This window comes from Salvelinus sp. IW2-2015, linkage group LG32 (assembly GCF_002910315.2).
Source record: "Salvelinus sp. IW2-2015 linkage group LG32, ASM291031v2, whole genome shotgun sequence".
Lineage (NCBI taxonomy): Eukaryota > Metazoa > Chordata > Actinopteri > Salmoniformes > Salmonidae > Salvelinus > Salvelinus sp. IW2-2015.
In genome coordinates this window covers 8,993,114-9,137,292 of record NC_036871.1, presented here as the reverse complement: position 1 = coordinate 9,137,292, position 144,179 = coordinate 8,993,114, and the positions used below count along the sequence as shown (strand labels likewise).

General features: G+C 42.9%; 4 protein-coding genes and 1 long non-coding RNA gene across 6 annotated transcripts; 3 read left to right on the top strand and 2 right to left on the bottom strand.

The window, feature by feature from the left end:
- The first annotated feature begins 1,640 nt into the window (after nt 1-1,640).
- On the top strand, nt 1,641-10,732 carry LOC111956803 (angiomotin-like 2a). The gene is made up of 10 exons (XM_023977434.2): nt 1,641-1,836; nt 2,536-3,339; nt 4,478-4,646; nt 6,479-6,623; nt 6,791-6,880; nt 7,631-8,102; nt 8,269-8,370; nt 8,540-8,700; nt 8,955-9,095; nt 9,477-10,732. The coding sequence occupies exons 2-10, from the start codon at nt 2,600-2,602 to the stop codon at nt 9,569-9,571; spliced, it is 2,115 nt and encodes a 704-aa protein (XP_023833202.1). The 5' UTR covers nt 1,641-1,836; nt 2,536-2,599; the 3' UTR covers nt 9,572-10,732.
- Nucleotides 10,733-31,645: 20,913 nt separating this feature from the next.
- LOC111957247 (unconventional myosin-VIIb-like) lies at nt 31,646-61,026 on the bottom strand. Its single transcript, XM_023978029.2, has 48 exons — nt 60,898-61,026; nt 60,342-60,378; nt 59,566-59,667; nt 58,737-58,889; nt 57,859-58,043; nt 57,519-57,640; nt 57,285-57,427; nt 56,800-56,913; nt 53,876-54,029; nt 53,541-53,617; nt 52,985-53,104; nt 52,539-52,690; nt 52,186-52,396; nt 51,961-52,096; nt 51,657-51,826; nt 51,359-51,502; nt 50,719-50,877; nt 50,468-50,560; nt 50,192-50,286; nt 49,841-49,925; nt 49,349-49,567; nt 49,050-49,259; nt 48,533-48,841; nt 48,123-48,278; nt 47,861-47,929; nt 47,630-47,754; nt 47,295-47,421; nt 47,021-47,140; nt 46,256-46,429; nt 45,410-45,637; nt 44,475-44,642; nt 44,121-44,238; nt 43,838-43,964; nt 41,391-41,563; nt 40,722-40,903; nt 40,015-40,127; nt 39,629-39,783; nt 38,048-38,201; nt 37,646-37,801; nt 37,310-37,415; nt 36,897-37,010; nt 36,682-36,793; nt 36,343-36,449; nt 36,056-36,241; nt 33,185-33,301; nt 32,692-32,775; nt 32,296-32,415; nt 31,646-32,062 (listed from the first exon to the last, which is right to left on the bottom strand). The coding sequence occupies exons 2-48, from the start codon at nt 60,357-60,359 to the stop codon at nt 31,964-31,966; spliced, it is 6,561 nt and encodes a 2,186-aa protein (XP_023833797.1). The 5' UTR covers nt 60,360-60,378; nt 60,898-61,026; the 3' UTR covers nt 31,646-31,963.
- Nucleotides 61,027-70,299: 9,273 nt separating this feature from the next.
- On the bottom strand, nt 70,300-85,816 carry dis3l2 (DIS3 like 3'-5' exoribonuclease 2). Of its 2 annotated transcripts, none has more exons than XM_023977020.2 (21): nt 85,730-85,816; nt 83,316-84,121; nt 83,035-83,165; nt 82,755-82,808; nt 82,572-82,673; nt 81,381-81,555; nt 81,177-81,217; nt 80,696-80,925; nt 78,144-78,317; nt 77,827-77,906; nt 77,572-77,684; nt 77,315-77,422; nt 75,562-75,795; nt 75,191-75,270; nt 74,407-74,590; nt 74,061-74,147; nt 73,547-73,694; nt 73,047-73,177; nt 72,455-72,559; nt 71,421-71,525; nt 70,300-70,442 (listed from the first exon to the last, which is right to left on the bottom strand). In XM_023977020.2, exons 2-21 carry the CDS (start codon nt 84,082-84,084, stop codon nt 70,344-70,346), a joined length of 3,150 nt encoding a protein of 1,049 aa, XP_023832788.1. In that variant the 5' UTR covers nt 84,085-84,121; nt 85,730-85,816; the 3' UTR covers nt 70,300-70,343. The 2 variants fall into 2 exon arrangements, with proteins under 2 accessions (XP_023832788.1, XP_023832789.1); XM_023977021.2 differs by lacking the exon at nt 85,730-85,816 and adding an exon at nt 85,500-85,567.
- Nucleotides 85,817-104,033: 18,217 nt separating this feature from the next.
- On the top strand, nt 104,034-109,511 carry LOC111957010 (nucleolin). Its single transcript, XM_023977719.2, has 14 exons — nt 104,034-104,146; nt 105,214-105,289; nt 105,402-105,557; nt 105,737-105,865; nt 106,111-106,188; nt 106,290-106,413; nt 106,565-106,701; nt 106,803-106,929; nt 107,041-107,183; nt 107,359-107,488; nt 107,677-107,813; nt 107,904-108,030; nt 108,117-108,349; nt 109,347-109,511. The coding sequence occupies exons 1-14, from the start codon at nt 104,129-104,131 to the stop codon at nt 109,376-109,378; spliced, it is 1,647 nt and encodes a 548-aa protein (XP_023833487.1). The 5' UTR covers nt 104,034-104,128; the 3' UTR covers nt 109,379-109,511.
- Nucleotides 109,512-121,544: 12,033 nt separating this feature from the next.
- On the top strand, nt 121,545-122,969 carry LOC111956568 (uncharacterized). Its single transcript, XR_002876294.2, has 3 exons — nt 121,545-121,619; nt 121,724-122,737; nt 122,810-122,969. It is a non-coding gene; the product is annotated as an uncharacterized lncRNA (long non-coding RNA).
- The last annotated feature ends 21,210 nt before the right edge of the window (nt 122,970-144,179 follow it).

Sequence of the window (144,179 nt, the reverse complement as noted above, 5' to 3'; positions counted from 1 at the left end):
TTTTAATTAGGAAGGCAGGTAAAGCGTGTTTTTAATCAAATGCATTCACTTTTGCATGTGAAAACACGGAATTCTACTCATTACTCCACGTGCTTAACCTAAGTCACTTTTGTTTTGAGCCGACCTAGCCGTCGGCCAGATTGGGGCGCACGGCTCATACCCGGGAGGCAGTCCGGTTCCAACTCTGCCTACCCGGGCGCTCGGGTTAATCAAATGCCCTCATTCACACACCAAGGCAAACACTCAAAAGGGGTGGAAGAGGAAGTAGTGGGGAGGTGTTAAATGAAAAGCCACGCTTTTAAAGGGGGCTTCCACTATCCACCACTGTCAACATTTGAGGGGAAACTCAAACACGCTTTTAATACCTTGCAAATGGCCGCCTAGACATTCAGACAACTTGGCTGGGTAAAAAAAGTATGTTTAAGAATACTTACCACCAGTGGAGGCTGCTGAGGGGAGGACGGCTCATAATAATGGCTGGAACGGACCGATTGGAATGGCATAAAACCATGTTTAATGTATGTGATACCATGTATGTGATACCATTCCATACCATTCCATTACCACAAGCCTGTCCTCCCCAATTAAGGTGAAACCAACCTCCTGTGCTTCCTACCACCCAAAACATGTGTGGAATGTGTGCTGTAAACTTCCAGAGAAAACCATCAAGATGGTAGATTATTGTGCCTTTTTTTGCCTTCATTATGCGTTTTGAAAGGTTTAGAAGCTTTGTGGCCTCACAAAATGCTACTAAAATTGTGTTATTAGTTCATTGGCCTATAGAGGCTAATTATGTTAATTCATGAAGCATACTAAACTCATGTCTCATTCCACAGGCCTTATGCTCCTACATATTTGAGATTTGAACCCATAGTTCAATCAGGTGCTTCTGTTTGACATTCTCTACCACTCTGCATCATGTAGTGCTTTGGGCTCAACGACTTTCTATGTCCTGGTCACAGGGAAAACTGAAGCCACAGATTCCAATGGACAGCTGCATATATACTCTGTCCTGTCCTGTTGAGGCGCTCATCTCCCATACAAGTCAATGGCTACTTTCATCACTAGATAATTATAGTTTATAGTTTAGTAGTCCTGAATCTATAGGCATTTTCTTTAGCTGAATCCTAGAGCCATATTGACTGAAAACACTGGATAGTGGCAAAAAAAATCTATGCGCAATCATTGCCCCCCCCCCCCCCCCCCCCCAGTGCAAACAGAGATAGGACAAGGTCACATGCACAGTTGCCCTTGAATGAAATGTCAAAACAGATCTATAGCGTTAGTCTATAGGCTATTCCTATCCGCTCAATCAGTATCTGCAAAATGTCAATAGCAGACAGACACTCACAGAGGTAAGGAACGTGTAAACGTGGACTATCTACATTCAGGTTGTTATGATCTTTATAACATGTTATTAACACGATGTTAGGCCTATGTAACTCCTGCCTGCTGGTTTCCCTGTAATTCATTCCCATTTGTAGTTTATTATCTGGAACACCATCGCTGTCCTCATGGTTGTGAGGAGAATTGCAGCTATTCAGTTTGGCCTCCTCTCTCATATTGGAACCGTGTGGGTTACGCTTTTGATCCCCGAGGGAACTCGCGCTCTCACATTCCTGACATTCCGACCTCAGTCCCTCCGTCCCCAGTTACTTATTATCGCTCAGCTCTCGACAACCGTTTCAGTGTTGAGCAAGTTCTGACCAGAGTAAACCACAAACTCGCGGTGGAAGGATGATAACTGTTTAAGCGAAACATTGTGCATTACTTTTCACCTTATTTTAAAGTTGAACGTTTTTAAAAAACGTTTTGCTGGGATGACAGCGTGAACTGGTAAGAATAGTTTGTTTTCGGCTACTTTGTAACATTCGAGGCTTGAATTGTAACAGTCGGGTATCGTGCGTTAACACAAAACATATTATATTGTAGTTTCTAATTTATTATGCAACTTAATTGTTCCATCGTTGGTACTTAAAACTGTTTCTAGAATTATGCGCTTGGCTTCTCGGTGAGAATGGAATTTCGACGCACATTTTAACAGCAGTAGTACCACGGAGCAACCACGTTTCCCTTCTGTCGCTATGTGGCGTGTATGAATGTTACTTTTCACGACCAACAAACATTTGATCCATAATGTTGACAATTTAACTAATGGAAAATGGAACATGTTTAAGTAAAAATCACATCTGATAGTGAAATAGTGATGGCATACCTATACAATTAAGAGGGATAATTAATTTCCATTAGGAAATTAATGGAATGCCATCACTCAAAAGTAGGGCATACTTGATTTTTGCATCACCCTACATGGACTACAAAGGCCTTGAGTGATGTATGGGATATTCAAGAAATCATGAATATTATATAATTTTTTGCAGTCTTTACAGTATTCTACAGTAGTGTTTTGGAGGAGCACAAATCATTTGCATGATCTTGTAAATGTTGTACATTAGCAATGATCAACTATACTGTTTTAGGTGTAGGACTACTTGTAAGTATGCTTATTGATTCATTTTTTTGATCCTGTTCCAGGTTCACAGCCATCTATAAAAATTCTGTCTACACTTGATCACTAGCTTCAAACAACAGAACCATCATGTCATCCACAGAAGAGCCGTCTGGCACGGTCCTGCACCGCCTCATCCAGGAACAACTACGCTACGGCAACCCCACAGACGCACGCACCCTCCTGGCCATCCAGCAGCAGGCCCTGCGCGGAGGCAGCGGAGGGTCCCCTGGTGGAGGGCCTGGGAGTGGATCAGGTGAGGGCCCCGGTGGAAGTCCTCGCTCCTCTCTAGAGAGCCTCACCCAGGAAGACTCCTCATTCCTCCAACTGTCAGCCCGCCAGGAGCCCCAGGGCCAGGAACACCAGGGAGACTACCAGCACTCGGAGAGTAGCTACCAGCTCTACCAGGTCCACGGCGAGGAGCTGCCCACCTACGAGCAGGCCAAAGCCCACTCTCAGTACCTGGCTCAGCATTGGGCACCCGCCACAGGCGCCCACAAGCAGCTGCGCCAACGGGACTACCGTGCGGCGGATGAGGCACCGATTGAGTTGAAGCGAGGGCATATGCGATCGCTGAGTGAGCATCTCCTGCAGCTGTCTCTGGAGAGGAATGGTGCCATGGCGAAGTCTGAGGCAGTCAAAAGCTCCTCACATAGCTACCCGGAGCTGGGTTACTACGCCCCCCCACAAGGCCTCCAGGACAAATGTAGCCTACACCCAGAGTACTCATCTGTTCCCATCATGTCCCAAGGATATATGCCCATCCACGCCCAAGAGCCACAGTGTGTGTACAGGGACATTCCCCAGCCAATCCAGACCCAGCAGCACAGGTACTAAGGCATTACGGCAAAGCACAACCGTGTGTGTGGGTGTTGGCCAGACAGTGAGGTCATGTAAAGGTGTTCCCGCTGTTGGTGTGTTCCCAATGTCTTTGCCATGAATCAACAGCGATCACACATTAAATAGTGTGCTAATTTCTGTGGCCGTAGCCGTTCGCATAATGGATTCCAAGCCTTGTCATTGTGCGTCGTGCCTTCCTTACCTCCTAGCATGCATTAACGCGTAGGTTGGAATTCCGATCGCCTTTCTGAAACACTATTAAGTCAACCTACCTAGGGTGGAGTTGAAGTGTTCATTATAAGATAGTTGTGATATCCGTGGATGCCAGACTCAGAGTGTCGCAGTGTCGTTTTTCATCACACAAGGGGCGGCTTCTTGTAACAATGCGCAGAACTCACAGCAGTGGGGGCAGTGTTGTCTCTTGGTTCTTTTATCTATATTCTCTATAGACAATTCATCAAAGTAGCCAATTATGCATTGATAACCAAATATAATCTCAGCGACTGTTCAAACAGTAAATCAAACGACAAGAATCCACCCAAAAACGTATAATTACAGGCTATTGTAAATGGTAGAACCTGCGGTAGCCAACTGGCTAGCCATATGCTTTTTTCTCTGTGACCAAAACATGACATTCTATTTTTAGCCGATATGGGAATGAATACAAAAGCAGCATATCAAACTGGGATAATGTTTTATAAGAATACTTGCCAGGGCATATTTATTTACATAGAGATGCGGGAAGCTGAAAAGGCTAGCTAGCTTGCTATTTTTTAGCCAGGCTAAAGCCAGGTATCTACTACTAGCAAGGGAAGGCGACTCTTCCTTGCTTTCACAAAATGAAAAGACAAAAATAAAAACGTTGAATCGCCCCCTTGTGAATGGGAGTGGGACTGGCAAGAATACCATGTTACCAAAAGGTGTCAGCGACTCAAAAAAATCCCGCTCCACCCACATGCGGACATACGTAGATCAGCGGCGGGAAGCTTGTGGTAAACTTAACGAACAAAGGTTGCTCACGTAACCACAGTTCTATGAGCTAAGGTACTATTGCTAGCTAGTCACACTCATGGGAAGACGTTAGCGGCTAGTCACACTCAATTCAGCAACACTCGTCCTTCTTCACAGGTATGTGGCCCCAGTTCAGCAGCAAACGGAGACCTGCTACAGCACGTTCACCAGTCGGCCCCCTGGTGTCGTGGAGGAGTCCAAGCAGATGGAACTGCTGATGCTGGAGAACGAGAGGCTGAGGCAGGAGCTGGAGGGCCACCGAGAGAAGGCCTGCCGCATCCAGAAGGTGAGAACCACACATTTGAATTGAAGAGAATTATATTGTATCTATATGGTGGGAATATTCTCCTTTCAGTCCCTCTCTAAAATGGCGACATGCCATTGGACAAGTTTGTACTGCTATATGCATGAAGGACTGATGTTATATCGGAGAAACAAATCATGTTCAACTTTGGGCAAATCTCCCATTGAAATCAATGCATGATGAATGCACAACTCTGAGTTACACACAACACGTGTAACTTCTGAAGTAGGCATGCCCACACTCAATAGCAAAGGACTGTAGTCTGAAACATGTGTCACTTAATGAAGGGAATGGAGGGAAACCCAAATAGCAGATAGCTTGTGTAGAGCCACCTCAGGCACACTGCCCCATCTGTACAACTGCTGCTACCATTGGCTGCAAATAGAGAACATATAGAGGCCAGAGTCTGCTACTGTGTCCACACTCCCTGCATTGTGCTGCAGCCAGGGGGTTGTGAGTATGTGCCCTTTAGCCAGAGATTTTTTTTGGTCCTATCCAGGGCATGTCAGACAGCAGTCGATAGGGTTGTGACCCCTGGCACAGATGCTCAAGAGTGCCCAGAGAGAGAGAGATATTCTGTTCGCCGTGGCAGGTGGCAGGGCTACTGTGTGTTGAATCTGAACACCCCCCTTGTGTACAGGGCAGGGAATTGCCATGGACGTCACGATATTACCATGATACTTAGGTGCCGATACGATATGTATTGCGATTCTCACGATTCTATATGTATTGCGTTTCGATACTGTGATTTTTATTGCGATTCGATGTTCCAAACGTATTGCTAACTATATGTCTGCTGCAAAGAGACGAAAGAACATGAGAAAATACGTTTTGATGAGTCGGGGAAATAAAAGTGCTGGAAACAAATTGGCTCCCTATTTAAAAAGATCAAGATCAAGCTATAAAGGGAAAATATTGGAGTTTTGGTGCAGGTACAGCCAACTAGCGCAAAAAATAATATTGCGTTCTTATACTTAATTTGTCCCCCCCCCCCCCCCCCCATCACTACTTGAGTATGTTATTGCCTCTTATAAATCAGGATAGTGGCAACAGCATTAGCTGACATACTTCACATATTTATCTTGGTAGATGCCATAGAGGTAGATGGAGGACTAAAATAGGTTATATCCATCTTCCTATATCTTATGGCAAATGCATACTGTACCAAGACTTTGCTGCTCTCCTGTGGAGTTACGTCACCCCACTTCTTGTGCTCCCTCAGCCTTAAAGAATGATAATTACTGGGTTGGAAAATTTCCCCTGACCGTCGGGTCGCAGCCCTGAGTAAACATGCCTTAGTGGCTGCTGTAATGGTAGGCGTTTCTACTTCTTCACTTCTCTGCCTGTTTCTGTTTCCACAGCACAGGCGTGCACACCTTCCCCGCATTTGACAACCCGCCCGTACCTCTCTCTCTCTCTGTATGTCTGTGCGTGTGCGCGTGAACCACCCACACCTAGAACCATGGCTGTTAGCTCCCAGGAATGCAGATATAAACCACTCACACACGGGGAGTGGTGTTAGCTCAAATTCCTCTGGATTATAGGCATGTAGTGTATGTACCGTATAAACACAGTATGAGGCTACGTGCCCACATGTACGGAATTTGCTCCCAGGTATATTTATGTATATATGCCCATATGTATGTTTATATACGTGCCCACGTGTTTATGTGCTGTACTGCACATACAGATGTACTAGGTCTGAACCAACACCCCCCCCATCTTCAGCACGCATAAAGATATTAAACATACAAACAAGATGGCTGACCAATAATGTTTTTCTTTCCCCTCCTTGCTTCTCTCTGTCCATTCAGTTGGAGCAGGAGAGCCAGAGGATCTCAGAGGCCTATGAGGCTCTGATGCAGGGCAGCAGTAAGAGGGAGAGCCTGGAGCAGACCCTGAGGAACAGACTGGTGGCCGAGATCAGGAGGCTGCAGGACTTCAACAGGGACCTTAGAGGTAAGGACTACAAATACCAGAAAACCTCAGGTTGGTTAAGCACTTTAGTCCAGAGCCATTTTTTAAAAGATTATAATGGTTTATAAAGAGTGGGACTGGTTGCAGTGAAACTTTTTCCCAAATCAGTTTTAGTGTATAATGCTTAACTTTCAATATTTGCGTTACAGAAAGCCTGGAAAATGCCAGAACACAGGCCGCCAAAGAAGTGGAAGCTGCTGACCACAACCAGCACATCATGACCAAACTGCTCGAGCAAAGTAAGTGTCACACATCCCGTCTCCTTTCCCACCACTCCAAGTCTTAGACCCACTTCAGCCATGTTGCGCATTCCTCACAGGATTGGAGCATAGCACAGGGCCACTCTGTAGCTAAGCTACATCCTGTGTGGAAGAATTTCCATTGCATAACCTCCGCTTATTTGGTGAGAACGCATCAACAGTAAACGCAACCCAGCTACGAAGAAGGAGGAAGGAAAGGGAGCTATAAATGAGAACTGTTGAACTAACATCAGGTTCCTGGGGTTGTTGGTTTTGATTTACGTTGTCTATTTAAGCAGTGGGCCAGATGAGAGATAGGGTTGGAGGTGTACGGCCTTGATTGGAGGAATGTTCCTTTTTGGAGGTATGTTCCTGGTTAAGTGGGTCAAAGGGATAGGAGCTTCCCCTCCTCTTTCTAACCCTCGACATTCCACGAATGCTTGAGCAAATGAAGACCGTCGGCCGTGATGGCTGAATACTGGGACGTATTAGCTGGGTTAGAGCGATGGTAGTGTGATGGCTAAAGACTTCGTCCAAGCTCTCATTTTCACCTTCGAAATAGCTTCATGTGGCCTTAGACTGGTTTTCATGCCTTGTGTCCGTCCCGGTACCCAAGACTAGCTTGTATCCTGATGTATCCTGTCAATTTATCCCGTGTGTGAATGTTGTACAGTTTGTAGCTTTGTGGCTTTACCATATCTGCCTTTTCTTTCCCCCCTTCTCTTCTCCTCTTTCTTTCCCCCCCATCAGGCGAGGAGCAGCAGTTTGAGCGTGAGCGTGCCGAGCGCGAACTCCAGAGGCTCCGCAACTTCGCAGAGGAGCAGGGCCTGAGGGCGGAGCAGCTCGAGGAGGCCCTAGAGGCCCAGCGGTGCAGGGGCCGGCAGCTGGAAGAGGAACTGCGGCGGAAGCGGGCCTACGTGGAGAAGGTGGAGCGGCTGCAGAGCGCCCTGGCTCAGCTGCAGGCCACCTGCGAGAAGCGCGAGGGCCTGGAGATGAGGTTGCGAACACGCCTCGAGCATGAGCTGAAGAGCCTGAGGGCACAGCAGAAGCAGTCTCACCCGCCGGGCGTGACGGTGGGCTCGCTGCACGAGCGTCTGAGGGAAAGAGAGGAGCGTATCCTAGCCCTGGAGGCGGACATGATGCGCTGGGAGCAGAAGTACTTGGAGGAGAGCACCATGAGGCAGTTCGCCATGGACGTGGCAGCCACCGCCGCCGCTCAGAGGTGAGGGTCAGAGGTTTAACGTTAGGGGATAGATGGTTCAAGGGTTGTGTTCTGTTTGCACATACGAGAGAGAACATTTTCAAAACATCTGGGCTAAATACGTTTATTTTACTTCACATTTTTACCTGCATCCAGTTCCTAAAGGAATCTATTTTCTCCCTTCCAGAGACACAACCATCATCAACCATTCCCCCTGTCACTCTTCTAACAACAGCTTCAACGAGGACCTGCCTGTATCTGACTACCGAAACCAGGAGATGGAAAACCGGTATGAATATGGAACTTTTTTCCTAGAAATGATCCATAATTTATAGTATGTTTGCTGTCATGACACTTTGTATGCATTTAACACTTCTAATCTACTTTGTTGTATCAGATAGCAATGCTCAGAGAGCCACCATTTGTCTCCTCTGACTCCATTTTTCTCCTGCACGTAGGATCCGTGCTCTCTACGCCCATATCCTGGAGAAAGATGCTGTCATTAAGGTACTCCACCAGCGTTTGCACCAGGACCAGGTCGAGAAGAGTGGGTTTTGTCTGCGCGCCGCCATGTCCACTTCTTCAATTAGCACGGCCAAGTGCGCCAGCATAAGCAAAGGTAAGGATGAGTCACGATAGGGTCAGAGATTAAAAACTTTTTAACTATTACTTGAGGGGTCCCTCAGGGCTCTGTTCAGGAGCCATTGTTGTTCGCTACATACATGCCATCTAATCGGAATATGAACTAGGGAGTTATTGTCAAAGATCATTTTGATGGACATTGAAGTGGATTGACAGTAGAATTAGAGCACATGTTTATCATTTAAATGTGTACCAGACAGTGGTTGATATTTCCAATGCTCTGTGTTGTAGGTAAGAGTCTGTCAGACGACCAGACTCCTGTCTCTCCTCTCCGGTGCTCCTCCCCAGCTCACCCCAGCCAGAGCCAGAGCTGTGGATCAGAGGATGGAGCTAAGGCCAAGGAGCCAACCACTGGTTCTAAACTCAGCATTGGTGAGTAGTCTGTCACACACACACATCCACACACACGCACACACAGTTACCCAAACACCCAAACCATTCTTTGTAATTGCATCACACTCTATGTCAGAGCAGTCATTGATTTACCAACTATGATTTACCCCCGTAGAACCAGCCAATCGGCGATGGCCTTGTAGGTCGGGGGTCGTCTGTGGGCTGCCGGAATGTGCTATGTTGTCACACTTAGCCCTGATTATTGACTGCACTGATTTACCTGAATGGCTCATCCCAATGTGGAACAATCAGCATGTTTCTTTGGTTACAGATGATGTACTGTAACAGTGGCATATTTTTCCACTGTTTCCACTCTTCCCACACATTCCTCTAATCATTTGACCTCTCTCTGTTTTCCAGACAACGCTGCTGCGCAACAACCAAAGTCCTCCTCCTTGAACACATTGAGAGGCCTGGATGACTTGGAGGCAGAGGCAGTGGAAATCTTCATTTGAGGAAGTCAGACTTTTGATCTTCGACAAGAGATTCACTCGAGGGGGTGTGAGCTCTCGGGAAGCTGCGCAGAGTACTGACTACGTCAATGGTCAGAGTTCTGCCGAAAAAATGTACAAAAGACAAGAATGTTACAGAATGAGGGAGGAACGTATGGAGAAAGGACTTGTGCTCTCACATTTAGAGGGGAACGGGGCTCTTCCTCTATCTCTTTCTCTCTTAGCCAGGCGACTGCAGGCTAGCCATCTGGGTCTATGAGACAAAATGTGAAACATTCTAGGTACTTGGACAGTATTGCTGTTTTGTAACGGGCAACATACTAATGTCCTGTCAGTGTATGCCAACGTATTTATATTTGCTGCTTTTCACATATTCACAACACCTTTCTCATGGTCTGTCGTGTACAATGATCTATGGAGTTCGGGAACTTCATATTCTCTTTTTAATGAATCAGATCTGTTTTTTCTCATTTCCAAATATTAACTGAAAGCCTCAAGCTTTTCCAGATAACCTTGTCTGTAGAATTGATCTTTTTATGGACTTTTAACCCCCGTTCCCTCCCTGTGCAGAAATGTTGAGTGAATCTGGCCACATTCCTGTGCCATGGAATTCTTCAGAGTTGAGCAAAACTCATCTCCATAATTTAATAAAAATGCCCAAAAACTTAACGTTCATATTGTCACCAGCCATATTCCCTAAGCCTCAGTAGCCGGTTCTACAGGTTTAGAAATATAAGTTGTGATGGTCTGTTTTTTGTTGTTGTTTTTCACCAAGTTCTTCTTTTATTATTATTTTTCAAATGTTTCTTTGTGTGTATTTTCTGATGTGGTGAATCCGCTGGTCAGATTCATCATGGGGATTAAGCTGTAAACTACACCATTTGGTTTTTGTTTACCGTGAGCCTTTTTCTGAACTAACAGGTTTTAATATATTTTATACAGATGTTTGTATAATTATTTTAGATATGTAGTGCTATGAACAGGATGCCAAAGATGTTTGTGTGTTGTAAGTTATGTGCTGACAATCATGGTTATGTCCAGCTGTCCAACAGACAAAGCGTTGACCTCCAGCAAATACATTTCTGTGAACTCCTAACAATATGAAGGTTGTGAATTTGAATTCAAACAACATTTCATAAAGCAATAAAATATTCTAATATATAACTCCTGTTACTTTGTTGCCATTTTTTCTTGGAAAAAAACATCTTTGAGAAGAATTTTGATGTCGACACAAAACTATTTTGGCAAGTTTTTTTACTACTTTTTTTCCTCTTTCCCTCAATCTACCTCTCATCTTCTCTTCACACGTTCATTCCTTCTTTCCGGAGGAAGAGAGGGAATGAGGGCTAATGAAAGCCAGAGAAGCATTCTTCAGGCTCAACTTTCCCAAATGGCTAGCTCTATTGTCTCTGTGCACCTTTTTAAGAGCATGCTTGACATGGATAGCATTCTTAAAGGGACATGGAACAATATAAATAACAAACAAAAATTGCAACTGATCCTGGTTGAAGTTGCCACGCACAAGGAAATTCAGACAACACCTATAGTAACTTTGAATGCTTTACCACCCCTGTGTGTATATTTACAGTATGTGCAGTATAGTTTTGAGTTGGGTTTGCTATATATACAGGTATATGGATATATATATTTGGCATGTGCATCTTTCCCTGTCAAGGCAATTCGATATGTATCTACACTGAACAAAAATATAAAAGCAACATGTAAAGTGTTGGTCCCATGTTTCATGAGCTGAAATAAAAGATCCCAGAAATTTTCCATGCACACAAAAAGCTTTTTTCTCTCAAATGTTGTGTAAAAATTTATTCACATTCCTGTTAGTGAGCATTTATCCTTTGCCAAAATAATCCATCCACCTGACAGATGTGGCATATCAAGAAGCGGATTAAACAGCATGATCATTACACAGGTGCACCTTGTGCTGGGGATAATAAAATACCACTCTAAAATGTGCATGTTGCCACAGACGACTGAAGTTTTGAAGGAGTTGTTGCCAGATAATTAAATTTGAATTTCTCTACCATAAACCGCCTCCAGCGTCGTTTTAGAGAATTTGGTAGTATATCCAACCGGACTCACAACCGCAGACCACGTGTAACCAGGACATCCACATCCGGCTTCTTCACCTGTGGGATAGTCGTCTGAGACCAGCCAACCGGACAGCTGATGAAACTGTGGGTTTGAACAACCAAAGAATCTCTGCACAATCTATTAGAAACCGTCTCAGGGAAGCTCATCTGCGTGCTCGTCCTCACCAGGGTCTTGACCTGACTGCAGTTTGCGTTGTAACTGACAGTGTGCAAATGCTCACCTTCGATGGCCACAGGCATTCTAAAGAAGTGTGCTCTTCACGGATGAATCCCGGTTTTAACTTTACCGGGCAGATGGCAGTATGGCGTTGTGTGGGCGAGCGGGTTTGCTGATGTCAATGTTGTGAACAGAGTGCCCCATGGGGGCAGTGGGGTTATGGTATGGGCAGGCACAAGCTACGGTCAGCGAACACAATTGCATTTTATCGATGTAAATTTGAATGCACAGAGATACCGTGACGAGATCCTTCCTAATATTGAGTTGCACCACCCCCTTTTGCCCTCAGAACAGCCTCAATTAGTTGGGAATAGACTCTACAAGGTGTCGAAAGCCTTCCACAGGGATTTGTTATTTTCTTATTATTTTTATTTAACCTTTATTTAACCAGGTAGGCCAGCTGAGAACAAGTTCTCATTTACAACTGCGACCCGGCCAAGGCTTTGGGGGTGACCAGTGAAATATACCTGCCGGAGCGCTCGCTACGGGTGGCTGCTGCTATGGTGACCAGTGAGCTGAGATAAGGCGGGCCTTTACCTAGCAAAGACTAGATGACCTGGAGCCAGTGGGTTTGGCGACGAATATGAAGCGAGGGCCAGCCAACGAGAGCATACAGGTCACAGTGGTGGGTAGTATATGGTGCTTTGGTGACAAAACAGATGGCACTGTGATAGACCGCATCCAATTTGCTGAGTAGAGTGTTGGAGGCTATTTTGTAAATGACATCGCCGAAGTCGAGGTTGAGTAGGATAGTCAGTTTTACGAGGGTATGTTTGGCAGCATGAGTGATGGATGCTTTGTTGCGAAATAGGAAGCCGATTCTAAATTTAATTTTGGATTGGAGATGCTTAATGTGAGTCTTGAAGGAGAGTTTACAGTTTAACCAGACCCCTAGGTACTTGCAGTTGTCCACATATTCTAAGTCAGAACCGTCCAGAGTAGTGATGCTAGACAGGCGGGCAGGTGCGGGCAGCGATCGGTTGAAGAGCATGCATTTAGTTTTACTTGCATTTAAGAGCAGTTGGAGGCCACGGGAGGAGAGTTGTATGGCATTGAAGCTCGTCTGGAGGTTAGTTAACACAGTGTCCAAAGAAGGGCCAGAAGTATACAGAATGGTGTCGTCTGCATAGAGGTGGATCAGAGAATCACTAGCAGCAAGAGCAACATCATTGATATATACAGAGAAAAGAGTCGGCCCGAGAATTGAACCCTGTGGCACCCCCAAAGAGACTGCCAAATACATTTAAACTCAGTTTTTCACAATTCCTGACATTTAATCCTAGTAAACATTCCCTGTCTTAGGTCAATTAGGATCACCACTTTATTTTAAGAATGTGAAATGTCAGAATAATAGAAGAGAGAATTATTTATTTCAGCTTTTATTTCTTTCATCACATCCCCAGTGGGTCAGAAGTCTACATACACTCAATTAGTATTTGGTAGCATTGCCTTTCAATTGTTTAACTTGGGTCAAATGTTTTGGGTAGCCTTCCACAACCTTCCCACAATAAGTTGGGTGAATTTTGGTCCATTCCTCCTGATAGAGCTGGTGTAACTGAGTCAGGTTTGTAGGCGTCCTTGCTTGCACATGCTTTTTCAGTTCTGCCAACAAATGTTCTATGGGATTGAGGTCAGGGCTCTGTGATGCCCACTCCAATACCTTGACTTTGTTGTTCTTAAGCCATTTTTCCACAACTTTAGAAGTATGCTTGGGGTCATTGTCCATTTGGAAGACCCATTTGCAACCAAGCTTTAACTTCCTGACTGATGTCTTGAGATGATGCTTCAATATATCCACATACTTTTCCTGCCTCATGATGCCATCTATTTTGTGAAGTTCACCAGTCCCTCCTGCAGCACCCTCCTGCACCCCTACAACATGATGCTGCCACCCCCGTGTTTCACGATTAGGATGGTGTTCTTCGGCTTGCAAGCCTCCCCCTTTTTCCTCCAAACGCCAAACAGTTCGATTTTTGTTTCATCAGACCAGAGGACATTTCTCCAAAAAGTACGATCTTTGTCCCCATGTGCAGTTGCAAACCGTAGTCTGGTATTTTTATGACGGTTTTGGAGCATTGGCTTCTCCTTGCTGAGTGGCCTTTCAGGTTATGTCGATATAGGACTCGTTTTACTGTGGATATAAATACTTGTGTACCTGTTTCTTCCAGCATCTTCATAAGGTCCTTTGCTGTTGTTCTGGGATTGATTTGCACTTTGCACCGAAGTATGTTCATCTCTAGGTGAAAGAACGCGTCTCCTTCCTGCGTGGTATGACGTCTGCGTGGTCCCATGGTGTTTATACTTGCGTACTATTGTTTGTACAGATGAACGTGGTACCTTCAGGCGTTTGGAAATTGCTCCCAAGAATGAACCAGACTTGTGGAGGTCTTGGCGGATTTCTTTTGATTTTCCCATGATGTCAAGCAAAGAGGCACTGAGTTTGAAGGTAGGCCTTGAAATACATCCACAGGTACACCTACAATTGACTCAAATTATGTCAATTAGTGTATCAGAAGCTTCTAAAGCCATGACATCATTTTCTGGAATTTTCCAAGCTGTTTAAAAGTCACAGTCAACTTAGTGTATGTAAACTTCTGACCCACTGGAATTGTGATACAGTGAATTATAAGTGAAATAATCTGTCTGTAAACAATTGTTGGAAAAATGACTTGTGTCATGCATAAAGTAGATGTCCTAACCGACTTGTCAAAACTATAGTTTGTTAACAAGAAATTTGTGGAGTGGTTGAAAAACGAGTTTTAATGACTCCAACCTAAGCGTATGTAAACTTCCGACTTCAACTGTAGATCTGTAACAGTTTGGGTCTAGAGTGTCTCCCCCTCTGAAGGGATCTCAGACGATACGAAAGAGAGGTTGAACAGGTGAGTAATAGGTAGCCAGTTGGAAAACATGGCCAGCTGTAAAAAAAATAAAATAAAAATGCTTATTGAAATTCTCAATTATCGTGGATATATCGGTTGCGACAGTGTTTCCTAGCCTCAGTGCAGTGGGCAGCTGGGAGGAGGTGTTCTTATTCTCCATGGACTTTACAGTGTCCCAGAACTTTTTGGAATTTGTTATACAGCATGCAAATTTCTGTTTGAAAAATGCTGGCCGATGTTGCTGGCCCATGTTGACTCGTTTCTTTGGGGCCTGGACTCTACAAGGTGTCAAGCGTTCTTCAGGGATGCTGGCCCAGGTTGACTCCAATGCTTCCCACAGTTGTGTCAAGTTGGCTGTATGTCCTTTGGGCGGTGGACCCTTCTTGATACACATGGGAAACTGTTGAGTGTGAAAAACACAGCGTTGCAAATCTTGACACAAACCGGTGCGCCTGGGACCTACTACCATACCCCGTTCAAAGGCACTTAAATATTTTTGTCCTGCTCATTCACCCTTTGAATGGCACACAATACACAATCCGTATCTCAATTGTTTCAAGGCTTTAAAATCCTTCTTTAACCGGTCTCCTCCCTTTCCATCTACACTGATTTAAGAGGATTTAACAAGTCATAGGTTTCACCTAGATTCACCTGTTCAGTCTATGTCATGGAAAGAGCAGGTGTCTTTAATGTTTTGTGTGTGCTGTATATATAAACAGACCTTTTTAGATGCTTTCTGTCATTTGATAGGGTGTTGCATTGGATTCAACTCTGTTTGAAAGGGAAGATTGCTCCACATTGGCCTGGATTGGCTTTACTGGGGTCGTGTTCAGTAGGGATTGTTTTTGCGCCATCAACGTCAGCAAAACCAAGGTGCTGATCGTGGACTAACAGGAAACGGGGGGGGGGGGGCAACGGTCATCGACGGCGATGCAGTGTAGAGTGTCAAAAGCGTCAAGTTCCTTGGCATGCACATCACAGAAGACCCACAGATCCTCAACAAGTTCTTCAGCTGCACAATCAAGAGCATCTTGACGCGCTGCGTGACCGTTGCGTCCTCTGCGTACAGAGGGTGGTGCGGATGGCCATTACATCACTGGTGGCGAGCTCCCTGCCCTCCAGGATATCTACACAGGGTGGTGTCTGAGGACGTTCCAAAAGATCGTCAAGTACTCCAATCACCTGAGCCACGGACTGTTCTCTCTGTTGCCATCTGGCAAGCAGTAATGGAGCATCAGGTCTCGGATCAATAGCCTCCGAGAACTCTTCTACCACCAGACCATCAGACTGCTGAACAGCTAACCCTCCCTGCACCTCCCTGCAATTTAGAGACTATCTGCACTTGAGATTATTTGCACTGACTACTCACACATCAAACCTTACGCACGCCACACACACACGCACGCAGCACACGCACACCAACCACACACACACACACACACACACACACACACACACCCACACACACACACACACACCACACACACACACAACACACACACACACACACACACACACACACAACACACCACACAACACCTCAAATATTGCTATTCTATTACACTGCATGACCAAAAGTATGTGGACACCTGCATGTCGAACATCTCATTCCAAAATCATTAATATGTAGTTGGTCCCCCCTTTGCTGTTATAACAGCCTCCACTCTTCTGAGAAGGCTTTCCACTATATGTTGGAACACTGCTGCAGGGACTTGCTTGCACTCAGCCACAAGAGTATTAGTGAGGTTGGGCAATTAGGCCTGGCTCGCAGTCGGCGTTCCAATTCATCCCAAAGGTGTTCGATGGGGTTGAGGTCATGGCTCTGTGCAGGCCAGTCAAGTCCTTCCAAACCGATCTCGACAAACCATTTCCTGAAACAGGAAAGGGCCTCCCCGAAACTGTTGCCAAAAAGTTGGAAGCACAGAATAGTCTAGAATGTCATTGTATCCTGTAGCATTAAGATTTCCCTTCACTGGAACTAAGGGGCCTAGCCTGAACCATGAAAAACAGCCCCAGACCATTATTGCTCCTACACCAAACTCTTGGCACTATGAATTGGGACAAGTAGCATTTTCCTGGCATCCGCCAAACCCAGATTTGTCCGTAGGACAACCAGATGCTGAAGCGTGATTCATCACTCCAGAGAATGCGTTTCCACTGCTCCAGAGTCCAATGGCGAGAAGCTTTACACCACTCCAGCCGATGCTGGCATTGCGCATGGTGAACTTCGGCTTGTGTGTGGCTACTTGGCCATGGAAACCCATTTCATAAAGTTCCCGACGAGCAGTTCTTGTACTTGTTCTTCCAGAGACAGTTTGGAACTCGGTAGTGAGTGTTGCAACCGATGACAGATGATTTCTTACGCGCTATGCCCTTCAGCACTCGTCAGTCCCGTTTTGTGTGCTTGTGTGGCCTACCACTTCATGGCTCAGCCGTTATTGCTCGTATATGTTTCCACTTCACAATAACAGCACTTACAGTTGACCAGGTCAGCTCTAGCAGGGCAGATTTGACAAACTAATTTGTTGGGAAGGTGCCACGTTGAAAGTCACTGAGCTCATCAGTAAGGCCACTCTACGGCCAATGTTTGTGTGCTCGATTTCATATACCTGTCTGCAACAGGTGCCGCTGAAATATCCGAATCCACTCATTTGAAGGGGTGTCCACATACTTTTGTAGTTATAGTGTATACACTATTTATTCCACCAAGTCAGTACTCACTTTATAGTTCTAAATACATTGTAAAAACAGTCCATTATTACAATGCATACTACCTCTTCTAATACTTGATATTTTTGACTTGACTGTTATTATTGTCAATTAATTAATTAATAATCAATTGATTAATGTACTGCATTGTTGAGGGAGCTAACACATAAGCACTTCACTGCACCTTTTATACCTGCCTTAAACAGTGTACATGACAAATAACATTTTATTTTATTTGACAATGTTCTGAACCTGAGTGAAACGGGAAGGTACTACTTGAACTTGCCAATAGGAACTACGATTTTTGTTGTCCTTTGCAAAATGTTTTTCTACGGGGTTGCCCTACTGACCATGACCCAGCTTTCATAGCTCTCATCTGTACACCACAATAAGGTGTCTGAGTACAGGACAATGACAGAGAATGTGCTGGGGTATGGTAGTACCAGAGGTTCACTCACGTGCCTCAATGTGCCCTGTGGGTGCGTGTGTGTGTGAGAGGGTATCATTATGAGCTCCCAGATAATAATGTGGAAAACAAGCCAGACCATTCTATAGTTTTGACTAACTCTCGTGAGCAAGGATGTCAAACAGTCAGATTGTGTACTAGTATCAAGACTACACCTATCAGTATGCCAACACTGTAATGTGTGTATGACTGCTGTGTTGCTTGATAGCTGTGGCCATGACTTCATGTTGACCTCTATGTATCCTGAGTTGTTCATTCAGTTCCATCTGATCCATAACCGATCCATAGTTGCGCAACCGACCCATAGATACAGAGCTGTCGACACTCATTTCAAGTCAAGTCAGAACTGGTCAAAAACTGATTGAATCAACATTGTTTCAATGTCATTTGTCAATGTATTGTGACATGGAATCTAGGTGGGAAATACATTGGATTTGGAAAAAAGTTTGTGTTTTGGGGTGAAATTTAAACCACACGATTATGTCATCATGGTAACCAAATTTCAACAGACAAACAGACAAACCTTTTACAAAATATGTTGAATTTGTATCTTTAAACGCCCACACCAGTAAAAGTACACTTTTCGAGCTGAAAGATGATGGCCAGAGCTTACCCATGATGCACCATGATTTAAGTCAATACACTGCATTCGGAAAGTATTCAAACCCCTTCACTTTCTCCACATTTTGTTACGTTACAGCCTTATTCTAAAACTGTATTAAATTGTTTTATCCCCTTATCAATCTACACAAAATACCTCATAATGACAAAGCAAAAATAGTTTAAAAAAAAAATGTTAGCAAAGTAAAACAAATGAAAATGCCACATTTACATAAGTATTCAGACACTTTACTCAGTATTTTGTTGAAGCGCCTTTGGCAGCGATTACAGCCTGGAGTCTTCTTGGGTGTGACTACAGGCTTGGCACACCTGTATTTGGGGAGTTTCTCCAATTCTTCTTTGCAGATGCTCTCAAGCTCTGTCAGGATGGGAAGCGTCGCTGCACAGCTATTTTCAGGTCTCTTCAGAGATGTTCGATCGGGTTCAAGTCCGGCTCTGGCTGGGACACTCAAGGGCATACAGAGATTCTTGCCGAAGCCACTCCTGCGTTGTCTTGGCTGTGTGCTTAGGGTCATTGTCCTGTTGTAAGGTGAACCTTTGCCCCTAGTCTGAGGTCCTGAGCACACTGGAGCAAGTTTTCATCAAGAATCTCTCTGTATTTTGCTCCGTTCATCTTTCCCTCGATCCTGACTAGTCTCCCAATCCCTGCCACTGAAAAACATCCCCACAGCATGATGCTGCCACCACCATGCTTCACCGTAGGGATGGTATTGGCCAGGTGATGAGCGGTGCCTGGTTTCCTCCAAACGTGATGCTTGGCATTCAGGCCAAAGAGTTAAATCTTGAGAATTTTGTTTCTCATGGTCTGAGAGTCCTTTAGGTGCCTTTTGGCAAACTCCAAGCGGGCTGTCATGTGCCTTGGTGGAGTGCTGCAGAGATAGTTGTCCTTCTGGAAGGTTCTCCCATCTCCACAGAGGAACTCTGGAGCTCTGTCAGAGTGACCATCGTTTTTTAGTCACCTCTCTGACTAAGGCCCTTCTCCCACGATTACTCAGTTTGCCTGGGCATCCAGCTCTAGGAATAGTCTTGGTGGTTGAATGATGGAGGCCACTATGTTCTTGGGGACCTTCAATGCTGCAGAATTTTTTTGGTACCCTTCCTCAGATCTGTGCCTCAACACAATCCTGTCTCGGAGCTCTACGGACAATTCCTTCAACCTCATGGCTTGGTTTTTACTCTGACATGCACTATCAACTGTGGGACCTTATATAGGCAGGTGTGTGCATTTCCAAATCATGTCCAATCAATTGAATGAACCACAGGTGGACTCCAATCAAGTTGTAGAAACATCTCAAGGATGATTCATTGGAACAGGATGCACCTGAGCTCTATTTCGAGTCTCATAGCAAAGTGTCTGAATACTTCTGTAAATAAGCTATTTCTGTTTAACATTTTTTGTAATTTTTTGCTTTGTCATTATGGGGTATTTTGTATAGATTGATGATATTTTTAAAAATGAATCCATTTTGGAACTGTAATGTAACAAAATGTGGAAAAAGTGAAGGGGTCTGAATACTTTCGAAATGCACTGTAAGTCTTCGTTTTAGTCAAAGTGTGATATATTTGGTGACAAATCCGAACTGCCCACTTCGTGCAAATCTGTATTAATGCTGTGTCTTTTCCTGTGATATGATATACAAATGATTTTATTTGAATGTTACCACCCATCAGCATGGCATTGTTTATGAATCAGAAACAGCTGCAACGTTTTTCTTCTTCACGACTGAGGTGAGACAAACAGCCTTGTGCCCACTTGGGTGCCTGAGACATGGCGCAATAGGAGGTGCAAATGTATGGTTTTGCAACTTCCGTGGCTCTCTGTAAGTGATGGGGCAGTTGTTCTACCCTGATGCAACCATATATCAGCATTTGAAGGAGATGTATCTTCTGCTTGGGAAGTTAGATCTGCGCCACTGACTTAGTCTGGCTTTAATTCCAGTGTGTCTGCAAATTAATAATTGATATGTTGGATTCACATCTCCATCTCAACCAAAAATCTAAGTCAAAGAATATGACTACATCAAATCAAAATGTATTTAAAGTTAGATTTGATTTAGTCCTGTTTTACACCCCCATTTAACTTTTTTTCACATTTTGTTGCATTACAAAGTGGCATTGAAGTAGATTAAATTGTATTTTTTTGTAACTGATTTACTCAAAATATTCCATAATGTCAAAGTGAAAAGAAAATTGTTAATGAATAACTAAAATATAGTTGCTGCACAATTATCCACCCCGTTTGTTAAGGCAATCCTAAATTAGTTCAGAAGTAAAATTTGGCTTTACAAATCACATAATAAGTTATATGGACTCACTCTGTGTGAAATATGGTTGACATGAATGACTTGAATGATTTTTGAATGACTACCTCTTCCACAGTCAAGTATTGAATTTCAAGCACAGATTCAACTTCAAAGACCAGGGAGATTTCCCCCTCATAAAGAAGGGCAGTGATTGGTAGATGGGTAACAATAACAAATAGCCTAATGGTTAGAGTGTTGGGCCAGTAACCGAAAGTTGTTAGATCGAATCCCTGAGCTAACAAGGTAAAAAGAAATTGGTCGTTCTGCCCCTGAACTAAGCAGTTAACCCACTGTTCCTAGGCCGTCATTGTAAATAAGAATTTGTTCTTAACTGACTTGCCTAATTAAATAACGGTAAAGTAAAAAATATCTTTAAGCATGTTAAAGTTAATAATTATGCTATGGATGATGTATTAAACCACATCAAAGACGCAGTCGTCCTTCTGAACTGAGCTGCAGGAAAGGAAGACAACTGCTTAAAGAAGTCACCATGAGGCCATGGGGGATTTTAAAACAGCTACAAAAGTCAATGACTGTGATGGGAGAAAACTGAGGACGGATCAACAACATTGTAGTGACTCCATAATAATGACCTATATAACAGTAGTAAAAATAAGAATACAAATATACAGAATATACAAAACATGCATATGTAATGCAACAAGCCACTAAAGTAACACTGCAACGAAAAAAAACACTGCATAGGAATACACTTTGTGGCTTAAATGCAAAGCCTTATGTTTGGTGCAAATCCAACACATCACTGAGTAACTGCCTCCTTATTTTCAATCATGGTGGTGGCTGCATCGTGGTATGGGTATGCTTGACATCGACAAGTACTGGGGAATTTTTCAGGATGAAAAGAAACGGGATGTAGCTAACCACATGCAACATCCTAGAAGAACGCATGGTTCAATCTGCTTTACACCAGATGCTGAGAGAAATTCACTTTTAAGCAGGACAAAAACCTAGCACACAAAGCCAAATCTACACTGGAGTTGCTAACCAAGAAGACAGTGAATGTTCCTGAGTGGCAAAGTTACAGTTTTGACTTAAATCCATGACAAGACTTGAACATGGCTGTCTAGTCTACTTACCCAAGACTCACAGCTGTAATCGCTGCCAAATGTGTTTCTAACATGTATTGGCCAGTGGAGGCTCCTCAGAGGAGGAAGGGGAAGACCATCATCATCAGTGAATTTCATAAAAAATAAACATAGTAAAACATTTAAAAAGTTATCCTTTTTAGATACAACTATACTAAATATATTCACGTCACCAAATAATAGATTCAAAAACATTTCTGCTTTGCAATGAAGGTCTACAGTAGCCTCAACAGCACTCTGTAGGGTAGCACCATGGTGTAGCTGGAGGACAGCTAGCTTCCATCCTCTTGGTACATTGACTTCAATACAAAACTTAGGATGCTCTTGGTTCTCACCCCCTTCCATAGACTTACACAGTAATTATAGCAACTTGTGGAGGACATCCTCCAACCAATCAAAGCTCTTGCAGCAGAGATTCTCTCAGAGAATTAATCTAATACTGAAAGCATAAGCTACAGCTAGCTAGCACTGCAGTGCATAAAATGTGATGAGTAGTTGACTCAAAGAGAGAGACAGACAATAGTTTAAATTAATTTCTTGAAAAATGAAGGAGAAGCAAGAGCTTTTCGCTTCGGTTTCACTTATTTAGCTAGCAAATGCATTAAACTAGCTAACTAGTTTAGCCTACTCAAACATCCGGCTCAAACAGAAGGATGCTATGTTATCTGGCTGGCTATGACTATCCAACACAACATTGGAACTCTTCCAAGTCAAGGTAAGCTTTAAATTGTATTAATTCATTGCCACCTGGGCCCGCCAGTGTAACTTCTAAACTGCTTACTGACTATAAACTGTAACGTTACTGCATGATTGTAGCGGGTTTACTAACACATTAGTTCTATTAGCTATGTTGACTATTACATTACTTTAGCTAATAGGGTGACAACGATGTAGACTGTGTGTAACGGTTATGACATGGTTTGGCTTGGAAAGATTTTATCGCCTGGTCACATACAGCTAATTTGTTGTGCATTGAAGTCCACAAGTGAAGGGATTATGATTACACCCTACTGTAGGTCAGCCAGATGCAGGCAAGAGTGGGCAGGGCGTTATTGAATGTGTCACTGTCTGTCACCTCAACTTTTTCTCTCGACCTGTGTGCACCTACATTGTAAACTTTGATTCGTAGGCTAGGTTGTAGCAACCTCATAGTAGGCTAAACCTATTGATGTTACACTGAACTGGGTGAATGAAATATGAATGACAGCCATCCAATATGCTGTAATAGAAATAAGGCCATGTTCATGAAAAAAGAAAATCGTCCTCCCTCATCATAAACGGCACTGACCGCCACTGGTATTGACTCAGGGGGATGAAAAATGATTTTAAAAATTACATTTAAATCAATTTCAATTCCACTTGGTATCATATTCAAATGTGAAGTAATCCAGAGACTTTCTATAGGCACTGTGCTTTTAATGTAATCTCGACTGCAATCCAGGTTATTTGGTTCCGCTATTAGATGAAGCACAGTGATAATACATTCATCTTGTATAAATAAACAAAATACCTGACATTGTATTCCCATTTCAACTTTGCTGTGCTTTTAAACGGTTGAAAGCGCAGTGATAGACATTCGGGTGACAACTAAACCAAAAATCAGACATTGTTTTTCCATTGGAATTTGGTTGGGCTTTTAGATGGTTGAAAGCATAGTAATGACACTTTGGAAATTCAACCTAACTTTTGGCTGTCTTTCTGAGTGGGTGAATATAGGTCACAACCAAATATTGCCCAATTATTTACATTTAAATAAAGTGGCGTGCCCAGATTTTCACACACAAGCATCCAAGGCAGGCAACATTCCAACAGGCAGGAGGTACTGTAGGTTGGTTGATAGTTAGATAGAGGTTGGCACCTCAACAAGTATGAACTTGGCAGGGCCCTCCCTTGTATAAGCCAGGGAAATTAGATGGCAAGATATGGCTGATTTAATAGGGGCGGAAAAGCTTCTATGGGAACACAGGAACTGGAGGTATGAGCACGCCGCACAGCTATCAATCTTATTTATGAACTGAGTGTGTTTCTCTTCCCCCTTTCACTGGCAGTAGTTTGAGGAGCTGCCAACATTCTTTCTGATTCTCTTCTAGGCGGTTGACATGTTTCAACCGAGGTTCTCTTTCCCAGACTTTAAATGATGGATAGGAATGTTGACAGGGTAACAGGTGAAATTCCGCAGTGGGGCTAGCATGTCAGGAGAGAATACATTTCATTTTGTTGCTCAACCACTTGAAAGCTCTGCCTTGTCCTCCGTCAATTGTGATTAGAGGATCAAATCAGTTGATGTGTTATGCGCGGAAATGATTTATGTACACCGTTTTTGTAGCATTTCTGGCTTCTTGGGCCCTTTACGTTTGACTACGTATGCCTAATAGTCTAGAAGAGGTGTTGTAGTATGTGGGCTTAGAAGACTGATGGGAAAAAGTGATGTCAGAGCAGTGGGTGTTGTGGGAGGAGCTTTGGAAGTCAAGAAAACCCCCTTTTCACATTACAGCCAAACCATGCTGAGCCAAGCCAAGCTGTACTAGGCTGGCCTGGTTAGGCATCCACCATAGTTGCTGGAACCATGCTAGAAATGACAATGTGAAAAGAAAATCCCAGCGCCAGCACAGTATGTTTCGGGTTGGCATGATCGTGTGAATCAGGCAGTGGGGATTAGAGATGAGTCTTTATATTGAGCCTATCAACACATGGTGTGGGTCGTTAGATGCACTTATGCAGAGCACTCCGTTTCAAACTCACTTTGGCTTTGGCAAGAAGTGCTGTAAAAGTATAATCCTTGAAAGGGGAAAGTGATTCAAGAGAAAAACACATACTTAATTATTCATGTATTTTTATTCCAAACATTAGGACACCACTAAGAAATACTCAACATTTCAGTCTACTGCCTTTTGTCAAGGGATGGGCTCTCTGCTCTATGCTGGTAGGAATGCTGTGAAGCAATGTAATTTCCAGTCATCTGTGTTTGACGTTTGCGCAAACCAGTTTTGATCTTCCAAACTCGGATTGTGTCCAATTAAGTCCCCATGAAGCGCCCCACTGGAGCTGAGCTCATAGTGTGTTGTTGTGACGCTTTCAGTGGTGAGATTGATTCCCTTTTCCAAGGGCAGACATTTCCACTGTTGATTAATGGACACATGGAATAACGTTCAGAGCCCGGGTCTGCTCCAGTTTATTGGGATTTCTAAAACACCCGAAGGGGAAATGAATTGACTTAGCCGCGCGACATTTGTTTTTCTTGTCGTCGAAACATATTTTGGACCTTAGGTAATGCTTTAGATCAGCAGGGAGGTAACTCGCCCCACCTATTCGCCTACTAAAGCCAAAAGCTGTTAGTGGCACCTCTAGCCCCTTTTTAAGTTGCCCATTTGCTCACTCCCTCATTAGGAATGAAGCTTTTTTTTATGAGCACTTAGTTCTAATGTGATCGTACCATTTATTGAGTGTGAACCAATTTAGAACTTGGGTAGACCTAATTAGGGAACTAAAAACGACACGTTAGTCAATGTCTATTGATGATCACTCGGGGAAATGGCCATTGGGCAGATACGGTTGATGATGAATGAACAGGAATTTTACAGTTGAGCTTTCATATTTGGAATCCTTCAGCAAGGACAGGGGATGGCAAAAACATAGGCCTAAATACCTCCAGAATGAGTTTTCCTTTACTTATTTTTCCCACTAAACACCCACAATGTTAACACAAGCAAAGTGTTGTTTTACTTTGGGTCCAAATTCAGTTTTTTACCGCCCGTCCTTCACACTCTTCTGGGACCCACCTCTCACTGACATAATTTCCCCTCTCCACACAGCGAAACATTGTCCAAACATCCCTCAGTGAAGAGCGAGTGAAGCTAAAGCTTTTGGGAAAGTATGTGTCATGTCTCTAAGCATTATGGGTTATGCGGTCCAGAATCAATGACCGCCAGTCTTTACAATGTAACGTTTTCAGGGAGCATTAAAAGGAAAAAGGGAGAAATCCACATTGTGTGAACGCTCCATTGTACACCAGTGTTTTTGCCCTTGACATGCAGTTATACTAAAACGAAATACTGCCTCCTAGTGGCTCTGACCAGCTTGGTTCATCAAATTAAAATATGTCAATCAAATGTATTTTATAAATCTCTTTTTACATCAGCAGTTGTAACAAAGTGCTTTACAAATACTCAGCCTAAAAACCCCAGAAGAGCAGTGGTTAGGAGAAACTCAAAATGTTAGGAGTCAATAATAAACTCGTTCTTGCATTTCAGTACACATGTTCTGTGCAGGTCTGGCTGTGGACCAGAATGACCACCCTAACTCTGAGGAAGATGGGAAGGGCTGCGTCTCCCAAATTGCAAACAGGGAATAGGGTGCCAATTAAGATGCAGCCCAGGTCACGTATACTTCACACATAACCATCTGACAGTCAAGAAACAACAGGCATTTTGTCCTGGTAGAGGGTCTACCCTTTAGTAGTTTGACACATTTCTCTCTTGTTGGCACTGAATACATTTTTTGTAAACAATTTCAGCATAAAAAGAGAGATCAACTGAGTGTAAGTACATGTTTATGGAGTTGTGGTCCAGCTCTCTTTCTCTCCGAGAGAGCCTCCCTCCATATTTCCTCTCTGTCATTCAAAACGTTGCTGTGCTTTCTTCAAAGCGTTGTCCACATCCTGCCTTCTTATTCCCATCTTAGAGAAAATATACTTTTCTTCTTATCTTCTGTATTGTTTCTGTTTCTGTCCAATCCTCTTTCTTTGTGGATGTTATTAGCTGGTCACTCTTCTGGGTCACTCTTCCACAGACATGTCATTTATCCCCTGCGTGAATCTGTATATGCCCTTGTGCTGAAAATGTTTGGTTAAGTTCTCATTGTCCTTGAACCTTTTTCCATAGTGACCACAGCTAAAGGGATTTCTCCCCTGTGTGAGTCGGTATATGAGCGGTTATGTACATACAGTTGAAGTCGGAAGTTTACATACACCTTAGCCAAATACATTTAAACTCAGTTTTAATCAATTCCTAACATTTAATCAGGTCAGTTAGGATCGCCATTTTATTTGAAGAATGTGACAGTCAGAATAATAGTAGAGAGAATGATTTATTTAAGCTTTTATTTCTTTCATCACATTCCAAGTGGGTCAGAAGTTTACATACACTCAATTAGTATTTGGTAGCATTGCCTTCAAATTGTTTAACTTGGGTCAAACATTTCGGGTAGCCTTCCACAACCTTCCCACAATAAGTTGGGTGAATTTTGTCCCATTCCTCCTGACAGAGCTGGTGTAACTGAGTCAGGTTTGTAGGCCTCCTTGCTCACACACGCTTTTCAGTTCTACCCACAAATGTTCTATAGGATGAGGTCAGGGCTTTGTGATGGCCACTCCAATACTTTGACTTTGTTGTCCTTAAGCCATTTAGCCACAACTTTGGAAATATGCTTGGGGTCATTGTCCATTTGGAATACCCATTTGCAACCAAGCTTTAACTTCCTGACTGATGTCTTGAGATGTTGCTTCAATATATCCACATAATTTTCCTGCCTCATGATGCCATCTATTTTGTGAAGTGCACCAGTCCCTCCTGCAGCGAAGCACCCCCACAACATGATGCTGCCACCCCCGTGCTTCACGATTGGGATGGTATTCTTCGGCTTGCAAGCCTCCCGCTTTTTCCTCCAAACATAACGATGGTCATTATGGCCAAACAGTTCTATTTTGTTTCATCAGACCAGAGGACATTTCTCCAAAAAGTACGATCTTTGTCCCCATGTGCAGTTGCAAACCGTAGTTTGGCTTTTTTATGGCGTTTTTGGAGCAGTGGCTTCTTCCTTGCTGAGCGGCCTTTCAGGTTATGTCGATATAGGACTCGTTTTACTGTGGATATAGATACTTTTGTACCTGTTTCCTCCAGCATCTTTCTTTAGATTTTCCCATGATGTCAAGCAAAGAGGCACTGAGTTTGAAGGTAGGCCTTGAAATACATCCACAGGTACACCTCCAACTGACTCAAATTATGTAAATTAGCCTATCAGAAAATCTAAAGCCATCCCATCATTTTCTGGAATTTTCCAAGCTGTTTAAAGGCACAGTCAACTTAGTGTATGAAAACGTCTGATCCACTGGAATTGTGATACAGTGAATTATAAGTGAAGTAATCTGTCTGTAAACAATTGTTGGGAAAATGACTTGTGTCATAGATGTCCTAACCGACTTGCCAAAACTATAGTTTGTTAACAAGAAATTTGTGGAGTGGTTGAAAAACTAGTTTTAATGACTCCAACCTAAGTGTTTGTAAACTTCCGACTTCAACTGTATATGTGTTTTCAGGTTTTCCTTCTGATTGAAGCTTTTTCCACAGTAACCACAGCTCACCTTTCTCACCTCACACTTTCCTAATATTGAGTTGCACCCCCTTTTGCTCTCAGAACAGCCTCAATCTGTTGGAGCTTGGACTCTACAAGGTGTCGAAAGCGTTCTACAGGGATGCTGGCCCAGGTTGACTCCAATGCTTCTCACAGTTGTGTCCAGTTGGCTGAATGTCCTTTGGGTCGTGGACCATTCTTGGTACACATGGGAAACTGTTGAATGTGAAAAATCCAGCAGCACTGCAGTTCTTGAGACACACTCAAACCGGTGCGCCTGGTACCTACGACCATAACCCGTTCGAAGGCACGTAAATCTTTTAAATCTTGCCCATTCACCCTGAATGGCACACATACACAGTCCATGTCTCAATTGAATCAAGGCTTAAAAATCCTTCTTTAAATGTTTTAACTAGGCAAGCCAGCTAAGAACAAATTCTTATTTACAATGACTGCCTACACCAGCCAAACCCAGACTACACTGGACCAATTGTGCACCGCCCTATGAGACTCCAAATCACGGCCGGTTGTGGTACAGCCTTGATTCGAACCAGGGTGTCTGTAGTGACGCCTATAGCACTGAGATGCAGTGCCTTAGACCGCTGTGCCACTCTGCAACCTGTCTCCTCCCCTTCAACGACACTGATTGAAGTGGATTTAACAGGTGACATTAATAAGGTATCATAGCTTTCACCTGGATTCACCTGGTCAGTCGATGTCATGGAAAAAGCAGGTATTCCCGAATGTTTTGTGCACTCAGTGTATGTGCTTTCAGGTTTTCCTTGCGATTGAAGCTTTTTCCACAGTCACCACAGCTAAATAGGTTCTCCCCTTTGGGTTTGAAGGTCTTGCCACAAATGGGGCAGGGGTACGATTTCCCGCTGTGACAGAGTCAGCCATGGGTCTTTGGTTTACAGGTGGGTTTACTGGGTCACTGCTTATGACTAAGCTGTGGCTGCAAGCATTGTTTTGGTTATCTGGAGGGTCACAGGGAATGTCGAGACTGTAGGTGGATATCAAAAGGTTTGAGATCAACTGGTTTAGAGTCACTGTCTTGGTTTTCCTCAGGCTGAGTGAATGAATAACTGAATAACTCAGCCTCCAGTCCTTGCTGCTCTTCCTCCTGACTGGTCCTGAGTTCCTACTGTTCCCCTGTAATCTGTGTGGGCTCTGGGTCCACCTGCCCCACACTGCGGCTCCACTGCTGCTCACAGTGCTGCTGTCCAGGGGATACCTCCTCTACAGAGATGGGAAGAGAGAGCGGCAGGGTGTCTGGAAGGAAGTAGAGAGGAACAGAGGCCTATCGATTATATTACAGCTTTAGACATTCCCTGGCCTAGTGCCTAGTGCCATGACATGCCATTTCAAAACGCTGTTCGTGATGCAGTCAATTATCGCAGATAAAAAAATATTTCCTAAACACTTTGATTGAGTAGAACTGTAGGTAGCTGCATTAGTAGATGACATAGGTAGCTGATCATTTTCCTCCCGGTACTCCTCTACTGCCCCAAAAATCTCAATGGCAGCTGCTGATAAATGCTAATTGAAAAACACACACAACGACTGTCATTTTCAGATAGTGGACTGAGAGAGGTATTCAGTTGATATTTAATCTGGGTACCAGTCTGTTTAGCAATGACATGGAGTACAAGGAGTGTAATGTTAGCAAATCAGCTTCGATAGTTCAGGCTAGCGTAGTCCACATGGGCCTTTTCTCCATTGGATTTGATCAACTTGCATCCTCTCTCCTCCGTCCTCTGGCCTCCTGTTGAAAAAGAAAATGCGCTTCCAATCGCACATCATAAGGCAAATTACATTTGCAAATAAATGTATAAATTGATCAAAACAAATGTATCTATTTTATAGATGAAAGGATAAGTAGCATATTGTTTGAAAATGTTTGCACGCTTTTCTCGTTCAAGAAACAATAGCTGATTCAAAGGGTGTGTGGCAGATTTCAGAACTCTGTGAAGGACTCGGATAGGATACACTTGTGCTTCCTCGCCAAAAGGAGGCTATCGAGGAGGGGAGGACCGTGGTCCGTTTGTCTACTAACGAATTAACACACTCCTTGACCACTTATCAGTTTCCAGGTCACGGAGGAGAAAGGACTGAGGACGGACTTTTGCCCCAAAAAAACAAACAAGGAATGATAAAAACCCTAACAAACTCACCTCCAATCTACTTCGGGGGTTCTTCTTCTTCTGTGGATTTTATTGTCAATTTCAAAGGTGAATTATTTACCGCCCACTACTGAACTGGAGAGTGGACCAGTGGCAGGGAAGAAACCTTGCCAATATGGTGTTAGAACTCTGCCCTCACCAACTCCCTAAGAAAACAACATTTAAATACAGAAATCACATATCCGGTGGTTTACTAAGCATCTCTTTCATATCTGCCTCCTGAATGATGTTAAACTCACCAGGAAACTCTCCCTTTCCGTCCCATATTGCTGACATGTTCCATTGTCTCCACCTGGCCATAATCTCACCTCCTAGATGGATGCTGCCTATGCTATTCAATGTAGTATGCTTTCAACCTAATATGACCCACTCTTGGCCTAGAAATGATGGTCTCCCTTCTGTCTACCTGATGACCTCCCTGCCCCACCTTTCCCAGGATCTTATAAAGATTTCAGCCCTTTCCCTCTTTATCCCACACAGGGGTGGAATGGGACGAGAAACTGGCCCATTCCTTCCCTCAAGGCCCCCATTCCCTTTTTTTGCCTCAAGGCCCCCATTACTAGGCAAATAATGATAATAATGCTCAAAACCCCCCAATTTAATCTGGCCCACTAGGCTAAAAATGGACCAGCCCATCTAGCATTTGCCTGAACTGACCTACAGCCAGTCCACCCCGGATTCCACATCTCCTGCCAATTCTTAACAACAACATCTTCCCTAAAATGAACCACTTGGCCTCCGCCTTATCTGGACCTCCATGTCAACATGAATATGTTTAAGAGTTTCATTGGCAAAAAAATTGAGGAGCTGAGGGGTGGCATTAAAAAGCTCATGATTGGTAGTAGTTATTACTGAAAACACTATAGATAATAATGTATACCAGAGATGTCTGAGTACTATCTACCCAAATGTAATGTGTATATATATAAAAAACAATATATTTGTTATGTAACTACTGTGTATGAAGGTGCCATGTATGTAAAATGTGTGTATGTAACACAAAAGCTGTAAAAACAACATAACACAAAGTAGCTTTGTCCTCTGAAGAGTTGGTGGATGGGCCAATAAAAAAGTACAACATTTTAATAAAAGAAAACGTCCAATTTATGCACATAAACAACGTTAGCTGCCATCTCATAATTCAAAAATGCTTTATTAATTTTGTTCAGTGAGGCAAGCCTTATTTGTATATACACATGATTTGTCATTTTTTCTAGTTCCACACTGTGGATACTGGTATTCAAAATTGTTATGAGAAGCCTTTCACACACAAGACAAGGCACAGTGCCAATTCAATATGGCAACCATTACAAAGCTATGCAAAGGGGTTTAGACCAAATGAAAAGTAATCTCTCCGTCAAATTACAAGTTGTATCCATTGGGTTTCCCTTCATGCTTGGTTTACTGTTTTATAAATTAATCTGCCTTGTCCTCCCTATTTCCCAGCAGGCATTAGGTAGGGAACATGGAGTTATTTCTGGGTCGCACAGCCTGCCTCTGCATCTCGTACATGTTCACATAAGATGATAGGAGGTCATCCATTTTGTAACCCTGAAGAGGACACAAACACAGTTGTTGGGGTATGCACATTGAGGCAAAGTTAAGTCACATTATCCAGTGAATAAGTCACTACAATACAAGTGTTTGTGAAGATAACTTAGTACGCCCTCAACAAACACTATCAGCACTTTGGATTCACACAAAATATACACGTACTGGTTTATAGGAGGTAACATCTCTCATTTTGCCTCTCGTTTGAGAGCGAAGACGTAATGGCCACTTACCAATGAGGTCTCACAAAGGAATGTGTTCCCTTTGACCAGGTTGCCAATGGTCATGTGGAAGTAGGTGCTCCCGCTGGACCAATTGGTGATGCGGTTGAACGGGTGCATGACCAGCAACTCCTGAGGTTTAGGGTAAGATCAAAAGGTCATGTTTGGTTAAACAGGGAAGGTCAATACTTTATAGTGCTGATGGTGGCACAAGTGGGATCCTAGCTTGGTGTTCCGGCGCAGCGTATGGAGTTCACATGTAAGCATTTCAGATTTGTGATTTTAAGGAAAGGTCAGCATAGTTACTGCGTATGACCATCTGGCAGTAAATGCCCTCTAGATGTAAATCAAACGATCTGATAATGGTGATAAAATGGAAGTAATCATCCACAACTATAGTGCTTTTACCTTTGTTTTGGGGTCGATAAAGCTGACTCCTTGCTTGCTGATTGCAATCTGGACAATACTCGGGTAACTCGGTTCAGAGGTTTGCTGTGAAGCAAGAGCATACAGAAAGTCAACACTGGCATGCAACGTTTGGTGTGTCGACATGCTTACTTTTCAAATTTACATCAGACACTCTTATCCAGAGCCTCATTATTCTTATTGTGTCACTTTTTATTATTACTTTTTATTTTAGTCTACTTGGTAAATATTTTCCTCTTCTTGAACTGCGCTGTTGGTTAAGGGCTTGTAAGTAAGCATTTCACGGTAAAGTCTACACTTGTTGTATTCGGCGCATGTGACAAATAAAGATTGATTTGATTTGACAAAGGGTTAAGTGGCTTGCTGAAGTGCACATTGGCAGATTTTTCACCTCGTCAGCTCAGGGATTTGAACCAGCAACGCCCAACAATCTTAACCACTAAGCTACCTTGACTTGAGCTATCTCCCAACGTACCTTTACTTCAAAGAAAGCACAGCCGAACGTCGGCCAGTGGCAGATGCCTTTTAGGAAGGCCACTTTAGCCTCGTCCAAGGTGATCCCGGCTTGCTTGTTGTAGGAGGAGATGATGTGCTTTAAGGGAAGAAGAAAACAACAGAAAGATTCAGAAAACCGAGTTTCAGTATTTCTTTACTACTATATGCTTTCAATCATTACCATATGTATGATATAAATCTGGGCAAAATGTGTCATGTGATGCACTATTAGTACACTGGTGGGGTATTGGCTGAATAACTAGACTTGAGGTCATGATGGTAGTTCTAATTGCAGAAAGAATCCTTTATTGGAATGAGCGATCTGCTTAGTAATGGCAGTGGTGTAAAGTACTTTAATAAAAATACTTCAAAGAACTACTTAAGTAGTTTTTTGAAGTATCTGTACTTTACTGTTTATTTTTTTTGACAACTTCTACTTTCTACAGAAAATGATTTACTCTTTACTCCATACATTCTCCCTGACACCCAAAAGTACTCGTTACTCGTTTTGAATGCTTAGCTGGACAGGAAAATGGTCCAATTCAAGCACTTATCAAGAGAACATCCGTTTCAAGCACTTATCAAGAGAACATCCGTAGTCGTCCCTACTGCCTCTGATCTGGCGGACTCACTAAACACACACACATAATATGTAAACCATGTTTGAGTGTTGGCTATCTGTTCATTTTTAAAAACAAGAAAACGGTTGTGTCTGCTTTGCTTAATCTAAGGAATTTGAAATAATTAATACTTTTACTTTTATTTTACTGGGTGACTTTCACTTTTACTTTGAGTAACTTTTCATAAAAGGTAGCTATACTTTTACTCAAGTATCACAATTGGATACTTTTTCCACCACTTAGTAATGGAGAGTGTAAGAGAGGCATTCCAAATCTCATATAAAGCGAAATAACATGAGAAGGACTGACAGTGTAGCAGTGTACAATAGATAGAAATACAGTTGAAGTCGGAAGTTTACATACACCTTAGTGTAGCATTGCCTTTAAATTGTTTAACTTGGGTCAAACGTTTTGGGTAGCTTTCCACAAGCTTCCCACAATAAGTTGGGTGAATTTTGTCCCATTCCTCCTGACAGAGCTGGTGTAACTGAGTCAGGTTTGTAGGCCTCCTTGCTCACACATGCGTTTTCAGTTCTGCCCACACATTTTCTATAGGATTAAGGTCAGGGCTTTGTGATGGCCACACCTTGACTTCGTTGTCCTTAAGCCATTTTGCCACAACTTTGGAAGTATGCTTGGGGTCATTGTCCATTTGGAAGACCCATTTGCGACCAAGCTTTAACTTCCTAACTGATGTCTTGAGACGTTGCTTCAATATATCCACATACTTTTCCTACCTCATGATGCCATCTATTTTGTGAAGTGCACCAGTCCCTCCTGCAGCAAAGCACCCCCACAACATGATGAAACCACCACCGTGCTTCACGGCTTGCAAGCCTCCCCCATTTTCCTCCAAACATAACGATGGTCATTATGGCCAAACAGTTCTATTTCTGTTTCATCAGACCAGAGGACACTTCTCCAAAAATCTTTATCCCCATGTGCAGTTGCAAATCGTAGTCTGGCTTTTTTATGGCGGTTTTGGAGCAGCAGCTTCTTCCTTGCTGAGCGGCCTTTCAGGTTATGTTGATATAGGACTCGTTTTACATTGGATATAGATAATTTTGTACCTGTTTCCTCCAGCATTTTCACAAGGTCCTTTGCTGTTGTTCTGGGATTGATTTAAACATCAGCTATCTGAGCAGCTAACCGATCGCTGCAGCTGTACATAGCCCATCTGTAAATAGCCCACCCAATCTACCTACCTCATCCCCATATTGTTTTTATGCACTTTTCTGCTCTTTTGCACACCAGTATTTCTACTTGCACATCACCATCCGCTCATCTATCACCATAGTGTTAATTTGCTAAATTGTAATTACTTCGCTACTATGGCCTATTTATTGCCTTACCTCCTCACGCCATTTGCACACACTGTATATAGACTTTCTTTTTTTCTATTGTGTTATTGACTGTACGCTTGTTTATTCCATGTGTAACTCTGTGTTGTTGTTTGTGTCGCACTGCTTTGCTTTATCTTGGCCAGGTCACAGTTGTAAATGAGAACTTGTTCTCATATAGCCTACCTGGTTAAATAAAGGTGAAATAAAAATAATAAAAAATGTGCACTTTTCACACCAAAGTAAGTTCATCTCTAGGAGATAGAACGTGTCTCCTTCCTGAGCGGTATGACGGCTGTGTGGTCCCATGGTGTTTAAACTTGCATACTATTGTTTGTACAGATGAACGTAGTACCTTCAGGCGTTTGGAAATTGCTCCCAAGGATGAACCAGACTTGTGGAGGTCCACAAATATTTTTCTGAGGTCTTGGCTGATTTCTTTTGATTTTCCCAYWWWGTCAAGCAAAGAGGCAATGATTTTGAAGGTGGGCCTTGAAATACATTAATTAACAGGTACACCTCCAATTAACTCAAATGATGTCAATTAGCCTATCAGAAGCTTCTAAAGCCATGGCATGATTTTCTGGAATTTTCCATTAAAAGCACAGTCAACTTAGTGTATGTAAACTTCTGACCCACTGGAATTGTGATACAGTGAATTATAAGTGAAATAATCTGTCTGTAAACAATTGCTGGAAAAATGACTTGTATCATGCACAAAGTAGATGTCCTAACCGACTTGCCAAAACTATAGTTTGTTAACATTTGTGGAGTAGTTGAAAAACAAGTTTTAATGACTCCAACCTAAGTGTATGTAAACTTCCGACTTCAACTGTAAAAGTCATATTTGTGTCATCTTCCTCCTCCTCTTCTCCCTCCTCCTCCTCCTACCTTCTTCCAGTCCTCTGGGGACATGGCTTTCATCTCATCAGCCGGCACCAGCTCCTTCAGCATCCTGGGAATCATGACAAACTGGGATCTGTCCGTGTCCACTTTGACCCTGAACAGCAGGCCAGCCAGGCTGATCATCTCCTCCTTGGTACACTTGTGGTAGCCACGCAGGTACTTTGGCAACTCCTGAGGGGAAGAGGTTTGTGTATGAGTGGTGGTGAAGAACTGGGTGGATGGATGGGTGCGTGTGTGTGTGCACGTATGTGTATGTGGGTTTTCTGCTCGACCTGTGGGAAGTGGAAAGTAAGGTCAGAGGTCAGGTCTCTTCCAGGGGTCACGTTGAACCACAGCTTCCTCATGAAGATGACCAGGTAGGGCATGGTGGCCGGAGCTCCTGAAAAACAGTGACCCTCAGACCTTCTAGCAAAGCATAGCATAGCATAGCATAGCATAGCATAGCATAGCAGTTTCAATCCAGTGACAACTTGGTGGGTGTAAGGGTTTACTTTGATCTTTTGCATACATTAAATTATGCTTTTGCCTGTTTGGTTTTTTTTGCGCTACCATCTTAAAGCACTGATGGCTAAATGTTCATTGTATCTGTTCAATTCAATACTGTGCCTTACCCTCCGTTTTACCACCTTTTCTTGCCTCTCTGACTTTCTTTATTTTCTTAGGTTGGTCTGTGCTCTGCCTCAAACTGTCAAAGAAGTAGTTTTGGTCGTGTAAGCTCACCACCTGAAAGCAAGAAGGGGAGAGAAAAAATAAACATACATTCACTTGCACTACCCGGACTAACTACCCGGACTAACTAAACCAGTTAAATGAGCTTGAATTGAACCTTGTTTGGCGTTTTCATGAAGAGACTGTAACCGTCAGCTGAGGCCAGAATGAGCTTGTAGGCAATGTTACGAACAAGGTCACGAATCCTAGACGTTGATGTCACCTCGAAGAGCTAAATAAAGAATTGACACATTTCATTTATTTCATTAAATGTATTTCACATGGACAATGAGCATAATTAATCAACATTTCTGTATTATTATATTTCTGTAGATTTAGCCAGCCAGATAGTTTCCACTGTGACAAAAGTTCAGATACCATATGTAAGTGGATGTGAGAAATTCATAGTTATCATAGGGATCAGTGACCATAAGGATCAGTGATCATGGGGATCATAAGGGTTAGTGATCATAATAATCATAGTGATCAGTGATCCTAGTGATCATATGAGGCAAAGAAGAAGCTCTCTACCTCAGCTCTGTCGTTAGGGAAGTGGACTTTATGGAAGATCTGGTTGCTGTCCTGTTGAATGGCGTCCACCTCCACCTGATGGGGAGGCAGCTTCCTGGGCTCCATACTACAACAAGAGGACAGTATAGCATTCATTTCCCCCCACTCATTTTAGTATTTAACATCTCAATACCATATTTTGTAGCATCCTCAGCACAACTCCAGCAACTTCATTCAAGATATTCAGATTGAGACCTCTTTGTGTCATGGCTTGGGTGTTGGATTTGTAGGGACATTTAGTTCGAGGCCTTTTCACACTGCCTCCCAAATTCACTACAGTGTGCTTTGGAGCCCCACCTGACTAGCATTTGTAGCCGTTGCAGGCAGTCTGCAGCCAGGGGCTCTCTGGGCCGTGACTCTAGGAAACGCTGGGTGTACTTCAGCAGGATCTGACTGGGGGGGAAGAGGCCGGTACACAGCCAAAGGAGCTGCCAACCATAGTCTACACTCATCCTGAGAGAGGGAGAGAGAGAGGGAGAGAGAGAAAGAGGGGGAAGATGGAGATAATGGGAGGGGGGGTGAGAGAGAGGGAAGAGAGTAGAGAGAGAAGGGAAAGATAGCAATAGAGAGAGCATTTTTATCATAGAATAAGAAATCGAGCAACATACACACACACACATATATATATATGATTATTTCCTAGTAATACATGTGCAATAGCTGACATGACAGGTTATTCTTTCTCATTACCACACATACCTGCTGTTGTTACTGGTCATCTGCCTCATGATCTGGCAGTAGACCTCGTCCTGTAAAGGTACATGCTGAGTGGCCGGACCAAAGATCTGGTCAGTCAGCTCTATGGGCTGGCGCACCTGTTTGATAGGGTAATCTCCCATGTACTTTAGGATAGGTGAGGGAAAGGCTAAGGACAACAGGAAAACTCCACTTGGAGACATTTTTGTAGGGTAATTCGGTAAATGCTACTCCATTGAATTATTATTATTTTTATTCACTTTTAGAGGTCTTCAGTTCTAATAAACACAGGTATATTCAGTCCCTAGTGTCTTCTTCAGCAACTAAAATATCTCCAGTGTTAGCCTCAATATCAACATGAACATCAACAAATGGCTCTAAATTAAAGGGGAAGTTCAGGATTTTACAACTTGATGTTAGATGGTTCCTCAGCCTGAAAGTAGTCTATGGGCCAGGAGAAACTGTAATCCATGGTTCGGTATTCTCTAAACAGCCACTACAAATTTCAGATGAGTTTAGCCACAGCTAGCTAAAAATATATGGTAGAGATAGGGGTGTGCAATGTGTGCAATTAGGCAACATTTCATGGCCAAATCAACTCCATATTTTGTTTGATGTTACTCAAAAGGTGGAATCCACAGAAGGGGGAAACAGCGCCATTGTCAGCCCCACGGCCATTGTTATTTTTTTTGTTTTGTAGATGAAGCAGAGCTGGGGAGAATCATGCATCAAGGTAAACAAATAAAATAAATGCAGTACATATGCTGCTGTTCTATCGCACGTGCAATGATGTCCGTGTGGGAAACAGTGTTAGTGGTTTGCAGTAACTTCTTTGTTGTTGTAATAACGCAAAGGGACATGGTAGTTTTACCATTAAGGATTCCAGATTTAAAGGTCCAATGCAGACGCTTTTTCCCCAATATCAAATCATTTCTGGGCAACAATTAAGTATCTAACTGTGATTGTTTTCAATTAAATTGGGCAAAAAGAAACAAAAAAAGTTTTTTGCAAAAAGCCATTTCTCAAGCAAGAATTTTGCTAGGGTTGTCTGGGAGTGGTTTGAGTGAGGGGTCTAATTGGAGAAGCCTAATAGGAGGGATATGAAACCTGAAAACTAGCTGTTATAGGCAGAGAGGTTTGAAACTCTCTTTGTTATTGGTCTGTTAATTTATACCGCCTGGTGATGTCACCATGCAGCACAAAACTCCATCCCACCAAAACAGGATGACATTTCAGGTGGTCCTTTTAAACAGCTCTTGCATAATTTTCACAATTTCACGGTATTATTCCAACCTCATATGTGGAAGTATATATAAAATACAGGATAACCACATTTGACTGCACTGGGCCTTTAGAGGTGATTTGGCCATTTAAAAAAATACATGAACACAAGAACCTATCATTTCAATTGATTGGTAGCTAAAGTTAGCTGAAGTTTGTAGTGGCTGTTTAAAGAAGACTGAACCATGGTTTACAGTTTATCTCGGCATATAGACTACTTTCAGGGTTGAGGAACCATCTAACACCAAGTTGCAAAATCCTGAACTTCCCCTTTAACAAATAAAGTATTTCAGTAAAGGATATCAGTGAAGGAGATGCAGGCCAGATGGCTAAAGTCGGTGTTGCCCACCAGACTCTTCAGTAGGGGCTGTTTGATGGGTTCTTTGGAGGCAGCCCACAGTTTCTCCCTGCCTGCCCCTCTGGCCTGCACCCCACGGCCGCCCTCTTTACCAGGCTTCCTGGGGAAACAAAGAAAACAAAGTTAAGTTGCTGCCTTGAGAATAAAGTGTAACTGTAAAATAGACTGTAAACCATGTCAAATGTAGTAGTGAGGTAATTGGTCAGGTTACTGTAACATTGGAATCATTAAAAAACATCATGGTATTTATTACATTTGGAATGGTTAGTCAGTGGTTGCATCTGCAATAGAAATAAAAGTGAGAGTGGATTTATTGAAGGGTTTTCTCTACCTAAAGTACTCAATGGCAAACTCTTTCAGTGAGACGGGGGAGATTGCCTCTTCCCTTTCGTGGGCGTTCTGAGCCACTGTCTTCTTCTGGTCTGGGCTCAGATTCAGCAGACTCTGATGGTTCAACCAAACAAAAACACAACTTTAGTACGACCACAAGAGGGTGGCCTTCCCCTGCCACAATCCTCCTAAGAATGGGGACTGGACATGATGTGGACTTGCCCCACCGTAAGCGTAACAATGGTCACAAGTTCGCCCATCCCTATGGGCAGCATTCCAACTGGTTAGCTGTACCCCACCAAGGTTCAATTATATTGCTTTCCCTATCTCATCTCTACAGGGGAATGACAGACAGCAGTTCAAAGGACAACGATCTGGAATGGAATGCAGCCATGTGCCATTATTATCTTACATATGAGAATCTTATCATTCACCCTTGCACATCCCCATTGGCACTATGTTTCGTATCTCAATATAGTCCCATCCCATTTTTAATCACCCTCTTCTGCGTTTGTACAATGTGAGCACTGTTTATTTTAGCCTGGTCCCAGATCTGTTTGTGTTGTCTTCCCAACTTCTATGCTGTTCTAAATACAGCACAAATAGATCTGGGACCAGGTTACTGTCCCACGACCTATTCTTCTAACCATACGAATAAGTGTTTGAACTAAGTCTAGAACCTTCTGTTTGAGTCTAGAACCTTCTTACCAGTGTGGTATCGCTGGGCTTTTCAAGGGTTGGCAGAACCAGGACCGTGTCCATGGAGATAGCGCCGGTGTTCCCAGTGCGCTCGTTAGTGCCTTTGATCCATCCCCGGTCGGGGGAGTACTCTCCGTCCTTCACGATGACCAGCACGTCCCCTCTCTTGTAGCTCAGCAACGTGGGGTCGTCTTCCGTGTGAGAAAGCGAGAGAGAAATCGAGAGAGAGAGAGAGAGACATAAGTAACTCACCCACGTACATAAGACGAACCATGCTGGTCATGCATGATCCCCAGCCAAAAACACCTACTGCATATGAACGGTCCTTTTTGGATATACTTGTTTTATTAAACACTGACTACCTACTAGCTGTGTTGTCAAATTGTTTTACAGTACAATTTACAGCATTAGGATTCTATGGAATACATCCAGATACACAACCGTCTTAAGCAGTGCTATACAGCATGGCCTTTGCCTATCTCATCCAAGTAGGTGAACCACGAGTTGTCACACTCATACAGTGTCTGTTGATATACTATGATTCTGCCAAATACATCCATCTAGCTAACCCTTTGTAGCTCACAGATACACAGCTTAACCCAAGCCAAACCTATCCAGAATCAGTCAAATCTAAGCTGTGAGGTGAGTGATCAAGTGATTCATCGTCATACTCCTAACCCTGTTTGTTGACGTCCTGCAGGGCCACTGCGTAGACAGAGCGCTCCCTCAGGCCCTCCAGGTACCACTGGATCAGGTCAGCCATCTCTCCTGCATCCACAGACTGCAGTAGGAACTGCCCTCTCAGTGTGGCCAGGCTCACAGACTGACCGCTGTCGATCCTGCCGTCATCACTGAGGAACATATGAAACGTATGTGAAACATGTGAAGTGTATGTGAAACATGTGAAGTGTATGTGAAACGTGTGAAGTGTATGTGAAATATATGTGATAACTTCATGGTGGATCGGGTGTCGGTATGAGGGAGTATGTGAACGGTGATGACCACCACTACTTGACAACTGAATAATAAACTGCCACTGTAGAAAACTAGGTTGGATTGTGTATTCTGGGCCCTGTTTGAAAACTTAACAAATGGATCCTTTCTTGTTTCCTTGAGGTAAGTACAGATCTATAAGTGATTGTATAGGTGAAAGTACATTTAGCCCTCTATTGCTTCCACAAATCCAACCAACTCAGATCAGTGATCACTTGAAGTGTTGGGTTCTGAGAATATAAAATATACTTATTCATGTCTAACGTTTACATTATGTCAGGATATGTTATTGTTAGCCATCAGGGATCCTCTGGGAGGAGAAGAGACACAGTCTGGTACCAGTCACCATAACAGCCGTGAGTTGGGGAGGAGTGAGCACTTTGGGGCAGAGGTCAGGTCAGATGAAGTGCGGAAGAACAGATATCGCTAAGGTTCGGTCTAGCAACAGAGATGCATTGGCTGTTCAGATGTGTAGGAGGAGACTCGGCATAGTTAAATATCAGTGCTGTGTGAAAATGTGTTTGTCTAATGCAGCTGTATTGATCCTCTGGGAATAATAAACTTGGTTTACCTCACTAGGGTAGGGTGCAGCATTCTGAATTTTGGATGAAAAGCATGCTCAAAGTAAACTGCCTGCTACTCAGGTCCAGATGCTAGGATATGCATATAATTGGTAGATTTGGATAGGAACCACTCTAAAGTTTCCAAAACTGTTAAAATAATGTCTGAGTATAACAGAACTGACATGGCAGGCGAAAACCTGAGGAAAATCCATCCAAGAAGTGCCTTTATTTTGAAATGCCTGTTTTTCCATTGAAAGCCTATCCACCATACAAAGACTTATGACGCAGTTCACGATCTCTATGCCTTCCACAACAGGTCGCCAGTCTTTAGGCATTGTTTAAGGCTTTTACTCTGATAAATGAGGGAGAAACAGCACTTTCAATGAGTGGACAGTGGAAATTTCCAGACATGAAGCCAGCGCGTGACCAGGAGTGCGCCTTTCTTGTTTCTCCTTTCCTATTGACGAAGATATTGTCCGGTTGAAATATGATTGATTATTTATGATAAAAACAACTTGAGGATTGATTATAAACATCGTTTGACATGTTTCTACAAACCTTTATGGTACTTTTTTGATTTTTCGTCTGTCTTTTGTGACCGCGCTTTGTTCCAATGGAATACTGAACAAAACGCACCAACAAAACTGAGGTTTTTGGACATAAAGAGGGACATTATCGAACAAAACAAACATTTATTGTGTAACATGGATTCTTCGGAGTGCAACCATATGAAGATCATCAAAGGTAAGGGATAAATGTTATCGCTATTTCTGACTTTTGTTACTCCTCTTCTTGGCTGCTAACTGTTTGTAATGATTTGTCTGCTGGGCGCTGTTCTCAGATAATCGCATGGTTTGCTTTCGCCGTAAAGCCTTTTTGAAATCTGACACAGCGGTTGGATTAACAAGAAGTTTATCTTTAAGCTGGTGTATAACATTTGTATCTTTTATGTATGTTTATTATGAGAATTTCTGTTTTGTTGAGTTTCACGCTCTGCAATTTCACTGGATGTTGTTTGAGACAGTGTTTTACTGAACAAAACGCACTAACAAAACTGAGGTTTTTGGATATAAAGAAGGACTTGATCGAACAAAACAAACATTTATTGGGTAACTGGGAGTTTTGTGAGTGTAACCATATGAAGATCATCAAAGGTAAGTGATTAATTTTATCGCTATTTCTGACTTTTGTTACTCGTCTACTTGGCTGGTTACTGTTTGTAATGATTTGTCTGCTGGGCGCTGTTCTCAGATAATTGCATGGTTTGCTTTCGCCGTAAAGTCTTTTTGAAATCTGACACCGTGGTTGGATTAACAAGAAGTTAATCTTTAAACCGATGTATAACACTTGTATGTTTCATACATTTTTATAATGAGTATTTCTGTTTTTGAATTTGGCGCTCTGCAATTTCACTGGATGTTGGCCAGTGGTAACGTCCCACCCCACCTAGAGAGGTTAAGCTTTCATAATGTCTGTTGAGTTTTTTACTCTGAGAATTAGAACCTAACAGAAGGAAGGAAAGAAACAAGGACGCATTTCTGAAATATTTGAACAGGGCCTTGTCCATACCTGGACTTGTTCACCCCAGTCACCTCTGGGTAGGACAGCTCAAGGAGCTTCTTCTCTTTCTCATCCTGGAAGGAGATCCCATTCCAGTTGATGGCCACAATAAAATTGCTTTTGGGTAGAGGAGGCCCTGTGGATATGTAAATACCTTAGTAATAAAATCATCTTTAACAAAGAACATTTCTATTTTGCCTGATGTAAACCAGCTACTGTAAAAGGTTCATCATGTGAAATGAAACCAACCTCAACTATTACATTATTGCAGACATATTCCTGTTAGACTTACCGGACATTTGCGTAACCTCGTGGAACTTCGAGAAGTAAATGGGCCATTTCTGACGAGCATAGTCAACCACGTCCCCCTTCACGCTGTCTGTGCTCCTTCTGCTGTTTATGTAAGGACCCTGTAAGAATGATTAGGATGATTATTTGTTGATACATCTTGTCTGGCATCAACTTTATTCTACTCTACATAACTTAACAGTAACTTAACTTAACTTTTTACTTTACTTTGCTTTACATTACTTAACTTTACCATACTTGATTGGGATAACATACACTAATTCAAATTTAATTGCAGGATTTTTAAAAATACAAATTGTCTCGCCATTACTTATTGCACCAGTGAGTAGCAGTTTACCTGTGTGTGTGCTGCGTTGACCAGCTGAATCAATTTCCCTTGTGACTTGGTCTCAATAAGTTCAGTAGTGATGCATTCCTCCACCACCTTCTTGGCATTCTCTCCACTGATGGCAGACCCAAACGTCACATAGTAGTACATTGCTGCGAGCTGCACAAAGTCATCCTCCTGGATGACAAAAAATAAAATAAAACATCTGTTTAGGTCCAATTATAAAGAAAGACAGTCTTGTTTAGTTAATAGAATTTCCACTTCAGGCCTCCCGAGTGGCGCAGCGGTCTAAGGCACTGCATCGCAGTGCTTGAGGCGTCACTACAGCCCCAGGTTCGATCCCAGGCTGTGTCACAGCCGGCCGTGACTGGGAGACCCATGAGGCGGTGCACAATTGGCCCAGCGTCATCCGGATTATGGGATGGTTTGGCCGGCCAGGGATTTGACCGCACTGCTTCTTTGACCCATTGCGCTCTAACGACTTCTTGTGGCGGGCCGGGCGCCTGCAAGCTGACAACGGTCGCCAGCTTGAAGGTGTTTCCTCTGACACATTGCTGCGGCTGGCTTAAGCGAGCAGTGTGTCAAGAAGCAGTGCGGCTTGGCAGGGTTGTGTTTTGAGGATGCATGGCCCTTGACCTTCACCTCTCCCGAGTCGCAGCGATGGGACAAGACTGGAACTACCAATTGGATATCACGAAAAGGGGGTAAAACAATAAATAATCCACTCCAAACAGTCTTTATATCTTCATTTTTTTCAACAATAGTGGTAATTGTTTTTCTTTCATGACTTTTCACATAGAGTTCAGTGAAACAATGTGACTCCTAAGATCCACGCTTGGTTCATAGTCAATCTACCTCGAGAGAGACGTGGAGGCCACTTTCACAATTACACCATTGCTGTATCAGTGATATGATATCCACATCGTCTGGGTGGGTGGGCTCACCTTCTCAGAATGGTACTCCCCAGACTTGAGGCCTCTGATGACCTGTCTGTAGATGAGATCCGTGCTGACTGCATCTATCGAGGAATCATGCCAGGGTGTGAACAGCTCCTTGCGGAAGTAGAGTCTCCAGGGGGCGTGCTGCTCCTCCTCGCCCTTCCGTCTCACTTCCTGCTCGCACTGCGAGATGGCGTCCATCACGTGCCTCCCGCCACTGCCCAGGGACCACACCTGGAAACAGAACAGTGACAAAACATGTTACGGGGCTAGCCAATGCAAGTTCTGAAAGCTAGCGAATATGCTAATAAATGGTAGTCAAATGATGTTAAGACTAATTTCAAAATCCTTTTTAAATGTTCCTTCTTAATATTCAACTGACACAATAAAAATCTCAATCCAGAAGGCACGATGCCCAGAACCAGGATACCACAGTAATGTATCCCCTAGCCAAGCGAATATGAAGATAACCTATTGACACTGCTGTATTCATTATGTCTCTTCTTTGTTAATGTGTACTTCTTTTAGTTGCATGGCTAGGTGTGCCCAAAACCCTTGGGGGTTTCCTCCCCTAAACATTGTTTTTAATCTATGCATAGTCACTTTAACTCTACCTACATGTACATATTACCTTGACTAACCGGTGCCCCCGCACATTGACTCTGTACCGGTACCCCCTGTATATAGCCTTGCTTGTTATATTACTGCTGCAGTTTAATTATTATCCATATTTTCTTAACCAACAACGCTTTAAGAAGTTAAGGGCTTGTAAGTAAGCATTTCACTGTAAGGTCTACACCTGTTGTATTCGGCGCATGTGACAAACACAACTTGATTGGATTTGATTTGCACCTTCTCACAGAAGCCGATGTAGAGAGAGAATCCGTAGATGTCCTTGATGTTGACTTTCTTGGCCAGAGCCTGGCACACCTCGGCCGAGGTACAGGCTGAGTCTACAGGCAGGCTGACGCTAAGGCTGTCCATCAAGGCCACAGACACTTGCGTGGTCTTCTTGGTCTTGACGGCCTACACATGAGAAGATGGAGGCGTTGTAAGAAGTAGTCCTTGTGGCATGATGCACTACTACAGTACCCATAATGCTCTGTATATATACTGTATATGTCTCCTTACCAATACAGTCACTGTCACAAGATTAAGACTAAGATCGCTTTATTTGCCAATTGCACACAAGGCTGAACCCGCCGCCATAAAGGTATGTTGGCAGAGCAAAAACAGAGAATGGATCGATTTTACAGGTCAGACATTAACAATGGTTAATATAGCTGTAGTTCAGCAGCTTTCCCCCAGATAACTCTGATGCAACCTCTCATGGTATAGTGTGGGTGCCGGTATGTTTCTGTTTCTTTGCCGTCTTACCAAACCCGAGTCAAGAATACTGTCCGTGACCTGTAATGCTGACACCGCTTGACAGCAGCAGTAGTCCACACCTAGCAACAATGTCAAGAGATGTAAGCTTCTTTGGCTACGGTGTTGGATCGACAGTCGAAAGGTCCCGGGATTTGAGTCCTGACAGGCCTACCCCCCCCCCCCCCCCACTCTGTTGCATTGTGTCAGAAGGGAGATGAGTATCTGTATGTCTCGGATGTTGTGTCTTACCTGGAGCTCTATCCAACAGGGTGGTTCACCTCGCTCCCCATTGGCAACGATGCGACGCAGACGCTCGGCACAGTACGGACCGTAGCTACTTGGTCCTCTGCCCAGGAAGCTCTCCAGGTACTGTGGAATAGAATCAAACAGAATAGAATTGAACACAATATAATTACAGTGTATGTAATTGATTGATTATGCATAAAATGATTATGAATAAAAACACAGCGCCTTAAGACATACAGAATATCCATAAGTTCAAAAATGACAACTTTAGACTGACCTGCATAAGGAGTTCTGTTGGGGGGAAGATGCCCAAACAGATAGAGAGGAGGACCCAGCCTCTGAGAGAACTCTTCTGGTTCTTATTGTTCACCAGCTGTTTAATGATCTGACAATAGATCTCATCCCTACATGGACAAACAAGGACAGACAGGGCTCAAGTAGATATCTATCAGTTTAGGTGGATCCAATTCATTTGCATTGCAACTATAGCTGTAATCTACAATCAGTTCTGAATTGAACAGTTTTGGTATTAAAGCAAATCACCTTTCTAGACATTGATAACTGGGACATTTCTGGGTAACATTGTTTACATGTTGTAATTCGGTTTGGTACCTTATATCTCGTCTGGATAGGGCGTATCCAACAATAATATGCAGTTTTTCAAGGTCGGATATTGGCCGATCCAAAGTGCGCCCCTCTCCAATCAGAATGTCTTTCTCCTCTGTCATAGTCTCTGACTGGAGGAGGTGAAAAGCACAAAAAGCCAATTATCCTGTGTTGTTGCATCATGGCTATTCCGCTTAATTTTTGTTCTTAGGACAAAATAATATTTATGTAGCATACCTCCTCTATAATGGTCGAAGCTTTTCTATTCCCCGTTCCTTGTTTCTTTCTATTTTTCCTTAGTATTTTCTGATGGATAAATGGATATGACATCTATTATATTTAGACATCTGGCAAACTGTTATAGTGGGTCAATTCAGTCAGCAAAAACTCAGTAACAACAGTAACCCATTGGAAGCATGTAAAATGACAATCAGGGATGAATAAAGTCATGTTGAACGAGATTGAATTGAATTTGAGGTCAAGTCCTAATGTACAGTACCTGATCCAGGCCCACCAGGTTGCTGAGCCTCCTGTTCTGCCTCTGGCCCAGGTTATTCTGGATGGGAGTGGGGGCGGAGGGCTCCTGGTTGATCAGTTTTGGCTCAGCTATGTCCCCCATGAACCTCAGTATGATCCACCACACTGTCAGACAGGCCTGGAGAGGAGAGGTGCAGATGAGAAAGTGGGGAAGGGAAGAAAAAAGAAAGGGAGAAAAAAAAAGTGAGGAACAAAAATAATAAAAGATAATAGGAAGGAAAACAGAGGAAAGGGAATAAGGAGAGGAGAAAGTACGGTACACAAAGAGAAAAATGAGGATAATATGGGATATGTTATTGAGGAAGACAAATGTCATACTTGCTTTGGATTCCTCTGAGATTACCACACTGAAGCCTGATATTGAGTACTCACCAGTGCGTCTCCCTCGTCTTCGTGGTAGAGCAAGGGCTGCCGCAGCCTCTGGGTGATGTGACTGTGGGTAGCAGAGCCCTGGAAGTGCAGAGCACTGAACTTGGTGAAGGAGAACTCCTCATTCTCATCATCGTAGTTCACCACTGGTTGCTCCTCTGGTACTGCGATTGGTACTGGTTCTGGAGCTGGTACAGTCCGAGCTAATGCTGGTACTGGTACTTGTTTTACTACCGGAGCTGGGCTTTCTACTGGACTCTCCTCTCGGCTCTCCTCAATCACCTCTGGGACGGTCCGCGTTCTCTCCAAGTCCTGAGGACGGGTAGGGAGAGTGCAGTTGGATACTCAGTAAAAAAAAAAAAAATATCTTTAAGTTGTAGAGAATGTAAAATAGTWTAATGCTTCTTCAATGAGAAGAAACGATTTGGTGAATTTGGTCATTCTATTAGCAGTGTTAATCATTGAGCAAGAAGCCTATGTTGATATACTGTGGAGATCAACCATTGGTTGTGAGCCTAACCTCAAAGCCCTCGGGAGCTGGTCCCTCCCGTCCTCCTACTGCCACTTTGTTGGGCAGGAAGCCAAACATGGTTTCCACCATTTCCTGCTCACTGACTGGCTCCGGCTTGGCAGCAGCCTCTTGTGATTGGCTGAGGACGTCCTCTAGCCTCTGCTGGAGCTCCGCGGCTGACCGCTCCCTCGCCTCCCGCTCCTGGGCAGATAGGAAGAACTAACACACACACACACATTATTATATTGAACTCACACAATTGCACACACAGGTGCACAAACCCACTTTTCTCAAATGTCAGAACTCACATCGGTCTTCATCTTGTTGGTGGTCTTCCTAGCCAGCATGCCTCTGGTGTGGGCCTGGAGGACTGTCACAGCTTCTCTCTTGCTCTTATAACTCTTCCTGGCCAGGTACCCGCGCACCTGGGACTGCATTGTGACGGCCGCTGCCAGCTCCTTCAGGTAAAGCTCTCGGGCCAGACGGCCACGGATCTTAGACTGCAGACGCTCGAAGCCAAGCTGGAGCTGATTGAACGAGACAGAGAGGAGTAGAAATGATTCCAGAAGCAGCAGGTAAATGTGAACAAAAGAGAGTAAACCGAAAGACACGTTAAAAGTTGATCTAGTCTATAAAAAAGTAGATATGAGCAAATCTCCATCAGCACAATACCGTGCACTCCTAAGCTACGGCAATGAATCGATATCATCTCAGTTTGTCTTCAGAAGTGTATCTGAGTTGACTCCTTACCGTGCTCATGTTGACGTGATATTACTAGACCTTGACTGCCAGTGACTTACTTTTCTGTATTCTTTTTTCTCTCTATAACCTCTCCATCGCTTCTGTATAACCACGGCAGCTCTCCTTTTCTTCACAAAGCTCTTCCTACAAGAGGAATACATTTAAACAAAACTGGAATATCACTGACTGTTAACAACTACTGTATTACAATAGGAACAACTGAAGTAACTGGGGTGAAGCTTTAGATTGGGGTATTAGAGAATAACAGAGAACACCATGTCAATGAACACTGCCAGTGTGCTATGTAAGGTCCCACAACATCCCAAACCTGTGTCAGGTATGACACGTCGCCCGCCCATTCTCTATCCTGTGTTCTGCCCAAGCTGTGTGTCTCAGTGTTCATCCCTTACCTGTCTCTTTGGCCAAGCATGACCCTCTGGATGATGAGGGCTTTCCTATTGAGCTCTCGCTCTCTCTCCCGCTCTAGTAGGGAGTCATGGGCATCCTGAGTGGGAAGAAAGTGAAAACCGGTTAAAGAGGGTGAATATGGACCTTTTTGGGGGAGMGTTACCGTCATCATTCCAGCATCTTTGAATTGCTTCTTGTGACAGACATTTGGGATTCCATCATTACTGTTACAACATGCCAATGTTTGTGGTTGTCTAGGGTGGTAGATATAACTGTACCTTTAGAAAAATCTTAGTCGTGCCGATCTTCCAGCCATCCTGTCCTGTGATCACGGCCTTGCAGATGGCATTGCAGCAGGCTGCTCCTGACTCCTGAGTTAGGACAAGGAGAAGGATATTGGGAACCATAACCACCCCACTAAAAGCAATTGTAACCGTGGTGCTTTTTGTGCTAACAAATATCATCATCATTGTTGTCATCATCATCATCATCATCATCATCATCAAAATAATGAAGGTATATGTCTCACAGTTTTGGGGTCACAGACGGTTGTATTCAGAAGCACTCTGTACCGCTGCAGAAACTGTTTGAACGTGTGACGGATTGGAAATCCCAGTTTCCGGATTTTGATGGTATCAATCATTCCAGAATACCGCAGCTGACGTATGCACAGGTTTCTGTCAAAAACCTGAAGACAGAGACATTCCTAAGCTTGACTAGTAGAGTGGAGTGCACTGTAGTATGGACAAATTGGACTTTCGTGGAATTGTCCCATTTTCATTCTGTACAACGACCTATATGGTTTCTGTTTTGTGTGAGTTTGACCTCTACCGATTGTGACATTGCACCGTAAATTTTATAATGAATCATGTCTTCCTGTATCTGGCCCAGTGCTATAAAACAATGAATCATGTCTTCCTGTATCTGGCCCAGTGCTACAAAATGATTAATCATGTCTTCCTGTATCTGGCCCAGTGCTACAAAACGATGAATCATGTCTTCCTGTATCTGGCCCAGTGCTACAAAACGATGAATCATGTCTTCCTGTATCTGGCCCAGTGCTACAAAACGATTAATCATGTCTTCCTGTATCTGGCCCAGTACTACAAAACAATGAATCATGTCTTCCTGTATCTGGACCAGTGCTACAAAATGGCTGCCTTATTCACCATGGACTTCTTATCGTCGTTGGGTTTGAAGCAGCGGATGAAATGGGGCTGGCATTTGGACAGGGCATTCATGAGGGAGTCCAGGGACTGACGGAACTGACCGCTCAGCGTGGACACCTGCCTCCTGCCGTCCGTCTGGGCCACCTGCAGGGAGAGAAATCACAACATCAACTGCGTGGATTTTTGGACCGTTGTCAGTGACTATCTCTGCAGGAAAGCTACGTGAAGAAACTGGTGGATGTAGCTAATGGGAGTTGGCATGAGAGTCAGAATCTTAATAGTAACAACAGCTACAAACCCGTATAGAACTCTTGGGTGTCATAACGATCCTGTTGTTGCTTGCAAGGTTCTTCACCACATTTGCAGAGAGCTCCTTCTCAAAGASCTGTTGCAGCAGCTTGTTGGTGGATGCGTCAATCAACTTGAGGATGTCTGAGTTAAGAGCATCTCTGTTCTTCTCCAGGAATCCTGAAGGAAAAGCAGACAGGATCAAATGGTGCCCCCCTCCCCCAAAAACTTGACAATATCCAATTGATCATACTCCTATGTTTGAGCGAATCAACTAATGTTGTATAGGTGTGATCCCTTTTTTTTCTGTTTACCTTTTGAGTCGTAGTGAACAACCCCAGCAAAATGGCGGATCCCAAACTCCATGTCGTGGGTGTTCTTGGATGGAATATACCGGTTGCACTTCGCATGAGTCCGGTTCATCTTGTTCAGCATGGTGACATCTGTGCCCTGAAAGAAACATTCAAGGTTGTCACAAACCTCACCAATTCAGACTGCCACCGCAACATGGTTGACTAGAGGAATTTGAGATTGTTTACCTTGGGAAAGTGGCTCTCCTCATCGATCAGGGCCAACACGTTGAGGGGCTTCACAGCGAGGAGATCAAGGGTGTCCGTGTTGTCGCTAAAGGTGATGTTCTTCCAAACAATGTCCTCCTTGGTGTACTCCTCCTGCTCCAGCTTGAACACATGACGCACAAAAAACTGCTGCAGCTGCTCATTGGCAAAGTTGATGCATAGCTGTTCAAAGCTGCGAGAAAGCATGGGGAAAAGGTTTGTGTTATTGACTGGTTGGTTATATACCATCAGGGAGAGAGGATGAAGGACATACAAAGAGTATGTTGCACACACAAACGACAAGGGAAATTAGTATTTGACATTGACTGGCATACCTGTTTGAGTCGAAGTTCTCAAAACCAAAGATGTCCAGCAATCCGATGGAGTTACGGGAGTTACGGACGTTTTTGGGACCGTTGGTGGGAGTCTTATGGATGGCACTGTTGATTCTCCCAACGATCCAGATGAAGAGTTTGCCATATATCGCCTGAAGAAATCATGACACAAACAACACACATTCTGTACACTTGAGTAGAATATGGACCAAATCCTAACTTGAAATGTGCATGTTTAACTCAACAATCAAATAAATCATGTATTGATGTCAATGGAAGACTTGTGCGAAAAACTTGAATTACGTCCATTCGCCCACGGATCTCAAGTAAGGATTCGGACCTATGTGCCTTTGTGAATATTTATGTTTATGCCTTCTCTCTTGTTACAGGCGATAGCCTATTGTCTATCTTGCTTTGGTACCTTCAAACAGGAGCGGCCTCATTACCTTGACGAAGGCGTCCCTGGAGTCGGCTGCCTGTTCAGAGTTGAGGGGTTTGGACACTCGCTCTTTGTTGGTCATGAAGGAGCGGTAGGTCAGGCTCACAGCCAGAGCCGCAGGCTGCACCTGTAGGAAACAGACAAAGACGATGTATATAGTAGGCCGTCATTGTAAATAAGAATTTGTTCTTAACTGACTTGCCTAGTTAAATAAAGCTTAAGTAAAAAAATATATATATATAAACGACTGTATATTTAAGCAATAAGGCATGAGGGGGTATGGGGCTKTTCTTATGCATGATGCAACGCGGAGCGTTAGGACACAGCCCTTAGCCGTGGTATATTGGCCATATGTCACAAACCCTCGAGGTGCCTTATTGCTATTATAAACTGGTTACCAACGTAATTAGAGCAGTAAAAATACATGTTTTGTCACACCCATGATATATGGTCTGATATACCACGGCTTTCAGCCAATAAKYATTCAGGGCTCGAACATCCCAGTTTATAAGTTATTACAGAACATACCAGCAAAGAATAAAAATGCCAAAAAACATACATACCTCCAGCAATTTGGCAGCAAGGGTAAAGTGATCCGACAAACTGACATCAGAGCTCTCCATGTTATTCAAGATGGCGGCTGCAAGGCAAATAACAAAAGAAAACTTGGTCAATCACAGCTTTCACATAGAAAAAAACAACAACAAACATTTCAGTTGTACAACTGACTAAGTATCCATCCCCCTTTCCTTTCAACATTCAAGTATTTCAGGGTCTCAATACATTTGGCCATTGGGGTTGGGGGGATGACAAGGCGCAGGTCAGGTTCCCTAAGAACTCCGGTCATAGATCACACACTCAGACATTAACTGAGTCATACACCCAGAGAGGACCCCACCTTCGAAGCTGACATTGCCCAGGTGGAGGAGTGCAGCAAGCAGCTTGAGGATCTCCCAGCAGTGGGTCTCRGTGAAAGTGAGGATCTTCAGGGCCATGCGGATACGGATATAGTCCTTAGCATCGTCACGTCCATCGCAGACAATACAGTCACCCTATAGAACACAGGGTCAGAGGTTATACTGTAGGTTGTAGCTATTGCCCCATCTCTCTACTTAATTACAGCTACTATCAACAAGGGCTGTGGCGGTCACGACAGCCGGTGATTGTCAAGCAAATAACTATCGGTCTCACGGTGATTACCGTTAATTAACAAAAACACATTTAGCATCTCCTGGCTTCCATACAAGCCACTGATGTGGACCTTTGGAACGTCTACATTTTAAAAAGTCTAATAAATCCATGTAGCCTACACCCTCACAATAAATCCATAATTTATTTTAGACAGGTCTAAAGAAACATGATATGAAGAAAATGTAATCCATTTCAGAAGAACAGAATAGCATACTCTGAGTTGTCCTTATGTTAGGCCCTGATCTGGCTATGCCATATGGCTGTGGGCTACACTAGTTATTTAGCAGACAAGATTTGCTTAGAATTCCGTGGCATTATTTTATATTATTTTATAGTATGAAGAATACAATTGAACAAAGCTGAATAAAATAGAAAGGATATTTTCTCCAAACRATTTGAGGGAGTGCCCACATTCGGCTATTCTGTGTTGAGAGGTTAACAAAGAAATAGGTACTCCTATATGCTTAATTTAAGTTATTAATGTAACTTTAGTTGTTCTACAAACTTAGGGCTATATGTTTTGAGTTTTAATACATTGTAAGGCTGCATGATGCGACTCTAATGATGATTAGAAAAAAGTCGCTTGAAAGGCATGAGTTCTGCTTTGTTTTTTGCGAAGGCTGTACACACTTTGTCAGTCTCTCATTCAAAATTTGAGAAGCACTTGATAATGCYGTGAATTGTCTGGCGGCATCCCCTTTGTGTGGCCATAATGCACCCTAAAAAAATCCATGCCTTTTGAAGCCCTTCACCCTGAGTGCTGCCTGCTCCGAAGCACCCCTCACTCACACGGGCTCTCCATCACGTGACTGGGTCTTTCTCACAGGCTACAAGTGAAGACAGACACATTGAGGACGCAACTGCGCGCGTCCTTATCCAATTCCAAGGTGCATATTGAAGATATTGGAAGAACTGTCCACATTTACTTTTCGTCAGCCAACAAGATGAGTAGGCCTAACGAACAGCAAAAGCACTAGCCTCTGTCAATCTACCATCCCTCATAGTACAATGTTGACCTATTCTATTCTGTGCGAGAAATACATATTCCAAACATAGTCTGAGACAGTTGTGGGATGCGATAAATCCCAAATTAATACAACCACTAGCATTTAAAAAAAAAAAAACGTCTTTATGCAATGACGCTGAYGCAACAGATCAGAATGTTTAGCTTAAAATGTTGATAAACTATTAGGCTATTTCTTCAAATTATAAGCGCAGCAATGTGCACACGGCAGTAGGTTATAAGTGCGAATGTTCCATTAGCTGGAAAACACCATTATCAAAAGTGACCACAAATGCAATTATGCATGTAATGCTTATATTATAAAGTTTMATTTTTATGGTGAAAATGATCTTGCCCAAACTTGAAACTCTGCTTATGTATGCCAGTTAGGCTCTACATCCCTTGTAGAAGCGGATTAATCTGCTTAATTTTAATAAGTTATTTGACCACTTTAGTTGTGATACAAACCTTATCAAAACATATAGGTCTATGGGCTAGGGTACATGATTCGAAAAAGTGTTTAAAAAGTAATTGTTTCTTGCCTGACGCTGGGCATCATTCACAAGTGATAATTTATAATTYACAAGTGATAGGCTAATATTGTCACTCATCAGACTAATCTTGATTTAATCTTGTCTTTACATGTACTAAAATAATATATGTGTGACATTCGTTTTGATTTAGAATGGACCATTATCATGCACCTGTCTCGAAACAGGGGCAGGGGAAAAAATACATGTCATCTCTGCACTTAAATAGCGAATGGAGGACGCTTTTCATGTGGTTCATTATAATTTTCACGGTAGGCTATACTCCTGTTGTAAAGAGAAGCAATGTGCTTAATATTAGGAAAGTTGAGAAATAAATATAGTAGGCCTAGCCTATAGAGAACTGATGGGTTCCTCCTCTCTTTAAYAGAGGCCATCACTCTGTTTTCTCGTGCAATTGCATAGCCTATAGAAATGCTGCGCAACATTAGCTCATGGGCTCTCATGAAGTGTTTGATTAGATTTTTGATTACATTTGAATTGATGCCAGAGTGATTAGAGGGACAATAGAGTGCTGAGTACGAGGCAGTTGGCAAGTTTGGTAGGCTACTAATGAYCATCAGCAGCATCAGAGCTTGGAGAAGCCTAATTACTGTGACTAAATGGTCATGTGGAATTTGACTGCCTTCATGACTGTGACTGCAGGTGTGGAGGTAATACTGTCACCACAACAGCCCTACTATCGACCCACCTCTCTCTTCAATGGTGATCCTAAAGCAAATCATATTTGTTAGGGGCTACAGCACTCTACAAAGTTACAGCTACTATCACCCAATCTCTCTTCAATGGTGATCCTAAAGCAAATCATATTTGTTAGGGGCTACAGCACTCTACAAAGTTACAGCTACTATCACCCAATCTCTCTTCAATGGTGATCCTAAAGCAAATCATAAATCATACGTGAGTTTGTTTTTCCAGCTCTGGGGCAGTTTCCTAGGAGCATTGTAAAGAGGACGTCAGGAAAGAGGATGTCAGTAAAACTTAGTTGTACTCAGTAAAAATGTCCTTAATGAGGAAGATGTATGACTTTAAGTGGTATAACCTGTAAGTGATGATGTTTTAGTAGTGCGTTGCTATTACCCTCTTGAGGTAGCTGAATTCAGCGGCATTTCCCAAACACAGTGTTTTCTTCTGTTCTGCCGTCATCCCCGCTAACATGCAGTAGAATATGTGGTAGTTCCGCTCCTCCATGGCCTAGGGTTAATTAGTAAAAAGGAACAGTAGTGTTACAACTAACTGTAAGTCGCTCTGGATAAGAGTGTCTGCTAAATGACTAAAATGTAAATGAGTATGAGAGACAACATCTCTTGACATTACACCATTTTGCCTGGTTACTGGACAATCCATTAATGGATCTGGTCCTCTTTCAAGTACGAACAAAGCATGTCAATCAGACTTAAATGAGATAAACCTGTTGTTTGTGAGATATAGTTTACATAGTTTTGAAATCAATTCACTTTGAGGCAATTAGCTATGAGATTTCTACATTTCATTCAAATATAAGGACAACAGCAAAACGTCCTGGTTCTCCAATTATTTTGATTTTACAGCCTGTGCTTCCACACCTGATGGCAGACACGAGACTTCTCCAGTAAGTACTGTTCCATGCGAGCCCCTTCGATGGCGCCATCTTTGTTGAAGAAGATTTCCACGTATTTCCCAAAGCGGCTGGAGTTATCGTTGCGAATTGTTTTGGCATTCCCAAATGCTGGGGGAACGCAGAAATGGGAAGTGTGTCATGGGTAGCAACAGTTGTGATAATGTGGGAGAGAGATATTTTAATAGTAAAGAGATCCTACCTTCCAGTATAGGGTTAGCCTCCAGTATCTGCTGCTCTATCCAGGAGTGCTGTCCACTTACTGCAGCAAGGAACTGAAGAACCAGCTTGGTGCTCTCTGTCTTCCCTGCACCTGACTCCCCACTAACAGGAAGAAAGAGATAGAGTGTCATATTCTTGGATTTCAGTTTAATTCCAGTGTAAATGTCAATATAAAAAGTATAACTGAACCACTCCAAAGAGCATCTTCCACAACATTGGAATATGTGACGCTTCTGCCTTGGTTTCCTTTTGTTTCCGAATGACTTGGGAGTCAAAAGCGGAACGTTGCCCGTCTGGGATAGATGTACTTTTGGCCTCACCTAATGATGCAGCACTGGTCTCGGTTGTGGCGGCGCATGTTGAAGTAGCAGGTATCTGCGATGGCAAAGACGTGCGGGGGCAGCTCACCCAGCCTACGCCCGTGGTACAGCCTCACTTGGTCGGCTGTATAGAGAGGAAGCTCTTGGTAGGGGTTGACTGCCACCARCACAGAGCCTGTGTAGGTCTGGACACAGCACAATAACAGCGATTTAGGCTTGTGCCGCCCACATTTTTTTGGAGCACCCTGTACCAGCGGCTACTGTTATAACACTAGTTAATGCAATAACTTTTCTATTTGTAATACATTTTCTATTTTTTAAGTAGTAAAACCAGWTAATGTAATAACTTGCTGGGTAACGTAATACAATGTTGATTGGTCAACGTAATAACTTTAACAACTTTTTTGATGAATAGTGTAATAACATCAACCAATCATGTAATAGTTTTTATGTAGTACTTCCCTCAATTTGATGCACATACCACCACCTACTGCCGATTACAACACAAACAAACTCATGCACATCATACATGAATGCTCATACATAGAGACACTCACAAGCACACATTGAAATGTACACCCTTACATAAAAACCACATGATTTCACACAAAATTATAGTGTTTTTGGAACACTTCACATGTGATCACGTTTTCACAGTATGCTACAATCCGCAAAAAYACTACATTAATTACTATAGTATATACTACAGATTTATTTTACTACAGTATTATACTATAGGTACCGGTTAATACTACAGTATACTACAATATTCAACGTAGTGTTTTTGCTGTCAGTGAATACAATAATATTCATACCATAGCGCACTATAGTATTTTGTCATGTGGGTGTAGTACATTATAATCCATTAGGGGACTCACATAGATGATGCCCTGCCTGTGTCGGACCAGCAGGTTCCTGAGGAGCCCGGCCTCGTTGAGGTCCCCCAGGCGGATCATGTCGTCCACCCCCTCCACTGAGGTGGGGTGCATCACCCTGATGGAGCCCTCCTCCTTCTGGGAGAGCTTGTGTTCCTGGAATGACATAGCACAATTCAGGAAGTTATATGGCGGTGCGATGTGAACTTTCTCGCAAATTTTCCATTGACATCAATGTAGGATTTGTTAGAAATCTTTGGTTACATATAACGTAACTTTTATTGAGGTCTGAAGGACTGAAAACTTAGGCTTTGGTTTTAAACCATCCATTTAAGTTTGGGGGTTTGGCATTATACTGCCGTATGACTGACCAAAGCAGAATGCAAGATCATTGTCTATGGAAGTACAGTAGAAAGACATGATGTCAACATTCTAGAGTGCATAACTTCTATAGTCAATGAGATATAGTAGTTCAATAGATTATTCCCTACAGGTAATGACTTAGATCTTGAGCTCATTTGGAGCTCCCGAGTGGCGAAGCGGTCTAAGGCACTGCATCTTAGTGCAAGAGGCGTCAATACAGTCCCTGGTTCGATCCAGGCTGTATCACATCCAGCCTTGATTGGGAGTCCCATAGGGCGGTGCACAATTCGCCCAGCGTCGTCCGAGTTTGACCGGGGTAGGCCGTCATTGCAAATAAGAATTTGTTCTTAACTGACTTGCCTAGTTAAATAAAGGTTACATGCATTTACATTTGAGACCAACAGTATATTCAAACACAATAGACACACAATTCAACACAATATATGTAATAAAGAAATGCCATGGTCACCTTTCCTTCATCATCCACCAGTAGCTGGTGTCCAGTTTCGGTCAATTTGACCCGGGCTCCGATGGGCACCCCGATACCAGGGTCCACCCACACCCACTCACCCTGAAAGCAAGGAGCACAGTGGGTCATGGTCAGGGTCATACATCAAAAGAATGCAGCTTTTACCCTTCATTTAATTCAGTTGAAGAAAGTAGCGTGCTTGTAATTCCACCAAACTGGTGAAAATAAAGATAAATAAAAGAGCCTTTCGCGAACTAACACGAGCACTTGACTTCTTTCACCTCTAACTAGCTCTGACTGCTGAGAGCTACTTCATTGAGGAGACATGTACTTACTATGACTGAGATAGGTGGTTGTCCCATCTAGCCACGGTATCTTAAGACGAATGAACTAACTGTAAGTCGCTCTGGGTAAGAGTGTCTGCTAAAYGACTCAAATGTAAACGAGTATGAGAGCCAATAAATCATTTGTGGAGCATCAAGATTGCAAGTGTGCTAAAGATCACTGTTTGTGCTGTCTCTTGTTATATGTGCAGCGCAAACAGATATGGGAAAAGACTAAGGATTTCCCATTTCAAGCCATTTCCTGAAATGAATGTCAATGGCATTGACTTCCAAACCCTAGATGATCACTTCCAGACACAATTGGCAGAGATTCACCGTAGAATGACTAGGCAATGGAAGTGTTGATTACATTACAAAAACCTTCATAATCAAAGCATGGCATTCAGGTTACATTGGTCAAATAGTCAACAAAGATTATGTTGAGGATCTTACCTTTCTCAACATCACCATAATACAACCCTCCTATTCCCTAAATTCAAGGAACAAGAAAGACAAAAGTCATGCATTATCAAAAAAAATATCTGTGGACTACATAAGTCTGGACGTAGTGTGATCTCAGTGTGTCTTCTCAATGTTGTATGAAAGACTTCGCTGTCATTCCATTTTTAAGATCCAATGGTGATGATATGGTGACAATGGGGCGCAATAATTACAATCATCCATACCAACAACATACTATACATGGGAAACAATACAGAACTGAAGTCAATAAATCTGCTACCTTTCTCTATAAGCATGACTGGAAACGACTGCACATCGTTACTCTACACCGTTCAGCTAACGACTCTATAAGGTGACTGAAACGACTGCACATCGTTACTCTACACCGTTAGCAGCCTAACGACTCTATAAGGGCCGACTGAAACGACTGCACATCGTTACTCTACACCGTTCAGCCTAACGACTCTATAAGGGTGACTGAAACGACTGCACATCGTTACTCTACACCGAAACAACCACACACAAAAAAACATATCAGCCATCTTACGTATAGCAACTCAAGTGATGGTCCTCATTGAAATCCCAGTCCTTCAGTAAGTCCTGTGCAGTTGTTGTGGAGCTCAACTGTTTGTTCGCTGACGTTCACTCCAACCCACCTGGATACCACAAGGAACAAGGAAGTGGGTGGTACCCTTGACACATCTCCTTTATGGCACTTTGACTTTGATCTGTCATGCTGCAGATTCACAGCTGAAGACAGGAGCAAAGTCACCTCCTACCCACTCATTCTCCTAATGTGTTTGGCTCAATTTGCCCTTCAATTCTGGGCCTGCTTCTAACCATTAATAGTGGAAACACCATAATAATATATTTAAAAATCTACAACTTCAACTACAGAACATGTTAGATAGAGTTTGTGAGCTAGGACSACTTACGGGAGTGCCCTTTGGACCTATGGGTTGAAGTCAGATGACACTGGTCTCAGTATTACAACACGAATTAAGTAGTAAATCACTGAGATAGTTAGCCATCTAATACAGTACTAGGAGGGAGACCGGTCCCCACACCTGCCTGTGTCACTCTGATAACGATTAGTTGAGGAATTCCCTCTAGATAATAAGACTTGTGCGTCACCACACACACACTGACAGACCATTTATTTCCTACAACAAGCGCTGTGTCCCGTTCAAAGAGCACATCTCACCGAGCAACAGCAAACTACTCCAGACTGACATCTAAACTCTGTGGTGCCCTGGAACYAGTATTGTTTGTCCATGATTGTAAAATAGTAATTGTTTCTTCACTGAACACAAATGATATGAAACTAATGGGGTCCAGATTGAGGGCAGATTTCATTGTGGAATTAGAAAACAAAACAGGTGATATACACCTGATGAGGCGCCAGACGAGTCATATTACATACAAATGAGTGAAGTTGATGTAACCAGCTCTGATAAGAACATCATAAAGGTATGTCAATATCCTGGATTGCTTATTGGAAGGAAATTAAATTAGGAAACTAAATGAAATGAACAACTCCCTGTGGCTCTAGTCACTGCCCTGACCTTATTAGCTTTGTAAGAGGTCAAGAACTGATTTTTTTTACATGGGTTGAAGAAGGGTCAGGGTAAGCTAATGTGTTTACTGTAAGTAAGCTATGACGTCAGCTGTTCTTCTTTTTACTGCTGAAAACCTGATACACAAATTGATGCAGTGTTTTCACCTTTGTAAGTATACTGTTGCGGTCTAATATGGCACAATCGCACATTTCTTTAAAAATGCCCAATTTTTTKGCCAAATAAGTTGAAATTGAAGAAATTTGTCAGCGATGAGTCCAGATTTGAATCCCATCAAAAACCTAAGGAGAGGTCTGAAAAGATATGGATCAGTTTGCCACTAAAGAGTGGGCCAAATTGACGGTAGAAAGGTGGCGCAAGCTCTTTGATGGCTTCAAGAAATGTTTGTAGGCAGTTATCTTAGCCAAAGGCTGTGCAACCAAGCATTAGCTCCTAGGTGCCAATCATTTTGTCAATGCCATTTATTTTCACTTTGTCAATGCCATTTGTTTTCACTTTCTAAATTAAAAAAGCTGAGGGTTGTGGCTGGAGAAATGTAACCACTCTCAAATTCATAGACAGAGTTATGGATGCAAGAACTGATCATCAATGATATCAAAATGATAGTTTTAACCATGTTTGGAGATACAGTGTACGATGGTTGAACTGAGCATTTGTAAGTTATATTCTTCAAGAATCAATGGGTACGTATTATTCATGTATCAGTCCAAAAATGGATGACTGCTGATTGTCCCTTTAAGTCACCCTCCCCCCAACAACAAAAAAATGTGCTCTGCAATGTTCCAAATCCAATAACAAGGTGTGAAGACCCCCCCCCCCAAAAAAAAAAAAATTCTCAAACTTCTACTTATTTGAGAAGAAATTGTGAAAACTGCAAGACGCCAATATATTAAGCCGCAACGTTAAGATCGAGTCCACACCCATTTTGGCTATGGGTTCATCCAGTGCACTGCTGCCATTGACCTTCACCTTGATATACAGTCAGTGGCTACAATCGAAATAATCTTATCAGGCTCATATTGTGCTTATCTCCAGGGAGGATTCTCTAGTTTATATAGTCATCTTCGCATGGAGTTTCTAGGAGCGGTACACGGTGGATATGGTCAGTAAATGAGTGCGTGTGAGCAATGGGGCAGAGGAAAGATACAGATAGACCTGGGTGTATACATGGGAGTTGCTACATACAATCTTTAATTTATTAACTTACATTTGATTGTCTCCTCCTCCATGATGTCATGGAACCCTGTTGGCTCATGATTCATGAGGGTGAAACCTTGACAATGTTCCAGATATATATACCTATATATTTCGGACACAATCATGTCAGAGTCAAATATAAAGATCTCAGAGTCATGTAAGTTCTGTACAACACATTTCTATCTCCTAAAAAGCCCCGTTGTCTACGAAACCCCTGATAAAACAATTTCGGCAATCTGCCATCTTGATAAATTGTTTACACAATTCAGTATCGTTTTACTGAGCTGTGTATCCATAGGGTAATACATCCTTTCTAGAGATTGCTACGGTTATGTCATATTAACCCTTGTGTAGTCTTAACATTCTGTATACTCCCCTTGTCCTATGGGTAAAAAATGACCCGCCTTCACTAAACTCCTAAGATAAAGCAGCTTAATTGAATTTTAAACCCCAAATCTATTTTGCATGAAGAAACAACTTGTCATTCATCAGAAACTTTGTGAATATCTGGGTTTTCCATCTTCACAATTCAGAAAGACTGCATTTAATCAGTGGACACCACATGTTTTTATTACAACACACCTGTCATAATTGTTTTCTATACTAAAGTAGGGGTTAATTATTATTATTGCTAAAGGTACTGCATAGGTGTAAACATACACTTTTTAGCAAGAGATAGCACTTGTATAGCCTAAGGAAGTAGCAGAAATGTGCAGAAAATAGTTTTGAATGCATTTTATTGAAGGGAAACAATAATAGTATTGAACCTTTTTGGCAACATAGTGATATATTCTTATATACTGTACAATGAGGAATTCAACTACAAAATACTAGTCTTCTCCCATTTTTTTAACCATTGCCCCCACCCACAAGGTGTATAAACAACACCAATAAATAATAAAATAATCAATCAACTCTAATTAGCACATGTAGGACAGTATGCATGTGTGTGTGCATGGACTTTGCAGATGTATTTCTCACACAGCACATAGTATTTGTTTTACAGTCCTTCTTTGGGGAGCAGAATTGGCATCTCCTCCTCTTGCTTGCCCCAGCTGCAGCCTCAGGTGGATCAGGACAAGATTCAGCCCCCTGAACAGCTTTCACAAGCGCTGCAGAGGCTGCTGTGCGGGGGAGGCGCTCCCTTCTTTGAATGTGTGGGGTTACAAGGGCCTTTCCCAGCTGCTCCAGGAACACCCTCCTCTTGTTCCGCTTATCAGACATCCAGGTAGGGTTGATCTTGTTCCATATCACAAAGGTATTGTATGAGGACACATCAATGATGTTATGGAAGATGACCAGGGGCCAGCGGGCAGTCATCCTCCTGCAGCTGTAAGTTACAATCACCTTGCCCAGGTTGTCCACACCTCCTTTGTTGTGGTTGTAGTCCAGGATTATGGCTGGCTTCCTGTCCTCACAATCACTGATCTCAGCCGTTTTGTGCAGTGTGCTCAGGAGGACCACATTCTTGTTCATTTTTAGAGGTAAGAAACTAGAGTGGTGGTGCGGTGAAGGCAAACTTTGATGAGAAGGCCCCTCTCCCTCTTGCGAGGAGTGCAGGGGGGAACCAGTTGCTCATCCACTGTTACTTCAGGCCCAGGGTTGTAGAGGTATGGCTCCACCCATTTCTCCCAGACCTCTCTTATGGCCGCCAGTTTGTCTCTCACACGTCTTGCAGGTCTTAACTCACGGTAATCAAATCGTAGCATTCTTGTCAAAGACTTTCAGTGGCATCGTGGCACGGAAAATCTCCCTTCCACTCTCTGCATCCCAGAGACTACATGTAGCCTCGCCTCGGGACCTATACACACCTGCTAAGATTAGCAGCCCTATGTAGGCACGCAGGTCAATCTCATCCATTCTTTTCCAGTTGTCTCCATATTTATGGAAACCCTTTACGGAAATGAGTCATCTCCAGGATGATTTTTTCGATGGCTGGTGTGATGAACATGTAGAATGTTGAGGCGATGTCCTGGGCATGGGCAACTGCATGTCTTGTGGGCCCTGGGGTCATCCTTATGACATTTTGTGCTGCCACCCTGTCCTGGTTGTCATATGGTGACAAGGACCATGCTATTTTGCTGTTCTTTGACAAAAATGTCTCTCTTTCAGCTTGGGAGATTTCTTCTTCATCTGAAGATGATGTATCGTGCTCTGGGTTGTATTCTTCCCCATCTTCTTCTTCAGATACTTCCTCTTCTAAATCACTGTTCTCTTGTTCCTCCTGGACATCTGAAAAAATCAGATCTACGACCTGTTGGACACTGAAACGTGCACTCGTGGTTTCAGCAAAGAGAGAACTGGGGGTACTGTCATCTGCAGCACCTTTATAGCCTCTGACTGCATTCCCCATTAGTAAACAATAGCCTCTGAACTTGAGTCATGTTTGGGGTCGTGGAGGGGTCATGTGAGGGGTCATGTGAGGGGTCGTGGATGGGAGATGCTGCACATGCACAAGGAAGTTTTAGTTTTTAGTTTAGTTCAATCAGTAGCACACAATCTCAATTTCTCATTGTGTGTGTGTGTGTGTSTCTTGGTGGTTTTTGTGGTGTGTATAACAGCCAGGTCAAAAATGACCCTAAGACAATCTTTGTACAGCTTTCATGGAAATATGAACAAAGGCGATGTTTCACTTTTTCTAATGTTGGGGTCACTCTAGGAAAAGTCAACAAATTTCAAGGCGAAAAAAGATCATTTAGGGGGTTTTCTCTGCTGTTAAACATAGTGGCGGGTCATTTTTGACCCTTAAGACAACACAAGGGTTAATACTTAGTGAAGGTCTACAGACCCCTTGCACAGTCTTCACATTTTGCTGCCTAAATATTACATCTAAAAAGGGATTCATTTGTATTTTTTTCCTACGGATCTACACAACCTATTCCACATTTTCAAAGTTAATGAAATATATAAAACATTTTCCAAATTATTAATGGTCTTGATTGTGTATATCTTCACAACCCAGAGTTAATACTTGGTGGAAGCACCTTTGGCAGCCATTACAGCTGGGAATCATTGAGTAATATTCTACCAACGTTGCGCAAACATACTCTATCCATTGTTTTTGACAAATTTGCTCAAGCTCAATAAATTTTGTTGGGCATCACTGATGGACAGCAATATTCAAACCTTGTCTGATTTTCAAGCAAATTTAAGTCAGGACGTAGGACTAAGACTAGACCACACAGGAACACAACGCCTCTTGGAAAGTAATTCTGGTGAGTCTGACAAACATTTGTGTATTCATATAATGCGGTGTTTTGCATTATCTGATGCAAAATGTATCATACAGGGATGATTACAGTATTTTGAAAGTTGCATACCTTGAAAACTTGAGTACTGACAAGCAAAACATTTTTGGGAATATGTCAACAATGGACTAGTGAAACAAATACCAAAATAGGTTTTTGAGTGGAAAGTTCTATAAATCTGCGACAAGGATGGAATATTGCTGTCCATCAATGATCCCCAACCAAATTGACTGAGGTAGTGCAATTTCGACAAAGAACAATTTATATATGTTTCCCTAAGCGTTGTGTACGGTTGGTACAATGTTATTCAAATGCTTCCCATAGTTGTGTCAAATTGGCTGGATGTCCTTTAGGTAGTGGACCATTCTTGATACACACAGGAAACTAGTGAGTGAAAAACCCAGCAGTGTCGCAGTTCTTGACACAAACCGGTGCGCCTGGCACCTACTACCATACCCAGTTCAAAGGCACTTCCATTTGTTGTCTTGCCCATTCACCCTCTGAATGGCACACATACATGTCTCAATTGTCTCAAGGCTTAAAAAATACAAATAACCGTATTTGTCTCTTCATCTACTCCGATTGAAGTGGATTTAACAAGTGACATCAATAAGGGATCATAGCTTTCACCTGGATTCACCTGGTCAGTCCATGTCATGGAGAGCAGGTGTTCTTAATGTTTTGTATACATCTCCACACGGAGGTTGGAATAATACTGTGAAATTGAGTAAATTATGATAATGCCATTATAGTTTAAGAGGTGTTTGGTGGGATGGAGTTTTGGACTGTCTGGTGACCAGGAGGTAAATTAGTTTATAGACCAATAAGAGCACCAAACCTTTCTGCCAATAAAAGCTAGTTTTCAGTTTTCCCCTCCCAACTCAGACCACTCCCAGACAGTCCTAGCTAAAGTATTGGTTGAGAAATTGCTCTTCGCTGAGAAGCTGKGTTTCTTTTTGACCATTTTAATTGAAAACAATCACAGTAAGGTACTTAATTGTAACCCAGACATTATTTGACATTGAGATAAAAATGGCTGCACTGGACCTACGCAATAAACACATTCTCATTTTGTATTTCTTAGTAATTTGGACAATAAAAAAAATGGATCACTTTGAAAACGTGGAGTAGGTTGTGTAGATCAATAAGAAAACATTTAGAATTTTAAGGCAGCAAAATGTGAAGACTGTGGAAAGAGTTAGACACCCACTAGCGACTATGGCATGCCAGCATACCGCTAATCTCAAAACACAAAATGAGCCAAATTTTTATGTCAGTTTTCTAAAATGACATTGTCATTCTGCAGATATTCTTACCCAAAGCGATTTAGTGCATTCAACTAAGGTAGCCCAGGTAAGAGAACCATAACCAGTCATTGTTGCTTTTAACCGCAATAGTCACAACCCTTTGGGCACAGTCAGTTCTTTATAACTAATAACTTTCCTTCCTTGTAATGATGATTAGGAGGGTGTGGGGATTGCTGTGAAGTCGAATGACAAATACCAATGCTTTACCATTTCAACACACTAATGTCTCCATCTTTATTGCACAAGAGCCCTCTAATAACTGATTTTGTAAAAATTCACATAGGTACGCCCTTTATTAAATGTTGAATCATGTTTTAAATTCAGTACGGTACAAAATGGACAGTAGTAGAATCATTTAGTGAAGCCGATGTTTATTTGGTTTACAGGGGCCAGCCACATCAAGTACACTTTTAAACTAATTCCTATGTGATCACTGCTAATACATGAATATTTTGTGTCCAGTTGGATAGTATAACATGTTAACACAGCACAGTTCTCCCACCCCAAGCCACAGGACAACACCTGGATCGTGTTCAGTAGAGCACAATTAAGCTAAATGTTTTGCAAAGGTAAACAAAAAGTTTCTTATTGGACAAGTTCTTGTGGTATATCCATGTTTCACGGTTTCATTACATTCTCTTCCTATTGAATATAACCCTGTTATCGTGGACCCTGTATATACAGGTTTGAGACATTGACAACCACTGCAGTCTATACATTGGCATCACCATGAGCAGGCAATGCAAGTAGACCTTCATTACACAAATGGAACGGGGAGCGCAGTAAAAAAAAAAAAAAAAATCTAATCAATGAAAAGATTCTTGAATCCTAAATCTTACATCTGAAACAGAAAAGGCAGTACCCTTTTAAAGCTCAACTTATTTTCATGTAAGGCATAGATTACGTGGGCAAAATGAATGGAATATATTACGTAAAACAAGCGCAAAGGAAAGAAGGTATTGTGTGGACTGACCGCCTAGCTCTCCCTTTCCTGTTAAAAGTCCCACTACTCAATTACTCTCGGCGACCCGATTACAAAAGACAATCACAAGCTTTTAAAACGCACCAACAAAAAACAGCCCCCTCTAAAYAGAAAGCTCTGGTAATGGGTTGTTTTTGCTCATCTTTAATTGACTCCAAAATTGTAATTACTTAGTAAAAAGGCAAAAAGGCTTATTAGTTATTGAAGAAAAAAAACATTTGTTCTTTTTTAAACYCAGATTGTAATTCCTATCTGGTCACAAAGACAAAACAGAAATTTAGGAGTGAGTTACAGCTACTAGTTAGAAATATACTACTTTATCAACATGTGATTGGTGAGTTTGAACATGGTATCAAGAGTTTAAAGGAGTTACTTGCTACTGGCACCTTACAATTTGCAGAACATTTATGGTCTTAATACATATTTGCTTAACTGCAYGTACAATGTAAACCAATACAGATTGCTTTTATTTCTAGAGTAAAACAACGTCACGGAAAAAGGCACACCTGCTTATGGAGCAAGACCACTAAGATGGCTGCCCTCCAAAACAATAAAGGATTTATAAATCATTACTGTCATGTACAATACTGAGATCTTGAGATGAAAGACATCAAAGAAAAAGTGTCAGTATTTTTTGGGACATGCATGCCATTAGAAGGATTTTATGGGAGACAAAATGGTCAAGGCCTCACATTCACACGGTAGTTCACAGCAGCATTGTACGCCATTATTTTAGAGTCACTGCCAAAACTGTCACGATAAAAGTCGAGTCACACGCTTGACAACTTTGAGATACAATGGATTAGCATGCGTAGAATCTGCACTGTAAACACCAGCATGCACTGCCATAAAAATATAAACAGCGGTATATTAGTGGATGGGGTAGGGTCATCTTTTTACTCAGGAACAGTTCCGCCAACAAGGATTTCAGGTCTCACTTCAAACAACTACACAAGACACACACAAATGTCTTGCTACATAAAAGGGTGGCAAAGCATTTGGCAAAAAGTCAGACGTTATTCATTGTGTGAATTCACTTTTGAAATAACTGACGCCTCCACAAAGTTCTTCCGAAAACGGTTAATGAACGCTTCGTCGAGCCTTTAAAGTAGATTCATGTGGGGACGAGTGTCATACTATGAATTGAAGTGGAAAAGCATACAAGCTCTTGCTAGGTTACAGCTACAAATAAACAACGACAATTGCATTGCGACTGAAACGACCAGTTACAGTACACTTGACAWTAATAGAACACAGCTTCAATAAAAMTTMTTTTAAACYAAAAATAGTTTAAGCCATCATCTTCACAGATTGACTGTGTATATAATTATARTATCTAAAAATGACCTCATAAAAAAGGTAAAAACTGCAAAATAAAAAGTTAATTTCACAGTCTTGGCGCTTTGACAGTTAAGCAGCCAGGCCCTACAACAATACCACTGCTTCAGTGCTACGGTCCAGCCTCGGTGGTAACAATGGTAACTGAACTGTAAAGTTAAACGACGAAAAAGTTGCTTTTCTAATACATATTAAAAAAAACGTGCAAGAACCTGTGTGTTTGTATAGTCAATGTCAAAATACTGGCAAAGCTTCTTCGGCAGTGCTGTGTGTGTTTGTCAGAGAATGTGTGATATGGTGTGTGTGTGTGTGTGTGTGTTATTCGGGGCACATGAGAGTATTCATCACGCCGTCTCATTAGGCCTCTTGATGACAGCGCTGTATTTCATAGGCGCTCCGTCTGCCCTCAGCTGCACGTCCACCAGACTAAAGATGGAGATCTCCTAGAAGGAGAGACCGGAACAGGACAACCCTCTGTTAGTGACAGAGGACACTCAAAATAATAACATTCTGTTGGCATTCAGCAGATAGTTTAATATGGGGTTGGGCTTCAATGCTCTACTGTTTAGGACATTTTTAAGCAGATTCTCTTAGCGGTCTAGCGCCTTCAAAACAATCCAACCAAAACACACACCTGTATCTCATCTAGAGTTTTGCTTGTGTATCCCATATTTTTTCTAACCCCCCCCCTTTTTAAATTTTGTCTCATCGCTGTAACTCCCCAACGCGCTCGGGAGAGGTGGAGTCACTCGTCCTCTGAAACATGACCCGCCTAACCGCGCTCCTTAACATCTGCCAGCTTAACACAGCCCGCCACAAGGAGCMAAGTAAAGTCCCCCCCGGACAAACCCTCCCCTAACCAAATTGTGCACCGCCCTATGGGAGTCCCGACCACAGCCGGTTGTGGCACAGCCCGGGAATGAACCCGGGCCTCTAGCAGTGCGATGCAGTCCCTTAAACCGTTGCGCCACTCGGGAGGCTACATCCCTTTCTGTATGCAGTAATTTCCATAAGCCTAATGGGAGCTTGGGTGAGGCGATCTTGTGTTGAGGGAGCGGTCAGAATTTTGTGAGACGTACCAGAGGGAAAAGAGAATGCAGGGAGAAGACCTGTGATCACTTGGCTAGGTTTCTTTTTTGTGGTGAGTCACTAATGCACATAACAAATGGAAGGAACACTCAACGGTTGTCTTCGGGACAAAATGTCACCTGCCCGATTGGGCAGCTACAAAGCAGATTGAAGATGCCTAAGACTACTGTACGACTGCGGTAGAACTTCATTGCCCCTTAGCAGACATACCACRCAATAGGATTTCACTTGGATTTTTATGAAATGTTCTAATCATTTTAGGAAAACTATTAGATGGCGGTAATTTTTTTTGCGAATAAAATAAGTAATTTGGCACGATCCCTAGGTCTTACCTGCCGTACGCTAGGCTTCCCGGGTTCCTCTGCAGCCCACACCAGAGTCAACTCCCCCTTYTTCCCCACCTTGTGGAAGTGGAACGTCTCCAGGCCATGTAGACCCTGAAGAACATGACAMCACAACTTAACACATCAACTACACACCTCCGCATACATTCGGTTCATTCAAAACAGGAGAATAATTTACTCTATCATAGATCTGGGTTGTGTTCATCAGGGCACGTAACAAAAATTAAATTAAATGTTTTGCAACAGAAAACAGAAAATTAGTTCAGGTAGTCCCTCCCCGTTTCAGTCCATTTTCTACCGTTTGATGTCTATTGAATATGAACCCGATTCCATTCAACTTAGTATCCATAAATGTCATTCAAATTTGACTAAAGCTCCTTTTTTTAAGTAGTTGTGTAGTGCACGGTCCCGTGTGGCTCAGTTGGTAGAGCATGGCGCTTGCAGCGCCAGGGTTGTGGGTTCATTCCCCACGGGGGGACCAGGATGAATATGTATGAACTTTCCAATTTGTAAGTCGCTCTGGATAAGAGCGTCAGCTAAATGACTTAAATGTAATGTAAATGTAGTGCAATAGTTGACAAATGGATGAGATCATGCTGTATGTGTCAGCCAAGGTCTTGGGGTGTAAAGTTATGAAATGACGACAAAACAATGTTTACCTAACAATTCTTCTCTCTCTAAACCATTGTTGGACCTTATGTATATCATAGTACACGATAATGACTATAGATAGGACCATAAAGCTTGATGTGGTATCTGATGGAAAGATTAGTCACTTATGAACGGTAACCTGGGTCGTGTTCACACGGCACAAAATTGAAGACAACTGTCAGAAATAAAAGGTTCTTTCTGAACTTGTCCAATAAAAAAAAGAAACATTTGAAAAGTTGATACGGTGTGCCCCAAATCAGCATCCGTCATTTTTGGCACCATACGGACCCAAGCAGTAGACAACAAATCTCAAAATCAGATCTGGTATCGTCACACAAAATGAATACGGCAATSGTTCGAGTGGCACTCACTTTGCAGTAGATGCGTTTCTGCACCCCGTAGCGCAGCACGAGGACGTCGAAGGCCTGGTCCAGAATTCCCATCACCATGGCCTCAGAGTCCAGAGGACCACTCTCCTGCGGGGGGGAAATAACATTCTGCACAGTGCCACRCTGAATGCAACACCAGGGGCTAAATCCTAACTGGAGATATGAGCGTGTAACAGCCCTGGGTTCAAATAGCATTTGTTTTCTTTCAAATAGTTCAGATGCACTCGATTAAGGTTGCCTGGTGCAATGGAACCAATAGACCAGTCCCAAAAGTACACCACCCATCTAAGACTAAGCAGGCTCAWTTAAATGCTCATAGTATTTGAAAKAAAACAAATAGTATTTCAAACCATATTTGGTATAGGGCCCTCGAATGCAACTCCGAACGTCAAAGCCGGTTCCACTGGATTTTCTCATTGTTCCCCTCTAATCAGGGACCGATTTAAACCTGGGACACCAGGTGGGTGCAATTAATGATCAGGTAGAAGAGAARACCAGCAGGCTCCGGGCCTGATAAGGTGAGAGTTCAACACGCCTGCTCTAGTGGGAACATTATGCAGGGTCTTGGGTGTACCTTGACGAACACACTGAAGAACAGCTCTGAGCTGAGCTCCTGGACTCTCTTAGAGGCCGTCTTCTTGTCGTTGCAGTGGGACGCCTGCTTCTGCACCTCCTCCCCTTTCAACTCTAGGTGAGGACCACAGCCTACACAAACCAGAAATAAGCAAAGAATTGTATTGTAAAGACAAGACAGGCAAAACGACACACACTGGAGTCAACTTGAACTACTTCTCTCTTACAGAGGTGGCAGCACAACACCGTCAAAAAGTAGTGAATCTCAGACAGACACCGGGACAAAAAAAACCCCATCAGCTCAGATTCAGGGTGTTTTGGAATCTAAGGGACGCTTTTGTCTTTTACCACATTGCTATTCCACCACCAGAGCCACATTTTCTCTGGGTGCTACCACACAGCTGAGACACCCGCTGTCCTCGGTCCACCCCTCTTAACACAACGAAGCCATTGTCCTCTATGGGGTAAAACGCACACACAGCACAGGGTCTCGCCACCCACCCAGAGAGGCGGCCAGCAGCCTGTGGACTATGACGTCAGCGTAGCGCCGTATGGGCGAGGTGAAGTGGGTGTAGAAGGGTACGTTGAGGGCGTAGTGACGGAACAGGAGTTCCTCCTTCAACACCCCCGTACAGAAGTACATCGCCATCTGGGGAGGGAAGCATTCACATATCATTGGTCACRGTGACATTTCTAAAGTTGGCTCAAAAGCAAAATAGGTTAGAGAGAGAGAGAGTAGAAGGTAGCCTACAACAAGACCCCATTGACATTAACCAGTATAATACAAATACATTTGCTAAATATTTTGGACATGTTGTTTGGCTAGCTGGGGGCAGCCCAAGAGGAAAACACATGGGGACAATCCAGATATACATAGAGCTAGAACCCCAGTAGACTAGCGGTGGACTGATACAACCGATACAGGAAGCCAATGGAGGGACACAAGAAAGAGATACCAGCGATAGGACTGCTAAGGGAGCAGTATAGAGAGACGACGGTAGTGGCACACACTAACCTGCATTGGTCTGGAGCACATGTGGGTCAGGACCTCTTTCCTGGCGCTGGTGTACTCGTCATCACCAAGGGTCTCATTCAAACTTTTCTATGGGGGTAGAATGCATTCCGGCTGAATTTATGTGCGTCAGAGAATGAGTGTGTACATTGTGTATTAATATATGAGCAGCGATGTGGAGGAGATGGTAAGGACAAGGGACAAGTTAAAAAATAAACAAACCCACTTAAAACATACGTGAACATTTGTTTAAAAAAAAGTTGTATTCTGCATTTCTGCTATTTTTGAGAAGGCCTCCCATAGACAGCCTTGTGTTTTAGAGTGCATGCTGGGAGTTGGAGATACCCACATGGAGCGTCCCGGCCGTGGAGAAGTCGATGTTGAGGCCCATCTGGTCGCAGAACTCCTGCAGGTCGTCCACCATCTTGGTCTGGGGCGGGGGGTGGCGTCGCAGCAGGGCCTTGTTGGGGAAGGAGCGGTAGATCTGGTGGGCCGTGGCCATGTTGGCCAGCAACATGAACTCCTCTACCAACCTGGGAGAGAAGACAGCGAGAAAAGCATTCAAACAAAAAGTTGACAGGCAAGACATTCTGTAGAATCGGATAGGATCTCCATCTGAGAGCACCGTCGCCGTTAAGCTCACTAACTCCGTTGTCGGCTCCCTAAGCAAGCTGACTCTTTGGGTATGTATGCACGTACACCGAGTGTACAAAACATTAGGAACACCTTCCTAATATTGASTTGCACACCCTTTGGCCCTCAGGACAGCCTCAATTCGTCAGGTCATGGACTCTACAAGGCGTTGAAAGCTTTCCACAGGGATGCTGGTCAATGTTGACTCCAATGCTTCCCACAGTTGTCAAGTTGGCTGGATGTCCTTTGCGTGGTAGACCATTCTTGATACACACTGTAAACTATTAATAGTGAAATACCCAGTAGCGCTGCAGTTCTTGACTCAAACCGGTGCACCGTCTCCTCCCCTTCATCTACTCTGACGTGGATTTAACAAGTGACATCAATAAGGGATCACGGCTTTTACATGGATTCGCCTGGTCAGTCTACGTCAWGGAAGGAGCAGGTGTTCCTAATGTTTCGTACACTCGGTGTATGTGTATTGTGTGGGGTTGACTTACTTGTTGCTGTCCCTGTACTGGTAGACATAGCAGCCCTGGGGCATGCTTGTCTCTCTGTCTAGAGTGAAAGACAGCTTCAACTGCAAAAACAAAGGAGATTATAGTCATCATTCTGAGATTTCTCTCAGTCCTTTCACTAMAATCCTCACTACTCATTCCACATGGTAAAAATAGACAAATGTTTTGTAAATCTTTAGATTCAAAAAGTGTCTCAGGGTAGCAGTGCAGATCTAGGATCAGGTCCCCTGGTCATTCATTGTGATCTACAAGTCTAAACTGATCCAATATCAGCACTCCTATTCTGAGACCTTCTGGCAACAGCACAAAAATGGCATGACACAGCTGTCCTATACTATGCAGCGCCCTCTGACCTGGTCAAGGCGGAGGGCGCCGCCCTGGAAGCGCTGGGCACGGAGCCTCTTTGCGATGGAGTGCAGGTTGAGCACGGCCTGGTGGATCTCATCCATGGGGTGCTCGGCGGCACAGGGGGGCAGCTCATCTGCCTGGAACAGCTTGTCGGGGGCCTCGATCATGCTCTGGGCGTGGTCATAGCTCAGCTTGATGCACGAGCGGATCACCGAGCGACCGAACCACTCACTCAGGATCTAGAGGGGTAGAGATGGAGTGTGGTGAATGTGCCACACATCTGCATACAGTGCATTTGGGAAGTATTCAGACCCATTGACTTTTTCCACATTTTGTTATGTTACAGCCTTATTCTAAAACTGTATTAAATGGTTGTTTTTAAATCAAGCTACATCACAATACCCCATTATGACAAAACAAAATCAGGTTTCTAGAATTTTTTTATAAATATGTAAATGTGATATTTCAGGTTATACAAGTATTCAGACCCTTTACTCAGTACTTTGTTGAAGCACCTTTTGGCAGTGATTACAGCTTAGTCTTTTTGGGTATGAAGCTACAAGTTTGGCACACCTGTATTTGGGGAGTTTCTCCCAATCTTCTCTGCAGATCCTCTCAAGCTCTGTCAGGTTGGATGGGGAGCGTTGCTACACAGCTATTTACAGGTCTCTCCAGAGATGTTCGATTGGGTTCAAGTCCGGGCCACCCAAGGACATTCAGAGACTTGTCCCGAAGCAACTCCTGCATTGTCTTGGCTGAGTGCTTTGGGTCGTTGTCCTGTTGGAAGGTGAACCTTCTCCCCAGTCGGAGGTCCTGAGTGCTCTGGAGCAGGTTTTCATCAAGGATCTCTGTACTTTGCTCCGTTCTTTCCTTCGACCCTGACTAGACTCCCAGTCCCTGCAGCTGAAAAATATCCCCACAGCATGCTGCTGCTGTCGCCACCATCATGCGTCACCGYAGGGATGGTGCCAGTTTTCCTCCAGAATGTTCTCCCATCTCCACAGCAGAAGCATAGGGTTCTTGGTCACCTCCCTGACCAAGGCCCTTCTCCCCCGATTTCTCAGTTGGGCCGGGCGGCCAGCTCTAGGAAGAATCTTGGTGGTWCCAAACTTCTTCTATTTAAGAATGGAGGCCACTGTGTTCTTGGGGACCTTCAATGCTGCAGACATTTTTTTGGTACCCTTCCCCAGATCTGTGCCTCGACAGAATCCTGTCTCGCAGCTCTACGGACAATTTCTTCAACCTCATGGCTTGGTTTTTGCTCTGACATTCAGTGTCAACTGTGGGACCTTACTTATAAATACACACACGTCTTTCCAAATCATGTTCAATCAATTGAATGTACCACAGGTGAACTCCAATCAACTTGTAGAAACATTTCAAGGATGATCAATGGAAACAGGATGTACCCGAGCTCAATTGAGTCTCATAGCAAAGGGTCTGAATACTTAAGTAAATAAGGTGTTTTCTATTTTGTATAAATTAGCAAACATCTGTTTTCACTTTGTCATTATGGGGTATTGTGTAGATTGAGGATTTTATTTATTTTTTAATCCATTTTAGAATAATACTAACGTAACAAAATGTGCAAGACGGGAAAGGGTCTGAATACACTATAGTATAATATATATATATATATTTTTTTTAAAATTTTATTCCATGCAATACAATTACACAATGCATCCATCTGATAGAAACAGTGCCACAGCTTCCTGTTTCTATGGCCACACTAGCATAATTAGTATGAAGGTGTTGTACCTTGCCCTCAGGGGTGATCTTCCAAATGACTGAGAAGGTGAGTCTGTCAGTCAGGGGGTTTAGACTGCACAGCTCCTCACACAGCAGACGAGGCAACATGGGGATCACCTGGGAGTGGCACAGGCCAACGTCAACAGTTAACTTACAGTATGCCCAGCTGGTAATTATATAATAGTCAGAACTTACTTGCTCCAATAATACATTCATTCTTATCAAATGACTAATACATGAATAATTTAGTAATAACAAACGAAGACCTTTTGAACCATGTAGACACTGGTGGCTCGCCGACTGGCGATGAAGTCCAGCGCATTGCCTTCTTCCATGAAATAACTCACGTCAGCAATGTGGACGCCCAGCTCAAAGTTGCCTAACAAAGAGAGAGAGAACATTGTCACTGATGAATTCCACAAGTCAATAAAAACATGAGTAAATTCAAAACACGGCTGCATTAATAAACCATCAAAATTGCATTCCCTATGCTTTATTTCCAAAGGAACAAAATGGCTTACCRTCGGGCAGTGGTTTGCAAGACAACGCATCATCCAGGTCTCTGGCGGTAGCTGGGTCAATTGTGAATATGCATTCTTTCCTGAATAGAAAACAATAACTCCGCATATGAGTGTTGTCTTCACCTGTTCAGTTGTGTCAAATTAGTACTTACAAAAAGGCAAAGACAATGGCGCAATACATATGTACATTGCGTGGCTCCATTGGAATTGGGCATGCGAGAGCCTTTGTGTACGGCGTCAATGACAACTGAGGGAGTTGTGTCAGAACTGACGACTTCCTGATATGGATGCCGTATTTGTGAGCGTCCTCTACTCACCTCAGGTCTCTCCTGTTGCCGAACTCCTCAGGGGGGATGGTCCAGGGCAGCTTCTGGGGCAGGCAGCCCAGCACCTCGACAGAGAACTCGGAGAAGTCCACATCGTACTCTATCAAGATGCCCTCGGTCTCCGGCTCAATCTCCCCGGCCTGGCCCAGAGTCTTAGCAAGTCGACTGAGGGGGGAAGACATAAGGAGGACTGTCAGCATCCGATAGATATGGGCTTCGATGTAACCTTATATAATTGTATTACATAGCTAATGAGTGTCATAGAGCTGATCCTCTAGAAGCACAAGTGCACCATCCCCTACTAGAATTCACAGACAAGCACTCAGTGGGCAGGTACACCACCCCGTTCACCAAAAAGGTTAGCTCCCACAGACAGTGAGTCATGTGGCCGTGGGTGCGATATAAAGCAGGCAGTCAGAGGCATTCAGTTATATTTCCATTGAAAGTTAGAATGGGCGAAACGAGTGACCTAAGAGACTTTGAGCGTGGTAGGATCGTCTGTGCCAGGTGAGCCGGTTCCGGTACCTCTAAAACGTCCGGCCTCATGGGATTTTCACTAGGGCTGTCCATGAGAAAATTAAAACCGTGGGTCGACAGCACGTCGTCTGTTCTTTTGACCAATCGATTGTATTTTTTTCAGCTTGTCGGATGCTTTAATCACACTGTTTGATGAAATAMTTAGGACAGACAAATTACTTTAGAGGAAGTCCAAATGCAATTGACTTCATTGTGCCGGGCTCAGAATTGCTGCAGTGTTATATATTTAAAAAAAATATTAAGCATCGCGCTGTCCGTGTTGCTGCAACATAAGCCAGACTGAAAAGTTATTTTACCGAAATCCTTCATTTAAGGAAAAACATTCCCCGTTCTCTCAACCCKTGCTCTCTTTACGTGACATGTACGCATCGCGACCACTGGTGCCTAACATATAGCCCATCAATAAATTGGTTATAAAACTCAAACACGCGACAGCAAAATGGTTGATCAGGTGGGAAAGGGGAAGTCCGATGTGGGGAAGAAATTTGACTAGTTGTGGAAACTGAGGATCAAGAAAAATAAGTTAAGGAGCAAGCGCAGCATGCATATTGGCCAAACAGGTGGTGAGAAAAGTCATACCAAAGAGGTCGTTCCAACAACAAAAAAAAGTGAAAAGCCTTTATTACAGTATGGCAAAGAATAAAAACAGAAAAATTGTGCAATTGCTTTATCCAACATGTGGTTGCGTGAGGCTTGGAGCTCACAGAATCAGTAGGCTATTAAACAAACATTCAAAACAAGCAACAGAAGCATGWTCCGTCTTATTTCTGTATATACATATATATATTAATGATTTATAAAGTCAGGCACATTTAACAGTTAGGCTATTGATTAGACCTAATCAAGTTGTGGTATCCCGCTCCTCACTTTCCTTAGAAAAATAAGGCAAGAGGTGTTTTCTCATCTCCTCATTCAGCTGCTGCCTCCGCCGCATTGTTCTCAACCCCAATATGCAGGTTAACTTTGCTATTATGCACACAGCAACATGGTCTAGGAAAAGGYGCCAACTCAACAGCACACTGATGTTTCAGAACCGCGGACAGCGACCGCTATCCAACACAGGAGAAAGGCTATTTGTTATAAAATATAATTTTTAATTAGTGTGGCAGCATCGTCCTTACATAATCTATCCATATGCAATTTCAGTAGCACGTCTTAGAATGGACAGTGCCATCCCCAAGGCCTCCGCAATGGATTAGTCCACTCAGACARGCGTGAAGCAGACAGGCGTCTWGAGCAGCTATCGACCAGACAATCGATCAGTCGACTAAATGGAGKCAGCCCTACTTTTCCACGCACGACAGTGTCTAGGGTTTACCGCGAATGGTSCGGCAAACCCCCMAAAAAATCCAATCAGTGGCAGTCCTATGGGCRAAAACAGSATGATGAGAGGTCGAAGGAGACTGACAAATCGTGCAAGCTAACAGACGGGCCACAAACGGCGCAGTACAACAGTGGTGTGCAGAACCGCATCTTGGAACGCACAACTCGTCGGTCCTTGTTACGGATGGGCTATTGCAGCGGGTTCCACTCCTATCAGCTAAAAACAAGAAGCGGCTCCAGGAGGCACGCGATCACCAACACTTTACAATTGAGGAGTGGAAAAACATTACTTGGTCCAACGAATCCCCGTTCCTGTTGCGTCATGCTGATGGCAGAAGCAGGATTTGCCCTAAGCAGCATGAGCCCATGGCTCCATCCTGCCTGGTGTCAAGAGTACAGGCTGGTGGCGGTGGTGTAATGGCGTGGGGAATGTTTTCCCTGGTACTTCTTTGGCCCCTTGATACCAACATTTCCATGCCTTGAAGAATTCAGGCTGGTTTAGAGGCAAGGGGGGGGGGGGTCCGACCCTGTAATAGATGGGTGTACCTAATAAACTCTAGAATTATTTTACGAGCCATAAAGTCAAACACTTATGCGTGAGGGGAAGTATAAACGAACGAGACAATGTTACGGGGTAGGGATACAGACAATTCCCTACAGTGAGGCAGTGACTCATTACATACCCCTCGGCAAAGTTGCTGTCGTCTGGCCAGCTGGTGATGCGGACGATGAACAGGATGTTGGCGTAGTCTCCCGGGCGGGAGCAAAAGTCATGGGGGCAATCTGGCAGGGGAACATTTACCCGTGGAACGCGGTGGTCAACMGGAGAGAACATGGCAAAGGGCTTGTCCGGGAGGAACTTGAGGAAGCCTGTGGCGGCCCGCGAGTGCTTCTGCTCCACTATGTACACCACCTAGGAGAGAGAAGGTGCAGATGAAGAGGACACAAAAACATCGATTTTGACTAATGGAAGAAAAACAACTAAAACAAAGAGAAGCGAACCCTTTGACAGAAGGATAGGTCTCAATGCAATTGTTTCTATTGAGCGAGATGTTTGTTGGAAATCAGTACGTTTTCTTTTAAAATGTTTGACTAGAAGTAGGTCTTTCTTYATGCAATAGCACAGCAGCCATAAGGATCCATTTTCAAAATAAAACTGCTTACCTTAGCAGTCCTTTGGAGTATCTCTTTTTTAATTCCATCTTCTGCAGAGGCAGAACAGCAAAATKAATTGGGGAAAGTGCTGGAAGTTATTAATCGGTGTCGATTTCCTATTTTTGTCAAATGGATTTGCTCTACACAGTTTTGAGAACTCTTGCCATAAAAGTGTGTGGTTTCATTAAACCTGCTGAGGGGAAAAGCCTGTACCTGTGACGTTGAGGCTGATGTTCTCCACCCTCTTGGCCAGTTGTTCCTCAGCTTCAGTCTCGGCTTCCACAATGACATCAGGACTGGGGGGGCGTTTGGTCTTCTTTCCTGGTGTCTGGCTCCTCCCAGACTGGGTCTCTGGTTCGCTCACGCCTTCGCTGTCTGACTTCACAACCTGTACACGCACAACCACTTAGTTCTGTTTTTAGGATAGCCACTGYGCATCAGCAGTGTTGGAGACGATCTGACTTGAGCCAGTGTTGGTCTGTTTGTAACAGTGTAATTAACCTGGCAGTAGTGATCGTCGGGTTAGATGGAATGATCTATGTGCATTGTATTTGAGCAGAAGGAGTACAAAGGGGGCCTGGAAGGGGGGCTTAGTCAGAAAATATGAATATATGTGCTTGTGTGACGTGTAGGGGTCTTTTGCCGGTGCAACATCCARTGAGGTGAATAAATCTAGATTGAACCCAACAGCGGGTAAATGGTGTATATTATGAAGAGCATGACAAGTTATTGCTTTAGTGGCTATAAATGAGTGGTTCACAAACTTAAGTGCCATAAMCATAGACATCGTTGGTCATAACCATTGACAGTTGGTCGTAACCCATCTAAATCTACTTGAATATACTTGAATGTAGGGGAAACACTGATACTCCTATTACATAGCAGTGCATATGATATAGCTGCTCTACACCAAGTGTACAAAACACGTGCTCTCCAGGTGAAAGCTATGATCGCTTATTGATGGGACTTGCTAAATCCGCTTCAACCAACGTAGATGAAGGAGAGGAGACAAAGGACTTTTAGGCTTTGAGACAATTGAGACATGGATTGTGTGTCTGCCATTAAGTGCCGTTGAACGGGGTATGGTAGTAGGTGCACCASTGTATGTCAAGAACTGCAACGCTGCTGGGTTTTTCATGCTCAACAGTTTCCCGTATGTATCAAGAATGGTCCACCACCCAAAGGACATCCAGTCAAATTTACAAAACTGTGGGAATTACTGGAGTCGACACAGGCCAGCATCCCTGTGGAATGCTTTAGACACCTTGTAGAGTCCATGCCCCAATGAATTGAGGCTGTTCTGAGGGCAAGAGGGGGGATGCGACTCAGTATTAGGAAGGTGTTCTTAACRTTGTGTACACAGTGTATTTATGCTGAGGCGGAATCTTCCTCCATGGAGCTCACCTTCCACTGCTCCTGAGGGAAAACTTGCACCACAACCACATCCCCGTTCAGGGCCCTGTTGCGGGCTGCGGTTCCATCCAGGAAGATATCCCGCTTGCCATCCTGCAGAGATGCACAGTCCCATTAGACAAATATTACTGCCAACACCTATAAACTACTGTATAGTTCTATTGACACACTCACCGGTGCTGCAATGAAAGCCTCGTGGTACTTTTTGGGGTTGATTCTTATGGATCCCTGAAAAGAATATGGAAATGTTTCCATTAGTAGGCTTAACTTGTCACRCCATCGTGTTAGATAATCTTTGACYGATAAAGCCTTAGGTCAGAATTTCCTGATCTTTGGTAAACAAGTAACCGTTTAAATTAGTGTGGTTACTTGGTTTGATACAATAATTCACACTAATCATATATATATATATATTGTTTTTATGAAGGTCTAGTCTTAAAACGTCTAGTTTCACCTGAATGAGCTCTCCTCTCTTCAGGCCGTGGGAAACGTCCTCTGTGGTCATGTACGCTTCAAACACTTGCTTCTTTGATCCTCCTTGGCTTCCTCTAGTCTTCTTACCCTTGTCAGAAGGCGTAGTGGCACCTGAGGATGAAAATACAAGTCAGATTACAATACAACACCTACATCTTCAATAAGAAAATGCAACTGTTTGCAAAAGCTTGATCACATATGACAACTTTGAGGTCAAGGTAATTCAAAAAGTATATTCACTTAGTCAAGAGCATTTTTTACCTTGTGGTTGCATGTTTTTGGATTTGTTAAGGGGGGATGTTGACATGTCTGCATCGAAGTCAGGATACATGGGCCCACCGCTCTTGTTATCTGCGTTGGTCTTTGGCACATTCTTCTTCTTGGACTTCTTCTTCTCTTGCGCCTGAGCTGGGAAAGATGAAAAGGCTTTCGGGGGGGATGCCCCATAACTCATGTCCTTGTTCCCTTGGTTACTTGTGGGCACTTTGTAAACATGGTCTTTGTGGTCTTTGTTTCTTATCTGTTGTTGGTGCTGGGAGTCCCTCTGTTTGAGGGAGGCAAACTCCTCTCCGGACTCCACATCTCCATCCTGACTGGTGTTGGTGTCCCTCCTCTCCCCGCGTCGCTGCTTGTCGGAAACCCCCTGCCTCCTCTCCGGCTCCTGCAGGGCTCCCCGACTATTCAGCTTGTCCATGTACAAGGACAGAGAGCTCTCTTCGCCTCCCTTACCTTTCATAGGCGAAGGCGAGAAGTCACTCGAGTCAGAGCACTCAATAAACGCCTGGTCCCTTTTTCTCTGCGGTATGTCTTGTTTTTCGCTGTATGCTAATCCCTGCCTCTGTTCGCTCGGCCCCCTCTCTTCCCCCTGTTGTTGGACATACTGGTCCAGGTAGGATCTGAACTTGCTGCTGTGATGCTGGCTGAGGAGTCTGGCATAGGCATCTTTCTGATGAGGGACAGTGGACTGGCTTGGTCCACGTTTGCCATCCCGAGGCCTGTTGCCTCCCTTGGATTGATGAGGAGGATCCATTTGCCTAAGATACGTCCTTGTTCTGTGAGAGTACTACCTAGAAGAAGTAAAAACAGACAACTTTACCGGTGTTAACTAGATTGCTAATGCATTCATTCTATCAATGTAATTCTGGTGAGCACTGCTTTATTAGTCTTCCAGGGCAACAAGTTAGGACAGGCCTAGATGCAGCTTCTCTTCTAATTATAGTTAAACAAATGTCCTACCGAATGTAAGAAATAAGCAAAAACAAATTACATTTGGGGTGAAAGTAGCYTAAGCCAGTAGACTACATGGTCCAGTAGGGAGTATCAGCTAAATAAATATTTATGGTGGATCAAACTGAGCAGGTAGCCTACTTTTTGAAGTGACTTGTTTGACAAACATCACATGATAGGGGAACCTGAGCAGACCACGAAAAACAAGACGTTTACATGCCATAGTATACCTAATATCAAAGAGCAACATATCCCAGGCATCTTCTCTGAGTTTCTCATAACCGGGATGCAAGCTTTTTCGGGATATTGTAAACGGGATATGATGTTCATTAAATGCGTCAAATCAAACACAAGAATACTTGAGTATCTCGAATAAAAACTGGATATTTGTATGTAAACGTGGTCATTTAGTAGATGATCTAATCAAGAGCCACTTTGATCTTAAGATAGCGGAGACAACCACATATCATTGTCAAATACAGAATAAGAACATTCCATCCCACCTAAACAAGTGATAGCGTTTCGCAAAAGAAAAATCATTAATACACATCTAAAATCTACTAATTAAAAATGTGAAAACATTACCATTTTACAGACATGTAGGTACCCATAAGCAAACATTTCAGTGGAAAAAGAACAATGTGAAAATAACAGCTTTCCAGAAATAAACTATTCATGTATACAATTATACCAGCAAAAACATACAGATACGTAGATTGACTAGTTAGTTGCCACTTTGACCAATCTGTTCAACTGAAAGGCTGCTTTGTCTAGCTAGTTCACGTTACCTCCAAGGTTATTTGGCTCCATCCCTCTATCCACACTGATGCAAGGCTCTCCAACCCTGTTCCTGGAGAACTACCGTATTTTCTCGCTTCAATCCTAATCTAGCGCACCTGATTCTAATAATTAGCTGGTTGATAAACTGAATCAGGTTAGTTAAAACGAGAGTTGGATTGAACATCTACAGGAGGTTAACGTTAGCTCTCCAGGAACATGGTTGAGAGCCCTGCACTGACTGACGTGTGGTCAGAGATTGTGGCCAAGTTGACACAGCTGCAAACACTAATTAGATTTAGCCATGCATGACATCAAGTTATTTGCTAACTAACTAAGATAATGTAATTTAGCTAGTTAGATAACTATACTCGCTACCTAACGTTAGTTATACTAGAAACACAAGGAACCTCATACACCTCAGTTTTTATTTTCACTCACCAATTATAGGTGTCGATTATCAATTTTCCTGAGTCATGACATGTCATGAGGCTAAACTAAATATCCAGTTAGCAATGGTAGTAGCTATTATAACTCGCCAATGTTGCTTCTGTTCAGCGCTAGCTAGTAAGTTAGTCGATATAASCAAACTTGAACTTTGTATAACAAGTCAGCTGTAAATGATAGTTGGTCATACGAAAAGTAGCTAGCTATAAACAAGACGACATTACCTGAATGCTGTTGTTCGCTTCGTGAAATCGATTAGGCAGCTTTTGCTAGCTAGTTAAATTACTAGCAAACATTCAACTATTTCCGGGGGTTGGGTCAAAGTGCATGCTGGGAAAGAAAGTTTACAACGCCGTTCGCGAAATGGTCCGTGCTATTCGGGATCCTTGGGGCGACCCTACCGCATTGAAGTTGACATGTACAATGGTTAAGTATTGTGATCTATTGGATGACTTCCGTGTTATCTTATTTTTGGATATTCAGAAAGCATTTGATACCGTTAGTCACAGTTTTATCTTTGATTGTCTTAAGCATTGGAAGTTTGGCAGTTGTTGTTGTGGATGCTATTAGAACGCTGCATAATGGTGCCAATAGTTGTATCAAACTCTGTCATGGAACATCCTCAAGGTTTAACATTTACAAAGGAATACGACAAAGTTGTCCAATCTCACTTTTTTTRTTTTGTTGTTGTTAGTATCTCAAACCTTATGCTCATTAGTTTATCACAGTCAATCTGAAGGCATTACATTCCAGGCCAGAGCGCTCAAGATATTCCAACTGACAGATGACACATCACTTTTTTAGAAAAATGTGTCACAGGCTAGATTGGCATTGGATATTGTTAAGCAGTTCTCCAAAATCTCAGGTTTTGTATTAAATCTTTCCAAATGTGAGATGTTGGTTCTTAAAGGAGCTGTCAATCCAGAAGGTTGTAAACATCTCAGAAAATTATTTTTTAAATGTAACCTTTATTCAAGTCAGTTAMTTAAGAAGAAATTCTTATTTACAATAACGGCKTACACCAGCCAAACCTGGATGAAGCTGGGCGCCGCCCTATGGGACTCCCAATCACGGCCGGTTGTTATACAGCCTGGATTCGAACCAGGCTGGATTCAAACCATCTGTCTGTAGTGACACCTCAAGCACTGAGATGCAGTGCCTTAGACCGCTGCGCCACTCAGGAGCTAGATACTGTAACCTACAGTGCCTTCGGAAAGTATTCAGACCCCTTGACTTTTTCCACCTTTTGTTAGGTTACAGTCTGTGAGAGAATAATCACTATTTACCTGATTTGTTTAATATTAATACTTAACAATTGAATATGCTTAACAAATAGTAAAGACATTTATTCCGTGTCAATGCTGTGCTTCTGAGAAAGGATGGTTCCTCTCTTCCACGTTCAGTCCCCGCAGCTGGTTTGGGCGTGTAGTCAAGGACATGAGATGGAGATAAGCTCGAGGAACAGGTAGACCTGTATTGTTTCAATGTCTCTTTGCTTCTGAGTAACCTGGTCACACGGCATAAGACATAGAGCCTCTGAGAAGAGACCACAGTTCTTCAGCCCGTCCTGTTCTTTTACTGTCTTCCAAGGGCACAGCTGTGGGGAGATAGAAGAGAACGGAGGCTATCTTGGTGGAGAAGGGAGTAAATGGAACTGCCATCATCACTTGTTTGTCTGCTCTGACCCGATACACCTGGCCACAAGAAGAAAGCAAGGAAGCTTATGATGCCTTGATCTGCTGGGAGGGGTGGAACCAATCATGACTAAGCAGTTCCTGGGTTTCTATATAAACACCTTGCGTCTCTGTATTATTCGAGCACTCAATCGATTCACCTTGTATGTGTGTGTTGTTTTGACCTGCTCCGTTATTAATAAGTGAGTAAAGATTTAGTTTAAGTATAACTCTGACTTGTGTGATAAGTTTGTCTCCTCATTTGATAATACAGAAATAACCACTACAAGCCTTATTATAAAATGTATGAAATTGTTTTTTTCCCTCAATCTTCACACAATACCCCATAATGACAAAGCAAAAATAGGTTTTTAGAAATGTTTGCTAATTTATTTAAAAAAAATAAAAAACAGAAATATYCCATTTACATAAGTATTCAGACCCTTTACTCAATACTTTGTTGAAGCACTTTGGCAGCGATTACAGCCTCRATCCTTCTTGGGTGTGACACTACAAGTGTATTTGGGGAGTTCCTATTCTTCTCTGCAGATCTTCTCAAGCTCTGTCAGGTTGGATGGGGAGCGTTGCTGCACAGCTATTTTCAGATCTCTCCAGAGATGTTCGATCGGGTTCAAGTCCGTGCTCTGGCTGGGCCACTCAAGGACATTCAGAGACTTGTCCCGAAGCCATTCCTGCATTGTCTTGGCTGTGTGCTTAGGGTCATTGTCCTGTTGGAAGGTGAACCTTCTCCCCAGTCTGAGGTCCTGAGCGCTCTGGAGCAGGTTTTCATCAAGGATCTCTCTGTACTTTTCTCCGTTCATCTTTGCCTCGATCCTGACTAGTCTCCCAGTCCCTGCAGCTGAAAAACATCCCCACAGCATGATGCTGCCACCACCATGCTTCACCATAGAGATGGTGCCAGGTTTCCTCCTGACGTCATGCTTGGCATTCAGGCCAAAGAGTTCAATCTTGGTTTCATCAGACCAGAGAATCTTGTTTCTCATGATCTGAGAGTCTTTAGGTGCCTTTTGGAAAACTCCAAGCGGGCTGTCATGTGCCTTTTACTGAGGAGTGGCTTCCATCTGGCCACTCTTCCATAAAGGCCTGATTGGTGGAGTGCTGCAGAGATGGTTGTCCTTCTCGAAGATTCTCCCATCTCCACAGAGAGTAAAATAACAATGTAACATATCAAAATGTGGAAAAAGTCAAGGGGTCTGAATACATTCCGAAGGCACTGTACCTCAATGTAGATATCACCAAAAACCTTAAGGCTGTGAATGATCTACATCCTGTAACTGAATCTATCAAAAATGTATTAACTTCATGGTTAGGGAGGGATTTAAGTMTTCAAGGGAGGGTTCTTTTATCCAAAGCTGAGGGGCAATCTCGTGCATCCTATCTTTTTTCATCTATTAACATTTCCAAATCCACTTGCTGTTTCTTCGATAGGTTATTTGTCAAGAGGTGAGTGTAGCTGGTGCTTCGAAGTCAGGCGCAGGAGAGCAGAGATGAGTGAAGAAAGCACTTTACTAAGGCAATCATTTGCACAGAACGCAACTGCGTCACAAAAACAAATGCCCAACGAACCAGTGAGGCAGCACAAAGTACAAAACCACAAGTACAAAGTACAGGCTGCCACAAAGCACGGGTAATAAAATAAACCCGGCGCAAACCAACCGGAAGCGTGCCATCCTCAACAATAAACAATCTCACACACAGACATGGGGGGAACAGAGGGTTAAATACACAACAAGTAATGAGGGAAATGAAAACCAGGTGTGTGGGAAAACAAGACAAAACAAATGGAAAATGAAAAGTGGATCGGTGATGCCGAACGCCGCTCGAACAAGGAGAGGAACCGACTCCTGCGGAAGTCGTGACACTATTGAACAACTTCATTTTGGAATATGGTACCTCATTTTGTTTTTCTGAAGCTCRGAGGGCTTGCTTTTTACAACAATGTCCATTATATTGTGGGTAAACTTCCCGTGAAATTGGTGGCTTTTCACAAGCAGGCTTTAATGTGCTGGGCTTTGCTGTATAAACACAACTTTTCACCTCATGAATGTTTTATTTGGACTAATGGGTCGATATTACATGGAAACAATATGTTATTTTACTGTAATTTGTTCTCGAAAAACATTATCCTTGTCARCCAATTAGGTAGTATTAGTGGGAATCTATTTATGCGGAGATAATTTATGGAAAGATACATCTTTGAGGTTTCAAGCAAGGAATATGACACTGTTATAAAAGTTATACCTAGTAAGCTATTAATAATAAAGGGAGTCAAAATCACACATCAATGTAGCCTGGTCTGATGGTGTGGTCATGAGGTGTATAACCAGGAGTCCCCAAAGCAGTGCTTGCAGTTGAAAATAATCATGTTTTATTCCCTATTCTTTACAATTCTAAACTTTTGTGAAAGTGTGAAGTGGAGCAATAATCAAAACACAATTTGCCTTGAATATCACCTATATGAATGAAATGTTTTGAATTAATTAATGAATACAATTTTATTTCSGTGTCAAATCGCCAACCCATCCCTTAYGGGATTAATTGACACATACATTACAATAATTCACTGTGGTAATTAAATAACAATTCTTCTTCCGGTATTCTCTGCATTGCGCATCGCACAAAGAGTGAAAAATTTAAGATAAAAATCAATACATAATAGTAAAGAAGGTTGTCCAAACAATAATTATATCCCTAGAGCAGTAAAATAATATACATGCATACACAATATATATATATATATATATATACATACATACATATGTGACATCTTCCTCTACCAAATCCTACTTCTGCCTCTGAATCCTCACCATGTTCTCCTCTACGGACTCCTTTACTATATAAACGTAAGGATGACAATGTCCCTCTTCTGGCCGAAGTGGTTACAGCGGTCCTCTGTTGCTAAGTTCCAGGCTGGGTCCATGAGGAAGATGAGAGGCAGCTGTGAGGTGGACTTTAGGCCCACCAGTCCAGTTTTGAATGATAGCTGCTTGTTCAACGGGCTGACAGGTGCATCGCTCTGGATCTCCTTTCTCTTCTTTTTTACAGTGCCGTCCAGACGTACAAACTTGAAAGCCTCCTCCCTAGAGATCAACCAAACAGACACAGAGAGGGAGAGATTTACAGAAAGAGGAAGAGAGAGAGAGAGTAAGGGATCAAGAAAAAAATACAATATTTGACATTTGTTTTATGTGTATATGACCTGAGTGGGCCCTACGGAAGAGTCAGAAAGCGTGTAAACTGAGAGACACCCAGACTTGATGGTCCCATCCTCACGGCATAGTCTGAGTCCCATTTGGCTCAGTTAGTAGAGCGTTGCGTGTGTAACAAGGATTGTGGTTTTGWTTCCTACGAGGGGCCAGTATGAAAATGCATGCACTCACTACTGTAAGTCGTTCTGGATAGTGTGTCTGCTAAGTTACTTAAATGTTAAATGAACAGGCTAGACATTAGTCAACAGTGAACTGAACCAAATAAGCAACAATTGTCTTTGTAAACATTTATTCAAGTGTCCAAATTGTGAAAGTGTAAACAGGTTGTGAGTCACGTCATTGACTGACAGATTTCTATGAGTTATTATGTGGTTAGCTGAAATGAAAGATAGCAATCCAGGCATTGTAGGAGCTGGTAGGCGTCAGCAAAGCCTGAGGAACGCGTCCCTAGTAATGATCGTCTAGGCTTCAGGTAGCTGACTAAACTCAATTCCATAATTTCTGATCGAGTTGAACAGCAACTACTGTGTGCAGACTGGAGCTGATGTCACATAATAATACAATGTCTTGTGTATCGGCATGCTATTTTTTTGGGTGCTGGAATTTATTGTTTTTAGTTTTTTTTTAAACACACAGTCGCTGCTCAACAATAAACCCCCGCCCCTTGCTCGAAATCATAGCTAATGTTCATATTTGATGTGGCGCAATTAATGTGTGTATGTGCTTTTTACCACTATGCTGCACAACATTCAATCTTGTGTGACTCCATGTGTGCCCACACACACGCATAGTCTCTTGGTTTGTATCTAGAGGGCTGGCAGAGGCAGCAGTGATATATATATAACTTGCACTTCGTGCACGGGGCTACATTTATACAGTACGGCCATCAGCGTCTTTTCTCAGTGGTATGCTGTCAAACACAAACATAAGTGTCAAATACTTTAGTAAATTAGCTAGCTACTGTAGTTAGCTAGATGAGTTGATAACCAGGGGTGAACATAGAATAAGGACCACCTGTTTAGCAAAAAACGAAATGTTATGTTACCTGTTTTGCATGTTATTTTGGCATTAATATGCATCACACATCAGTTTGCAAACAATGTAAAAAAAAAATATGTTTGACTTAATAAAACTGAATACAAAAATTGTCTCTTTTTTGCTTTCTTTAGTAAGGCAGATCCAAAATGCAGGTGTTTCAGCCTAGCTCAGTGCTTTCTGTGGTGGTGGGGCCAGCAGAAAATAAGGAGCATAGGGGTTGGTAATGTTCTCTAGTTGCGCCGTAATTGGCCCAGTGTTCTGTCACTCATGGGGACACTAAGTCACCTCAAAATCTATGGGTAGAACTAGAGAATTCAAGCCCCTTGAGTGCTGCCATAGATTTACATTAGAAGTGCACATCCAAGAAGGCTCAAGGTCATTGGCCACAGATAAAATGACGTCAAATCACGTTATAGCTACTGTAGCTTTGATTGGACTGATCATGTCAAGATCATACTTTCWAAACCTTAGCTAGCAAGCTAGACATGAATCAAGTCGGCAATCTACTGGCAAATTCTTTTCAATCCTTATCATATTATAGATAAAACGTATCGGTGCTCATCGGCCATTGGACATAAACATTACACAACATGTTGGAAATCGCAAATTCAACATTGAGTGTTTTTGAAGGAATTTGTGGCTAACTGCAAGCGTTGCAAGGCAGTCATTAGCCTGCTATTCAGTGGAGTAGGTGTGTGGTCCAAGTCTGGGTTTAAGGGTCTGTTTTCAAAGCTTAAAAGGATAAACATTCGCATGCAACACCATTGGCCAGAACATTTTGAATACATTTGCTATGCTGTCAATCCAGCATGACTTCTGCCATGTTCAAAACAACTGGAAATCTCAGACTTGGGAAAATACGTTTTGAACGGTCATCCAATTCGGAAATCCAAGTCGGGAACTCGGGCCTCTTTCTAGAGCTCCGACCTGAAGATCACTGACGTCATGATTCAACATTGTTTTTTTCTGAGTTCCCAGTTGTCTTGAAAGCACCATAAATCCAGAGAACGTCAGACTTTGATGACAAAGTTTGATGACAAAATTTGCCCACAAGAAGGACTGCCGCGCCACCGTCCTGTTCAAGTGAGCATAGCACAACAAGGTGAGTCCAAAAATGTATTTTATGCTGCTGCATAAATGATGTAATATGCCAGGGAGATAGTATTACTTTCCTAGCTACAGAATACATAAGTGTATGTTGTGTAGTAAGCTGTTAGTAGCCCATGCGCTTCACCCTAATAATTTGGTCTATTTTCCACCTCATAACTTAGCCTTCTGTTCTGACATGGTGGTGCACATGTGCACACATAGCTTGTTTTAGTGAAATGTCATCGTAGAATATTGTAAGAGCTTTCATTGTCTGCGTATATCCCCACTTTATTTATCCTACAGTTCTGTCGCTGTACATTTCAAAAGTGCTGAACAAATAGTTATATTGACTACATGCATCTTAGCTCGCTCATTAATGTCTTAATTGAAATTATGGATTGCCTCTTATCCGCTCAACGTTCCTGTTTGCCATAGTTTGTACATCTCAATTGTCAGTAGAAACCACATTTCTTTAAGCATGTCAGCCATATCAGCTATGTTTTTTAAAAAGACAGTAAATGAGGCTGAATGAACTGTTTCGCTGCCAGACAAGGCTCCGCTGATAGCTAGGTGTAGCAGTGGAGTGGATTCACTCCATGGTGCTGAAAACAAAACTCTGCTGTTGGGACAGCTTTATGAAAGCCCATTTGTCAATGTTATAGTGCAATTCATGTATTGTTTAGTGTTGTGATGTGTAGTGGCTTTAATGGCATGCATCCCCCCAAAAATTGGGGAGTGTGCCCCACCAAGATTTACATGCTAAATTCGCCACTGTATACAGCTAATGTAACAGTAACATTAACTTCACTTAAACACGTTTATGTTACACATCATTAAAAACCTAGTAGCTAGCTACATCTATAACGAACGTAGATCCTGGTAGCTAGCTAACATTATACCAAATACAGCACTCTAAGTGAATAGCCAAATGTTACGTTAGCTGAAATTCCTACAGCCACCTGTGCCGAAGAGCACGCACTGAAAGTTTGAAACACAACCGCCAAAGCAGACCCCAAAACGGTTTTGAGTGGCAACAGATCAGCTCAATTGGCACTGCTTCTTCTTCTATAGTATATTGGCGATCACACAATTGAATGTGCATCCCGCCACCTACTATGCGGGATAGAAACAGGATTCCCCCCAAAAACTGAACAAATGACAAAAAAAAAACACGAAATAATAAATAAATAAAATAATCAAAACAACTTTTCTGTTAAAAAATAAAACAGATCTGATCCCTATACAGGCTCAAGGGAAACCTGGAAGGCTGTGTCTTCTGGCGCCAGTACCCCTTGCAAGTCATCAGATGTAAAGTCCCAAAAACTTTTCTGCCGCAGCCACAATAATGTCCAATTTCTTAGACTTCTTTGAGACTTGTGCTGTACAGTTTATGACTGTGGCAATGAACGCAACAAAATCCAGCTTTTTAACACACAAGGTATCTTTTGTCTGGCAGCTGTCACGCCCTGACCGTAGAGATCCTTTTTATGTCTCTATTTTGGTTGGTCAGGGCGTGAGTTTGGGTGGGCATTCTATGTCTGGTATTCTATGTTTTGTTCTATGTTTTGTATTTCTGTGTTTGGCCTGGTATGGTTCCCAATCAGAGGCAGCTGTCAATCGTTATCTCTGATTGAGAACCATACTTAGGTAGCCTGTTCCCACCTGTGTTTGTGGGTAGTTGTTTCCTGTTTTGTGTTKTGTCACCTGATAGGACTGTTTCGTTTTTTCGTGTTTTCTCCTTTGTTATTTTTTGTGTTCAGTTTATTAAATTTAACATGGACGCGTACCACGCTGCATTTTGGTCCGATCCTTCATACTCCTCATCAGAAGAAGAAGAAAATCGTTACAGAACAACCCACCACCAAAGGACCAAGCAGTGTGGGAAAATGGACACCTGGACATGGGTGGAAATTTTGGACGGCAAGGGACCCTGGGCACAGCCGGGGGAAAGAGGAGCTGGAGGCAGCTAGAGCGGAGCGGCGACACTACCAGGAATTGGCTCGAGGTAACGGGCACGAGAGGCAGCCCCATCATTTTTGGGGGGGAGGCACACGGGGAGATTGGTGGACCTGAGCCAACTCCCTGTGCTTACCGTGGTGAGAGAGTGACTGGGCAGGCACCGTGTTATGCGGTGAAGCGCACGGTGTCCCCAGTGCGCACGCATAGCCCGGTACGCTACATCGCAGCTCCTCGAATCGGCCGGGCTAGAGTGGGCATCGAGCCAGGAGGAATGATGCCGGCTAAGCGCATCTGGTCTCCAGTGCGTCTCCTCGGCCTGGGGTATACTGCACCAGCCCTACGCATGGTGTCTCCGGTTCACCAGMACAGCCCAGTGCGGCCTGTTCCAACTCCCCGCACTTGCCGGGCTACAGGGGGGATCCAGCCAGGACGAGTTGTGCTAGCTCTGCGCTCGAGACTGCCAGTGCGCCTCCACGGTCCAGTGCATCCGGTGCCTCGGCCAAGGACAAGGCCTCCTGCATGTCTCCCCAGCCTGGTGAGTTCTGTGCCTGTGCTAAGCCCTAACCCTCCTGCATGTCTCCCCAGCCTGGTGAGTCCTGTGCCTTCTCCCAGAGCCAGGCCTCCTGTGTGTCTCTCCATTCCAGTGATGATCCATGGCAAGAAGCCTCCAGTGGTGATCCATGGCACGAAGCCTCCAGTGGTGATCCATGGCACGAAGCCTCCAGTGATGGTCCATGGCACGAAGCCTCCCGTGATGATCCATGGCACGAAGCCTCCAGTGATGATCCATGGCACGAAGCCTCCAGTGAGGATCCATGGCACGAAGCCTCCAGTGAGGAGCCTCCAGCGACGCCCTCTAGTCCGGAGCCTCTAGCGACTCCCTCTAGTCCTGAGCCTCCAGCGACGCCCTCTAGTCCGGAGCCTCCAGCGACGCCCTCTAGTCCGGAGCCTCAGGCGTCGCCCTCTAGTCCGGAGCCTCCAGCGACGCCCTCTAGTCCGGAGCCTCCAGCGACGCCCTCTAGTCCGGAGCCTCCAGCAACGCCCTCTAGTCTGGAGCATCCAGCCACGGGCTTCAGTCAGGAGCAGCCAGAGTCTCCCTCTTGTCCGGAGCAGCCAGAGTCTCCCTCCTGTTGGTGCTGGGACTGGGAAAACCTGGGGTTGGTGCTGAGAGTCTGGGAGAACCAGGAATGGAACTGGTGCTGGCTCGGTGTCTGGGTTTGTAGAGGGAGGGAAGGAAGGACAGCCTGAGGATAAAGCAGACACACAAGGGAGCCCCTAGACCTAGAAGTCAATGGTGGTACTTCCCTGTGGCCTGCTTGCTCCGGGGGTTGGTGGGCTGTCCAACTGTTGCCTGTCGTATGGCCTCCTGCTGCTCTACCGACAGCGCCATGCATACCCCAGTTGCCTTTGTTTTTTAACAATATCCGGTACAGACAGGGAAGACAGGGAAGGTAGCGGTTGTTCTGGCTCAGGTTCAAGGAGACATGCCATTCCACTGAACCTGCCCTGGGCTTAGCCACCTTAGATCCTCCTCGTTGGGCTCTTGGGACAGAGGGTTGTAGTCTTCGGCCAGGTACAGGTCCTCCACTGACTCCACCTGGTTGGGCACAGCTGGCTTCCTCCACTTGCATTCCACATCCGCACAGCCGATATTGTGAAGCTCAAAAATAGCCAATGCAGCCACAWTCTTATAGTGACACTGATCATATAAATCAAGACTGTGTGAATGCATGTACCACCCCAAATAAATAAATATTGTGACTTTTTGAAGATTTGTCTCTGGTCATAAAACTTATAAGGAATGACACTGAAGAAGAGAAGCAGGTACGGAGAGTAGGACATTTCAATATGGAACAGACATCAAACAGGACAGAGACAGCGTCAGAACCGGGTATGCAAATCAAATCAAATCAAGTTTATTTTATATAGCCCTTCGTACATCAGCTGATATCTCAAAGTGCTGTACAGAAACCCAGCCTAAAACCCCAAACAGCAAGCCAATCAGTGTAGAAGCACGGTGGCTAGGAAAAACTCCTAGAAAGGCCAAAACCTAGGAAGAAACCTAGAAGGAACCAGGCTATGAGGGGTGGCCAGTCCTCTTCTGGCTGTGCCGGGTGGAGATTATAACAAGAACTATGCCAAATGTTCAAAATATCATAATGACAACATGGCAAATAATAATCATGAATAATTTTCAGTTGGCTTTTCATAGCCGATCATTAAGAGTTGAAAACAGCAGGTCTGGGACAGGTAGGGGTTCCATAACCGCAGGCAGAACAGCTGAAACTGGAATAGCAGCAAGGCCAGGCGGACTGGGGACAGCAAGGAGTCATCATGCCATCATGCAAAGACAAACAAACATTAATCCTGAAGCAGGGAACAGAGCTTGGGAACAGACAGGTATAGGGGAGGTAATGACACAGGTGATTGAGTCCAATAATCGCTGACGCGCATGACGGGGGTGGCAGGAATGCGTAATGCTGGGGAGCCTGGCGCCTTAGAGCGCCAGAGAGGGGGAGCAGGGGCAGGCGTGACAGCCCCCCCCCCCCCCTCTAGGGGCGCCACCCGGCGTCCCACCTGGTCAAGCCTGACGGGCCGGCAGAGGCCTTGGCGCTGGACCAGCCCGGGTGGGGCGTGACAGCCCTACGAACCAGCAGGGGCGTGGGAGCCTGGCGAACCGGCTGAGGCGTGGGAGCCTGACGACCTGGTTGAGGCGTGACAGCCTGATGATCCCGCTGGAACGTGGGAGCCTGATGAGACCCGGCTGAAGCGTAGACGCCTGGCAAGCCGGCTGAGGTGTAAAACCCTATCGATCCTGCTGAGGCCTGACGTGGGATGGGCGCCTGCCGAGCCAACCGGGACAAGAAAACCTCTCGAGCCAGCTAGGGCGTGAAAGCCCGACGAGCTGGCTTAGGCACCCCGGTTCCATCGGCGGTGGCCCCCTGACCTGACATCATCACCAACTGGAAAGCCAGCATTTAGAAATGTTGAGAGTAAATTGAGGCGAATATATTTATAAAACTCACCTTATTAGAAAAATGATTACATGGCTATCAAAACCTCACRCCAGGGTAATCCTACACGAAACACAGACCTTATATGAAGTCGTTCTAAAATTCCAGACGCAAAAATGAATGGGGAATAAAAGAGCTGAATGCATTAGTGGAAGTTAAAATTGCGTTCAGAACAGTCTGCTACTCCGAGTTGCTGATTGGTCTGTTCACAGCGCTGCTAAACCGTAGTTTCTGATTGGCTAGGTTTGCGAGGTGCATTTGGCTAGCTTCACAAGCCTGTTTCACCTGAAGAGAATCCCGCTGGTGGTGCAAAATGGTTTTACCTCACAAATAAACAATGACTGAACCCACAAGGTCAGCACATTTCGGGTATATTATTTGTAACTTATCACTTATAAGAAAACAGAACTATTTTTTTTTTTTAATTGCTCTTGTGAACTCCAGTCTGGGGAAACCTCTGCCAGTGTCACGCCCTGACCTTAGTTATCTTTGTTTTCTTTATTATTTTGGTTAGGTCAGGGTGTGACATGGGGGATGTATGTGTTTTGTCTTGTCTAAGGGTTTTGTATGTTTATGGGGTGTTTTACTTGTCTAGGTGTTTGTATGTCTATGGTTGCCTAGATTGGTTCTCAATTAGAGGCAGCTGTTTATTGTTGTCTCTGATTGGGAACCATATTTAGGCTGCCATATTCCGTGGGTTATTGTCTATGTGTAAGTTGCCTGTGTCTGCACTTATTGATTATATAGCGTTACGTTTGATATTTTGATAGTGTGTTTAGTGTTCTTTGTTTCGGTAAATAAGAAGAATGTATTTATATCACGCTGCGCCTTGGTCCTCCTCTCTTCCACCATACGACGAACGTGACAGCCAGTTAGTTTGTTTAACAAGCCTAAGATTTCTTTACCTGTCAATGTGGAAGTTCCCTGTGCAGTTAGATTGCAGTATAACTGCAATTACACTGCAGTATACTGCAAATACTGCGTCCAAATAACAGTTTTTTTTTACTTTAGTAATTTTGCAGTGTAACTGCCATACACTGCAGTTATTCAGCAATTACTGCATCCAAAATACCACAGTCGACTGCAGTTACTGCACTTTTACTGCAGTTTCAAAACGGCAATCTTTTTTTGTAAGGGTTGTATCAATAAATAATTAGCTAAACTATAATCTAATGTTAAAGCTGCTATTGTGACAGCTGGCTAAAATACTAATGTGAATATTATGTTCACCACCCCCAGATGAGATGAATGAATTTCATGAATCAGATGAATTATTTGAAGTGGAATCTCTTTTGAAACCACCTGACCACCAGAAGCGGAGGTATGCTCTAGGCTGTATATGGCAACGGCATAAAAACATTGAAAGTTATGGAGAGGTAGATGATATTATGGATGATCATTGTCTGTAAGGGTGTAGAGGTGTGATTCTGCAGGCTGATGTGCAAGAGGGACATTTACAAAAGGCAATCATGTAGGCTCTCTACGGAGATGAACAACTCTGTTGTCTCCATGTACTGAGAAGAGGTGCTCCACTGATGAAGCTCAGCAAGCATGATCTGCATGTCAGTCTGTAGCAGTGGTGGGGGCCGTTGCTTAATAAGTGCTTGGTGGTCCTGCTTTGACTGATGTAGTTACCTCATGCTCAGTTTGCTCCTCTGTTATCATGTGATAAACATGTTGACAGACACACTTTTGCCCAAAGCTGCTGGGGTTACATGAACAATAACCAACAATAACCAGTCTCCAGACTGACAACACCAGTACTACCGTTATCCAAAAATACAGTTGCTATCAGTAGGTATGACTTCTCCACTATAACCTGAGCACGTTTTTGCAGTGTTTCATTCACTGACTGACCTCTGACCAACAACACCATGTTTGCAAAGTGAATGTGCTTGCACACAATTCATGACTAAGAGGCYCTGCACGCACATGTGAAGTTCACAAGATCAACAAGRTAATGTTGTGGATTGGACTGAGAAGGAACACTACAGGTGCCATGCAGTCAATCACCAGGCAATCATCCACTCCATTCCTCATCATATCGGCAGCTTCAGTGGCAGAGGGGTCCTTCCTGGCAGGTTTCATGTGTCTGATCTGTGACAGGTGATCTAGGTAACTGAAAAATAAATGTATATATTAAGTGTGGAAGGACCACCAGAGGGCAGCCTGGGCTCACAGATAGTAGCCCAACCAGGCATGTGAGTCAAGGTGACCAGAGGCAATTAAGCACAGCTGATGGTACTAATGACTTATTCTCTTTCCCCTACAAGACAGAGGAGGGAACCAGCAGAGAGAGGAGGTTAAAGAAAGAATAAGAGTGGTTGCTCCACCAAAGGGGATGATGTATCTTTTGGAAGGGGAGGAGAAGAAGAAGAAGAAGAAGAAGAAGAAGAAGAAGAAGAAGAAGAAGAAGAATATGATAATAATAAACTATCTCTGGAGAATGGCCACCAAGACAGGGGAGCTATCCACGAAGAACCATTAAGACGGTGACAAGCCTGTGATTTTTGTTATAGTCTTGTGTTTCTGTTTCATCTGGAGAATATGTATGTTTTTCCTTGGGAGATTCTCATTGATTGTGTTGGGAGTGTTTGTATTGACAGAAATCCCTCAATTGAGAACTGTGTTCAATCAAGAAAACCTACTCCTGACTCGTTTATYCCACCTTTCCGCTTTAGAGTGACACCAAATTACTTGGTCAGCTCACATAAGAGAATAATGACTGACATATAATAAGAAACAGGTGGGAGAATTCCAGAGGATTTTTATCCATTATCTCCTGTGTTTAATTGACAGATACTGTATCTTCAGTCAAGCATCTGGTGTTTGGTTGGTTTTGATGGCAMATTTTCAAGTGTATGCTTCTATTTATGATAGCAATTCATCCTTACAATACTGAGAGWCTATGACTTAAGATCAGTTACCAATGATTTGCTGCCCAACAGAACAGAATGTGCCTGTAGTAGTCCTGGACATTGCTGTGCAGGAGTCTCAACAGCTGATCTACCCTCCTGTTTGGTTTTCCCCTCGGGAATTGGTATTTCAAAGAGAAAAATAACCTAAAAGTTTGTGTCAAAAGGCAAAACACATTATTGTACAAATCTAGACTTTTCCTTGCAGCTTCAAACATTTTAAACTGAAAGGAGGTTTTACAGTAGTGACCATAGTTGTAATTGTCAAGGATTTGCATTTTTCTCTGTTAAATATAGTTTGAATACGATGTGGTAAAATTACATGTTTTTGAGAAGCATTTTCTTCTRGTTTAACCCTTACTGTACATAGTTTTGAATGGGGGCCCCATTCTAGTTTTTAGGTTTGTTTTGCCACCTTAGATACTTAGTTGCTTGGGGTGTGTTTTGTATTGTCTTACAAACCCTCCAGTTCAAGTCATATCACAGTATCCTCATCTTAAGATGTTGCCTGTGTTACATTTTTAAAGGACACCACAATAAAAAAGTGATAATCCTTTAAAAAAGAAAGTAAAACAGACAACTTGAATTTGTCTGAGTAAGTTGTTTTGGACTGTACATATTTCTAGAATGAATGGGACCCTATCACCACAATGACAAAACAAACCCTGGCTACTAGGTATGTAAGGAGGCAACATACAAAATGTCTCTGGTAATTGACTACCACCAGGGTAAGGCAAAGTTTCACATCTTTCAGCTATGTTGTTGCTGTTGTGGTAGAATCCTGTGTAAACGCAGCCTACCAAATCAGGAAATGGGATTATTAGGCAAGAAGGGAAGTGCTCTCTTGCTGAAACGCTATTGAAACGTCATCAGAGGGCTCACTCAAACGGAGGGAAAATGGAAGGGGACGTGCTTAATTTGGAATGGACTAGGGCCAAAAGCAAATCTAGGGGGAATCTCAAAAGATTTTCCTTCATTTCTTGCACTCTCTTCTGTTCTCACATGGGCAGTCATGGTCCAAGGGATGGGACCAATGCCCTTTGAGAAGGTATAGGAGGGGATGCAAGGAATCCAGGAAAGAWTTTTGATTCACTCAATGTTAACATCTGATGTTCCCTTACACCAGGACAGCAAGTGCATCCTACTGGCCCAAAGACAACACAAGTTAGCATTGTGAAAATTGATTGATCACTTATCCAGTGATTTTATTTCACTAATATACATTTCTACACTGGACTTTACGTACCATTTGTACCTTTTGTTTGTTTACACATCTGCTGCTATTAGAAAATGTATAATGTATGTTTTCACATTTATAGTGTCACAGGAGAMAGCAATGGACAAAACTACATGCTACACCTTTACAAAAACTACAAAGATTGTGTGATCTTACTGTTGTGCAATTCATTCCTCATGGCCATAACTGCACGTACAACAGTGTTCCTGCTCTCCTGTGTCAAATGGCCTCAGTTTCTCTTGACCATCCATATGTGCATAGCCTAAATAAAAAACGGTGTATATATGACTAATCACATTAATAGCAGGGTTGGGCTCAATTCAGAATTGAATTGAGAATATTTCAATTCTTGAATTTGAATTGAAGTAAACAGAATTACAATTCAGTGAAATTCCCAATGTTAGGGCAGAGACACAAGCATCTCGTCATTATCTCCAGTATCTGACTGGATTAAATTCTACTTCCTGTCATTCAAATTCTACATCCTGTGGGGTGTGGCCAATTCAAAACTCACGAGTTGAATGGGATTCGACTGCAAAATTCTGAATTGAGCCCAACCCTGATTAATAGATGTTTCATTTGATTTAATGTCCTGTTAAACATTGGTTGAATCTTACTTGCAAGACATTGAACCAGCACAAGAGGATGCTTGCCTCTGGAAACGCTTTGCGGACTGCATTGACCTCTTTCAGGTCTCTGTCGATCATCACACACCTAAATCAAAACATCAATATCAGTGTTTTAAAAAGCACAAACTCCTTCATATTGGTCACATGCACAGGGCCGGTTCCAGGTGTAAACAACATAAAGACCCTAGGAGGCCCCGACTCCCCCAAAAAGTATTTTTTTAAATGCTTTTAAAACTTTGATCCCAGCGTCAATGCRCAAAATAGTATGCAGCATCATCTAGATATGTGTGCAACAAAAGTTCAACTTTCAGCTGCCATTTCCATCAAGCCGTCTACACATACAATGTGATGCATACGCTAGATAAATCCAACGTATGCACCACACAGAACGCACTGCGACTGCCCCTCTGCAACGCAATGCTGCAGGGCAAACGCAGAGTTCCATTGGAAATTAATGTACTTCTGGCATACCAAAACTAGGTTTGATTGAGGTGTTAGGCACTCAGTCGGTGTCTCAACTTACTATTGAGAGTAAAATAGTATAATACACCAGGTGCAATTTTGAAATTTGGTTGTACATCAGCAGTTTTTCTGTTATGTCAGTCACTGTCATCAAATAAAATGTATTTATCTAGCCCTTCGTACATCTGCTGATATCTCAAAGTGCTGTACAGAAACCCAGCCTAAAACCCCAAACAGCAAGCAATGCAGGTGTAGAAGCACGGTCATGATGACTGATGACTGTCATGTCATCTATCATTTTTTAAATTGGTAGTAGTTCGTCTAGCCAGCCATCTAACCGTAAGTAATCATGGCCAAATACCGACCGGGCACAGAGGGCACGTGCCCAGGGGCCCTAACCTCCAGGGGGCCCCCATTGATTTTGTTAGTCACTCTCACTCAGGTATCATATTAACATGGAATAAGTCATTAAAACATTTGTAGAATTGCAGGAAATTAACTGAAACTAAAATGTTCCTCTCCTCCGTCAAGAGGGGGGGCACTAAAACATTTTCCGTGAGGTGGGTGCCCCCCAACCAAATCTCACTTAGGGCCCCTAAAAGGCTAGAGCCTTTGACCTTGGTGAAAATCCTGGGGTAGCCTGTTGGATCTTCTGCAAGCACGCCTTCAGCACATCTGTTGTCTCCTCACTTACAATGAAATAAGTGAACAGAAATTCCACGGCCATTCTCATGCTGAATGATTAATGATGCATAACCATAAGCTGTGACTCCTTTGTAGGTTGTGTCCAGGTAAACCATTCCGTTTCCATCATTGGCAAGTTGCTCTCTCTGCCAAACACTTTGCAGTACAATGACGAGTGGTTGTTTGTTGGAGTGGGACAGTGGTTGGTAGAAAACAGAAACCTGTTGAAGCTCAGACTTGACCAGTCTGTCAACGCTGATGCTGTCATTCTCATCCAGCCTGGGGGTGGAGGCTAGTCCTCCATCCTCCTCTAGTTGGATGTTCCACACATATTTTGGTGTTGGGTAGGAACGTCTATCAGCTACATTGTGATGGCCCTCTTCTTTGGCCCACTGAGATGCCTTCCTCAGTTGTTGTGCAGTGTTGACCTATCCACCTCTCAACCAAATGCTGCAATGTGTGATCAATGCAATAGAAGAAGAAGGCTCAAACAATTGTTTTTACAACTCTCATTGTTCTATTTGTGGCTCAACCAGTAACCCGACGGGTTCTACGTCGAAAATCATGAATATTCATGTATGGCCCCTCCCCCCTCTACTACAGAAGGAAATCTCGCCCACCGTTCATGGCCGTCCATGTGAACAGTCGTGTGCACCGTACATTAGCTAACTAAAAGAAGAATATTCCGAAAACATGGCACAATCAGGCAAAGTAAGAATGACATCTAAAATCTACTTATGTTTAATGGTTCACAGCAGTTGGTCTCACACGGCCACAAGTTAAATTACAACATGGTTGAACTCGCTAGCTAGCTAACGTTAGCAAATGAGCTAACTACTGTAGCTATTGTAGAACTACACTTCTGTGGGCATGGAATGTTTAGCTAGTTACCTAGCTACTTTGTATCACTGTTGTTCACTTGAAACACGTGCTGAACATTGAGTTACAATTTATCTATGTCAAATACTTATTGGGCGGGTTCGATTACACTGAGCCGCGAGACACCCGGCATAGATAGGCCCGTCACGTCATCGGGCGAAAGCAAGCAGTAATCTGAGCCGCTTGGTCATTTTGTCAACAAGGCAGCATGGTACATTGTCCTGAAACATCTCTTTTCCATGAAATACGTTAGAGTTGTCTCGACAGCTTTCCTTGGGAAGGCAGATGAAGCGTTTATCMAAAGCAATCAATTTTGCATGGGAAAACAATCTCACTAATATTATGTAATGGCGCCTTTTTGTAGGCACTAACTCCACCATGGTTCGTTGGACAAAGCCTAYGAGGAAAATTATATTTGGGTTTGGATAAACGCTGAAAATAAAGTCTGTGGTAAACACAGGTTTGAGATCTTATACGTTTGGTTATAGGATATAATCTTTGTTAGCTAACGTCATTTTCTGTGAATTTTGAAGAATTTATGGAATATTAAAATACAGAAATCACATAAAGGCGTCATAATTCGTAAAGATCCTGTTAACCGACTGCTATCTCATAGACATTTTTTAAAACGAGATTTCCTAAACCTGTGCTAAACTCAGACCATATTTTCTGCGTTTATTCCATAACCCTATTCTTTCCCCATTAATTTTTCACAAAGGGATGTCTGAGCGAACCAGAGGTAATTTATTTCCTGGTTTTACGAATACAAACTGGCAAGCTCTATTTTAAACCCAGGCGGGATTAATCGAACCCTCCCCCAGTTGTCTGTTTGTGATTGGTTGGTGATGATGGGTTAAAGAACACCAGTTGAAATGCTTATCCCAAAGGTTGTTTTATAGGCAACCCCATCAAGAACATCAACTAGACAGAAAGTTGTAGAGATTGGTGACGACAAGCAGGATGAAAATAATTCTGGTAAGTGGTTCCCAACTATTTTCTCCTTTATAGCCTGTGCAATATTTAATGCAACGTATATTGAGAAAGTTACTTTTTTAACGAGTCCTTGATACATCAATGTAACTTTCAGAAGGCCAGACTGATTCGCCAGCATCAACAGAGGTAGCTGCCCCTACACCACAGGTCATCTTTTCCACAGAACCTGATGCTAATGAGGATGGAGACAAAGTAGCTCCCATTGAAGATGATGTTACAGAGAACAAGGAGGAGGTCAAACATGTCCCAGGTAAAGAGAATGCTTTGAGGGAAGGCAAGCATAGACCRTATATTTAGTGTGTATGACATTGTCCCAGCATGTAATTAGAATAGTGATAATGTTCATATGACATTTCTTAAACGCAAAACATTTGCTGTTCCGTTAAATTCAGTAGGTATTTCCTTTGTTAATGAATAATATTTCTGTAGCTTGTGAAGCGGAGCAGATGGACACAACTCCTGCTGCTGAGGAGGAAACTGTTAAGGTCACCGTTGAGTCAGAAAATGCCATCGAAGATGCCAGTAATGTTGAAGAGAAGACCAATGGAAATGACCAGGGTGAGGTCAAAGAACAACAGAATTGTAATGCATATTTGCCAGGGGTGTATTCACTCYGAACCAAACGGAAGCAAATGGGGAGGCACCTACCTTAATTTATCCATTCAAAACTCAAGTTTTTGTTGTGTAACGCAACTGGACTAATAATTACACCCCCCCCCAGATGTCACTCATTTATGTTTTTCCATCAGGGTATGTATGGAATAGTGTTTAATACATGTGTCTATGTGCGTTTCTCTCTCCAGCTGTTGCAGTAGCCCCAGTAAAGAGGAAAGCAGAGGATGAGACTTCTCCAGCGAAGAAAACAAAGTGCAGTAATGATGGTACGATTGTGAGCAAGAGTTAGTATCACTCCTGTTTTGAGTGCTCGATTGATGGTGTCAGTGAGCTAACATGCACCTTTGTTTCTTCTTTTTCTTTTTAGGTTTTTGTCTTTTTGTTGGTAACTTGAACACGTCCAAGGAAGTGGAGGAAATCAATGATGCCTTGGCCAACTTTTTTACGTCGCATAGTCTGTTATTTCAAGCTATTCGAGTGGACATAACAAAGTGAGTAGCATTTTTATGCACTTAATAAACTTCAACTCTTCAAATGTTTGTAGATTTCCTCACGGTACAGATGATTCCCCCGTTCCATGGCAAAGGATTTGTACAAATATATTAACATAATGTCAAATGTTTTTGGGGGTGCGTTCTCTAGGAAATTTGCATATGTAGACTTTCACACAGAGGAAGACTTGACAAAAGCCCTTGAGCTGGATAGGGTGAAGATCCTGGACCAAAAGATAAGGCTAGGCAAGGCTAATGTCAAAGATGTCACATTAGAGGAAAAAAAAGGTACTGGTCTCATCTTGAGTGAGTTTTCCATGCTACTGATATATTAGACATTTCTAGAATTGATTTCCATGTACTGACAGAAGTCTTTCACCCCCACACAGCTAAAGATGCCAAGACCTTGTACGTCAAGAATATCTCATTCGCAGCAACAAAGGAGGACTTGAAGAAAGTCTTTGACACGGCTGTCGAAATCAGGTTTCCTAGAGGCATTGGCAGACCAAGCAAAGGGTGAGAGTTGTCATCCAAAGTGCCCATTTGATATCAATGCTTGATTTACAAGGTGCCGTGTGTATCCCAGGATTCAGCTCTTAACACTTGGCGTCTACTTAATTGTGACAGAATTGCCTACATAGAGTTCAAAACGGAGGCCATTGCTGAGAAAGTGCTGGAGGAGAAGCAGGGGACTGATGTCCAAGGCCGTGTCATCGTTATTGACTTTTTGGGAGAAAAGAGCCAACAACAAAAAATGATCAATGCTCCAGGTAAGGATAGACTGAAAGGAAGTCACTGGGAATTCCATTACTGTAGAAGCACAAGGTACTTGAATAGCTATATGGCTAGTCACGTTGCTCATTAGCATCTTCGAGATGAGACCGATTTACAAAGTGTATTAATTCACTGGTTAGTTAACATGTCCTCAAATGTTCTGTTCCGTAGCTGAGACCACACCGAATAACGAGTTATTGGTGACAAACCTGGCTTACACTGCAAAAGAGGATGCCCTAAGGAAAATCTTTCTGAAAGCAGTCAGTGTCAGAATACCACAGAGCAGTGGCAAACCAAGAGGGTAAGGGTGCACATTGATGCTGCACCTGCTTTTTGTTGCGCTCTGCTGAACATTTTGAACGCCATCAAGTAGATCATTATAAACATTCTGTTCTGATGAATTTGATAGTAATTTCATGTTCAGAATGCACATGGAAATGGTATCTTGAGACAATTGTGTAAATTTGCACCCCCCCCCCCCCTTTTAAGTCATGCCTTCATTCAGTTTGAAAGTGTGGAGGATGCCAAAGAAGCCATGGACTTATCGTTAAACAAAGAGATTTGTGGAAGAGCCATCGGAGTAAAGTTCAGCCAGAAGAGGCCAGAAGGTGACCAAGGGAACTCAGGTGAATATAGCAGAAAATTCGTAGGTGAATAATTCACGTTGTTTGACTGTGCCATCATTCATACCTATGTGTTGTGTGTTCTCTTGGTAGTTCCTTCAAAGACGTTGATGGTCAGGAATCTTGCCAAGGAGACGAGCGAGGAGACTTTGAAAAGCTCCTTTGAAGGTGCCATTGAAGCTCGAGTCACTAAAGACAAGGAGACTGGTGAATCTAGAGGGTACGTTTCAACATATGACCCTTTTGAAACCACATTGTTATTACATTCAGACAGTGCTTTGAATACTCATTCTTGGTACTTCTCAGGTTTGGCTTTGTGGACTTTGAGAGCATAGAGGTCTGCAAGGCTGTTAAGGAGGCTGTGGTGGACCTTCAGATTGACGGGAGCAATGTGACCCTGATCTATGCCACGCCCCAGGGTGAACGAGGGCCTCGTGGAGAAGGAACTGGCTTCAACAGGAGCTTCAGAGGGAAACCCGGAGGTCGAGGTGGCGGTAGAGGCAGGGGCAGGGGTGGAGGCTTCAGGGGTGGACGAGGAGGTGAGATCATCTAGTTTGAATGTCAAATGAGACTTCGAATCCAATTTGATTTGTCACATGCTTCGTAAACAACAGGTGAAATGCTTTCTAACGGGTCCTTTTCCAACAATACAGAGTTAACCATAAAAAAGATCAAATAGAAATAGTGACGCAGAATAAATATGCAGTGAATAACAATACCAAGACAAAATAACAATGGCTATATACAGGGAGTACCAGTACAGAGTCCATGTGCAGGGGTATGAGGTAATTGAGGTAGGTATGAACATATAGGTAGGAGTAAAGTGACTTGGCAACAACATAGACAGTAGCAGTCGTGTATATGGGCAGTGTGAAAGTGTGTGTGTGGCGTCAGTGTGAAAGTGTGTTAGCGTGTCAGTGTAATTATATGTGAGTGAGAGTCCAGTCTGTGTGCATTGTCAGTGCAAGAGAGTAAAAAAAATAATAAAAAAGGGTAAACGCAAGTATTCCGGATAGCCATTTGATTAGCTATTTAGCAGTCTTATGGCTTGGGGGTAGAAGCTGTTCATGGTGCTGTTGGTTACAGACTTGGTGCACTGGTAACGCTTGCCATGCGGTAACAGAGAACAGTCTATGGCTTTGGTGACTGGAGCCTTTGACAATTTTTTGGGCCTTCCTCTGAAACTGCCTGGTATAGAGGTCCTGGATGCCAGGGAGCTCGGCCTCAGTAATGTACTAGGCCGTACCTACCACCCTCGGCAGTGCCTTGCAGTCGTGTTTCTTGCAGTTGCCGTACTAATCAGTGATGCAGCCAATCAACATGCTCTCAATGGTTCAGCTGTATAACTTTTTGAGGATCCGAGTGCCCGTGCCAAATCTGTTGCGCCCTATTCACAACTGTGTGGGTGTGTGTGTGTACTCCACACTTTTTAATGTAGTTCTAGTGGCTGAAATGTCTCTTTACTCTAGTTATATCTACCAACAATTCTATCAGCTTTGGAAGATGGTGTCATTTGTTGTTATTGTTGTTTTTCAGGCAGAGGTGGCGGCGGTGGAAGGAGGACTTAAAACAGCAAATATCTTCTTTTTTTACAATGGACTGCTGCAGCGGAGCTCTGATTCAACATCTGAATTAACTGACAAGCTTGTAATGGGCATCTATCCCTAATAATTTCAATAAAACAAACTAATTTGTTTGTAGTTTAAATGATTTATGTGAAAAGAAACTACCATGTTCATACTTAATGATGTAATGTCTTACACACTTTACTGTATTTGTAACATTTTGTTTGAGTTTGTTTTCCATTTACTTTACCTTTTAATTGTTGATTTCTTGATTATGCAAATACTATATTGAAGACTTAAGTAATTAAAAGGTTCCCAAATTTAATGTGGATTTTCAGATTTCTCTTTTTGAAATTCTTTATTTTGTGAGATTTTAGAGGGATCTTGCGTCGTTTTACTACAGAAATGTCCAACAAATTATGGAGAATGTGGACTTTTAGTATTTCTACAGTAGGTTTCCTCGAGGAGARAGCTTCAATGTTAAAGATAAAACTAAAACACTTTAGTAAATACTATAGTATAATACAGTCTGCAAAAACAATACAGTATATACTAGAGTATACAGCAGCAGTCAAAAGTTTGGACACCTACTCATTCAAGGGTTTTTCTTTATTTTTACTATTTTCTACATTGTATAATCATAGTGAAGACATCAAAACTATGAAATGACACATGAAATCGTGTAGTAACCCAAAAAATATATATTTTATGTTTTTGATTCTTCAAAGTAGAGACCCTTTGCCTTGACAGCTTTGCACACTCTTGGCATTTTCTCAACCATCTTCACCTGGAATGCTTTTCAACAGTTGAAGGAGTTCCTACATATGCTGAGCACTTGTTGGCTGCTGTTCCTTCACGCTGCAGTCTAACTCATCCCAAACCATCTCAATTGGCTTGAGGTCGAGTGATTGTGGAGGCCTGGTCATCTGATGCAGCACTCTATCACTTTCCTTGGTAAAATAGCCCTTACACAGCCTAGAGGTGTGTTGGGTCATTGTCCTGATGAAAGACAAATGATAGTCCCACTAAGCCCAAATCAGATGGGATGGTGTATTGTTGCAGAATGTTGTGGTAGCCATGCTGGTTAAGTGCCTTGAATTCTAAATACATCACAGACAGTGTCACCAGCAAAACACCATCACACCTCCGTGCTTTACGGTGGGAACCACACACGCAGAGWTCATCCGTTCACCTACTCTGTCTCAAAGACACGGCAGAACCAAAAAAAAAAAAAAAATGGAGTCAACCGGTCTAATGTCCATTGCTCGTGTTTCTTTACCTAAGCAAGTCTCATCTTCTTATTGGTGTCCTTTAATAGTGGTTTCTTTGCAGTAATTTGACCATGAAGGGCTGATTCACTAAGTCTCAACTGAACAGTTGATGTTGAGATGTGTCTGTTACTTGAACTCTAAGAAGCATTTATTTGGGTTGCATTCTGAGGTGCAGTTAACTAATGAACTTATCCTCTGCAACAAATGTAACTCTGGATCTTCCTTTCCTGTGGCGGTCCTAATGAGAGCCAGTTTCATCATAGCGCTTGATGGTTTTTGTGTCTGCACTTGAAACTTTCAAAGTTCTTGAAATGTTCTGCATTGACTGACCTTCATGTCTTAAAGTAATGATGGACTGTCATTTCTCTGCTTATTTGAGCTGTTCTTGCCATAATATGGACTTGGTCTTCTACCAAATAGGGCTATCTTCTGTATACCAGACCTACCTTGTCACAACACAACTGATTGGCTCAAACGCATTAATTAAGAAGGAAAGAAATTCCGTAAATGAACTTTTAACGAGGCACACCTGTTAATTGAAATTCATTCCAGGTTACTACCTCATGAAGCTGGTTGATAGAATGCCAAGAGTGTGCAAAGCTGTCATCAAGGCAAAGGGTGGCTACTTTGAAGAATCTCAAATATAAAATATATTGTGGCTCATGTTAATACATGATTCCATATGTGTTATTTCCCAGTTTTGATGTCTTCACTATTCTACAAATGAGAAACCTGTTCAAACCTTTGACTGGTACTGTAAATATGTCTGTGTATGATACAGAGGAGTAAATTCCAGACCAAAAGATGTGACTTGGGCAGAGTGGGATATACTCACTATGTCCCATCTTATGCTTCATTAGAAATCGAATGTTGCGTGTAATTTAGCCTCCACATGTCATCAAAGGATCTAGACTACTTGGTCTCATTGGTGAACCAAATAGGCCTCATACCAGTTACTACATATAATGAACAAATGAAATTGTCAGATTTAACAACTTAGTTAACAAGAGTTTTGAGGGAAGGGGGATACCTAGTCAGTTGCAGAAGCGAATGCAAGCAACTAAAAGGTGCCTTAGGCATTTAACCCAACCCTTCTGAATCAGAGAGGTGCCGGGGGCTGCCTTAATCAACGTCCACATCATCGGCGCCCAGGGTGCAGTTGTTGGCGGTTAACTGCCTTGCTCAAGGGCAGATTTTTCCACCTTGCCGGCTTAGGGATTGGAACCAGCGACTTCTCGGTGACTGGCCCAAGGCTTTTAATCGGTAGGCTACCATTTTGTCAATGTTTTACTCAGAAAACAATACTTTACGAATATGTCAATGTCCAACCTGAGTGTAATATGGTCATTTACATAAGGAGACTGTTACTTTTGGAAAACACTTGTTCTGTTGCCATGCATTGTCCTGGTATCAATCAATTTTAAGTCATTAGAATACTGTCATCTCTTGGATAGGCATAGGGTAGTGTAAAGCGATGGAAAACAGATTTCTGAATGAATTGGAACATGTTCTTTCCCCCCCACCAAGAAAACAGAATTATTCCATGCAGAAAATGTAACATATTGTGATGTATGACGCAAACCCAGTCCTGGAGGTCTGCTACTTTGCACTCAGAACAGTTTGAAAATTTACAGAGGGTTAGACAGCGATAGGAAAGAGTAAGAAAAGGGGATGCATTACGCTAAATGTGTCCTTTAATGACCTCACGCCCTTAATGGTTGTGAATGAACCAGTTCCGGACGGTCAGTACCCTCAGAGATCTGTATATAATGACGAGATGCTCATGTTTCTGCCCTAACAATGGGAGTTGTTGTCCCAAAGGCGTGAAGGCATGCGACAAGCTAAAAATAAGCCCATAGAAACACATATGCTGTAGTGTAGTAGACTACCATTACTGATACTACCATTACGGACACTCCTTTTATTGGTTACAAAGTTTAGAAGTCCACCTCTTCTTGATCAGTGATCAGACTGCACCCAGTCAAGCCCAGATCGCATATTCACGTAATTTATAGGCGAACGCCCAAAACCCCACTAGCTAAAAGTCCCCTTCTGTTGTAGGCTATATACTTACAACACACACACACCTTGCGACCTACCTGTTGTTGCCCCCCATCCCTCCCTCTACTTTGAAACTTTGAACCCTTGACCTTTTAATGAGTCTTGAAGCGTTTCCACCCTATTGAGCCATTATGGTTATTATCTGACCCTGCTGGTAATCTGTGAGCGTTTGAACGTCTTGAAAAACAATATGGCCTTAAAATATAATTCAAAATGCTTCTGATGTAAATCTGCATCTGTAGAAATGCTTCAAGGTCCAATGCAGCCGTTTTTATCTCGATATCAAATCATTTCTGGTTAACAATTAAGTACTTTACTGTGATTGTTTTAAATTAAAAGGGTCAAAAAGAAACAAAAATAGCTTAGCAAAGAGCAATTTCCCATGCAAGAATTTTGCTAAGAAGTGGTTTGAGCGGGCAGGGGAAAACTGAAAATGATATGTTATTGGCAGAGAAGTTTGGAACTCTCTTTCTTATTGGTGTATTTACTAATTTATAGCATGGTGATGTCACAATGGAAAGTCAAAACTCCCTCCCACCAAAAACAGGCAGACATTTCTGGCAGTCTTTTTAAAGTGCTCTCACATTAAAAAGGCATTATTATCATTTTCACAATTTCACAGTATTATTCCAACCTCATAGTGTGGAAATACACTGAGTGTACAAAACATTAAGAACACCTTCCTAATGTTGACTCCAATGGTTCCCACAGTTGTGTCAAGATGTCTGGATGCCCTTTGGGTGGAGGGAAACTGTTAAGCATGAATAACCCAGCAGCTGTGCAGTTCATGACACAAAATGGTACTTACTACCATACCCCGTTTAAAGGCATTTAAATCTTTTRTCTTGCCCATTCACCCTGTGAATGGTACACATACATAATCCATGTCTCAATTGTCTCAAGGCTTAAAAATCCTTCTTTAACCTGTCTCCTCCCCTCCCCTTCATCTAGACTGATTGAAGTGGATTTAACAAGTGACATCAATAAGGGATCATAGCTTTAACCTGGATTCACCTGGTCAGTCTATGTAATGAAAAGAGCAGGTGTTCCTAATGTTTTGTACACTCGGTGTGTATATAAAACATAGGATAATCATCTTTTTGACTGCACTGGGCCTTTAATTTGCCTAAGTGAAATGACCGAACAGAACAGCCAGGTGTTGAGCAGGACAGACAGAAAGATATTACATTTAAGTTCACTAGTTGGTTTGTCTCAATCAGAAGCAATGTATGCCACAGCACTAGAACAGTAGCACACAAGCTTTTATTGTGAGAGAAGATAAGCACTTAAGTATTGCTTTCACATTCTTCCAAGCGTCTTACATTGTTGGCAATTAATGTCAGCATCTGCAAAGGAGAGCTGACTAATCATCAACTAAATGTAAAGATGCTAGGAAACACACCTTTTTCACTGTTATCACCAAAAGTGCTCTTTTTACACCAACTGCATGACGTTCATTGTTGTGGCTATCGTGATTGGTTAAGATGGTGTGACCTCTCTACCTTACTTGAACCATGGTCACTCTGGTCTGAGGAAGTAGGGGGTCAATTTAACCTCTTCTGGACAGAATGGAACATTTACATGTTGCAACATCTTTATTGACACAGACAGGGTTGAAGAGCACACAGCCTTTCTTAATGCTGATAAGGAGGTCTCAACAAGACAACACAGAACAACAACACAGATAAGCCAAGTGTCAGTCAATTAATAGTGTTAGTTATTTGTATAGCACATTAAACCAATGATTTTGTCAGAAAGGGATCGAAAAAGTAAACTATAGGCCTACTGTTATGGATTGGATGCGCATTGATTGGTGTCTTGCTGTAGGCTAGTTGTCTAGTGATATTGCCGACCATCATCAACTGATCCAGGAAAGAAACCAAACATTGATAGRAAATAATAAAGCTAAATAAATGGTCAACGTTTTCTGGCCACGGAGAACGCCAGTACCAGCATGCAACTGAAAAACAAAGCAATGAGCTCTTTAAACAGCTGACTGACAAAAAGCAAACAATGATAAATCAAAGAATAAATCTAATATATCGGAATAAAGGGATAGGCAAATTTTTTTTTATCAAGGGCGCATGGCAAACAAATGGCAAAAAATGAGCAAGTACAAAGGAAAATCGATGCGTAAAGGAGCTCAGCTGAGGTCTGATTCAGCACTACTGAGTGGACAGTGCCGTGGACAGGGAGACAGTTTGTGTAGCCACATAGAAATAAAAGAATGGTTTAAACCATGACAGAGAGGTGGGGGTGTTCGTTTCATTCGGAAGCTTTTATTTTCATATTTACCACTGTAAAACATATTTACCACTGCATTTTAAACAAATAGGATAATGGTTAAATTAGCATTATTTAGACACCCCCAAAAGWTTGACTTTTGTTACATTTAGGGGAGCTAATGTCTCACTCAGGGGAGCTGAGCCCCCCCGGCTCCCCCGTAATTCGCACCCTGGCTATGCTAACAATGCTATATACTAAGACAAGAACACAATCCCTTCCATAAGCATATGTGCCAGACTGTTTCTGCATTCAGCAATGTTAAATCATTGCTTTGACAAGATAGCAAAAAGATGGCTAAAGCAGACTGGCATTCAGGCTACCTGTCTAAATCACCTTTCGCCTGTCAGAAGGGGCTGACAGTTTTCAAGGGGTCCCTGATGTTGCTTAACACCAATGATTGTGATTCCTAGATTCTGGAGGAGCCTACAGACTAAGAGACAGCCCTCTACAATTCCATAATGCCCAACGCAGGTGCTCCCCAAGGTCAACCAGGAAGTAAATCTAGCAAAGGACATGGTAAAGTATCCATAGTATGCTCACTCTTACCTCTCTACGTCTACATACCTGTTAAATATACTTTAGCCTTATTTTCTCCTTTACTTTTCAGGAGCTGTCTGAGTTGACGGTAAGAAGTCTGAGGACAAAAGCATATTTCTTTCTWTCCTTGAGTGTTGATTTGCATGTGAATGGATAGGTTGAATGGATAATGTTTGACTGACCGTGTGCTATCTATCTGTCCTAAATCATCATATGAGATTGGGATTGTCTGCCAGTTCCCCTTCTCGTCGGCTCTACAGAGGACGAATGTGGTGGTCCAGAGGCTGGGAAGAAGGGCATGGACACCTACCTCAAGGGGGCGCCAGAGGTTGAGGCCAGCCTCTGCAGAGAGGACAAATATTAGTGAGACCCTTATCTTACCAACTCTTACCAGGGAGCAGCTTSCCAGAACATGTGCTTCTATTCCAGTACCCAACCTGTATGTGGACTGTCAAGACAGGCTTTGGAAACACTTCTTTTAGTATCGGAGAGCTTTACCGAGACACTGGAGTCTGGGGTTCAGAGACATAACCCTGGCCCATCGCCAGCTGGAGGCCAAACTCTCCTGGCCAAACTCAGAATGGGCTGAATACTGTAAGCGGCAATTTTGCAGTAGCAAGTTGACTTTGAAAAGGTAAAAGAGGAGAYTTGACTTCCAGGATCTGGTGGAAGTAAAAGTTTTTTTATACAGAGCTTTGGGAAACAAGTGTTCACGTGAAAATGCAGCGACTAATAAGCAGCAGAGGCAACAAAAAAAAACAAGGCCACTAGCGTTGTGTAGTAAAACATGGCTAAAAGGCCAAGTCTCAAGATGATATAGTCATTCTGAATTACGAAAACATGCATCGTTACAGACGTTGGTTGWTATGAAACTGATACAACTTCCAATTGAACAACGAGAACAGTGAAGACATTGGCTACTTTAAGGTACAGAGTGAAATTCAGCAGTTTAGTTCAAGATTGGATTGTCAGTTCCTGAAGCCTAGAATTCTGTGTCCTGACATCTGATACAAAGATACATGGAAAACACTTGTGGACTTTTGATGATTATAAGCAAAAACATGTGAGGACGTGGTCGTCGTCGATCTTGTTTGTCTGGATCGGCCCACACAATACATATGTGCGATATGTGCCGAACCAATCACAGTAATGAGAACTAGCTTATTTCCTGTTGGAAGATTCAAGACATTTGTAACCTTGAGTTAGCTAGATTCCTTTTACCTAGGATACTTTTTTGTTGTTGTTGTATTGTCTGTTTTCTATTCCTGTCATGGATCTCATAGAGACCAATATGGAGATCCTTGGGCTCATAATCATGCCAAACAAGCTGAAGGAAGAGACTGTCAGGGTTTTAAAAAGACCAACGATGTGCAAACATCACGCACTGTGATGGTTACTGGTGAGTAAGGCAATCTTATACACAGTCTTCACTCACAGTAAAACATGTTGAGATTGATGTACTGTAGCATGTGCCAATCTTACCATACATCCACCAGCGCTTTAGACTCTGAAGTAACCACCAGTTCTGCAACTGCTATTATGTCATTTGGGATTACTAAACTAGCTATGACTAGGTCCCACACCCACACTGGTAACAATGGAAATGTATAGCATCTTGTTATTGCCTCTCTCGGTCTGTAGGTGATAATATGCTCTAAACCATATCAGTAGCCAGAGACTGTGGGATGATAAGCACCTCATGAGAGGGTCATCATAGCAGACGCCACACCTCCCAAAGACATCCAGCCTTCTCGGATCAATTGGCACCATACAGAGAACCACTCCACCAGCATGGACAACCACGTTGAGGTGACGGAAGAACAGCATTGTAGATTGATATTCAATTATTCATTCAATTATTCTATGAAGACATGATCTGAGTTCATTAAGCAAGTCTCCCTTGGAAACAAGATACTGCTTTATGTATCCATGAAGTCCATTATAAAATATAAAGTATGTGTGTTATTTTAAAAAGGTAAGCTACACACTGTATGTGATCCATCATGGCCGTTCACACCCCACTTTTCTCTATTGTTCCCCAGTCAGTGGAGATCAGCCTTGAAGATAWTTGCCACGTGGCCTATGGTGAGCAGCAGGAGCAGCGCTACCACTTTGCCATGAGTGGCAGGTCCTTCGCTGTCGTCACAGAACACTTTCCTGACTTGGTCCAAAAGGTCAGTGCCACATTCCATCCCTCTATTTGGACAACTGAAATGAAAGGACTGTAGCACATACTAAATTGCTACATTCTGGTGTTTAGTGCCTCCTATAACCATCCTGTGTAGACTGGGTTTGTAAGACCTTGATAGTAGACCCTTATGGATAATATGGCTGCGTTTACACAGGCAGCCTAATTCTGACCTTTTTACCCTAATTGGTCTTTTGACCAATCTGATCAGCTCTTTTGACAATAATTGGGCAATAGATTAGAATTGGGCTGCCTGTGTAAACACAGCCTATGTCACACTGTAGTACAACATCATTTGATGGTAGTTTCTTGGGTGGTTCTGTAGTTGGCACTGCAGGACACAATACTCGCCYGCATGGCTCCTGACCAGAAGACTCAGCTGGTGGAGTGTTGAGTGAGTCTCCTCTTCATTACTAACCATATGAGCACAAGACGTTGAAAAGACGTCCTTTCAACGTCTTGTGCTCACTGGGAGCTGTTAGCCAGTATTACATTGGCCACATGGCGTTAATTGCCTCCGTGTTTTTTTCTCTCTGCAGCTATACTGTAGGGATGTGTGGTGATGGTGCCAATGACTGTAAGTATGGGGTTGTCGTTTTTCATGATGTTGGAAGAAATCCACTGGGTGCTTTTCATCTCATGCTATAAAAGCATGTTTTACTGCAATTATATGGTCCTCTGTAGCTCAGTTTGTAGAGAATGGCGCTCGCAACGCCAGGATAGTGGGTTCAATTCCTGCGACCGTACTTACGTAAAATGTATGCACGCGTGATTCCAYGTTGCTTTGGATAAAAGCGTCTGCTAAATTTTATTACTGTAAATAATGTTTGAAGGGGCAGGTTAGTGTTGATATGATCAGGGCCCCTGTCACATAGGATCAGCTATTTACTGACTGAGTGCAAGCATTTTAGTTGTTTAACAGACACTCAGGATGACATTGGTCAGTAGAGCCATAAGGGGGCAGTATTCTCATGACAGCACTATTAGGAACAGACCTCTCTTTCTTGTAATGTATTACAGATTCAGCCTCTTGTATTTCTGCAATAAACTGTATTTTTTTCAGACATTGTTATGCAAACTGACAAAGAGACTCTTAACTTTCAACTGGCCTCCACGGGAATTGAACCCACAACCAGTGTCCCAAGGATTTTTTTGGAGCGCATTGAGAGATCTCCCCTCCCTTCTTTTTCCGCTATCTCCAGGCCCTGAAGACAGCTCACAGTGGGACCTCCTTGTCAGCGCTGGGTGCCTCGGTCACCTCCCTCTTCACCTCCAACAGCTCCTGTGTACCCAACCTCATTAGGTACTGTAGCATCCCTCTCATCAACCTTGTTAACTATCACTTTATTTTACAGTCCTTATACAGTTGGTACAAATTACATGGCAAGCTATAATGTACTTATTTTGGTAACAACATGATATCAAACGGTACTTAAACAGACAGTTAGTCGTTAGGTGCCGCTGCGGTCAAATATATATGCCACCTTGCACGATTCACTATTTCTTCAACAACAACAAAAAATACATTGAAAACTTTTGGTGTTCCCATATGTATTTGTATGCGTTCAACCTTTACAGGACTAAGACAAAAATATCTAAACTGAAATTAAGATTTTTCAATTCAATTAGGTAAACAAATGGCCGAGACTAAATTATTCAAAATTCGAATTAATTTGGTGGGAGGCAAGTGATTCTTGTTTATGTGTAATTGAACTCACATGTGGTAAGTTGCAGGTGCCTACAGGGTAAAAATAGCCATTCAACCAGTTTTGAAAAGAGAAAACAGAACATTGCACTCCATTGTAAAGTGCAAGGCTGCCAATGTATTTGACCGCAACTCTATAACAATGTGAATAAACTATAGGCTATAACGGCCTGTGGAATAAAATGTATCTGTTGAGGTATTTGAAGTGCTGCATCAAAGTAGTCTCTTCCAGAGTTGCCAGAGCAATTGTGAGCAATTGTATTCAACAGTGAGCAATTGTATTCATGCATAAAAAAAGCAAATAATKAAAGAAAAGCATTGCAAGTTTGAATTTTGTAAAGTTAGTGTGGGAGAGGTAGAACAATTATTGCTATCGATCAATAATGACAAACCTCCTGGCATTGACAACCTACTGAGGATGGTAGCTGACTCTATAGCCACTCCTATCTGTCATATTTTAATCTGAGTTTAGAGGAAAGTTTTTGTCCTCAGGCCTGGAGGGAAGCCAAAGTAATTCCGCTACCCAAGAGTGGTAAAGCGGCCTTTACTGGTTCTGACAGCAGACTTATAAGCTTGCTGCCAGCGCTTAGCAAACTGTTGGAAAAAATTGTGTTGGACCAAATACAAACAAATAAACAAAAGTAAACAAATAAACAACAGACTTTCAGCATGCTTATAGAGAAGGGCACTCAACATGTACTGCACTGACACAAATGACTGATGATTGATTGAAAAAAATTGATAATAAGAAGATTGTGGGAGCTGTACTGTTAGATTTCAGTGCAGCCTTTGATATTATTTACCATGACCAGTTGTTGAAAAAACGTATGTGTTATGGCTTTTCAACCTCTGCATTATCGTGGATTCAGAGCTATCTATCTAATAGAACTCAAAGGGTTTTCTTTAATGGAAGCTTCTCTAATGTCAAACATATAAAGTGTGGTGTACCGCAGGGCAGCTCTCTAGGCCCTCTACTCTATTCTATTTTTACCAATGACCTGCGACTGGCATTAAACAAAGCATGTGTGTCCATGTATGCTGATGATTCAGCCAAATACGCATCAGCAAACACAGCTAATGAAGTCACTGAAACCCTTAACAAAGAGTGGCAGTCTGTTTTGGAATGGGTGGCCAGTAATAAACTGGTCCTGAACATCTCTAAAACTAAGAGCATTATATTTGGTACAAATCATTCCTTAATAAGTTCTAGACCTCAGCTGAAACTGGTAATGAAGGGTGTGGCTGTTGAACAATTTGAGGAGACTAAATKATTTGGCGTTACTTTAGATTGTAAACTGTCATGGTCAAAACATATAGATTAAATGTTTGTAAAGATGGGGAGAGGTCTGGCCGTAATAAAGACATGATCTGCTTTTTTGACACCACACTCCACTAAGCAGGTTCTGCAGGCTCTAGCGTTGTCTAATCTTGATTATTGTTCAGTTATGTGGTCCAGTGCTGCAAGGAAATACCTAGTTATGCTGCAGCTGGCCCAGAACAGAGCTGCACAATTTGCTCTTAATTGTAATCAGAGGGCTAATATAAATACTATGCATGCCAGTCTCTCTTGTCTAAGAGTTGTGGAGAGACTGACTGTATCACTTCTTTTTATAAGACGCATTAATGTGCTGAAAATCCCAAATTGTTTGCATAGTCAACTTACACACAGCTCTGACACACACACTTATCCCACCAGACATGTCACCAGGGGTCTTTTCACAGTCCCCAAATCCAGAACAAATTCAAGAAAGCGTACAGTATTATGTAGAGCCCTAATTGCATGGAACTTCCTTCCATCTCATATTGCTCAAATAAACAGTAAACCTGCTTTCAAAAAACAGATAAAGCAACACCTCGCGGCACAACGCCTCTCCCCTAATTGACCTAGATAGTTTGTGTGTATTAATTGATATGTAGGCTACCTGTGCCTTTACATTTTTTTTATGTAGTTCTGTCCTTGAGCTGTTCTTGTCTATTGATGTTCTGTATTATGTCATCCTGTATTATGTTTCATGTTTTGTGTGGACCCCAGGAAGAGTAGCTGCTGCTTTTGCAACAGCTAATGGGGATCCTAATAAAATACCAAATACCAGACTGAATGATGGCCTGTTGTTTCTCCACAGGGAAGGCCGAGCTGCTTCTGTCTGTTCAAGTTCATGGCTTGTACAGCATCATCCAGTCACACTCCTCTACTCTGTGAGCACTGGTCCTCGGTCAGTTTAGCAGCTTTGATGAACTGACAAACAAGATACCGGCTGGTTTGAGATCAGTTTTAAGGGCTTGTGCTTCTCTGTTTCTAGATCCTCAGCAGCCGAGGAGACTTCCAGTTCCACTTCATTGATGTTGCTATCATCCTAATCATCGCCTTCACGAGTAGTGTGGATCTCTGTCTCCGACATATTTTAGCTAGCATTACCCAGAGCCGAGTGTTTCAACAGACGCTGTACTAAACATCCCGACCACATTCTTTATGAGATTATTTGCCGTTGGGAAGAGRCATCCAGCTCTTCCATTTATGCTCAACCTTTATGTAAATCACTTTAAGATTTTGCTGTAGAATTAGATGAATAACATGTATCATGATGTACTGTTGATTAATTTCCAATCATTCTTTATTACCAGTGAGTCTGACCAGGTGTGGAAGGAATTGTGTGGTGCGACAGCCCCCATCCAGTCTGATCTCCGGCCCTCTGCTGTTCTCTGTGCTGACCCAGATCCTGTCTGTACACTGCTACTACTCGCTGTTTATTAGCTATGCATAGTCACTTCACCCCCACCTACATGTACAAATTACCTCAACTAACCTGTACTCCCCGCACACTGACTCGGTACCGGTGCCCCGTGTATAGAGCCTCGTCATTGTTATTCTTATTGTGTCCCTTTTTATTATTACCTTTTATTTTAGTCTACTTGGTAAATATTTTCTTAACTCGTCTTGAACTGCGCTGTTGGTTAAGGGCTTGTAAGTAGGCATTTCACGGTAAAGTGTACACTTGTTGTATTCGGTGCATGTGACAAATAAAGTTTGATTTGATTTGATCCTCACCTGCTTGGCCTTCCAGGTCCTGGCCTTCCTCTGGATCTGAGGCCAGAGCTGGCACGAGAAATGGACGCCCCTCTCAAAGTGTGTACTGCACTGCCTGGGCTGTGGGGGAAGGAAACTGGGACACCTATTTGGCTATTTTGACTCTCCACCACGCCACCTAGTTGTGTAATTACATCTAAGAAATCCATCCAAAGGTCAATGAAGGTCACCCTTGGACTTTGCTCTGGATGACAGTTACCATCATGGCATATCCTGTAAACAATCAGAGGTACAATATCTGGCCCATGTAATTAGGTCCAAGAAATGTAACTTCATGCTAACCCAAGTTCCTCTTCAACAGTGCCTGTAATGTTTCCAGTGCCAGTGTCACCCATGGTCTCAACGTAACGTCACATGTCAACCACAAGAACATCAAGAACTACGAGAACACTCTTCTACATGTCCTCCTTCCAGTACCTAGCTGTGGCCATCATCTTCTCCAAGGGGAAGCCTTTCGGACAGCCAAGCTACAAAAACTGTAAGCTTCCCCGGTGTGTCGTCTACAATGCACTGATGAACAGTGTTTGAATCCACTGCAGATATACTTACATAGAAACAACTAAATGCAACCTTTACAATGCTAATGTTACTGTTTTACATAGAGCTAACATAAAGCAAAGTTTATTCTGAAGCTATTGTTTACAGTATACAGTGGCTTGCGAAAGTATTCACCCCCCTTGGCATTTTTCCTATTTTGTTGCCTTACAACCTGGAATTAAAATCGATTTGCTGGGGGGTTTGTATCATTTGATTTACAAAACATGCCTACCACTTTTAAAATGCTAAATATTTTTTCTTGGGGTATGTCTCTATTAGCTTGGCACATCTAGCCACTGGGATTTTTGCCCATTCTTCAAGGCAAAACTGCTCCAGCTCCTTCAAGTTTGGATGGGGCTATCCTACTCTCGCGCTCGATACCATAGCTATCCTGTTTCTTAAGTCCTGACACAGCATTCTCGAAAAGTTGGATGATGGTCTGGGGCTCTTTTTATTTGATTTCGAGTTGTCTATATTCACCGTTGTACTTTAACCAGGATAGGCATAAGTTCGAGATACAAGTTTCTCATATACAAACTGGACCTTGGCCAAGATTAAGAAAGCAGGTTCGACGACATGGAGCAACCAACCACACAGAGCTTTTTGGGGCGAATAATACCAATACTAGACCAGCTTTCACGAATAGATACTCTCAGTTAGAAAAAGGCCTATAAGTAAGGGGAACCAGTGGCGTGTGGTTTGCAAATTTGATGGTTAATACGAATAAGGTAGATTAATGCTAAATTTTAAACAAATAGCAGTAGATACCCCCGAGGCTTTTCACACTAACGACCTGGTTTTTATTATCAATCTAAACAACTGGAGTGGATAGGGAATGGTAGCAGATGGAATGCCATGCCAATAGAGGATAATTTTGTGATATCAGCCAAATATAAGCGGGGACACGTTTTTATGGATTGGGGGTAAGAAGGTCCCAACCGGGCGGCGCCCACAAATATGGCGCCCAGGGCCATCGGTCCGCGATTCCGGCCAGGTGGTTTAGGGCCCACCATTCATTTATGTAATATTAAAAATTAAAGGAAAAATTTGGATTCTTTAAAACTGGGGGGTGATTAAATTACTGTGCCTAGTTAAAAAAAAGGTTTAATTGTACAATATAATGTAATATTTTTTTTAAACCAACCAAAATATCACTCTTAATTTTAAATAATAAAGATAAAATGGGTGCAAAGGAGCAAAATAAATTAAATAAATACAGTATGGGATGAGGTAGTTTGATGAGCTATTTACAGATGGGTTATGCACAGGTGCAATGATCTGTAGCTGCATCTGACAGCTGGTGCTTGAAGTTAGTGAGGGAGATATGAGTCTCCAGCTTCAGTGATTTTTGAGGTTCGTTCCAGTCATTGGCCAGCAGAGACTGGAAGGAAAGGAGGAATTGGCTTTGGGGGTGACCAGTGAAATATACCTGCTGGAGCGCATGCTGCGGGTTGGTGCTGCTAATAAGTGACCAGTGAACTGAGATAAGGCCGGCTTTACTAGCAAAGACTGTAGATGACCTGGAGCCAGTGGGTTTGGCACGAATATGAAGCGAGGGGCCAGCCAAGAGAGCGTACAGGTCGCATTGGTGGATAGTATATGGGCTTGGACAAAACGGATGCGCACTGTGATAGACTGCATCCAATTTGTTGAGTAGAGTGTTGGAGGCTATTTTGTAAATGACATCGCCAAAGTCGCAGGATCGGTAGGAATAGTCAGTTTTACGAGGGTATGTTTGGCAGCGTGAGTGAAGGATGATTGTTGATTGCGAAATAGGAATTTAATTAGATTTAATTAGAATAGATTTAATTTTGGATTGGAGATGCTTAATGTGGTCTGGAAGTGAGAGTTACAGTCTAACCAGACACCTAGTATTTGTAGTTTGTCCACATATTCTAAGTCAGAACCGTCGCAGCAGTAGTGATGCGTGGACGGGCAGGCAAGTGTGGGCAGCGATCGGTTGAAGAGCATGTATTTTAATTTTACTTGGATTTTAAAGAGCAGTTGGCATTGAAGCTCGTCTAGAGGTTTGTTAGCACAGTGTCCCAAGAAGGGCCAGAAGTAACAGAATGTGTTCGTCTGCATAGAGGTGGATCAGATCACCAGCAGCAAAAGCGACACATTGATTTATACAGAGAAGAGAGTTGGCCCGAGAATTGAACCCCGTGGCACCCCATAGAGACTGCCAGAGGTACGGACAACAGGCCCTTCCGATTTGACACACTGAACTCTATCAGAGAAGTATTGGTGAACCAGGCGAGGCAGTCATTGAGAACCAAGGCTGTTGAGTCTGCCGATAAAGAATGTGGTGATTACAGCTTTGACTAGGCCATTCCAAGACATTTAAATGTTTCCCCTTAAACCACTCAAGTGTTGCTTTAGCAGTATGCTTAGGGTCATTGTCCTGCTGGAAGGTGAACCTGAGAAGTACATTTTCAACCATTGCACCATAATTCCTCAGTTTGTTCACATCAATAAATGTCACAGTCTCAAATCTCTGGAAGACTGAAACAGGTTTCCCTCAAGAATTTCCCTATATTTAGCGCCATCCATCATTCCTTTGATTCTGTCCAGTTTCCCAGTCCCTGCCGATGAAAAACATCCCCACACATGATGCTGCCACCACCATGCTTCACTGTGGGGATGTTGTTCTCGGGGTGATGAGAGGTGTTGGGTTTGAGCCAGACATAGCATTTTCTTTGATGGCCAAAAAGCTACATTTTAGTCTCATCTGACCAGAGTACCTTCTTCCATATGTTTGGGTAGTCTCCCACATGCCTTTTGGCGAACACCAAACGTGTTTGCTTATTTTTTATTTAAAGCAATGTATTTTTTTMTGGCCACTCTTCCATAAAGCGCAGCTCTGTGGAGTGTACGGCTTAAAGTGGTCCTATGGACAGATACTCCAATCTCCGCTRTGGAGCTTTGCAGCTCCTTCAGGGTTATCYTTGGTCTTTTTGTTGCCTCTTTGATTAATGCCCTCCTTGCCTGGTCTTTGAGTTTTGGTGGGCGGCCCTCTCTTGGCAGGTTTGTTGTGGTGCCATATTCTTTCCATTTTTTAATAATGGATTTAATGGTGCTCCAGGGGATGTTCAAAGTTTTGGATATTTTTTTTATAACCCAACCCTGAGCTGTACTTCTCCACAACTTTGTCCCTGACCTGTTTGGAGCGCTCCTTGGACTTCATGGTGCCGCTTGCTTGGTGGTGCCCCTTGCTTAGTGGTGTTGCAGACTCTGGGGCCTTTCAGAACAGGTGTATATATACTGAGATCATGTGACAGATCATCTGACACTTAGACTTCATTTAACTAATTATGTCACTTCTGAAGGTAATTGGTTGCACTAGATCTTATTTTGGGGCTTCATAGCAAAGGGGGTGAATACATATGCACACACCACTTTTCCGTTGTTTTTATTAGTAATTTTTTAAAACATGTTATTTTTTAAATTTCACTTCACCGATTTGGACTATTTTGTGTATGTCCTTTATATGAAATCCAAATAAAAATCCATTTAAATTACAGGTTGTAATGCAACAAAATAGGAAAAACACCAAGGGGGATGAATACTTTTGCAAGGCACTGTACCTCATCTGATATGTAAATTAAATTGTCCATAGTTTGTATGAGCAGCAAAATTACCTAGTTAACCTCATTTGGTTCAAACCGATCTCAATAGTGAGCCAAAATGGTCAACCCAAAATGGCTGCCTTTGCCTGGCATGATGTCATGTACTGTGTGTATGCCTTGCCTTGTGATGCTTTTGTTTTGAGATTCTAGGCAACCCCATCCCATTGCGACCTTTCCCCGTAGATTGTGTGTGTTCACTTGAATGGCGCATAGCGGTGGTCGTCACTGTAATAGTGAATGCGGCTGTGTCTTTTCTATTGGAGGTATATTATAGGGAATTTCATATGTACAATTAATCTCTATAGCCAATTAATTGACAGCTTGTTGAGAATCTTGCATGTAGAAATCTGTGATTTATTAAATCACACTAATCCAATCAATTGATACAACAATCCCAAAGTAATCAAATACAGCAATCACATTGATTCAATATTTCTTAATGAATCCATAGGCATATGCGTTTTTATTTTTGACAGTTGTCCTGAGTGACACCCATGTCTTTTCTCGTAACCTTGTCATCACCCCTTACTATGTATGATCAGTAGCCATTTTGTGGGGGGGGGGGCAGTGATGGCATGGGCGTCACCTCCGCTGCTCACACACCTCCGGTTGGGACATTTTCGGCTTTGCGTCTTTTTCTCTCTTTCACTCCAGACCTAGTGCATCTTTTTGACCCCAAGTAAGGATCCCTCCCTTTCCCCCCGCTGTGCATGGAGAACGTTGATACATTGATCCTTGCTCTGGCTTCTGAGGTGCTTTACATTCAATGTGTTTATTTTGTGCTGAATTTGTCTGTCTTTTTCATGATCGAAGAAGGCTGTGAATGGAAAATGAGAGATGCCTACAGTGATTGTTGAAAAATCACTGTTTTTCTTACTGTTCCAGCTTTGCTAAGAATTAACAAGTTACATTAAAATGACTAAGAATTACAGATGCACCGATGTAGATGCATGGTATGGAAAGTTTCAGTCCTATAACCATTATTAGATTCCATGATAATAAAAACATTTTTTTATTTTTTATTCTCACATAGATCAGATAGGTGCAAAATGTGTTGTTTTTACAGGGTCAGCCATAGTACAGCACTCCTGGAGTAAATTAGGGTTAAGTGCCTTGCTCAAGTGCACATTGACAGATTTTTCACCTTGGGTACTCGAACCAGTGACCTTTCAGTTACTAACCCAACACTCTATCCGCTAGCCTATCTTGTAGACAATACCGATGTCAAAAACTGCTTTTCAGAAATATCTGCAAATCTTTATGCTAGCACACCTTGAGTTTAAGTGGCAGATTATTTTGGATATAAAATATAATCTGAATATTGGATATAAAAGAATATTGTCTGATGCGATATTCACTGATACTGATATCATGTTTTTAGAGATTATCGTCCAACACTGGTATTTAGTCTGGTATATCATGTATTCTTACTAGGAATAAAAAGGAAAAATACTACTTGCTCTGGAGCAATTGAAAAGTGCCTACTGCAACTGTGGTCTATTCTGTTTTCTTGTCTATGTACCATTTCTAGTCTGCTAATGAGTCACGATCGTTTGTAGAATTAACGGACCAAGGCGCAGCGTGCAGCGTGTTTAATTAAAGAAACTCACCAAAACAATACAGAAAAAAACTAAACGTGAAGTCAAATGCAGTGCTCACAGGCAACTACACACAAACAAACAAGATCCCACAAAAACCCAGTGGAAAAAAGACTGCCTAAATATGATCCTCAATCAGTGACAACGATAAACAGCTGCCTCTGATTGGGAACCATACCAGGCCAACATAGACAAATAATAACCTAGATAACCCACCCTAGTCACACCCCGACCTAACCAACATAGAGAATAAAAGGATCTCTATGGTCAGGGCGTGACATAATGAGCGTTTCAGCTCGACGTTCCTCTCCTGGCTGTTCTGTCGGGAGGGGAAGACCCCCAGAGTGCGCTACATGGAAGTCACCCAGGACTGGCCCTCCCCAAACTCGCTACCACCAGCACCTCCCACCACGCTGTCAACATGTGACACATCACCACGCCCACACATAGCCAATAGCCATACTGTAGTGCCTGCTGCACATACAGTACCGAGTCTAGAACCTTCCATTCTCCAGACAACTGACTGGTTTATAACCAATATCAAGTCTAGAACCTTCCATTGCCTGGACAACTGACTGGTTTGTAACTGGTACCCAGTCTAGAACCTTCCATTCTATGCAGACCCTCTGCACTGCCCAATGAACTGACTACCCTCGCCAGGGTGTCAAACCGACCCCTCCATCCAGGGCTAAACGATGAACCAGTGCACACAAACAAAAAGAATCACCCGAAATCACAGTATTGTTGTGTTTATTTTTTWAAATTAGGAATGAACCACGACAAAAGCTCGCCATCACCCTGTGATCCTATCAACTTCTTGACCGTAACCAGACCATAACTGGTCCGTCCTTACCCATAGCCCCCCAAATCACACAAAGAACCCCAGCAATGTGACTACTGACAAGTGCCCAGTATGGGGCAGCCTATCCCCCCCCCCCCCTTTTGCTACTATCTGAGCCACGGTGAATAGGCCCAGAGATGATGCCTTTCCTTAGTGGACATTAGAGAGGGCTTGCCTTGCACTCATCACTGCTTGATTTCTTCAGCTTCACAAAAGACTAATAACTATGGAATCGTCCACTAGCACTTTCTCACCTCCCTTGATTGCGGCTCCAACGAAATGTCAAGAGCGAAAACGAACGTGTGTGAACAGGACCTTACTGAGGGAAATAGAGGGATTAGTTTGGTAACACCCGAACATACGCGTAACGCTTTATAACGTCCTTTATAATGGGTTATAACACTKACTAGAAGCGTCCATAATAACTCATAAGCAGTTATAAAACTGCAGCTACAGACTTGTGAGCAGGGAGAATGGGATGTTATGTGATACCTGCGATCACCTTGCCAAACCAACACTTTCCACGGTCTAGGAATAGGCTGTCGTATCTGGGAATGATATAAGCTTTGCTTAAAAATGGCAAGATCATGCTGGTGGTACTACTGTATTTGAGATTGAATAACATTCCAATGTACCAATAATATATTGCTGTGTTTCTCTGAGAAATGCTTTATGAAAGTAATTCTTCCTGTGGAAGTATACGAGTGTCTGTGACCCTTGTGAAACCTGAACAATGGAGTTCGTCTTGTGTGTGTGTGTGTGTGTGTGTGTGTGTGTGTGTGTGTGTGTGTGTGTGTGTGTGTGTGTGTGTGTGTGCAAGAGAAAGAGTCTGTGTGTGTGTGTGTGCGTCTGTCTTTGAGGGAAAATCCAGCATCATTCCTCGTCCCTTACATAAAACCACAAATTGATGTGAACAAAGTGATGAATTACGATGCAATGTTTGAAAATGTACTTCTCAGTTTGCCATTCATGTTAATTACTGTCTAAAAACGGAATTGATCAATGAAAAGTTATCTTTCATGATTCCTTTATGTCATGTCACACCTTTTGTAACATTTCTAAACTATTGTTAACATCCTGCTTTTATCAAAGGGAATTGTTTTGAAAAKATGTCACATTTTGTATTCTCTGAGAGTAACAGCTCATTTTAATATCAGATTTTATATTCAATTTGTACAGCACGTTGTTCACAACTGATGTATCCCCTACTTCGTCTAGCATACATCCAAGCTTGTTGATATCGACCTAAACATTTGTCAACAGTTACTTTGAACAGATCTCTCTGTAACAGTCGAACCAGAAGGATTAAAGGGGTAGTAGAGCAAAATTGCATAGTTAGATATTTGTTTCCTTACCTATAAATGTCATGCCCAGATGATCTCTTAAATGTGTTGTATTGCTCAACAACTTGGTAAAAAATGATTCAAAGATGATTTGGGCAACAATAAACGGGGGAGATTGACTATCATTGATTTTTGGTGGCAGTCTCTCTCTCCTTGTCCATAGAATATATATATAACTTTCAAGGTAAGGAAACAAATGTCTAAGTACGTCATTTCGCTTAGCAATCCGTTTAATATCTTACTGCTAGTCAGAACCACAAAAAGCAACAACTAATGAAACCTTACAAATGCTATTTTCAATGGAACTGGTTTCGCAAATTGTAGCGATTGTTTACTTTTAATCCCTTCTTTTCCATTGTGATACGACTCACCAAAAATGAGCGATTTGCTCAAAATGGCTACAATAATAATGATATTATCCCCTGTGTTTGCTCTGTAGAGAGCATTGCATAAATGCCTTGTCCAATTCTAAAGACAACTCAACCATTCCATTTCCCAATAAATCTGGATATCAGAACACTCCTTTGGGCTTCGTGGGGGGCTGACCCTGGTCACACGTTTTTCACTCGCATCTTACTGATCAATTATGGGCTTTCCCAGCCTTCTCGCTGCCTGGCATATGGGCGCTTTAAAGCCCAGAGAGTGGAAGAGAAAGAGGGGTATCATTTCATGTGGAGATCAGGGCCCATAGCAGTGAATGGGTGGATTTTGAGTTTAGAAGGGGGACCCTGAATAAGAAGAGAGGGGTGCCTGGTGCCAGTGAAAGGAATGGAATCTCCCAGAGATCAGGGCAAGAAGAGGCAGTTGGGGATTATTCATGATGAGGAGGATGGGGATGAGGAGGAGTCATGAATTGATGTCTGTGTCCACTTGTATATCATCTTTTTGGTCAACAGTGGTGTATTGGAAAGAGGATCCCTTGCTTTAGAGCAGTGTTTGCAGTGTTTCTGGCTACTGTTGCCTCGCTTGTGTGGCATTAGAGGTTTGGTGTAAGTCTTTCCTCTATTCCTTTGTCTTCCGTAAAGTAACAGATGGAGATGGATAGAAAGACTTAAAGAACACACACGAACACGGGCTTTATTTCTGACTGTTCTCGCAGAGTTTGAGGCTTGGGCTTACTTGTGGAATGTCAGGCGTTTAGTTTGATGACTGACCGATGCCGGAGTTCCATCGCAGCACGGTGTACTTCTTCTGCAAGTAACGATCTCTCTGAGACTGTTTAAACATTGGAAGTGTTTAAGGCCAACACATACAAGCCACTTCCTATTATGCCCTTTTGCACTCAATGATTGGCTTCTCACTGTGTGGCATGGCTTCATCTTGGTAGGGAGCTGTTAGACAAGCCTCCTCAGGCTACTAACACCCATAGAAGTAGGATAACTAGCTATCTTAAGATGAACACACTTACTTTAAGTCGCTCTGGATAAGAGTGTCTGCTAAATGACTAAAATATGAATGTATTACTCCCTCATCATTGTGAACTGAGGAATGCACTGATACCTTACAACTCAGAAAGCGCCGTACTCTGTAGCTACTTACATAGATAGCAGAGGAAAAGTCACAGTAAAAAAAACTCACTTGGAGTTATGGGCACACTCATAAGGCCATCACAGTGATTAATAGTCGGGCCACAAGGCTAGCCCGCTGCTCACTTACGGTTCGCCCCATTGTACGGAAGACACAAAGACGCCCATGTCTGGTAGTAGGCCTGCGACGATCTGTAGGCCAGCAGAAGGACACAAAGCCTCTTCTCCTCCCTCCTTTCTCCTAAGCAAGGCTCCTTCCACCATCCTTTATGGCCATCTCTGTCTTCTTCTGTTATCAGGGGGATGTGGGACTGAATGGGCTCTGTGGTTGGTAAATAAATTCAGTGATTCAGGGGGTGGACAGTTGCAGCCGTGTTAGCGTTTGTTCGCAGCCTTGTTGGAGGGACGGGCCCCGCCCCGGGCCCCTTTGTCTCCTCTGGTCCCTCGACAGGTTAGAAGTCAATGGAGGGCCTTGTGTTCAGGCGGCAGGGCAGGGACGGGGCCGCCTCTCACATGGCGTTCACATAGGGGGAGGACAGGCTGGTATCACTGACACTTGTTAGTGTGGGGCCACACAGAGCTGTAGGTTACCCTGCTCAAGGGCTGATGGTTTTTAGTCCCCCTCCCCCTCCTAATAGTTAAGGCTAGCCGTTGGGTAAACTGATCTGCACTTAGGGGCCACAATGAATGATTGCAGTATGTTTTACGCTCTCATTTTAGAGAGACTCAAAATTTAAAAAAATTATCAGGTTTTCATTTGACGACCAGTTGCATTAAAGTAAACCAGTGGCAACATTGTCCTCATGCTGAAAACGTTCACAGAGTGGGCAAAATAACTGTTCCATTTTAAATAGATGGGATGGGACATTACCAATGCAAGTTCCAATACTGCAAGTAGCATTGCAAATCAAATCAAATTTTATTGGTCACATACACATGATTAGCAGATTTTAATGTGAGTGTTTTGCGAAATGCTTGTGCTTCTAGTTTCCCGACCATGCAGCAATATCTAACAAGTAATCTAACATTTCACAACTACCTTATACACACAAGTGTAAAGGAAATAATAAGAATATGTACATATACATATATGGATGAGCGATGGCCGAACAGCATAGGCAAGATGCGTAGATGGTCTGAGTCAGTATATACATGAGATGAGTAATGTAGGGTATGTAAACATTGTTTAAAGTGACTAGTGATACATTTATTGCATCCAATTTTCTATTATTAAAGTGGCAGAGATTTGAGTCTGTATGTTGGCAGCAGCAGTCAGTGTTAGTGAGTAGCATGTTTAAACAGTCTGATGGCCTTGAGATAGAAGCTGTTTTTCAGTCTCTTGGTCCCAGCTTTGATGCACCTGTACTGACCTCGCCTTCTGGATGATGGCGGGGTGAACAGGCAGTGTCTCGGGTGGTTGTTGTCCTTGATGATCTTTTTGGCCTTCCTGTGACATCAGGTGGTGTAGGTGTCTTGGAAGGCAGGTAGTTTGCCCCCGGTGATGCGTTGTGCAGACCTCACTACCCTCTGGAGAGCCTTGCGGTAGTGGGTGGAGCAGTTGCCGTACCAGGCGGTGATACAGCCCGACTGGATGCTCTCGATTGTGCATCTGTAGAAGTTTGTGAGTGCTTTTGGTGACAAGCCGAATTTCTTCAGCCTCCTGAGGTTGAAGAGGATCTGTTGCGCCTTCTTCACCACACTGTCTCCGTGGATGGACCATTTCAGTTTGTCCGGGATGTGTACGCCGAGGAACTTAAAACTTTCCACCTTCTCCACTACTATCCCGTCRATGTGGATAGGGGGGTGATCCCTCTGCTGTTTCCTGAAGTCCACGATCATCTCCTTTGTTTTGTTGACGTTGTGTGTGAGGTTGTTTTCCTGACACCACACTCCGAGGGCCCTCACCTCCTCCCCATAGGCCGTCTCGTCGTTGTTGGTAATCAACCCTACCACTGTAGTGTCGTCTGCAAACTTGATGATTGAGTTGAAGGTGTGCATGGCCACGCAGTCATGGGTGAACAGGGAGTACAGGAGAGGGCTGAGAACACACGCTTGTGGGGCCACAGTGTTGAGGATCAGTGGGGTGGAGATGTTGTTTCCTACCCTCACCACCTGGGGGCGGCCCGTCAGAAAGTCCAGGACCCAGTTGCACAGCGCGGGGTCGAGACCCAGGGTCACGAACTTAATGACTAGTTTGGAGGGTACTATGGTGTTAAATGCTGAGCTGTATTCGATGAACAGCATTCTTACATAGGTAATCCTCTTGTCCAGATGGGTTAGGGCAGTGTGCAGTGTGCAGTGTGATTGCGATTGCGTCGTCTGTGGACCTATTGAGGCGGTAAGTAAATTGGAGTGGGTCTAGGGTGTCAGGTACGGTGGAGGTGACATGATCCTTGACTAGTCTCTCAAAGCACTTCATGATGACGGAAGTGAGTGCTACGGGGCGATAGTCGTTTAGCTCAGTTACCTTAGCCTTCTTGGGAACAGGAACAATGGTGGCCCTCTTGAAGCATGTGGGAACAGCAGACTGGGATCAGGTTTGATTGAATATGTCCGTAAACACACCAGCCAGCTGGTCTGCGCATGCTCTGAGGATGCGGCTAGGGATGCCGTCTGGGCCTGCAGTTTTACTCACGTTGGCTGCGGTGAAGGAGAGTCCGCAGGTTTTGGTAGCGGGCCGTGTTGGTGTCAGTGTATTGTCCTCAAAGCGAGCGAAGAAGTTCTTTAGTTCGTCTGGGAGCAAGACATTGGGGTCCGCGACGGGGCTGGTTTTCTTTTTGTAGTCCGTGATTGACTGTAGACCCTGCCATATTCCTCTTGTGTCTGAACCGTTGAATTGCGACTCTACTTTGTCTCTATACTGATGCTTAGCTTGTTTGATTGCCTTGCGGAGGGAATAGCTACACTGTTTGTATTCGGTCATGTTGCCCTGATTAAAAGCAGTGGTTCGCACTTTCAGTTTTGYGCGAATGCTGCCATCAATCCACGGTTTCTGGTTGCATCACATACAACACATTTCTTTTCATGGGGAAAATTATGTATTTTCTTTTTGTCTAATCTGAACCAAGCAGTGATGTACTGACCATGGTACCATAGGCTTAAAGTGACCGTTCACTCCAAAAACAAAGTTTGTCAGATGTTGCAGACAGAAAAAGTGGTCTATAGTGAGAAGATGAGTCCACATCCCATGCCATCGATTGTGTAGATTCAGCTACAGTGCATGCTTCAACCCCAAATGAATGGGACAGATAGTCAGTTGATTCTGCTCATTTTTAACACTAATTTGGGATTGAAACATATACACAAACATGGCATGTTGACTAGGACTCATCTCAACATTTGAACTTTCATTTYAGAATGAACCTTCATGTTTAACTTGCACAACCGCTTACCAGTGACCATTCTCCCAGGCTTTAAGCATAACGTGGGAACAGTGGAAAACTGAGAGGGTAAAGAGTTACAGAAAGAASGAGTCAGAAATAGCAACAGACAAATAGATGGGGGGTTGACAGAAAGAGACAGAAAGCTGACAGAAAACAACGCTTGGGGACCAGAGAGGATTTAGACCCATGCCTGAGGCCTAACTGTCATGAGAAGATGAGAGTTGCCATGGCCACCGTGGAGCCACCCAGCAAGCATGTGAGAACGGGAGGCCAGGGGGCCAGAGCCCAGGCCTAGTGGCTCGCATGCACTAACCAGGGATTATGTGCATAAGTGATTAGACACTAAGCCAGCAGGTGAAGAAGGAAGGGAGGCCTGAAGACAAGGGCATCCTTCAGGACAGCTCCCCCAAAAGAGCAGAGACTTTTTCCCAAGTGAGGATGATCTCCCATGTGAAGGGGGCTCGGCTAGAGGTCCTCGAGTGCTGAAAGGGCAACCCCAGAAGCCGCTTTCACAGGGTAAGTGGCTGAAATAGGGGTCTTGTGAGTCATCGTCACTGGTAAGAATGGCCATCTTCGCAATCATAAATCCCTCAGCAGACACACTCATGGATACGGACTTGGATGAGGCCTTGCAGTGACTTGGTACTGGCTGGGTACTGACATTATAACAGAAGCTTCCATTCCAACAGTGTGGTACATGTGACATTTGGCTTGTGGTGTAGCTGAATAACAACCATATCGCCAAAAACRAATTCCAAATAACCAGTTTTAAACAGTCAAAAGTTGTTTATGCGTTACGAATCAGTTCACATAATAACCATTGCTCTGCAGGAATGCGTTTGAGCGATGACGGCACAAAGAAATCAAATTCCATAGAGATAAAGACATCAGAGTTAACCAGAACCTCCCCCAACACCTTTCAGGACTGTGGTATTCCTGAACATATTAGCATGTAAATACACTTAGAAACGTTGACAATGCAGCGAAATGCATATAATCTACATGTTAACTAGCGCTTTAAGGAGTCGCCACAGTTGAATGTGGTTCGAGAAACACTTTCCTGTCTGGGTTTTAAAAAATTCWATTTGATGAGGGGAGAAGGAGGACCTCTATTCCAGGGCTGTGCACAGACCTTTCAGAGGCAGAGGCTCAAGATGTTTACATTTTTTAGCATAAGCCTATTTATTACTCAAACAACACAGTCACTCATCACAAATTGTAAGCAAGCTAGTTACAGCGCTTCCTAAAAAAAAAGAGGCAAAAGAGGGTAGGCTATGAGCTGATCATTGATATGTTTGGCATGTTCCTTTACGTTAGGTTACATTACATTGGTCTATCAGGGTAATAGGGGTCGTACAATATAACACGACTTGTAAAGTATCCTACGTCTTGATCGTTTAGTATGATATATTACGGTTGACTGCTTTAGCATGATATATTCCGTTTGACTGTTTTAGGATGATACGCAACGTTAATAAAAGGTTAACTGCCTTGCTCACGGGCAGAACAGCACTTCACTTTTCTGACTCGGGGATTCAAACCAACAACCTTTTGGTTACTGGCCCAACACTCTTAACCGCTAGGCTACCTGTAGCCCCACTGGTGTTTGGCAGATATATACAGTACCAGTCAAAAGTTTGTACACACCTAGTCATTCAAGGGTTTTTCTTTATTTTTACGATTTTCTACATTGTAGAATAATAGTGAAGACATCAAAACTATGAAATAAAACATGGAATCATGTAATAAGCAAAAAAGTGTTAAACAAATCAAAATGTATTTGTATTATCTTCTGTATACCACCCCGACTTGTCACAACACAACTGATTGRCTCAAACGCATTAAGAAGGAAAGAAATTCCACAAATGAACTTTTAACAAGGCACACCTGTTAATTGAATTGCATTCCAAGTGACTACCTCATGAAAATGGTTGAGAGAATGCTAAGYGTGTGCAAAGCTGTCATCAAGGCAATGGGTGGTTACTTTGAAGAAAAACCCTTGAATGAGTTGGTGTGTCCAAACTTTTGACTGGTACTGTATATATCTTTTAAGCCGATGAATGCAATTGTAGCTGGCCAAATTGTCCAGGAGAGGCTGTCCATCATAGCCTACACCCCAAATTCGCGCTTCAACACCATTCACTCACTCCTTGTGCGCACCTGCGCCTGCTGCTGAGGATAGAGAGAGGGCGAGAGARGAGCCTTGGTCTCGACTACTGTCGAGGCCTTTTTCACTGAAGTAAAACAAAATTTAGAGGATAGAGTATACCTAAGGCAAAAAGCCTGCAAGAGGAATATCCTCTGTGTGGACAAGTTTGAATTATTTTAGTGGACTAACATGAATGTTGGTGTGGTCAAATGCAGGCTACAGTGCAACTCGCTATTCAGGTAGGATGCACTTTTGGAAGTTGCATTTATTTATTTGGGGATTTATAATCATTTGTATTATCTTTATTATTATTATTGTATATCATTATTATTATTTTAAGCCTATTTATTAATTGAAACCAGTTCTTTAAATATGCAAATTAAGTTCCAACTGTAATGCTGTGTTTGCTGTAATATAATAGCCTGCTTGTATTTTCCCTATAAACACTGGCTCGACTTACTTTTTGATATTACCCTAATAAAGTTTTGAAACGTTTGTTGAAGGTGTCGTGTGGCTTTATTAAGCTTTTAGTTACTGCAGGCCTGAGGTATGAACAGTGCGGCACTGGCGCTCCAACTGACTCTGACAGTTGAACTTGAGGTGAGGAAAAATGTTTCAGGCCTACCAGAGTCACTCCTATAATCTAACAATATAATGCTTATCTTTATACAAAATAGTTGGATTGAAAATGAGAGAATTGTACGCCTTTATCTGTATAGCAGACGCAGTACCCATCTGACAAAAAGAAAATACATGTCGGTGTCGTAGCATGCTGCCGAAAATCCCTCTATCTCTCTGGGGCTAAGCCTAAGCTTCTCTTCCTTATAGAAGGCCAGCATCCCGGAGTCACCTCTTCACTGTTGACGTTGAGACTGGTGTTTTGTGGGTACTATTTAATGAAGCTGCCAGTTGAGACTTGTGAGGCATCTGTTTCTCAAACTAGACACTCTAATGTACTTGTCCTCTTGCTCAGTTGTGCACCGGGGCCTCCCACTCCTCTTTCTATTTTGGTTAGAGACAGTTTGCGCTGTTCTGTGAAGGGAGTAGTACACAGCGTTGTACGAGATCTTCAGTTCTCTTGGCAATTCTTGCATGGAATATGCCTTCATTTCTCAGAACAAGAAATGCCTGACGAGTTTCAGAAGAAAGGTATTTGTTTCTGAGCCATTTTGAGCCTGTAATCGAACCCACAAATGCTGGTGCTCCAGATACTCAACTAGTCTAAAGAAGGCCAGTTTTATTGCTTCTTTAATAAGGACAACAGTTTTCAGCTGTGCTAACATAATTGCAAAAGGGTTTTCTAATGATCAATTTGCTTTTTAAAATTATAAACTTGGATTAGCTAACACAATGTGCCATTGGAACACAGGAGTGATGGTTGCTGATAATGGGCCTCTGTACACCCACCTATGTAGATATTCCATTAAAAATCTTTCATTTCCAGCTACAATAGTCATTTACAACATTAACAATGTCTACACTGTATTTCTGATCAATTTGATGTTATATTAATGGACAAAAAAAATGCTTTTCTTTCAAAAACAACGACATTTCTAATTGATATTTGTCTAGGGGTTTTGTCTATCTATGGGGATTTGGTATGGTCTAGGGGATTGTAGGTTTATGGTGGCCTGAATTGGTTCCCAATCAGAGACAGCTGTTTMTCGTTGTCTCTGATTGGGGAGCCTATTTAGGTTGCCATTTTCCATGTTGGTTTTGTGGGTAGTTGTTTTCTGTTTTGTGTGAGTACCTGACAGAACTGTTGCGTTTTTGTTTCAGTGTTCAGGTTATAATAAACATCATGAACACGTACCACGCTGCACTTTGGTCTACTCCTTCTTCCTCAGACGAACATCGYTACAAGTGTTCAATGACTATGTACATAGGGCAGCAGTCTCTAAGGTGCAGAGTAGAGTACCGGGTGGTACCTGGCTAGTAACAGTGACTAAGGTTCAGGGCAGGGTATATCAAGTGTTATCAAGTGGCAATCCAATATTATGCTGCTGTGGTGTGGCAGTACTGTTGATAACTAACTTGTTCCACTCTTATGCCCTCTGGTGGAATTTTCTAAACACCCATAATATTGTATACTACCCTCATAAAGTACATTTCGGTTTCAAAACTATAAGACAAAACAAACGCATGCTTAGTAATGTTAGCAAGGTAAGAACTGTGGGATTCTGATAAAGGTATCAGAAACAATGTGACTATTACAGATAAACAGCAGGCCAAAAACATTAATGTGTTTTTTGGAGGGGGGGGGGGGGGGGGGGGGGGGGGGGTAAGAGGGGAATGTTGGGGAATAAGAGATTTGAAAGTTTAGGTTTGACATAAATTATGACACCAATTAAATTTCCAAAATGTTATAATACCTTTAAAAAATCKGACATTTTACTTGGTGTCACTTTAAACATGTTCACATAGTAACACAGCCATTTTAAAAGTGCAGTGCTTTTGTCACGCCCTGGCCATAGAGAGGTTTTTATTCTCTATTTTGGTTAGACCAGGGTGTGACTAGGATGTGCATTCTAGTTTCTTTATTTCTATGTTTTTGGCCGAGTGTGGTTCCAGATCAGAGGCAGCTGTCTATCGTTRTCTCTGATTGGGAATCATACTTAGGCAGMCTTTTTACCACCTGTGTTTTGTGGGTAGTTATTGTCTGTTTAGTCTCTGTTACCTGACAGAACTGTTCACTTTTGTTTTGTTACTTTGTTCGAGTGTTTCTTTGATAAATAAAATCATGAACACTTTCCACGCTGCGCTTTGGTCCACTCCTTCCGACGACCAGCGTTACAGCTTTAATCTAACATACATTTTTTTGTCTTACARGAATAATACATGAGAAGAAAGTTGAAGTCTCAACCCATCCATTAATGTTAAGATATTCCCTGTCTGATTCCCAGTAGATAGATAGATAGGAGACGTCTCTTGGCCACTTGAAACCAGTTCCTTCTCGTTTGGGTAGTGACTCACTTTGCCAAAATGGCTGATCAGATTTTCAAGCCTGACATCTTGAACTGACCCTATCAATCAGGTTTTTCAAGTTACGAGTTTATTGGTGGTGGGGGGGTGTTATGACATTGCCAGCAGTAAGAGTTGAGTTCTATTTACAAAAAGACAAGGGCTGTAGCTTTCAAATTATATGTCACTTTCTATTTTCTAACCAAAACATTTTTGGGGGTTACCACCCAAAACTCACCAGACCCTGTACCGTGTCCAAAACAACCACTAAGTGTTTAACAGGCTCCCGAGTGGCGCAGCAGTCTAAGGCACTACGTCTCAGGGCTAGAGGCATCACTACGGACCCTGGATTGATCCCTGGTTCGATCACGGGCTGTATCACAACTGGTTGTGATCGGGAGTCCTATAGGGCGGCGCACAATTGGCCCAGCGTTGTCTGGGTTAGGGGAGGGTTTGGTCAGGGTAGGGCATCTTTGTAAATAAGAATTTGTTCTTAACTGACTTGCCTAGTTAAATAAAGGTTAATAACATACATTAAAAAACTAGGTAGCTTGCTACACACACTCGACAGTTGACCCGCATCACAAGCCGTGCATGTTTGGATACCGGGCACTCAATCTCCGTACAGGGCAGATTGTAAAAAGGCACAACCAGGTGCACGGGAGCTCTGTATAGTACAGATCAATGAAGAGGGTAGGGTTGGGGGTGGTGAACTTGACGACGTCACTACAACTTGGGGGCAGTGGGTTCAGAACAACAATGACAAAAACTGTATACAAAAATTACAATTATAGTTATACCACTACCCAAAAGGGAACTTGGCAAGTGGGAGGGCAAAGGGGAAGGAGGTTGGGCAGTACCCTATCTGTGCACATGCCTGCTCAATTTCCTTTGAAAGGAAGGACCTAAAGTTAATTAAATAAGACTTCAGTCTCATTTCCTTTGCTACAAGTTGAAGTTCTCTAAATGCTGGCTTTTTAAGATGTAAAGATGCAATCCGGGATCTTAAGCACAAAATATTCATAACATATTGTATGAATTGAATTCGTAACATATCGTACGAAATGGATGACATAGTACACAATTGGATGACGTAGTACACACAAAACAGGGACCCGTTTTGGCTCATGAGCACCACTTTCAAAACTACTGGCTGAAATTATACAAAAGTTCTAGAGCATCACTTTAAGGCTAAAGGAAGGTGACTGATGGCGGCTTGTTTTGGTCCGAGGAATTGCAAAATGCCTGTTGCTTCTTCATCATGACACAAGACTTTTAGCCCTTTTAGCTAAAGCCTAGATATTGCTCTAGGAGCTAACGCAAGTCCTCAGGTCTCAGGCAAGGTTACTCACCATGTGAGCGTGGCTTGCTAACTGAACCAACCCTGTTACATTAGGATTGATCTCTTCGTATCTGATTATCATAGAGGGTTGGAAAGAAATCCCACAGAGTTAAAGAAACTGGAAAACACAACCTTTGTTTTCAATCGCTTTCTTATCTTCTGGAGCTTTAATCTTATAGCCTCTCCTTTTCATCCCCACCTCCAATCAATTCTACCATATTTTTGGGACGGATGGTGACCATGGAGACCAGTGATTTCCCATCATCAAGCCTCTCCCCCCTCCCATTCCCGCTATTGATACCTCCCTCTTTTTTTGTCCAAATAAAACAAAGCGTGGTGCTGAATGGGCTCTGAGGTAGGTAAATGTATTCAGTGACATCAGCCAGGACGATTCTATTCTGCCGGACTCCCTGTACCATTTGTTTCCAGCCTTGTCTGAGGGCCGGACACTCTGTTGGGCCCATTGTCCCCCGTGTATTCCACACAGGCCCACAATTAATGGAGGCCTTGTCTAAGGCTTCTGGAGCAGAAACTTCTGCTGGGGAGGGGGACAAAAGGCGGGCGGGCCATAGCCAGGAGTTGCTATAGGAGGCCCCCCCTCTTTAAGAGGGTCTCAAAGGGAGGAGGTGGGGAGAACAAGCGGAGGCCCTGGTGAGATGTTTAAGTGATCCCTCTGTCCCCATCTGGCTGGCCTCGCTCTCTGTGTCACACAGCCCAGTTAAAAGGGACGAGTCCCGGGATTTGGTGATTGAGATGGCCATTCCACAGTCGATTTGCCTTGGCATGACAGCAGTGGGGAGAATATGTAGGGCGGTCCATCTCAAACAAGATGAACGTGGAGGTTAGTGTCAAAAATACTGGAAAGTGGCTATGAGCAAACAACCCAGGGTGCTGTCTTTGTTTAAATGTAACGTTACGGACACAACACGTCAATCTTCATCACCAGTCTTTGACGTGAACAAAGCGCCATACTGGTTCGAGGAATGCGGTCAAGTAGCAATATACTTTCTTTAAATATTTCCACAAGGTCCAAGGTTATCCTAATCTGTGCCAGTCCAACTCAACCGCCCTTCTGTTATGGGTTGTTATCAGACACTGTTTTCCCTCAATAGCTTTCAAACCCCCTCAAATGGCGACCTGAGCCTCTGTGCCTCTCTCTCCTCTGTGTTTCCCACACTGATACTGATCTGGAGTGTGCCATAAAGCACAGTTATAGATCACGGTGCACAATAAAGGCACRTCTCCAGTCAGACCAGCAGGCTTATTGAGCATGGAGCTGATTAGGGGCAACACATCGCCTCCTCCCCTTCTATCCTGCACCCTCCCTCTCCCTGTTGTCTTGTCCCAGAACCCATAGCCCTTGTTTGTGAAAGGAAGAAGAATTGTATTCATGAAAAAAACAGCATCCCCTCTGGAMACCTAAATCGTCAGAGTAAACCATGTAGCCTTTAGAACAGGGCGCTCCAATGCTGTTCCTGGAGAGGTAACGTCCTGTAGGTTTTTCATTCCAACCCTAATCTAGTGCACCTGATTCTAATAAGTAGCTGGTTTATTAGCTGCRTCAGGTTAGTTATAACTGGGGTTGGAGTGAAAACCTACTGGAGGGTAGCTCTCCAGGAACAGGGTTGGAGAACCCTGCTTTAGAAGATTCTCACAGAGAAAGGACCCTGTGAGAATCCTCTTTTCAGCGTCGAATCTTGTTTCGTGAAAAAACGTACGACCGTGGTAATTTTACACACTGGTGTAAAACATTGGACATGAATAGAAAATCCATGACAACATGTTAGATGYCTCTGGCTATTGGCTCCTTTCGTGTCCACAATTTCTTATGTGTTTTTGAGGTCAGTCTTTGGTGCTTTATTTATGTAAATATTATTAAGAAAGTATTTGAGGATACAGATGACAAGTTTCTTCCGTGATACGGGCCCATACAGACCCTGACCTAGCCTTGGGGTCGTTTGACCTRAAAGGTTTTAGGAGCTTTAGAAAGGAGACGTTAGGGCGCCTGAAGTCTGTCAAGAAGGTAAGAATAAGAGCAACCTGATACTCTTCTACTCTACGGTGATAGTTCATGTCATCTGCATGTTAAGACCGAGATGTGAAGGTCATTGAGTACARCATGGAATCTATCAGTCACATACATGTGATGGTAGTTTACAGAATGCTGTCTTTACAGACACGATGACCTGAAAAAGTATTTATTTGGTGTACTTTAAATATGCTATTTAATGTTTAACATACGAAAATAAACACTGAGTATCTTGAACATTAAAACAAACTTTTTCTATGTCATTATGAACTACTTACTTTAGGATTAATGTCCAGTACAAGTATTTTATTCACCTTAATTGACTGTTACTAA

Bases quoted from the DNA above. Each gene is read 5' to 3' on its own strand.
- LOC111956803 (XM_023977434.2), top strand. From the start codon at position 2,600: ATGTCATCCACAGAAGAGCCGTCTGGCACGGTCCTGCACCGCCTCATC. The intron at 6,624-6,790 runs GTAAGGACTACA...TTTGCGTTACAG, and splicing joins CTTCAACAGGGACCTTAGAG to AAAGCCTGGAAAATGCCAGA. The intron at 8,701-8,954 runs GTAAGGATGAGT...TCTGTGTTGTAG, and splicing joins GTGCGCCAGCATAAGCAAAG to GTAAGAGTCTGTCAGACGAC.
- LOC111957010 (XM_023977719.2), top strand. The intron at 105,866-106,110 runs GTGAGGTCAAAG...TTCTCTCTCCAG, and splicing joins GACCAATGGAAATGACCAGG to CTGTTGCAGTAGCCCCAGTA. The intron at 108,031-108,116 runs GTACGTTTCAAC...GGTACTTCTCAG, and splicing joins GAGACTGGTGAATCTAGAGG to GTTTGGCTTTGTGGACTTTG.